Source organism: Camelus bactrianus, chromosome 2, assembly GCF_048773025.1.
Source record: "Camelus bactrianus isolate YW-2024 breed Bactrian camel chromosome 2, ASM4877302v1, whole genome shotgun sequence".
NCBI classification, from domain to species: domain Eukaryota; kingdom Metazoa; phylum Chordata; class Mammalia; order Artiodactyla; family Camelidae; genus Camelus; species Camelus bactrianus.
The window spans coordinates 81,594,068-81,724,071 of NC_133540.1; the positions used below are offsets into that span (position 1 = coordinate 81,594,068).

At 36.4% G+C, this 130,004-nt stretch overlaps 1 protein-coding gene across 5 annotated transcripts; it reads right to left on the reverse strand.

Annotated features, from left to right (window-relative positions):
• Positions 1-56,998: 56,998 nt before the first annotated feature.
• Positions 56,999-119,700, reverse strand: CENPC (centromere protein C). 5 transcript variants are annotated; one of them, XM_010967538.3, is made up of 19 exons: positions 119,438-119,698; positions 114,449-114,495; positions 113,233-113,303; positions 112,467-112,561; positions 106,684-106,789; positions 99,640-99,925; positions 98,611-98,826; positions 95,006-95,616; positions 86,254-86,445; positions 79,745-80,036; positions 74,275-74,418; positions 73,034-73,116; positions 71,848-71,907; positions 68,005-68,109; positions 67,092-67,220; positions 66,391-66,486; positions 64,601-64,755; positions 58,753-58,843; positions 56,999-57,227 (listed from the first exon to the last, which is right to left on the reverse strand). In XM_010967538.3, exons 1-19 carry the CDS (start codon positions 119,453-119,455, stop codon positions 57,157-57,159), a joined length of 2,868 nt encoding a protein of 955 aa, XP_010965840.1. In that variant the 5' UTR covers positions 119,456-119,698; the 3' UTR covers positions 56,999-57,156. The 5 variants fall into 5 exon arrangements, 3 of the variants coding, with proteins under 3 accessions (XP_010965840.1, XP_045360640.1, XP_045360639.1); XR_012499752.1 differs by having other exon boundaries at positions 57,170-57,227; positions 58,753-59,068; positions 119,438-119,699; XR_012499756.1 differs by lacking the exon at positions 56,999-57,227 and adding an exon at positions 58,939-59,068 and having other exon boundaries at positions 58,756-58,843; positions 119,438-119,699.
• Between the last annotated feature and the right edge of the window lie 10,304 nt (positions 119,701-130,004).

A 130,004-nucleotide genomic window follows, 5' to 3' on the forward strand; every position in this document is an offset into this window, starting at 1 on the left:
TTTTGTGTTCTTAAAAAAAAACCTCTTACCTTCAACTGCTTTTGCTGTATTCTCATTCTCACATTAACGAGTGACAACTGACCTATAGGACAGACAACCTCAGTGAAGTCCAGGGACAAAAGCCAGTCATAGGTGAAAACATAGGTGAAAAAGGCTAATACATGCCTCGTACTATATTTGAGGTGTACAGAGGTTTTTCTTCCCCAAATATGTTTCTTATCTAATAGCTGATTCTTTGTTAAAGCTCTGTATTGCTTAAAGCTTCTTACTTCTTATGATAAGGCAAATGTTCGTGGAATACTTTTGTTTTCCAAATTAAAAACTACAATATTCTCTATAGCAGTCTCCTTAGCAATGCAAATGCTTCCTCAAAGGTGATGGGCTTTCAGTCATGAACATACTCATTTTGAATTAGCTCAGTCAGATTGCTTTCCTCCTAACTCCTGGAAGGCACTTGAATTAAAGAGATATTTGATTCTGAAGAATATGTATTTTTCAATTTATTCATGAGCCCTTCCTCCTATGTGGGAAGACTGTAAACTGTCCCCCCAAATCCTTCTCCCCTTCTTACACAGAAATAAAAGTGTAACAAACTATATGACTGGCTTGAAAGACTACAATTCCTGACCTCCTCTGCAGGTAGATGTGGCCACATGACAACAGTGAGCAGGGTGATATGCTTTTCTTTGGCAATGTCTCCAGACAACAGGAGGACACTCTCCTCACTCTCTTTCCCCTTCCTTCTGAAAGGAAACTGGACATAGCAGAGACCCAGCACACACAAGACGATGCCCTGGGAGAGGAAGGAACACAAGAAACCTGGGTTCATGAGTGTCCTTGTGGAGCAGAGCTGCCCAGCAAACCAGCTGCTCTCGAGTGTGCTATGGGAATGAAACAAATGACTATTTGAGTTGAGCTATTGAATTTAAAGGTCTTTTGGGGAGCAGTTTATCTTTATTCTAACTAATACATCTTAGAAGCAGCCACATTGTTTATTCCTCCCTCTCCTGTAACTTCAACTTCACCTTGACTCCTTCCTCCTCTCAGCATTTATAGATACTAAAAATACTTAATATTGAAAAATAACAATCTCTCCACTCCATATCCTCCACCATCTCCCACTCTTTCTTCTTTCTGTATTTGCCAGACCTCCTCAAAATAATGTTTAAATTGTCTCTGCTTCTTGAATTTTTATTGAAGCATATTATCCTGCTCTGACTCCACCACCATCTTAAGGCTAAATCTTTATCATCTCACTTATTTGGCCATCTCGATCTCTTCAATTCACTCACCCACCTTCTGTGACCCACTATCCTCATTTCCTCTGCTTCCCTGGCTACTCCTTCCCAGGCTCCTGGTAGATTACTACCCCTCCACCTCTCCTTCATTGTTGGGGTAGCTCACTCAGGATTATGTCCTAGGCCCTCCTCTCTGGCCATTCTTCATTGCACACCCCTCTTGCTTGATTTCTTCCCCTCTGGTAGCTCTCAAATGGGTAGTTCCAGTCCAGACCAGTCTCTTGAACTTTCTGGCCATTTATGCAGTTGTCAACTGTCCTCTGAATGTCCCAATGATCCCTTCAATCTAAGTGTGTCCAAATGCAAACTCATTATCTCCCTGTCCCAGTGAATCAACAAACGCTGAATCTCCTAATTATTTGTTGAGTCTTCACTCCTCTCCATCTCCAATAAGACTATTTTTGTTCAGACAGTACATTATAGTGATTTAAATGACTGTCTGTGTTCAAATAGCAATTACCCCACTAACTAACTAACTAACTAACTAACTAACTGTGTGACACTAGGAATATTTCTTTTTTTTTTAACTTTTTTTATTGATTTATAATCATTTTACAATGTTGTGTCAAATTCCAGTGGAGGAATATTTCTTAACCTCTCTATACATCAGTTTCCTCTTCTGTAATATCAGAACAAAAACAGCATCTACCATACAATCCTAGGATTAAATGACTTACTATAAATATAAAATACTTAGAACAGTGTCTACCACATGTAAGTGCTACCTAAGTGTTGTTTATCATTATCTCTTACAGACATTATTTTAATAACCTCTTAATTTCATCTCTCCCAACAATTTTTTTTCTCCTACTCCAACACTAGCCTTAAGACTCAAATTTCTTCATAATCTTTGAATGACCTCCCACTGCCTTGGAATAAGATCCTAAGTCCTTAACATGATTTAAAAGGTCCCTCATGATCTAACCCTGCTCCCCTGTCTAGCCTCCCCTATGCCGTCCTACCCCTACTCTCTGCTTTCACCATTTTGACCACATTAAGGCTCCTATAACACCTGGTACTTTTCAAGGCATGACATTTAATGCTAAGTGTTGTTCACTTGTCTCCTTTCTGCTCCTCATTTCATTTAACCAGGAATTGAATGCATATCTGAATTGTTTCATTAAGAAATGCCTCCACAACAATGCTGTGCTTGCTCCCTATTTTATTCTGTATTTAACAGAATTGTTTCCCAACTGCTTCCTTATTGGTCCTTGTGTGTCTGTGTGCCAAGCAGAATCCTAGCCCCTTGCATTTAGGAATGTTTCTTATGCTGTGATATTCTCAAAGGATATCACTTGCATTTGGAGAGCTGGATCTTGGCTCTTAGCTCTCAAATTCTGCATTTCAAATAAAAGATCACTTCCGATTTTACACTGGAAACAATTCCAAGGATAGAGTGCCCTTGCTTTAGCAGTCTCCGGGATGACTACGCTCCTAACCTGACTGGTGTGAGGATACTGCATGTATGTGTGGCAGGTCAGAGGGATATCTGAGCTACAAACCCTAAGTGATTATCCCCCTCTCTCAATTCCAATGTGTATAGAAAATTCTGGGATCAAATTTCTAAGAGTAAATGCCCTCCTCTACTTTCCATCAGCACCGAGATGACTGGGAAAGGGTTTGGTCAGGCTGTTTAAGAGCCACATTCTCCTTCCCTCTTCCACACTGTAGGCTAGCTGTCATGCCTTTGAGGATTCACCTGCCCTTTGGTATCTCTCTATGTTCCCTGGTAACTCTCTTCTTCTGCCACTGACTACTGTGCCTAATGCTTTGAATTTCACTTCCAAAGATACAAGGTTTCCATAATGTTCATTTGCAGTAAGATCTGTACTCAGCTTTAAAGTTTTCAGGGTGCTTTCCTATGCCTTATCTCATTTCATGAGGCTGCATGGCACAGCGGCCAGAGAGCATGCACCAGAGCCAGACGCCCCAGTACGTAATCCTTGCTAAGCCATTTACTGGCTGTGTGACCTTGGCTGGACCCACACCAGGTAGAAAGCAGCAGCTAAACCCTTGATTTCAGTTCATACCCCACATATAAGACAGCTTTGGCTTGTGAAAGAGATTAGGTCCAAGAGTCCTAACACCTGAAAGCCTCAAAATCAGAAGTTAGCTCTGACGCTTCTCTCTCCCCACCTTCCCATACCCATTACTGAGTCTGAGTCGCTTTCCTATTACTATGCTTCCATTATCTCCTCTCTCTCTCATCCATACGGCCACCACATTAGTTCAGACCATGACCAATTCACAACACCACCAAGTGTCTCTCTCTCTCCCATCTCATCTTTCCAATTCAACTTCTCACTGCCAAGAGAGTCGGGGAGATGAAAAAGTATAAGACACCTAACAATCCTGTAATTCATTCAAGAAACTGACATTGTGCATTGATGAAAAAACAAACTCTGTGAGGCAATAAATACAAACAAAAAGGGCAACAGGAAATCAAAGGAGGGAGAAATCACAGCTCAGGCTGTCAGGGAATACTTAATGGAGGACAGGATTGATCGGAGCCCTGCTTCCTTTCATTCATTCATAAATGTTCATCCAACAAATGTTGACTGAGCATCCACTTTGATACTGGCAATACATCTTAACTTTTCAATGCAAATCAAATACCACATTTCATCATGTATATAGTGAGTTCTTCAAGATCCTTGAGATTGAAAATTTTATTACAAATAGAAGTCACTACCTACGCTAAGAACACCAGGAAAATAACTGTTAAACAATCACTATATTATTTACAAGACAGTCACAAATCTAAAAATAGTAAGCATGAAGTAAGAGAAAGAAAATTGCCACCGGGGCCATAGGTGGCCAGCACAGCTCACCTTGAAACTAAGGCCAGGGAGGATGCGCCCAATTATGTAGTCATTACACTTGCTTCAGTCTCGTCTGTTTATTAATGAGCCACTCCTTGTGTCCCACTCTCAATTTATTTTACACCAAGAAATCAAAGCTGAATGGAGTCTCACTGACATCAGCAGCTCCCCTCTGGTTCAGCAGGTGTCCACAGTGTGTTCTGACTGGTTGGTTTCAGGGCCATATCAGCGATTAAATATTTTGAAGATCACATTTGTCTAGAGACATGAGTTAAAATACTAAGACAGTAAACATCAAAAAAGCAGAATCAAAGAACATTCTGGCCTTCACCAAAACTGGGAGTTTGTCTCCTGTTTTCCACTCCCAAAGAGCCCCTTCACTGTTCCTTCTCCTGCTCTGTAAAATCCAAGTCTCTCTCCCTTCTGTCCCTCCTCAACCAGCACCAAACACTGCCACAGACAAAATTCCGAAGCTTAGTCAGATAAGGATAAACAACTGGTAACAATGTCTCACAATTTCCAGGGTGTCCTGCTTTTTAGAAAAGGACAAAGCCCTCCCCAAACAATAGCTATAGTAAGCTATTTATTGCATAAATGTTTATTGAATGAAGAGATCTACTGAAAGAACAATAAATCAACACCCTATACAAGACTCTTTTGGGGAAAAAGCAGGTCTTTCCAATGTCTTAAAATTATACACTTAAGAGCTGCCTATTCAATCTACATCAAAAGTCAATTTTAACAAAATCTCTTCTCACAGACTCTGTGAAGAAATGCCAAAATGAAAAAAAAAAAGTGAGGCCACTTTCCTTCACAAATTCTCTAGTTGTGAAACTGCACTTATAAAACATAAACATAAAGGAAGGCTTCACTTCCCTGGCTCTCCTGCTCAAGAATAGTTCTTCAACAGCACAGCCAGAATGGCCATGGACTTACTTCCTATATTCTTTGTTGCTCCAGCTTTTCAACCCAATTCAAATACCATTTGAGTCTCATTTGCCAGAAATGGTTTTAATAGCACTCTCTTCGGTTCCACTCATTAACAAGAGCAAAACAAGGCCAGTGCAGCTAATGTTGCATGAGGAACAAAAGCTGTAGCAGGAACCACACGAGTTCATTTCAGGTGCGACAGGAGAAAGGGGGCTGACCGTGGAGGCCAAGGGCCAGGATCTTGGCCTGAATCTTGGCTAGGACAAGCTGATTGGATGGGCCACAGTCGTGACAGAGACTCCAGTTTCCTATCTGCAAGGACAGACTCCTCTCCGGAAGAAAGTCTAAGCAATTTTGCACCTGTTTGGGCACCTTTTGAAGTTCCCAGACTGGTACCCAAGACATCCACCCATGATAAAATACCACCCCACCCCTGCCATTACTCTTAATCTCCCTGGTCCTGCTGAACATTTCCTGGTGAGCACATCTCATGTCTCATTTCTTCATTGTCTACCTCCATCCATAAGAATGTGAACTCAACAAGTACAGAGATCCTGTTTTGTCCACTACAGTATAGCCAATGCCCGAAACATAGCAGATACCTTGTTAAGTATTTTTAGTTGAAATGAACAGAAAGTGCATTACCTATGGCACTGAGACAGTGCATTGTATTCTTGGGTAAGAGCTCTCTTTCTATCAAAAATAAAGCACCCCCTTTTCCATTATCACCAAAGAACTTTGACTTGGCTGAGCCTGCCCACCACTACCTTTCATAGACTTGTCGGAAGAAGCTTTGAAGAAGGAGACTTTGTCTAGAAGCCCATCTTCACTCATCAGGCCACTACTCCCAGCTTACCTGTACCCTGGAATCAGACTTTTTAAATTTTTATATATATTTTGTTTTTTTCCCCACATTCACCTCCTTTCAAGACTAGAGAGGAAAAGAAAAAGTAGAAGAAGGAGGGTGGCCCAAATCAGAGATGGTGCTACTTCACTCTTCCCACCATGCCTGCCCTGTTCACCTCCATGGTACCGAGATAGTGTGATTTTGTGGCAGAATCAGACACCATCCATTGCATTCTCAATTATCATACTAGAATGAATCAGTTAAACTGTTGAGGGAAAAACTGCCCCCCAAAAGTTTGGATGGCCCATCGCTGACATTAGTTCAGATGTCCTCCAAGAGCCTTGATTTCTTCACCTCCAAGATGAAGGTGCTGTTCTACCAGAAGTTCTCTGAGGGGCCATCTGGCCCTAATATATGAGGGCTGCCTGTCTGGAAATGACACCAGAAAGTCAGAAACCAGCTTCAACTGAGTAGTGGGAGGCTTAACACCATGTTCCAGATTTGTAATGGGGTCCATTTGAATATAATCTATGAGATTTTCAGTTTAAACTCGCACTCTCTACCTAAGTCAAATGCCATCTGAGAGCTAATTTGTGAACACAAAGTTTGGCAGTAATATCTTCAAAACTATTATTTCAATGGAATCATTTTATATGTTAACTTTGAAAATGTCAACAGCGGGGGCTGAGCAGAGGCACTCAGGAGGTCCACACATTTGCCATTTCAAAGGCTTAGCTGTGGGGGGAGGGGGACAGGGCCTGCTGTGCTCCGTGTTCTGTATAAACGTTTCCAGGAATATTTAGCAGATAATAGAGCTCCCACTGGGGCCGTGTGTTCAAAGGCACCATGTTGAGCCACCTACCCTGAAAGATGAGGATGCCAAAGCTGAGAGTGCTCTGGATTGCAGACTGGGTCCCTACTTCCTCTACGGGACTTCTAAACACACAGAGGCCAGGGAAACCTTAAAGGGAAAGTGCTTCATGCTTGCCAGAAGCAAATAACGTCATGGTCAATGTCTGAGTAATATTCAGTAGGCTTCCATCAGGCAGCATATCTGTGAAATAGTCTGACAACTTGAGAATTGAGGGCCAGAATTCACTGCTTGCCAGACTAACACCCATCAATTTGAAAAGCTCTGAAATCCTTCTTGACTTTATGCAAGAAAATTGGTTATGGTTAAAGTGACAGTGATACTTTTTCTCCTGCATTTTACATCTAAAGACATTCATTTTTAGTTCTGAATTTGACCAGAAATTCAAAAGCAAGCAGTTACAATTAAGACATAATCATTTCAATCAATTTTATGAGGAAAGATTGTATATAGGTGTTGATCCACTTTAAATTCTCCAAAGAATGAAACACACAAATACTATTGTACTTTGTAAGTAATAATAATGAAAACATGCACTGATTCATGTATGTTCCACACACGTTTTCGATGACCCAAGTCTTTTGGTTAAGCAATGTTCAGGTACTGAGGATTTTTAAATATCTGAGGTCAAGTTCCTGTCATTTAGGGGCTTACAAACTAGTATAAGAGAAATGCATGTACCCAAAAACGTAATAAACAATGCGATAAATATCATGGAGGTAAAAAAAAAAAAAAAAAAAAAAAAGTGTATGGTTAGAGCTAGAGAAAGGAGTCGCCTTCCGACACTACAGGAAGACAGGTGTGCAGGAGCTTCATTACCACCTGTTGAAACCCACACCTAAAAGATCTGTGAAGGTAAATATTCCTGTTCCCTCTTAGATCGCAACAGCTAAAGAATGGTTTTTTGTTGTGAAACCTCCAGAAACGTTTTTCTTCACTTTATTTTTTTGAAGGTGAAATTCTTTATTTTGCTCTCCTCTCCCAGAAAGCCTCGAATACCACTTTTTCGTCATCTTTAAAAGAAAGCCTTTCGAAATACCAGCGTTACATCTGAGAAGCCCACCTGGGAGTGGGAGAAGCTTCCCGCTGGAAAAGTCTCTCATATGGTTGCCTTTTACTGACCTCTAGTGGGCGTATGTTGCTATGACAGTGAGAGCCAACAAATGTATACCTAGAATTGTAATCCTCTGAATCGTGTTCAACGAATTTCATCAACCATCATCCCTTCTTCTGCCTGGATACTTACTTCCCCCCACCCCCCCTATTTTTATGGAAAAGTCAGCATAAACTTGGATTCAACGCAAGGTCATGATGGACAAAATACCCCTCCATACATGGACAGGCAAATAAAAAACATTTTCCCAATAGTGCTGATTTCAGAATTTATATTAGACAAGACAGTGGACCTTAATGGCAATTATTAAAGCACGGAGTCCCATGGGGTTTCAACCAGAAATTGTAAAAAAAAAAATATTTCTTTTTATACATCTTCCTTCCCAAACAACTAATTTCCCTACCCATCCTTATCTTGCTCAAAAGGAAATTACATTCAGCCCAAGTTCCAGCTCAAGAGTTTATTGCTACACAAAACAAAAAACAAAAAAAAAAGAAAAAAAAATGCTCCCTGTGATTTGTGAGGCAATTGAAAGGGGAAAATTCCCTCATCTATACCCACCAGACACCAATCTCTTCGTTTCTCTGTACCATTTCTCCTGAACTGCTTTCCATAAAGAAGAAATAAACTTGATCTAGTAAGGCGTTAATAGATTTGATTAGATTTGTATGGCAAACGGCTGGGTCATTGTGTCAGCGAGGGTATTCTAAATGTTAATGCCAGGGCTGCTCACCACTCAACAGATTGGAAGCTGAGACAAGACTATGATAAAGACCTCAGCGTCACAAATGTGCACGATAAGATTCAGAACCTAAAAATAGATATGACCCTTAAAATAATGGTAATTAATACAATAATATTTTTAAACTGAAGGAAAGAAAAAAGGAACATATATAGGAATTACAGGACTCAGGTCAACCAAAGGATAGAAAAATAAATCTACAGTGATAAGACTTGGACCACTTCTTGCATGACCAATGGGTTCCAGGTAACATTAAGCCCCTAGTTCATGTCTGCCATACAGAAGAAGGCTCTAATGTTGAAATAGCACATATCAAATTCTGTAAATTTTCTCCCTCTCTGTCTCATTCATATATATATATATATATATATATATATATATATATATATATATATATATATATATATATATATATATGTATGTATCCTCTTCCTTCCCATTTGGCTGGTACTTTAAACATAGTTTGGTCTAGCTATTGGGAAATCCTGAAGCGGTCCCAGCCTAGAATGTAGTTTCCCCTCAGACAGTCTAATTACAACTCAATAAATCCGTGACACAGCAAAGAAGAGCTGTGCTGTGGGTACATCAAAATTAAATAAAAACTTTGGAGAGTTTTGCCCCAGGGATTTTGTCATTCAACAAAAATGCCGACAGCAAACTTTATCCATCTGAGGTCAAGCATAGTTTTGCTCCCACCTTGGCAGATGTAACAATAGATTGTGTAGATAGATATAAAGTATAAATAAATGTTTCCAAACAGAGAGCAGATAACTTTTATATAGGTATAACATTTAAAACACTTAAAAACCCACTGTAGTTGCAGCAATTTTGATCTCTGGAAGGAAGAACTGCATTTTAACTAAGGGTATTAGCAAATTAAACCTGAGAAAGCCTTTGTAAAGATCTTAGGTCCCAGAGATACTCACCCTTTGAAAGATCATTGAGTAATTATGGCTCATTATGTTGAAAGGAAGGCAGTTTGGTGAATGGTTTAAAAGGTAAGAGACCTCTCTGACTGATTTTTTAAAAATTTATGTGAATTCAAAGTCCTGCAAAAGAAGTCAAGAGGTTCACAAGTCACTTGCTTCTCTTTCAGCTTTGGAGGCAAAGGATGTAGCCTATTCTCTTCCACCCCAATAGATCTTCCTATTTATTATATTTATGCTCAATGCAGATAACTCAGGTCTTCTCTCGGGGCCACTGTTGGATTACCCAATAGCTCAACTAAGAATTTGTTTAAAATCCAAGAAACACAAGAGTGAGAAAGGGAGAGAGAAAGAGATTTTTATGAATTCACATAGAAGTTAATGTGTGATATTTCATAATAAGGACCAATAGAGTTATCCTGTGAAAAAAAACAGCTTTGTTAAACATCCTCACACTTGTTTTTTATATTATTATTATTATTATTATTATTATTATTATTATTAGCAGCAGCAGCAGCAGCAGCAGCAGCAGCAGCAGCACAGCATAATAGTTAAGAGCATGAACTCCACAGTCAGTCTACCTAGGAATGCATCCTAGCTCTACCATGAAACATAAAATGGGCATAACAATAGGACCTACGTCATAGGTTTACTATGAGAAGTGAATGAATTAATGTATGAAGAGCACTTAGCATTTGACATGCAATAAATGCTGCGTAAATTTGCTATTATTATTATTCTACAGTTTAAATATTATTGTATAATTTTAGTACAAAAGGGTGAGGAGGGAACACAGCCTCAAAACCTTGCTTTGCTCAGAGCTTCTCAAGTCATACCCTGCCTTGCCCAGATAATGGCAGATTCTGCCTCTATACATAGTAAGAATTTTCTTGAAACCTGTGGAAATAAAAGGAGAAATTCTTAAAATCAGAAAGATCTTTCAGATCTAAATGTGCCTATCTTGATCCAAAGGAAAAGTCATACACTTTAATAGCACAATAATTGACATTTAGAGTATGAAAACAACAGCTTCACACTGGACCTTATTTCTGGGTATCTGCTGGAATCTGTAGCAAAAACTGTGTTTCTGGCACTTAACACTGAACAAATCATAGACTCCAGCTAATGACGGTGCGTTCACACTCTCTCATGAACAGACTTCTCCAATTTTGTGCTGGAGGGGCTGTTTCCACTGCTTCTTGCTCTGGAATTATTAAGGAGAAAGAAACCTGGCCCCTGGGGAACTACTTTTTCTTGGGTAATTAACCAACACAAAGACCATCAGATGTGGAGAGACCAGATGAAATTCAAAGTGAGCCTCTCCACAGTTCCCTTGTTGGGGTTGAAAACAAATGGAATTTGGGGTATCAAGGCCAGCACTGTCTTCCAAGGCTTGGCAGCAATAATTTAAGGCTAGAAATTCACTTGTGCTTTGTAATAATGGTGAGCAGAGCAAGTGTTCTGCCCAACAATACCCCCCAAAAGCCCTTAAAGCCCCTTTTCCTGGGCCCCAGCTGCCCCATTTGAGTCTACTCCCATCTACGCCCTCTTTCCTCTTCAAACGAATGTCACCTATCCTTAGAAAGACACCCCAGGCCTTTTGGCCGTGTCTGACAAGCCTTGCTGTTGAGTCCTTCAGGCATCTCTGACTCGCTCTCTTTGGAACAAGTTCTAATGTGTTCGTGTTTTTCTAAAAGTATGATCCTGAGATCTGAAAGTGATACTCCAGGAATAAGTTGAGGAAGACGCTCTACTCTCATTGTAGGTCATGGATTTCTAAAAACCCGACTTTGCTTGAACTGACATTGTTTAACCATTTACATAGAAAGTTTAACCATTGATTAAAATTCCAAGATTCTTTTAGAAATTCTGATGCTCACGTCATTAATGCTGATGTTTTCAGTAACTATGGGGATCTTGTTTGATCCAAGTTCTGAAAGCCCACGTTCTAAAAACCAGTTACTAGTTTTGTAAAACCAGATTACTTGCATGACATTCTGATCCTCAGTTTCATCTTAAAGTGGGATTAAAGTTTCTCCCTTTCAGAGCTGTATTAATTTGTTAGGGTTGGCATAACAAAGTATCACAGACTGGGTGGCTTAAACTACAGAAAGCTATTTTCTCACAGTTTTGGAGGATGGAAGTCCAAGATCCAGGTGTTGGCAGTTCTGGTTTCTTCTGAGGCCTCTCTCGGGGCTTGCAGGTGATCATCTTCTCCCTGTGTCTTCATAAGGTCATCCCTCTGAGTATGTCTGTGTCCTAATCTCTTCTCATAGGGACACCAGTCGTACTGGATTAGAGCCTGCTCTAATGACCTTATTTAACCTTAATTACTTCTTTAAAGACCCTTTCACCAAATACAGTCACATTCTAAGAATCTGGGCATTAGAATGTCAACATATGAATTTGCGGGGATACAATTCAGCCCAAATAAAACAAAACCAAAACAAAGGTGATTGTGTAATGAAAGGAAATACTGCTGGAGTCACATGGGGTGACTCTTCCATCAATGCTTGTCAAATGCCTGATCAGATGATGCACCTCCTTCCCCAATCCTTGACTAACTCTTCCCTAAGTTTTGTTTGTTTGTTTCTGGGTGGTGGTGGTGTTGTTTGAGAGTAGGAATTAAACCCTAATTATTCTTAAATCCCCTCCCCACAAAGAAACTCCATAGACTCATACAAATAGTTGATCAAGAAGTTCCTCTTAAATAGAATTGAAATAAATGTAATGGCCTCAAATGAATGTTCTCTTTGCCAAGGGAAACTAAGAGCCATTACCTGGACCTCCATTCCTATCCATATTCCATACTTCTTTGCTTCCATTGCATTTATTTTCCATTCTCTCCCTTTTCACAGCTTCTGCTGCTGATACTCCTTGTCATGTCCTACAACAGGACAAACTTATCAAACATCTCCCCATCTTCTAATCTCTTTGTAGCCGTTGCCTCTCTCCCTCCCCCATGCATTTGCCAGGATGTTGAGTTGCTCTCTGTTGATGATCAGCGGCTAATTTCCTTTTTATCAGGAGTAAAGAAACCCTTAGTTGCCTCTTGCAATACCATTGGCATAATCCTGACACTAACACGTCACAATGAACAGGAGGTCCATTAATAAACATGCAGTGCTGTGAAGAATTTCACTGATCCCTCTCCAGGTCATTAAATCTATACATATTTGATGGGCAATAAAAGAGTAATGTGGAATGATAATGGCAGCTGTAGGAGGCTGCTGCTCTCCTTGTCTGCCTTAACCACAAGAAAAGACAGGAAATGATCCATATATTTTTTAAAATATGTATATATTCCACTCATTATTACTAATTTTGAATGCCTATGCATATTTCACGGGCAACTGGTTCATAAACAAAACTCAGGCCGAGATTTCAGCATTAAGTTCTTTCAGTTTGAAGTAGGAACACGGAATCCAGTTTGATTTAACAAGAAAGAGCGATGTGCTCCATCTAGAAAAGTTTTTGTGTTGGGGGTACTTGGAGGGCAGGTGCTAATCAAAACACATTTCTGTTTGTCACTTTTTATGGTATAAATAAAGGATGTTGCCCTACATTGATAAGATATTAAGCAAAGTCAGATCCTAATTCCAGGAACAAATCATCAAGCCCATAAAGATAAAAGAGCCTTATAAGTTTATTCTTTAAAGCTAAAAATCAAAGGAATAATTCAAGTCATACAAGACAGGTCAAAACTACTTTAGGCATTCTATTTCTATTTCTTATCTCACAGATAAAGTCAAACATAGACTATACATCATAAAATAGAAAGGTTAAAATACCTACTGTTAAAAATTAGCAAAACTATCATAATCCTACCATGGGGGCCAGCATTCAACCAACACAGAGAAAAATACTGCAGTAAACCTTTGGCCAATCGAACATTCAATGTTTGCAATTCAAACACTCCTCAGCAATCCCAGGATTCTATGATTTACAGTACTTTTTAATTCTGCTGAGCCTGAATTTGGATCACATCTCTCCTCACACCCCTGCTCACCAGTCTAATAGAACGAAGTGAATCACAGAGCTGGTGCGTTTACCTGGCCACTTGACATTTGTTCAGCCCTGAAGTTCTTTCTCTCTTCTCCCATTTATAGTAACTCTCACAAAATATTTTTTTTCAAAAAACATTGACTTGTTGGGAAATAGGTGAGTGTGGCTTATATTAGAACTGACCCTGAAGAGAAAACCAAACGATAAAAGTAACAATAGAGTGTTGCGAAAGATGTAACATTTGCCAGTGATTTGCAATTTTGATGGATTACGCTTAATCTGAGAAAAGTCTGAATTTGGTTGACAACTGACATGAACGCACTCATCCTAGACTTTATTTCAAATCCAAAAAAACAAAGCCTGAAACTATTTGAGTGAAAGCTTGAGCGGGAACGGAGGTGATTTATCCAAGTTAGAACAGTGACGGGTCCCATACACAGCCTCTGGAGCCAGATCTCCTGGGTTTGTTCCCGGCTCCGTCATTTTTTTTTATCAAGAGGGCTGTCGTAGTACCTCAAGTGTAGCCTATTTGATAAGAGACATCATTTTAAGAGCCCCTGACCCTGATTCACTGAACCCCAGATTCCAGTTTCAAGGATCTTGTGGCAGGCATTGTTGGTGCTTCCCCCGTATCCCCTCAGCCCTTCCCCAGTGCCGCCTGCAACTTCAGGGGCTAGTTTCCAAACAGCAATGACTAAGTCTCCCCACCTCATGCTCCTGTGCCTCTGCCTGTGGTTTTCTCTGGCCATTAGAGCATTCTTAGCCAGAACATGCCAGAGAGGTAACATGCCCAGGAGCAATTCTCAACTAATGAAGGACAGACTATCACAGGTAACTATGCCACCTGCTTTCCCTTCAGTGAGACAATTCTAGGTGTGTTCTAAACAGTCTCTTAGGAAGTTCCCTGCAGGACCGAAACCCAGTTGTGCCCCAAATAGTAATCTGCTCATCAACATAATCTTGAGTGGCTTTCCTCCCTTCCCTGTCTCACTTCCTTGGTCTTTCACCATATTTCCTAAGATCGCTCCCCAAATAAAATACATCCACTCAGATCTTTGTCTTGGGGTCTGCTTTTGAGGAAATCAAACTAAGATACAACTGAAGCACGTAAGTCTCCCAGCTTCGGGAACTCCCATATTTTCCTTCTCCTCCACAGCACGTTTGCTGTGAAAGGCTCATGGTCAATCCCAAGATTCTATAGTTCTCAAAGGGTGAACTTTACATTCACTCTCATCTGTGTGACTAAGACACAAAACCATACCTCTAGTTCAAAGGTATCCTCGTAAGGAGTCTGAATAGCACCTAACCAAATGTTGGCTTAAACTTTGCTTTTATTGCCTCCTCTTCAAAAATTAGGCACCCACAAATTGTTATCAAAAAGTTCTATCCTTTCTCTTTCTACGTCTCATCAATAGCATAATAATGGATGTGAATTGGGGTAAGACAGAAATTGATATTTGGCCGTTACATATGTATTTTAAAGGTAAGCATCGATCCTAATGTCTCATCTCTCTAAACCTAAAACAATGTTTGAGTAATGACAGTACCTACCTGAAAGAATTGATGTGAGGATTAAATATGATCATCCATGATTGGTATTGGGAATGTCTGGCAAATTGAAGGTTCTCAAATGATGCTATGTCGTTAATATTATTAGAATGGAGAAATGAGGTTTGAGGGGATTGCTTAAACATTTCAGTTATTGTTCTTACATTTTTCATAAGAATTGCCACACTGCTGATTCTATGTATTTCTGTAGTATCAGTTGTAATGTCTCCTCTTCCATTTCTAATTTTATTTAATTCTCCTCTCTTTTTTTTCTCAGTCTAGCTAAAGGTCTGTCAATTTTGTCTATCTTTTCAAAGAACTAGCTCTTTGTTGATCCTCTCTATTGGTTTTCTGGTCTCTATTTCATTTATTTCTGCTCTTATTTTTTATTATTTCCTTCCTTCTGCTAACTTTGGGCTTAGTTTGTTCTTTTTCTAGTTCCTTGGGATGTAAACTTGCATTGTTTATTTGAGATCTTTCTAATTTCTTAATATATGTGTTTATTCTTATAAAATTTCCTCTCAGAACTGCTTTCGCTGCATCCCACAGTATTTGATATGTTGTGTTTTCATTTTCATTTGTTTTGAAATAATGTTTTATTTCCCTTTTGATTACTTCTTTGACCCAATGGTTGTTTAGAAGCACCTTTTAAGTTTTCAGGTATCTGTAGATATTATCACTTTCCTTTTGTTGATTTCTAGTCTCATAGCATTGTGGTTAGAAAAGACAGTTGGTATGAGTTCAGTCTTCTTAAATTTGCTAAGATTTGTTTTGTGGCCTATCATATGATCTGTTCTGGAGAGTATTCCATTTGCACTTGAAAAGAATGTGTATTCTGTAGATGTTGAGTGGAATGTCCTGAATATGTCTATTAAGTCTATTGTTCTAAAGTGTGGTTCAATTCCAATGTTTCCTTGTTGATTTTCTGCCTAGACAATCTATCCATTGCTCACAGTGGAGCACTGAAGTCCCGTAATATTACTGTATCATTGTCCATTACTCCTTTAAGGTCTTTTATTAATTGCTTATTACATTTCGGAGCTTGGGTGTTAGCTTATATATTTACAATTGTTATATCTTTTTGATGTATTGACCCCTTTATCATTATATAATAACTTTTTTTGTCTCCAGTTACCCTTCTTGGCTTGAGGTCTATTTTGTCTAATATAAGTATGGCTATGCCCTCCTTCTTTTTGTTTCTGTTTGGCTGGAATATCCATACCTTCACTTTGAGCCTACGTGTGTCTTTAGAACTGAAATGAGTCTCCTATGGACAGCATATAGTTGGGTCTTGTTTTTTAACCTATTCAGCCACTCTGTGCCTTTTGATTGGTGAGATCAATTTACTAACATTTAAGGTGATTATTGATATGTAAGAATTTACTACAGCCATTCTATCTTTTGCCTTCTTTTGCCTCCCATTGTTTTGTTTCTCTTCTATTTCTGTCTTCCTTTGTAAGTTGGTGGTTTTCCATAGTGATTTGCCAGTGTTCCCTTTTTTCATGTTTTGTATCTCTGCTCTAGATTTTTTTCTTTGCGGTTTCCATGAGATTTACATAAAATCAGCTCATAGATAAAATAATCTTTTTTCTGCTAGCAATTTCTCTTATCAATTTCTGATAGAAATTTCTCTTCATTCACCTATAAAGATTCCATCCTTTTACTGTTCCCCTTTTATATTTTTGATATCACAAGTTATCTCTTTTCATGCTGTGATTTTGTTACCAAGTTGTAGTAGATATAGGTATTTTTATTGCTTTTTTCCTTTAATTTTTATGCTATAGTTGAATTTAATATACTATTCTTAAAAAGTTACAGTATTCTAGTTCTGACTGATGACTTATTACCTTAATCAGAGTTTTGTGCACTTTTATCTTTTTATTTCAGCTTGAAAAGCTCCTTTCAACATTTCTTGTAAGGCAAGTATAGCGGTGGTAAACTCCCTCAGTTTTTGTTTGTCTGAGAAAGCTTTATTTCCCCTCATATCTGAAGGATAACTTTGCTGGATATAGTATTCTTGGCTGAAAGTTTTTTATCTTTCAATATTTTTAATATGTCATTCCACTCTTTCCTGGTTTGTAGAATTTTTGCTAAGAAATAGATAATTGCCTAATGGGGGGGTACCTTTCTAGGTTACTGTCTTTTTTCCCTGACATATTTAAAGTTCTTTCTTTATTATTGGCTTTCAATAGCTTTAATATAATGTGTCTTGGTCTTTTTGCATTGAGATAATAAGGTGTTCTATTAGCTTTGTGGACTTGTATATCCAGTTCCTTCCCCAGGTTTGGAAAGCTCTCAGTTATTCTTTCTCTAAATACACTCTTTACTCCCCTCTCCCTCTCTTCTTCTGGGATACCCATTATTCTTATGTTCACTTTTCTACTGGAGTCAGATAGTTCTCATAGAGTTTCTTTATATTTTTAAAATCTTAGTTCTCTCTCCTCTCCCATCTGAATAATATCTGTATTTCTATCTGTGTTTAAGCTCACTAATTTTTTGTTTAAGCTCACTATGTTTAAGCTCACTCTTTATATGATCTGCTCTATTTCCAAAGCATTCTAATGCATGCTTCATCTCACTGAGTTCTTCAGCTCTAGAATTTTTGTTTCTTTTTTAGAATGTTAATCTCTTTGGAGGACGCCTCCTGTTTGTTAATTTTATTCCTAAGATCATCATATTGCCTTTGTGAGTTTCCTTGTAGCTCACTGAACTTTTTCAGAACAACTATTTTAAATTTTTTATCAGTTAGAGCATATTAGGAGCTCTCCTTTTGTTTTTCAGAAGGTGCTGCTATAGCTCAAGTTTTTGGTTTCTTTTAGGGACAATGACTTAATACTAAGGTTGGAAGTGTGTGCATTAAAAAAAAATAGTGTGGCCACAGAGCAGGGGGGTGGGTGTACTTAGCACTTGGGGTTTTGGTTATGCCCATGGACTGGTAGGTTGGTCCTCAAGTTGGGGGATCTCAAAGGTCTGTGGGTGGTCCTCTTACCTCCCGGGGCAGACAGCAGGAGACAATTCCCTTCAGTTCCCTTTGTCTGCCTACTTCCCTTTTTTCCTCTCCCCCAAAGTCAATGTGGTCCCTCCTCAGGGAGAGCAACTGGTGCCTACAGCTATAGCACACATGGCAAGGCAGACCTCCCCACTCACCACCTTCACCCTCCACCTCGTCTGCCAGAAAAGTCCTGCTGCCTCACTGCCACACCAGCCACTGCTTTCTCTGCCATCACTGCCTCTGCCACCACTAATTCCCCTGCCACTTCCCTTGCTCTGCCACCACCTCTGCCATCCGATCCACCCGCTTTCAGGTGCACAGATGGGTGAATTTCTAGGGTTTCCTGGTATGCTGTGCAGAGGCACTTTTTTTTTTTCCGTTATGGATGTCCAATTAGTTGTAAATCAAAGATGATAGAGAAAAAAAACACTAACATGATGCTGACATCACTCCTCAAGACAGGTTTCTTTACACTATAATGTTTCAAAAACCTAGGTATAATCATAAATACAGTGTATATATTTGATATACTTAAATGTTTTTTTGTTTTCCTAAAATGCTCGTTTTAAATTGATGATGCATCTTATAGTAGCATCTTAAAAGTGAGCATTAAAAACATTTTAATGTAAAAAATGCCCAAAATGTGACTATTACAGAACATGCTATTAGTGCTGTTGACCAGGGAGCCCAAAAGAGTTTTGCTATATATCACTGACAAATATAAAGCTTGAGGTATGATTGTGTCATCAATATCACAACTCCCTGTGTGCTGACTGATGTTTTAAACCAAAAATTTCACACTTCAAGAAATTGACTTGATGTTGGATATTAGCCTACAGATACACATCAATTTCAATACATGTATTATTGTATAACCCATTTGTGGAAAAATGTTTATGTGGCGTATAAGCAGACGTTCATGTTTAAATGAAATCTAGTGTCCACCATCTCCATGTCAATAGCAAGTAACAAGGTAGGATTCTTCTTCCTTTAATACATTTTGAAAAAAATTTATAAGCCATTACTGTTTATTTTTGACTTATTTGATAACTGGTGAGGAACCTGGGTAAATCAGTAACTTAAAAAACAAAGTACATGGGTAATCAGCTAGGCTGACAAAACTCAGGATTTATACTTACTTTGGAGTAAAACCTTAAAGAAGTATGATACTTCATCAAGTAATCACACCCACATATTTTCAAAAGTAAAAAACTTCCAAACAGTTGTTCTATTCTAAATATGTCTATAGGTCAACAAACCTTGTATTGTTTCTTAAAGGTTGTTTCTATTTATCTTGTGTGCTAAAACTATGTTTAAAAGATTGGAAGAATTGTCCCTAAAAAAATTGACTGAACAAGACAACTAAGCCTTTGCAGCTCTCAGCTCCCTTGACTTTGAATGTAAACTTCTTTATAATGCATCAGGCTTATGAACAGGTGGTAAGGAAACATGGGTGAGTTCCTCAGGGAAAGGATACTAGTTATAAATGGAAAGTGCTAGAAATAGGGTAAGCATAGTCTAACTAAATAAATGCCAGCCACAGGGAAAACAAGGGAAATATCGCTGCCTTACTATAAGGAGAGTTTCTAAGAAAACTGAGAAGGACCATTAAGAAAATTGACTGAATTCTGTTGCTGCAGTTATGGCTAATCTCTAAAGAGGAGCAGTCAAACTGATGTGACAACTTTTGGCCTCTCTCCATCTGAATACCTACCATTAGCTTTTAACACCAAAGTAAAGCCAGAACCAAACTGCCTGAGTTTGAACCCTAGCTATGCCACTCTCTAGCTGTGTGACCTTAGGAGAATTACTTACCTTCCCTCTGCCTCAGTTTATTTATTTGTAAAATCAATAGAAATATATTATCTATCTCATAGAGTGAGTTAAAATAGATTAAATAAGTTAACATATGTTAGTGATTACACTGGTGTCTGACAAATTCAAAGCTCCAAGGTTTTCTATTGTTAAATGTATAAATGTTTTGTTTCTTCACTTTTTGCTTCAATTGGTATATTCTCTCCTAGTTTACCAGTGTTTCTAAATCAGCAACCATTCATTCATATCTACTCTGTAAAGCAACGAATAAGTAATCTTTTGGAAACATAATATATATAGCATGGTCATACCTTGAAGTACTAATCTAATTGTATTCTGAGTACTTCCCTCCCCCTTTCTCTTACTTGCAGCCAAAAATTTTTGTCATGAAATACACTAAAGAGATCCAAATAAGCACTTAGTACAAGTACCAGAGGAGGATTCTATATGGATTTAAAGTATTTCCAAAAGACTAGCTGAGACTGAGTAGCAGGGGAAAGAAGAAGGAGTGTTTCAAACAGGATATAAAGGAGGGACCAGAGGGATGAGAAGTCCAAAGTAGGAGGGAGACCAAGAACGTTCATCACAGATGAACAAAAAGCAAAGAGAAATGGCTGCTGAAGACAGGCTGTTCTCCAGCATGGACTACCCCTTCATTATCCCATGAGGCCTCTGTCCTGGACCCCACACTTTAGAGGACCCCTTCCCTGACCCTCTTTCAGCTGTGCCCCACCACCACCAGCAGCAGGGAAGGAACCTGTGAACCCGACAGGCTATGCACACATGGAGCCTGGACCTCTCCCCCCTTTTATACCATATTCCTCATTGCCCCTAAGCTGCTTGCAGGACTGTACCAGCCTCTTCCCCAGGTACTGCTACTAGTGTGGTCAGCTCTAGACCCAAGGGGTGACCACAGGGAGTGTGGGCATGGATATGGCCAGAGCTTGGACTTGTGGGCTGAGGTGTTGATAGGAGGGTACGTGAATCTCCTCATGATGCAGGATGGAGCTGGGAGTGGGGCAAGAAGGCAGGGCCCACTGCAGACCAGGGCTTCGTCTATATCCTCTCTGGCTGCAGGATTCTGGAGTGGAACTCCAGGGTACAAGAATTCTAAATTAGAATCTGGCCTCATAGGTCACACTGAAGGTATATGTGTCAAAATAATATGACAGACAGATGAACGGATAAAGAAAATGTTTTCTATATAACGTTTTAGCCATACGTATATATAAGGGCTCAGTGACTTCATAACGGTTAAGGTTCAAACTTGGTTCGTCCTAAAGGGGAACAGAGAGAACCATCTCTCGGGAATGGGATCCAGGAGGCTGGGATGCCTGTTCCTTAATTTATTTCATAAAATACAACAGTTAGTCCCACCATAATCCTATTATGGTCTCCCTGTACAGAAGACCTACTGGGAGAACAAATGATGAGCATGATATTAGCTGGTTTAATAGATTCGCGGCATCAGACTGGACAGCCTGTTGTATTTGTCTCCACAGAGAGGTTATTCTGCAAGACCTAAGCCTCCTTTTCCCTGGTCAATGCTCAGGTGAAGACCTCCAGCCCCTGCTGATGGATATTCCCCTTGTCTATGCTTCCACGGCTGACCTGCCTCCCCTTACGTGTGGCATATCCTTTGTTATATATATGTGTTCACTCCATCACGCTACAATTAATTCTAGGAGGCCTGGGACTCTTTGACTTACGTTGACTTTGCCTGTTTCTACTATAATCTATTATATCTGTGTTGACTTTATAGATTAACATGAGAAGGGAAATATTATTTTCCAAGTTCCAGCTGAGGAATGAGAGAGAGAAGTAACTCCTTACACGACCCCTCTACTGTCAAATAGGTAACACATGCATACAGTATACGTGTATATCTGCAGATGACACATTCACCACATGTATACACATAGAACAAAAACCTGCTAACTTTAATTGCTCTAATATACATCGAGAAGAATATTTTGTTGCATTTGACATTGAGGCTCCCAAGTGATTAATACTGAATTTATGTAAAGTTGCAACAACTAACTTTCAAAAGGAAAAAACATTACAGCTATCATAAATGGTGTGTTAATAATTATAAAAAGCCATAGATGGCTTTATAAGTAGCAAATTGCAATTAGAACACTAAATAAAAATAAAACCACTGTAGGAGAAGCCAAGGCATTTAAGCAATTATTTAAGTGCAGTGATGAGTTAAGTGTAACTCCATTATTTAAATGTAGCCCACATGAAAAATAATTTTAAATAACTTTAGCTAAAAATTTCCTGGTGCTTTCTATGTGCCATGCATTTTATGTATATTGCCTTTTATTTAATTCTCACAGTTCTATGATAGAAATACCATTTTCTGTATTTTTCCTGGTCAGAAAACTGAGGCAGTATTGCGAAAAGATGATGTTTCAAGTGCTTGATTCGGACTATTTCAGTTTAAATTATGTCTCCACCACTTATAACTGCTATAACTGTTGTTAAGCAAATTATTATCCTCTTTGTACTCCAAGTTTCTCTTTGGTAAAATGAGATAATATCTGTAACCATCTCAGAACTTTGTCATTCAAGATACAATTAGATTAAAAGATAAAATGGTGAAATAATTAGTAGAACATCTGGCATATAATATGTACTTGAGAGATGTTTGATATTATTAGAAAAGTTAAATAGCATTCATGAGATCACAAAACCTGCAAGTTACAGGAACAGGAATAGGACCCATGTCTGTTTCATTCAAAATGCCATGCTGTTGATCTCTAAACTCTAAGGCATTTGTTTACTGAACAACTGATGAGGTTATATGAAATGATTTATAAGAATCCTGAAAGTCTATTATTCTTCTTCAAAGGACTCAAGATTATTTTCAGATTTTTTTCCCGCACCTGCTCCCCTCCCCTCCCAAAAAAATCCATGTCTGTAAGAGAAGAAGGGAAGTGACAAGGACCTGTGTTTTCTATGGGTAGAGTAGACGCTGCAAACAGTAACCCAGCTTGAGGTGCCTGGCTGCATCCTGCCCTAGAGAGTGGGTGGCCTTGCAGGAGAGGGGGCTCTAGCAGGAGGCAGTTAGCAGGGGTACCAATGTGGGTAGAGCGGGAGCTGAAGTGGGGCTGCCCAGTGACAATCAGGAGTCAAGAGAGGACACAGAGTACTAGCCAACTGAAAAAACTTTTGTTCCTTTTCTGTAATTCTTACCTCCCTCTGCCCCGTCCCCCAGCCCCCAGCCCCACGCCCCCGGCACTCTCCCAACCCCACACATCAGTGCTGGGGCAAAGTGACAGACTTGGAGTTGGGGACTGAAAACAGACCATGCTCCCCACCCCAAGGCATGTCCCACCAGAGGTCAGGCCAGGGCTGGAAAAGGGAAATGGAGTCAGACAAGAGAGCAGACTTCTAAATTAGTCTGAATTGGATACTTTTATACCCTAGAATGGCTGGAAAGTTATGGAATCCCACGAAAAAGTCATTAAGGAGAGAAAAAGAGAGAATCACCCATAGAGGGGAAGGCACTAGCTGGACAAAAGCAAAACTGTTTCATGCTGGAACTCCACCAAATTCAGGCCATTTAATTAACTGATGGGATAATGATATAATTTTCCTAAATGATCAGGGTGTTTCTTTGCTTGATATTCATATCTCCCACTAGACTACCAGCTCCGTGGAGGCTTAGGGCTACTTACCCAGGAGCAGCTCAGCACGGACACTCAGTGCACTCACATCAGTATTTGTTAAATAAATAAAAGGATCTACAGAAATGAACTCTCTTGAATTTTCATTTAAAATTCTCAATAGCTCAGAATAACCCAAAAAAAAATGTGCTTTGTTGCATTCACATATGAAAGATACCATAACTATCAGATTAACCAATTAAAAAATTAGACTTCGAGGCATGAAAAAATTTTTGAATCAAAAAGAGAAAGAGAGAGAGAAAGGAGAGAGAATCTTCTGTCTAAGGATTCCTCTCCTCTGGGAATGTTATTTTAAGTATAAGTTTGATGTTCCTTGGAAGGAGAGGACTGGAAAAACAACACAGAATCAGTCTGAGGGGAAAGAAGCCTCCAACAAGTAGCTGTTACTTGTTCCAGAGAAAAGGCAGATGGGGTGGGAGGTGGAGGGAGTAACTTTTTCCTATACTTTCCTCTTCTCGTTATAATGCCTCTCAAGGTGATATTTCATCCCAGAGTGATCGAAGTCCCTGAAATTTCAAGAACAGGCAGGCCTTCTTTTACAAGCAACAGTAAAAAATTTTGAGCAGCTAAGCATGTTACCAGGGAATTAATAATAAATCTGTACAGATTGATATTCCCCTGAGATAAAAGGAAAGAGAAAATATTAAAAAACTGATGCTTTTGGAAAATGAAAAATTAATGGGGTGTATATCTCTCCAGGGAGGGAGGGACACAGCGCTTGCTTTTACCCCTGAAATGGAAGCCTGCCATGTGGGCTAACGGGCAAGGCCCTGGTGTCCCAGCATGGATGCCCTGAGAGCAATAACACTGACCCAACCGAACAGCAGGGTGCCGGTGCCCAGGAAAGAGCCCAGCAGACTTGGGTCAGAATGCCAGTTCTATCGCTCATTAGTTGTGTGACCTCAGGCAAGTAATTTAATGTCCTTGAGTCTCAGTCTTTGCACAGAAAATGGGGATAAATACCTACTTCCTAATGTGAGGAGAATTAAACAGGAGCACATGCATACTGACTAGGATCTAGTAAGGACTCACTTGAGAAGTTCTTAATTCTTTTCCCATGATGTGCTATATTTTTCTACTTGATTTAATCTTCATCCAAAAGAGCCTCTTTACTCCACACAAACTGCCTACTAACTCACACACTACTCTATTTTAATAACAATTCAAGGTCTATGACCTTAGGACATCATTTTTAGCCCATTTTATCATATCAGATTGCATAGACATCAGTTCCTTAAAAGTACTGATCATGTATCTTTGGATTTCATCTTCTTCTACCAACCCTGCATTCACACTGTCATTTGTCACCAGTAGATTGTAAGGCTGTGAAGTCAAGGTCTATATTTTTTCACTACTGTACCTCAGTATCCAATACAGAATCTAACACTTTGTAGGTACTCAGTAGATATCTGTTACCTGCATGGATAAATGTAAGATATATTCAACAAGACAAGCTAATTGCAGTTCAAATAACCTCAATTCCCAGTGTCTTAGGCCAATAAATGCGTATTTTTCATATATTCACAGTAGAATGTGCATCAGCATGGGACTGTGCTCTGCAGAATCATTCTGACACTGAGATCTTTACATCTAGCATTTCCACTTCCTCCAGGCCCCTCCAAATCCTCCACTGAATCTTCCATATCCAACCAGCAATTTAAAAAAAGAAATCCAATAAGAAGAATTTCCAGGGAGATTACAGGGGCCAGGTCCCAAAGTGACATCCATCACTTCCCCTCACATTCCATTGGCCAGAACTCAGGCATATGGGCCCATCTACCTGTAGAGGAAATTAGAAACTGTAATACCACTGTGTCCCCATAAGGAGAAGAGGCACTCTAGCCAGAATCTCTCACTTAACAGGTCCATCCGTATCTGTTGAGGGACTAAATGACAAGCATTAGGAATTGGACAGACAGTTGTCATCAAGCAATAAGAGCCCAGGTTTGGGAACAAGAGTCTAAGAGGCAAGTAGGCTGGGGAGGAAAGGAAACAAACAAGGTAGAAGAAACCAAAATCCACCTCTGGATTCCTTATTCCCTGCAGGCCAACTGGCAGATTCTAGAAAGGCCATGCTTCTCTGGAAGAAAAAGGCCTTACTGTAAGCAGTTTGAGCTGCTATAACAAGATACCATAGACTATGTGTCTTAAACAACAGACATTTCTTTCTCACTGTTCTGGAGGCTGGAAGTGTGAGATCAGGGTACCAGCCTGGTTGGGTTCTGGTGCAAACCCTCTTCTTGGTTACAGAGGCCATTTTCTTGCTGTGTCCTCACATGGGGGAGAGCAGAGAGAGAAGCAATCTCTCTCACATCTCTTCCTATAAGGGCACTAATTCCATCATGAGGGCTCCACCCTCATAACTTGATTACCACCCACCTCCAAATACCATTACACTGGGGACTGGGCTTCAACATATGAATTTTGAGGGGGACACAGCAGGCCTTATCCTAGAGGATGGGTACCAGATGCCCTGCATTTATCCAGGAGGTTGGGGCCTTCATCTCCAGTCATCACCTGGATGAGGCCCCTTTGTCTAAACAAAAATGAGTCTAGTGCTTCCTACACAATTGCCCTGCAGCCCTGCCCTTGACAAGACCATGACAAAAATCTCTCTCCCTTCTCCCTTTCAGGTTTCCCTTCTCAGCACATTTCCTCCCTGCCAAGCACAGTCATTAGTGCTTCTTTGTGGGCTTAAATGTAAATTTGTTGTGATTAATTAGCCTCAGAGCTGACTTGGCAGTTATTGAGACATCGGAGAGGGTTCTGGATTTAGTGTTCAGATTCTTGCACTCTCTGGGATTCCTCTTTCTATCAGCAGCAAAACTTCAAGTTCAAAACTGTCTACGCTAAAAAATGCTTTATGTGTCTAATTAACTATTTGTCACTTTGAGGTAAGTACAAAGATAAAATCTCACCATCCTGTGTAAGGTGATGGATGTGTATCTTTTTATAGTGCCATAGACTTGGGAACCAAAGAATCAATTTCTAGATTCGAGAATAATGACAAAATTGTCTAATATATTAATTTGTGCTGTGACACATTACTCATGATGAAACCTTCCAAATGGTTTCTCAAAATCTTAAACCCACCCTGCCGTGAAGTTCTCCTTGGTCTCCACCTCTAGGAACTGATGTGAAAACTGAAGCTGATAATACTTAGCCTAGCAGAGTAGAGCCAAGAGTCACAAGAAGATGTGCAGGAAGAGAGTCCAACCAAAAAAATTGAAAACCTGAATTCAGATCTTCCTGCTACTAACTGGCTGATTAGGACTCTCAGATATCCAACAGAAATGAGCTTAAGTAAAATAGGGAATGTTTCAGCTCAGATAACTGAAAAGTCCAGGGAGTGGGCTTCAGACCCAGCTGAACCAAGGAAGTTGAATCATGTTGCCAAGGTTCTGTGTCTCCCCTGTGCTTAGCCTCACTTTACTTTCTGTATTGGCTTTATTCAGCAATGTGTTGGAAGTAGCTAGGGCAGACAGCCAATTGCAGCTCCAGATATACCGAGCCTTGCAACGCTCGGTCCCAATAGAATACAGTGCTTCTCTTTCTGAACATCCAAAAGCAAATCTGTACATTAGTCTCTGACTATCTTATTTGGGTCACGGACCCATCTCAGAACAAATCACTGCAGGAAAGTTATAAAATAATCTGAGTCCTGCAGACTGTGTCTTATACCCCTTCCTACAGAGGGAGGGGATCAAAACATAGTGGTAGAATTTTTATAACCACACTCAATAGGGAAACATGATCCAAGAAATGAAAGATCAGATACTATGATCTGATGCAAAGAAGGGTAGGACAGACAGACAAAAACATTGTTAATTTGCACCATCACTTATTTAAATCAATACCCTATTCTATCTGAAAAATAGGCATAAGAATGTCTCTATTCACTTTACATGGAAGTATAAAGCACAAAAAAGTTCTTTTTCTGAGAAAAGAACTTTGGGGAGAAAATATTTGTTAGATGCTTAAAAAATAAATTATATCTCTATACACTTCTATGGATAGTATTAATTGTCATAGACACTTTGGAAAACAATTTTGCACTGTCTTATAAAACTGAATATTCATAAACCTGGCAACCCAGGAATTTCACTTCTAAGTGTCAGAGACAGAGGTGATCGCAAACATTCCATCTGCTGCCCTGCAGTTCTCACCCTTCCTCTGTTGCATTCGCTTTGGCCATACTGCTAATTCAGGTAAAAGAAATGTGGATAGAGGTCATCTATCGATTCTGAGATAAGACACTGTGTCCCTCTTACCCTCCTAGGAGGCAATGGAGGCCTCACATTCTTGAAGACACAGATAATGATGGTGTAGCCTCAGTAATGCCTGGGTCCCTGAGGCTCCCTGACCAAGAAATCAATCTTTGTTGTATTAAGTCAGCTGCGTCTAGGGGTTAATTTGTTATTGCAGCATAATCTGCTTATCCTGTCTGATAAAATCCTCAAAAGAAACATTTGCACATGTACGGGTTGATCACAGCAGCACTGTTCATAATAGTAAAAATGTGTATGCAACTCAAATGCCCATTGACATAAGTGATCGATTTTAAAAGATCACAGTATATTTACACATTAAATATCACACAGCAGTACAATATATTGCTACAAGCAACATTATGCATGAATTTTACCCACATAATGTCAAGTGAAGAAAGCAAGTCCTAGGAGACTACAATTTGGTTTGGAGCCCTTTTTTTTTTTTTTTTTTTTTTTTTTAGAGTTTAAAAATACACAGAGAAAGATAGATTATCTAGGCATATAGATAATTATGTTTTTAAGCAAGAAAATGATCACAAAAATCAGGATACTGGTTACTTGGGTTGGTGAGACAGCAGATGGGAGAAGTAGGAACATATGGGCAAATATAGTTATTGGTAATTGCAGTGGACTGAATATTTGTGTTCCCCAAAAATTTTATATTGGTTTGGTTCAGTTTTAGGAGGATGAAGATGATATCTGAAGAATGAGACTCAAAGCTGCAGAATCTTACCAAGGGAACTAATTCCTCCAACTTTCAGTTTTCACACTTTATTCCTCTGTATAGAAGGGACAGCCATTGGCAACATTGGGAAGCTGCTGGAGTCAGCCTTTGGCTGACCAATCTCCTAAATTTGTGCCCTTTTCCCTTATACTGATCACCCAGCCCCTCACTTTAAAATGCCCCCTTATCTTCATCTTCTTTCCAGCCGCTCATCTGCAAAAAACATGGCTTTAACAACAAGCCTGAACTCTTTTCTCTGTAATGTATTCCTCTCTTCTCTGCTCTCTCAACACTTTCCCAGGGCAGTCGCAACAAAAATGGCTTTAACAGCCCTGGATGCTGATAAATCCCAAATTTACATGGTTCTTTCCTAAGCAAAGGAATGGTAACTCGGCTCATTTATCATCTCAATTTGGTGTCTGAAAGACGCATTTAATTCAAAACATAAAATATTCATCTCTAACTTGCCCCCCAAATCTGCTCTTCCTTCGCCTTCTTTGATTAATGCTACCACTAGTTACCTAGTTTCCTAAATCATGAATCTGTGGTTAACCTAGACAATTTCCTGTCTTTAGATGCCTGGGACAATGCTGTCACCTTTCTCATGGGATACTATCAGCAGTGGCCAGGGCAAAAATGAATGTCTAGAGAAGACGGGTAGGCTATTCTTGAAGACATGTGAACCACGGCCAGAAGTCCCCACAAATAACCAAGAGGGATTTTAAAGAGACTAGGTTCCATGTTATCAGGTAGAATTATGAACCAGAGGAATTTGTTACTTAATTTTACCAACAGACTGGTTAAGACCTAGAAATACTCAAATAACACTATTTGGATGTCTGTTTCTTCTACTATATTATAAATCTCTAGAAATTATGGATTGTGTTTTGTTGATCTCTAATATCCCAGTGCCTACCATGGTACCCAGCATATTGGATATACTTAATGCTATTTACTATTTAAAGAATAAACCAGTGTCACATGTAACTTGGCAAAACTCCTTACATTTGTGCAACTGACATTTGGTGGTATGGTGAGCCTTCCTCCAAGTCCCTGATCACGGAAGGAGCCCATACATCAGTCTCTTCCCAGTGAGAGCAGCTTACAGAGCATGGCTTCCTGATTGCTTGCCAGCAAGTCGTCTTGCCTTGCACTTAACCTGTTTTCTAGCTCCACATAAATAAGCAAACAGCGTAAGAAAGAAGGGGCGAGGAAAGAGTTCAGGAACAAATCGCTAGCTATGTTTTGGAAACATTTGCCTTAAAGCGTCTGGCAGTGTGATTCATAACAATTTTGTCTTTTCTTTTTTTTTTTTTTTGATGCATCAACAAATAATATCATAAAAAGAAGCACAATACTTTTACAGAATGTAAATGAGGTGAAATAAAGAGGATGTTATTTCTACTAGCATCAATATTTACCAGACTGGTTAAACTTTGTAGAAGTCATGATGAATGGGCTCCTGCTTACAGTCAGGGGAGCATGGTGTATTTGTAAGCTACCCACTGGAAACTGATTATTTTCCCTCTTCTGTAATTTTAGTGTTGTTTTTTAAAGCATGTTCATTTATTTACCTTGTGGGATTCCACATTTTTGTCAGGTCATTTCCTTTATGTTATAAGAACCAATGTCAGATGTTCATTGTGGTGACACTTGTAAAACCACCCAGTGGAATATAATGAGGCCTGCAGTCAATAAATAAATAATGTTGACCTGAAAAGAATAGTGAAAGCATAACTTCTCCCCACGAGTCACTACTGACTGTTGACTGCTCTACAAATGCCACGAAAAGAGCACTGTGCCCATGGCAACACAGCAGTTGAACTCAGATGGTGGGTTTGTTTTGTTTTGTTTTGTTTCCAGTCTTGAAAGGGGAGTGGATGGGTGTTCACACGCCTCCCATAGTTAATAATAACTTATAAATCTGGCATTTCCTGATAATGCAACAAACTTATAAAACAGCTTTCATCCAAGACCTCAAAAAGGCCTAAAATCAAGCAAGTATTATCAGCATTTGAAAGATAAGAAAACCCCCAAAGATTATGCAATTTGCCCAAGGTCAGACAGAAGAACTTACTAAAGCAAAAATACAGCTCAAGGTAACCAACTCCCAGTCTGTTGTTCTAATTAGACAATCCTCTCCTGTGCTGGGCTTGAAGTTCTGCCTTAGGTTCTCAAAAACCTCTGATAGATCACTAAGTCCAGGGAATGCTCCCCACAGGCAGCTGTGGTTAATTGAACATCTTGCAACTTGCAAGGTTCTGTTATTCGGCTCATTAATTAGTTTAAAACATCTCTCACAAAACAAATTCTCAAAACACAAGAAAATTAAGGATTTTCTCCCCCTCTTGTTTTATAATCTCATAAATTAAGACGCTAAAAACAAATTATAATTGAAATGAATGTATCACACCTTTACTTACAACTTCATAGAAAATAAAGCTACCAACTGTCTTGAGTTAGAGTGACTGCTACGAGGCTGGAGGTGCAAAGGCCATCCCCAAACAATCCCTTCATGATGCAGAGAATGTTCTGAATTAAGTAGCACAAATAGAATAGGAGGAAATTGCTTACAACGGACAGAGCACTCAAAAATGCTAAGTGATCATGTCTAAGATGTTATTCCTTTCATCTCTGTGCTGCTGCATTTGCTATTCCCTAAAGCCTGACCACCTTTCCTCTCTTGTCTCTCCATCATGTTAACTCCCGGAACACCCAACTTACGTATCACCTCTTTCCTGAGTGCCTGCCTGTCCTCCCCAGACTCTGCCTCAGAATCCAGACTAAAACAGACCCCTCCTCTCTGCTCCTATGACCCTCTTGGCCTCTCTCTATCAAACCCCTGTCTTCCGGTGCTTAAATGGCCTCTCTTGTGCGTTAGACTGAGCTCCAAGGAAGCGGGAAAATCGTTTCCATTTGTAAAGGTGGGAGAGGAGCCACTGATGATTTCTCACTTCCTGTGATCTAGCTTGAGAAGTTTAGGAAAATTGTCCAAAATTGGAAAAAGGGACTTTCCTCTTTCAGCTCCAGCATGTATAAAGAGCTTAGAAGCTGTCATTCTTATTATCCTAACAACAAGGAGAAAGCTGAACAAACTGAAAATCAGTGGCTTTTCTTGGACCCATCAGAGAACTGAGGTTGCAGGAAAAGCTGCAATCCCAAAATATGGAGAGATAGGTGAATGCAGAGGTACAGCTGAGATCTGCTTACCCGGAGTAGAAGCTGCCAGAGCCATAAACTGGTAGGAACACTTAAATCATGAATTGCTGGAGGCTGTGTGTGGACCAATGTGAGCATGATAAAATCCTGGGAGCTGCTGTCTTAGGGGGGCCCCACACTTTTGTGGGTTTCTTCTTGAGAAACCTACCAGGGTCTCATGGTGAAGAGCCAAGAAAGATGGTCTTGTGGCCCTGGCAGAGACAAGAGGAAAGTCACCTTAACAGTTGTAAAATACACAGGGCATTCTCCATAACAAAGACCTAATTTCTAGGGAAAAAGACTTTACCAGAGCCTATCCCACCAGGGAATGGGCTTTTTCCATACTCCAAACCCCTCCAGCCTTGCTGTATCACTGGGGAGAAAAGCAAAACTAAAAAGCACTTGTGACGATCATAGCCCAGACCCACTAAAAGACTGAATTTTAATCATGATATAAAACACTCTCCTTGCCCACACCTTACTACCACACCAACAGAGCTCCAGTAAAACAGCAATGGACTACAGCTGAAAGGACTATGGGATGAATACTCTACGCAAGGAGTTCTTAGGGAAGACCAAAGGCACAGGGGATTGTAAAACAAAGACACTCAAGGAATTTGAAGACTCTGACACCTACAGCTACAGCAAACTTTAAACACAGTCCCTCGTCTACTCATATTAAAAAACAAAAACAAAAACCACTTCACACTAAAGGCCTATTTTTCTCAGTTCCCAAAACTCTTGCAGTATGTACAAATTGCAACAAAAAATTACAAGGCATGTCAAAAGGCAGAAAAAAACACAATCTGAAGAGGCTAAGCAAACATGAAAACTGGACTCAGATAAGACACAGATTTTGGAATTATCAGACAGGGAATGTAAAGTAACAATGATGAATAAGTGAAGGGCTCTAATGTAAAAAGTAGACAATATACCTGATCAGACAGGTAACATAAGCAGAGAGATGGAAACTCTAGGAAAGTACCAAAAGAATAAGCTAAAAAATCAAAACCACTATAAAAATGAAAAATGTCTTTGATGAGCTCACAAGTAGACTGCTCACAGCCAAGAAAGAATCAATGAGCTTAAAGGTACATAAATAAAAACTCCCCAAACTTAAATGCAAAGAGAAAAATGAATTAAGAAAGAAAAGACAGAACACCTAAGAACTATGGGATAATTTCAAAAGGTATAACATATGTATAATTAGAATCCCAGAAGGAGAAGAAAAAGAGAACAGATCAAAAGAAATATCTGAAGGAACAATGGCTAAGAATTTTCCAAAATTAGTAACAGACACACTACCACACATCCAGGAGGCTCAGAGCACACCAAGCAGGATAAATACCCCAAAATTTACACTGAGGAATATCATATTCAAACTATAGAAAACAAAAGACAAAGACAAAATCTTGAAAAAAGCCAAAAGAAAAAAACAATTACCTCTAGGAGATCAAGGATAAGTGTTACAGCAGACTTCTCATCAGAAATCATGCAAGCAGGAGGAGAGTGGAGTGAAATATTTACTGTTGAAAGAAGAAAACCAAAGCTGGAAATTAAAGTTTCAAAAGGATTTATTAATTTTGTAATAACAGGGAGTGTTATTTTAACAACTTTTTTGATGTATAATTGATATATAATAAACTGCACATGTCTAAATTGTACAATTTACTGAGTTTTGACATATGTATGTGGCTGTGAAGCCATTACCACAATGAAGATAATGAATATCTCTATCTCCCTCCCAGTTTCTTGTGCCCCTCTATAATTCCTCCCTCCTAGGCTACCTTGTGCCTCCTCCCCAGGAAATCTGTGATCTGCTTTCTGTCACTATAGATTACTCTCCATTTTCTGTAATTTTGTGTAAATGGAATCACAATATACTCCTTTATGTCTGGTTTCTTTCACTTGGTGTAATTATTTTGAGAATTATCCACAATTGCAGTTTGTATCAACAGTTCATTCCTCTTTATGGTGAGCATGAGTTGCATTTATGGATATAGATAAACCGCAATTGGTTTATCTAATTGCCTGTTATTTGGCTATTTAGATTGTTTCCAGTATAGGGCTATTACAAATAAAGCAGCTGTGAACATTCATGTAAAAGTGTTTTTGAACATATGCATCTTCACTTTTCTTAGGTGAATTCCTAGTAGTGAAATACATGGATTACACTGTATGTGTATGTTTAACTATTTAAGAAACTACTAAACTGTTTTACAAATTATAAATGTCGTTTTTCATTCCCATAAGCAATGTATGAAGGTTAATTTCCTCCACATTCTCACTAGCATTTGGTTTTGTCAGTGGTTTTAAGTTTAGCCATTTTAATAGGTGTGTAGTGGTACCTCCTATGTTAAATGGTTTTATGCATCTCTCAAATGACTAATAATATTAAGCATTTTTCATTTGCTTCATTTACCACCATATATCTTCTTTACTGATGTATTTGTTCAACCCCTCCGCCTGTTTTTCATCTGATATTTTTGTTTTCTAATTGAGTTTAGAGAGCTCTTTATATATTCTTGATACAAGTCCTTTATCAGATAAATGATTTGCAAATATTTTCTTCCAGTCTGTGGCTTGCCTTTCATTATTTTAAGAGTGTCTTTCAAAGAGAAGTTTTTAACTTTGATAAAGTCAAATTGATCAATTTTGTCTTTTATACCATGCTTTTGGTGTCATATTTTTAAAAGTTTTGCCCAACTCAAGATCACCAAAGTTTTCTCCTAAGTCTTTTATACCATGATTTGGTGTCATATTTTTAAAAGTTTTGCCCAACTCAAGATCACCAAAGTTTTCTCCTAAGTTTTTTTCCTAGGATTTTTATAGTTGTAGATTTTGCATTTGGTTTTATGATCCATTTTGAGTTAATTTGTGTATATATACAAGGGATGGTTTGAAGTTCTTTTTTAATTTGTTTTTTGGGGGTTTTGGCACATGTCTATTCTGTTATGTCAGCACCATTTGTTGAAAAGGCTATCCTTTCTCCACTGAATTGTCTTTACACCTTTGTCAAAAATCAATTGTTCACATATGTGTGCCATATGTATGGGGATTATTTCTGGATTTGCTGTTCTATTCTATTTGATCTTTTTGTGTGCCTGTCACCAGTACTACACTCTCTTGATTACTTAGCTTGATAATAAGCCCCCAAATTAGGTAATGTTAGTCCTTCAATTTTGTTTTCCTTTTTAAAGTTTGATTTATAATTTTGGCTATGCTGGGTCCTTTGTATTTCCATATGAATTTTAAAATCAGATCATCAATTTCTATCCAAAAAAACCTGGCTGGACTTTTATTGGGATTTCATTAAATCTGTAGATCAATTTTGGTAAAATTTACATCTTAACAATATTGAGTCTTCTAACTCCTAAACATAGTATATTTACTTAAGTTTTCTTTAATTTCTTTAATTTGTAGGTTTCAGTGTACAGATAATGCATTCTTTAATGCATTAAAGAAATCAATTCTTAATAGATTTATTCTAAGGTAGCTTATTTTTGATGCTATTATAAACAGTATTCCTTACTTAGTTTCAGTTTCAAATGTTTGTTACCAGTATATGGGAATACAATTGATTTTTGTATATTAATCTTTACCTTTAATTTACCTTTGGACTAAATTTTTTAAAGTTGAATATAACCTTTCATTACAAAAATGTAAAGAAAGTATTCACTGAATAGCCTTGGAGAAAACTGTGACACTGTGACATTACCTGAATTCAACTGTTTTTTACCTAGAAGTAAGTTTTGTTTTTTTTTTTAATTTTTTTTTTTTTGGTGTCTATGATTGAACCAGCTGTCTCTATCTCTTGATTGTGTTTATACAAGGAGGAAAGGAAAAATATTTATCTCTGTATAGCTTATGTCTTATCTCTATGTATAGCTCAGGTGCTGCAAATTGCTAGCTGCTTTTGTAAGGAAGTGTGTTGAACAGTTTCCTATAAGTGATGCAGGATAAGAACCTCAGGACTGCAGAAAAGGCAACCCTGAATAAGATTTGATGCAAGAAACGCAGAAAACAAAACTATACTGGACTTTTGATGTCCTTTATGTAGTGTTAATTAAGATGTTTGATATTCTGTTTTAATGTAATGTTCCTACAGTAGTTTTCACACCCCTGTGGATGGGAATAGACTCTCCTCTAAAAGAAATAGATACTCCTCTTCAGTCATGCTGGGGAAAGGCTACTTAGTATGGAAAATGAGAATTAGGAAGTTGGCTCAGACTGAGACAAGCACCTGAACTCAAAGAATGGACATTCTCAGAGTTGACGCCTATCCAACGGAGCACGCAGTGGAGTAGGCGGGGAGGGCGCCTCCTGCAGGACCCTGAGGGCGCACAGGCTTCCAGAGGAGCCTTCGTTAGCAACCACTTGTGAGTCAGACCCTCTGTTGGACTAATTATTCTGTGATATTTTTACTATTCCATGATATTCAGCAAAATCTTGGTCCTGGAGGCAGCCAGGTTTTACACTGCGAGAAACAAAGGGAAAGGTCTGGGAGTGAGAAACAAAAGAAAGAGTAGCATCTGCCTCTGAGGGGCCAGAGTTGAGGAAGCAACAGCAGAAACTAACAGAAGAAAGTCGCGCCCAGAAGAAGAGCAACTGATGACAGAGGCAGTGACCTGCTGCACACAGGTGGCTGGAGGGGACGCTGAGCAGCCTGTTCCACATGTGTGTGGAAAAGCACTGAATTCCCAGAGTGCTGGCAGTCTGAAGGGAAAGAATAAAGTGTGAGATCATTCACAGGGAGAACAGAAATGAGAATTTAGTCAGGGAGCACAGTTGTGTTTAAATCCTGGCTCTGCCACATACAAGCTGAATGGCTTATGACAAGTAGTTAAGCCTCTATTCCTGAGTTTCCTCATCTGTAAAATGGGTATAATAGTAATACTACTATAAATGGATCGTTCTGAGGAGCACATGAGGTAACACATATAAAACTCTTAGAACAGTGTTGAGCAAATGAAAGATTATTGTTGACAAAGACCTATGAGGGCTCACCAGAGCATTTATTGATGGAAATATATTCATGATGTATTTAATGAAAAAGTCACAAAATAATATGTATATTTTAATCACATTTGTCAATATATATAGATATACTAAGAGAAATTATGGAAAAATATACTCTAATATCTCTCAATTGGGAGATTATGGGCCCTTTTAATTTTTTCCTTTTCACATCTCTACCTCTGAAATTAGCTATAATGAACTTTTGTAATTAAAAAAATGAAAATCTATTTTAATATATATTGAAAGAGCAGTAAGAAAACTCTGGAAAGTTGATTGATAAAAATCAGATTTTTCAATATGCCCCAAGAAATTAACTTTAAGATTAAAATGCCCTAAGAATTCCCAGAGGAGGAGTCTTGATTGGCTTGTTTACCCATGTGATGTTTAAAAGGTACAGCGCCTGCTGTTATCCAGCTATCCATTTTAAAACGATTCCATCCGTGTCAGCAAAGGACACTATGCTGGAATCACTCTCAGTGAATAGTTAGAAAATGGACAGGTCTTTAAAGGTGCTTGGTAGCACAAAACAGCCATATGTTAACCTCACCTTGAAACACAGGATAACACTGACCACTTAGTATTGAACTAAAACTTGAACAAAATTCTGTATATATTAACTGCCTAAATTTTCACAAAAATCTTATAAGGAGGGTACTGCTATTGCCAAAATCTTCAGAGGGGCTTGGAAGGTTAAATAATTTGCCCAAATCACAGCAACAGGAAGCGATCAAAGCAGGCACACGAAACAAGGCACCGCAGCTGCTCTCCGACTTTCTACTGCAGGAAGTACGTGCACATACGCTCTACACAGGACTTTGAAAGGATCCTCTGCATACATTATAACCCATTGTTCCCAAGGTTTTTCCAGCCTTGACCTGCAGGCTTCAGAATTCTATATTAATTAGCTTACACTTTTGAAGCTAAAGGGAAGAGGAGGAAATACTATCAATAAAAACATTGCAGCATAAGAACAGCAGTCACCTCCCCATGCAAAACATCTAAAACCATGTATTGTAAGTTTAGGAATGAAGTATTACTGCAGATCTATTTTTCTTGTTCTTAAAAACAAGACAACAGGCCCAAAATGGACTCCCTTATGCTATGCCCCACATCAAATTAACTGAGACTTAATTTCCATTTTCACTTTCCCAGAAATGGAATCTTACACCAGTCAGGAATCACCTAATCAGCACTAGTTAGGTGATCTGCTGGACAGACTCCTGCCACTCCCCAGAGAAAAGCAACTTTGCCTGAAACAACTTGCTTTTTTGTCTAGTAGAACCTCCCTGTTCCTGCTCACTTCTGACTGTAAAAGTCCTTTGTTTTGTACAGCTCCTGGGAACTCCTTTCACCTGCTAGATGGGACGCTGCTCTATTCATGAATCCTTGCATAAAGCCAGTAAGATCTTTAAAATGTACTTGGTTGAATTCTGTTTTTTTAACAGTGTCGTTACAGAATGTAGATGCCATCATTCATTTGCTCATTTATTCCACAAATATTTCCAGAATGCCTGTTACAGTCTAGACACTGTGTGGTAGGCACTGACAGTAGTCTCAATGGTTCACTCAGAAGTGCTTTATTTTTTATTTCAAACTCCTCAGACCATCACCCACTGAGATTCAGCATTAACAGAAAGAAAGGTACAGCGGCCTCCACGCAGGGCGCGCTCCTGCAGGTGTTCACAGAGGCACGGTTCTCTCATGGGAATATGTATTCTCCCTTATCAGCCTCCAGTTAAAATGTTGTATCTATCTCTAGGAATTATGATGAAAGCAAATGAGCATATATGGATAGGGGTCTGGAAACATTACCCCCAAACCATGGCACATTCGCATATTGAATATTTTAAGTGGAAGGAGTTTCAGAAAATAGCAGAGAAGCAAAAAGATCACTGTGACCTCCCCCTACAGTCTCCTCCCCTGAAACAGGTCATTAACCCCTCACGTGGGAGGTGCCCTCCCTAGACCAGGAGGAAAGGCACATCCTTAGCTCCAAAGACAAAGGGATGCCAAGAAGAACCAAACACACGGGGTTTGCTGAGTTTCCCCCAGTTCACTGCACTTGCCTCATACTCTGACCTCTCATGTGTCCACACAACTGCCCACTCTTCATCAGACCCTGAGGAAAATGCTCAGGTGTGTTTCATCCTCTGTGAATGGTGGCTAAATGTAAGTCTGATTTTACACACTGAGGGCACTTTGTTTTGACGGTGATGGTATCTTTCTCTGTCTTCAAATGCGGGGGAAACTCCCCAAGAGTGAGAGCAGCCTGCATCCTCTATGGTGGAAGGCCCGCTTTGTAATGGAGTCATTATCTTACTGAGGACTAAGAGAAAGTGTTCCTTCTTTCCTATATTAAAGTGCCTGCTCCTTGATTCAGTTATTAAAATGAGGGAGCAAATAGCTCCTTGTTCTAATTTTCCTTATCAGCCTCCACAGGGCCCATTTTGGGCTGTCTGTGAAGTGTTTGAATGCAATTGTGTGCTTGAATAAAAAGAAGAAACGGAATTAGAGCCTCTTAAGACCATTATATTGTCTTCTTTAGTGACACTATGTGCCTCACGATTACTAAGCAATGAGCTAAGTGTTCTTCCTGAGTAATAATAATGATACCACATTTAACTAGCAGTTTCCTCTTTGCAAAGCACTAGCCCATACGTTATCCCCTCTGATCCAGGCAACAATGCTGGAGCAGATCTGGCCGGTGTTCTAGTCATCAATTTACAAAGGCAGGGACTGAATTGGGGTCAAGTTAGAGATTTAAACCTTCAAAGCCAGGATTTGAAAGCAGGTGAGCCCGGGATTAGAGCAGAGCATGTCCCACGTTTGCTGGGCACCACAGACAGCCTTCCAGTTCATCCCCGCCACCTCTGGGCAGAAGTTCTGCCCTCCCCACCCCCGCCCCTGTCTTGTCCTAACTTAAATGATTAGTCTTTGAGAGGACAGAAACGAGGCAAATCTAAAGCACTTCACATTAGTGGGCAACATGCATATTTGTTATTAATCCATACATCATAGAGGACAGGCCATTTTTAAAGGGTTTAAGTTTTTGCACAGCTGCTTTAACTATGTGTATTTAGGTGACTATTTTCACAGTCTGTTTAGATAGTGTCAAGAAAAGTCCACATTTTATAGGACATTTCAATGTCATCATAAATGATCTTTGGTTGCAAATGACTCTAGGAGGTATATATGCTTCTTTTAGAAATGAACATTATCCTGAAAATATATGTATAAACTAATTTTATGATGAACTAAATTTCATGAGGAGTTTTTCTTATTTTATACAATTCCCCAAAGATGTTATTCTATGATGCAAATAATCTCTACTTGACTAACTTCACTGATCAATTTGCATTGTAAGAATAAGGTTTTCTTCAAGCAGAATGCACACCTATGACACCTAGATATTTCAGCTGTTTAGTTTAAGCCAGCTGTAGCGTTTGTTGAGTGCCTACTGGCTGCCAGGACTCTGCTAGAGAGGGGAAATTCAAAGACAAAAATACAAACCCTTGTGCCCAGATTGCCCACAACCCTAGGTGGAAAAGAAACTAACTAGGAAAATGTTCCCCAGTTGATGGTTTGCAAATCCCCAGTGATTTCTAAAAACATTTGTGTCATTACCAGAAGTGGGCTGCATTATTACCAAAGACAGCACCTTATCCAGGCCCGGAGGCCTCTAGAAAGTAGAGCCTTGGCGAGGATAGAGATGCTAATTCTGTGGTTGGGGGTTGAAAGGCCAAGGCAGAGAGTAAGAGGGGATGGGTAGGGAAGCCAAGGAGGATGCGTTGTGGCACAGTTGGGCATCACTGTGCAGCTGTCACTGCACAGTGAGCCAGCAAGTTGTCCAGCAGATGTTAAAAGATAAGCTGAAGCCCATGAATGATTTTAAGAATTTATCTGAGCAAAAATGGACTCAAATCGGGCAACACCAAACTGGAAGTTGTTAGGAGTGCAAACTTGACAGGAGCTAGTGGAAAGACATTTACAGAGAAGTGGAAGCAAGGCAAGGAAATTATTTCCTTGGCTAGATCTCAAGCAGTTGTTCTAACTGGGAAAGCCCAGTTGGCTGTTTGTGCTTGGCTGTCCTTAGGTGTTGATTCACTGGGTAGGCTTGGGCTTTGGGTCACTTACATGTGCTGCTAAGGTATTAGAACCTCCTCAGTCTAACGGCCTCCTTGTTCAATTAATTTAACACAAGCATGTTGACTCTATATGGCAACTTCTCTGGAAAGGCTGTAAGAAGGAGCTACTCCTCACAGAGGTCCCTGAAAGAGAGAAAGGACGGGGATTTATGTGCCAGGCTCCCATTTTTTTACTGATCAAGGTTCACCCCCATGGAAATCTAGATTATGCAATCTAGTCCCTTCTGTTCACTTAGGAAACCAGTTACCACTCCTAGGGGATGGTGTGTGTTCAAGTCGAAGCTTGGAGGGAATACCTGGTGAGGGTGAGGTACCAACTGAAGGAAAAGTGGAAAGGAAGGGAAGGAGGGGTCAGGGAGGAAGGAAGGAAGGAGAGAGGCTTTGAGATGCATATTTATCTTTGGTTCCAACATCGCATCCCTTCTTGTTTCTATGTTTTAGACTCAATATGTAAAATAATTACATGAATTTTCCCCCAGAACATGCTAATTAGAGATTACAGGTGAGACTGCTTTTTTATATGCTCTTGAAGAAGCTCCTCAGAATGCTTTCCAGTTTATGGACATTAGCGTTATCTAATTAGTATCTGCAGCTTCCACTAAATAGTAAGTTTTTGATAACAAAGATCACATCTGATGTGTGTTTCCATTATTCCTCCAGTCACTGGCACTTAGTAGGAGCTCAGCAGATCCTGGATGAATGAACACATGCATGGGTGAGATGAGTGCCCCAGATTCAGTCACTGAGTTGCTGGCACTCAGCTACACCTCGGCTAGCTTCTCTAGTGATACTGTTATATAGCTGTAAAACATTTTTATTCTTTGTGGTATTTTTTGAATAGTCTGTTCTTCAAGGCTTATAAACATCAAATGGTCTTGTTTTTTTCTCTTTGTGTGTTAAGTCCCCCTCTCCTCATCTTCTATTTCTAGCTCTTGGGATTTTTAAACATGGGAAAGGAATTTGAGAAAAACGGTGTCTTTTTATTTGTGGCTGCTGCTGTGGGCTCTCTAAGACATGGACGCCCTCTGGTGGCAGCTGCCCAAATGCTGAAGAACGGGAGAGGTGAGGCAAGGCAAGGCAAAGTGGAGAAGAGAATGTCTAAAACTGGATAAAACTATCAAAAACAACCATTATGGGGCACTAGGCATCCTCACTCCAAGCTATCGATTGTTCCTAATCTTCGTCTCCATCTGACTTTCTGGCCTTTGTCCTTTGCTTTCAAATCACTACCAGGTGATTAGATGCCTAAAGCTCATCTAATTCCTGTGGTGATGGCGATATTGATAAGTATGAATGCTGTGATGGTTTAGCCTTTGAAGAACCCAGCAACGAATTTGCAGTTACTGGATTCTTCAAAGCCTTACCTGTAAGGAAGAGAGGGAAATGATCATCTTGAGCACTACTGCAAATCAGTGAGGGAGATATTTTAGATGAGAAAGGGAATGATTCTTTCAGCTCTTAAATCTATCATTTATCTAAGCTGCTGCCTCCTCTCCTTCCTAAAAGCATTGCAATCTATATTTGCAAAGTTAAGGAGAATTATCATAATTTTATAAGATTTTTGTGACACATTTTGAGATAATTGGAGGCCTCCTGATGTGCCATAAAACCAGGGATTGAAATTCCCTGCAGTAAATGATCTGATAGTTTATGGAAAGCTTATGCATTGAGTTACCTCCAAAATGAGACCAAATACCCAAATTCTCCCTCCAGAGCCTTGGTTCTAAACCTTAAATTATTCTGATCCGCTTTCACAGGAGCTACATGTGACAACTGAGTATAATTGCTAGAGGTACTGTATTTTGGATGATGCGTTACGTCTTTCTCTTCGATAAAGTCTGACCGTTCGTCAGAAATTGAGCTGTTTAGATTACAGGTTCAGAGCGCCACCTGCTGGTATAATACGTAAACTCATGCACCTTTCCTTGATAGTTAATACAGGTGTCCCCGTTTTTTGAGAGTTCGCATTACACCACTCCGCTTTTATGAAAGACCTACATTAGTACCTGTTGCTGACGGAAAGAAATCAGAAGAGGATTTTCACTTTCACAAAGACAGTGAAAAGCAAAAGTAGCATTCACTGTTTTGCAGCAGCAGTTACAGAGGCAGCTCGCGCCCCTCACAGGGGAGAGTGGCACCACCAAGCTCCTTCCCTGGGAACCACTCCCAGCATCTCAGCATCCAGCCGCCATAGATTTGAATTGTGTCTGTGAACATCTGTGCTTTATCTGGATTTACTTCGTGCAACCTTAGCACAATGTGTCCTAAGGTAACTGCTGCTTCACTTTATGCCATTTAGGCTTAGAAGGGTTTCACAGGAACCCTTTCCAATAGCAGGGACACTTGTCCTCTGGTCAGATTTCCATTACCAAAAATCAAAACAATGAAAATTTATCTCAGAACCAAAGTAATTAACGTATACCAAAATGTGTGCATCCTCTTCCTAAGAGTATTCAAAACCTTCTGAGGAAAAAAAAAACAAACAGAGAACTCAAGAGTTAGAAAACCTGACTTGGCTCTACCATTTTCTAGACAGGGGACCATGAACGAGTTTTTAACATCACTGAGCCTCAGGTTTGTAATCCATAAAATTTGGATTACAAAAACTGTTCTGAATGGAATAAGATACCATAGCACGCTGAGGAAGGATGAAAATGTGCTGAAGGTTGGGGAGTGAATGCAGAATGAGGAATTTGCTTCCACTGATCCCAAGTCCTGCCAGATGAGATTTGCAGTTTGGGAAAAATAAGAGAAGATACTGGTCATTGATTAAAAGACATCATACAAGGGATATAACCTGGGGGGTGGGTAGGGACTGAAACCTAGACTTGGGGGAATAAAATGAAAAGCCAAGAGGCTAGAGATCATAATAAGATGAAAGGGTAAACTGTAAATAGGGAAGTGAGGGTCTCAGAGAGTAAATCCCAAAGCATTCCAGAAGATGACAGTGCCACAAGTGTGAATAAAGGTCTATGTCAGGGGGTACAGGTACCACAGGCTGGGTGTTGGCTAAATTATCCAATGGATGTTGAATGGCTGATGGCAGCAGAAAGAGAAGACCATCAGCAGGAGTCAAGGTCCTTATAAAATACAAGGGAGAGACCAATACAAGGATGGATAGAGGATGGCACAGGCGATGGCATCAGTGCCAATGCAGGTGGAATTTTAGCTTGAGGATGGGAGTTTCCATCATCAATCTCTCACTCCATATCTCCCTTCCTCCCTCTCAATCTCTCTCTCATTCTCCATAATTAGAGTGTCCAAAAGTCTTACTGTAGTTTTAAGTTTTAATAACTCCAAAATTATAAATGCTCCAAAATTCCAAAACACTTCATTGAGGGTTTAACTATTTAAATTTTATTCACTCTTATTAAGCTTTGTTGGTTTTTAAGTATAAATTTTTCATTTTAATTTGCAGTTTCAGTCAACGTTTGCCATCTTCAGTCAGAGGGACTGAATATATTTATTTAGCCAAGATTGATTAAGACCATCCAGCCTACTAAGATTCACAAGTGCCCCCAGCAGGAGATGGGGGGACTTTGATTCCTAGTTCATTGAAATAACTATTTGATACGGGAAGATTGTCTTCTCTCCTCAGTATGACCCACTTCATTCAGACACACATATTCTCACATTCACACATACACAGGTATACACAGAGACCAATTCAAAAGCCTTGAACATGAGAAAGCTTCCAAGTTTGTTCCTGGAGGTGCACAAAACAGCTGGTCAACTATTAAGACACAACACTATTTCAATTTCAAAACATAAAGTTCTACTCCTGGGAAAATTTTGCTAAATGTCTCAGGTAATACCTTAGATTCCCTGACTTTTAATTTGTCCTTTATCTCTTGTAAAAAGAAGTCAACTACATTAAAAACGTATTTTAATAAAACTGCAGTCAATTTTACTACATATATATGGTATATACTAGATTGTGTCAGTATATTGTCTATTATATATAATACTATGTATGAAATGTATTTTCTTATAAGTAAAAAAAACTGAGGCTATGCTATTTCCAGCATGTGTCCAGGGGTGGGAGAGTAGAACACTAAAAGCAAGGACTCTGCACTCAAATGATCTGCATTCAACATGTGATTCTTTCACTTATTATTAGTGAAGTAATTGTTGGCTAGTTAACCACTTTGAGCCTCAGTTTCTTCTATATAAAATGGGGATGGTAATAATACTCCTCCTCTCATAGGTTCATGGGGAGGATTTAAAGAGATAACATACAGAAAGCCATACAGATACACAAGAAGGTTGTCTTTTATTGTGCAGTTGGCTCAGTCTTCCCATCACCTCCCCACTTCCATGCTCCTTCTCCATTAAGCCTAATAATCTGACTTCCCTCAGCAATAATTTGAAGTGGGAAGTTAAACCTAACTTGCCCCTGAATCTTCTTTTTCCAAATTCACTCCAGAAAAATATGTTTCTTTTTCCCATGATCTCCTCTCTCTATATAAGAATTTGGGGCCAAAATGTAAGACAATTAGCTTCATTTGAATTTCCGGGAGATCTTAGCATACTTGAGCTCTGTGTCTACTCACTGCAATCAACTTTAAATGCTAGATTCTAATATACGAACATCAGATTCTTTTCAAACCAAAAAGAAATGTGGACTTATTTTTGGCAAGCCAAATCCTCATTCCTTGGTGTTCCTTGACACAGATGAAATGGAGATTTTCTAAAGGTTAAAATATTTCTGGAAACCATAACTATTATGCCTAGCTTTAATTAATTAACCCTTCCACTGAATTAATGACAGGGTTAATTAGCGCAAACGGATACATCACTTAGTTTGGAGAAAGTAAAAGGCATTGGAGATTTGAATCATTCTCTTGCCATCTTGTGGTTTTATTCTCACACTGCAATGTGTTAAACTGATCTCTATAAAAGCTAGATAGATACATTGTTCATCGATATCATTATTGTATCTCCTCATAGTATTTAAAGCTGCCATTTAAAACTACTAGATGATTGCATTTGGTCTTTTTTTTTTTTTATGCCAGATACTCAAATCAGCCTTGACATCCTTCTAAAGGGGAGAATGTTCTCATATACTGTGGGCAAGAAATGAGACAAGAGGCTGTGAGAAACAGTTGTTCTCAAAGGAAGGCCAAAACCTGCACAGTTCTGTGGGTGTCTTACTGAGAAGCTACATTCTCCGCATCCTAGTTTTTATCAGGACAACTAAGGATACCTTTGGAAGATGCGATCAACAATTTAGACTACTTATCTTGCAGACAAAGTATTGTGTTATTGCTGTTGTTGCTTTTGTTAACTTTCCATTCTCATGTCAGGATGCACATCTCCTTACTTCTCTTACTTCATTAGAATGACTGCTGACAAGGAGTCTGGAAGTTAACCTCCTCTACAGAGACCTCTGCATTAACTAGGAAGACACAGCCTCAGGTTATCAGTAGCTGGTCAAGAAAATGTTCTCCAACTCCTGGTTCACTTTTATTTCCACCACAGGCTGAAAACATGATCTTATTTACATAGTACATGTAAAACAAAAATTCTCCTGTTTCGATGACTCCATAAAAGGAGTACTAGAGACAAGCTTTGAAGCTAAAATAGAACCCACAGCTAAAATAAGCAAGTCTATAATTTCCAAGTAAGACTCTATGAACACTGGACTACATGCACATCCATCCTTAAATAATGCCCTGCATTATCTCAGAGATAACATTATAAATAAATTCACTAGAAAAGACTTCTTAACCTGGATTAGTTAACTATTAAAGCAAAAGGTTAGTCGAGTAATCTGTGTAAGTTAGCTGCATAATAAACCACACCAAAACTTAGTGACTCAAAATAAGAATTCGGCAGGTTAATAATCTGGGCCAGGCTCAGCCAGGTGATTCTTCCAGTCTTCACAGTGTTCACCTGTGTGTCTGTGGTCATTTACTGTGTTGGCTAGACAGTGGCTGATCCAGGATGACCTCAGCTGGGACAACTTATCTCTTATCCATGATTTCTCACCCTCCAGCAGGCTAGCCCAGGCTTATTTTTATGCGTCTGGGTAGGTTTCCAAGGCCTGTTAAGGCTGAAACTTGGGACTCATCTGAGAAGTATTTAAGGACTCTTGAGACCTAGGCTCAGATTTGGTGCAATTTCACTTCCGCTGCATTCTGATGGCCAAAGGGAGTCACAAGGCCAGTGGAGTCACAAGGCCAGCAGAGTCACAAAGCCAGCAGAGCCACATTGCAAAGGGCATATAAACAGGGAGGCAGAAGATTGTGATCTTCTTTTTTTTCCAATCAGACGATTTTATACCCAGCATATGTAACTACATCATCCTTATTTGAATATTTTCATATTTATTCCCATTCAGTTTAGACAGTGATGTAATACAGCAGACTCTCAGTGTTACCAAGACACTAATAATATTTCCATGGAAACTTATTCAAGCATTTTTATAAATTTTCCACACAATACCTATTTTAACTTGACCATATTGTACACTAACTCCATAGGTTATCACTGGGAATTGATAATTAACTTCAATGCCACAGAGAAAATACTAATGTGTATCAGTGGGAAAAGTAGTGAACTAGGAATCAAATAAAATAGTTGCATTTTGGTCCCACTTATGACTCCCTAAGATTGTGTCTTCATGAAAAAAATGTAAGGACCATGTAATTATCTGAATTCATGAATTCTACTAAATCAAAATAAAAGAACCTAATGAAGAGAGGAGAGAGAGAGGTGGTGATGGAGAGAAAGAAGGCAAATGCTTTTCCTGAAATATTCTTATTGGGAGGTAGCCTGATTGAACGGAAAGAGCACTGGCTTGAGAAACAGAAGCTGGGCTCTATTCTCAGCCCTACCACTTATTTGTTGGTGACCTTGGGGAAGAACTTAATATCTGTGTATATTAAGTGTATTAAGTACTGTGTACTGTGTATTAAGTATAGGGTATGTTTGCTCATTTCCAGAAATTAAGTCAATGGATTTCAAAACTCCCTGCCAGCTCTTTATAAAAAAAAAAAAAAAAAACTGACTGGGGAGGGTCCTGAGTTCATCATATCATAACTATGCTTAATTCCCATCTTTCCCCCACCCTTCCTCTCCCTCCACTTCCCACCCATCCTGGGAAAAAATTTCCAAAAATATGTATGTATGAGAATGGCCTCAATCCAGTTGGGCTAAGAGCAGCTGGACTATAAATGGGAGGATTCAGTGTCCTCACGTCGGTAGTGAGTATAACTTGTTTGACAGTCAGATTATGTGACAGACAAGACAGGACAAGCTGCCAACAGTAACAGTGTGATGGGGATAGGGGTGAAGAATGACAGTGACATGAAGGAAATGAAGGCGATGGAATCAGTGCCCTTATAAGAGACAGGAGAGAGCTTGTTTCTTTTCTCTCACTCCTCTTCCAAAGTGAGGGCATGGTAAGCAGACATCTACCTGCAATTCAGGAAGTGGGACCTCACCAGACACAATCTACTGGTGCACTGATCCTGGACTTCCCTGCCTTCAAAACTGTGAGGAATACATCTCTATTGCTTAGGTCACCCAGACAACGGTTATTTTATTACAGCAGCCTGAAAAGAATAAAATAACTTTAATCCAAGTGTTGCTTTCTTCCCATCTACTATTTCTTGCACAATATTTGTATTAGTCGACCAAGTGGGGTTCATCCCAGGGACACAAGGCTGGTTCAACATACGCAAATCAATCAGTGTAATACATCACATCAACAAGAGAAAGGACAAAAACCACACGATCATCTCAATCGATGCAGAAAAAGCATTTGATAAAATTCAACACCCATTTATGATAAAAACTCTCGCCAAAGTGGGTATAGAGGGAACATATCTCAACATAATAAAAGCTATATATGACAAACCTACAGCCAGCATAGTACTCAATGGTGAAAAACTCAAAAGCTTCCCACTAAAATCTGGGACAAGACAAGGATGCCCACTATCACCACTCCTATTCAACATAGTCCTGGAAGTCCTAGCCACAGCAGTCAGGCAAGAGAAAGAAATAAAAGGGATCCAAATTGGAAAAGAAGAGGTAAAAGTGTCATTATATGCCGATGACATGTTACTATATATAGAAAACCCTAAAAGGTCCACACAAAAGCTACTAGAGCTGATTGAAGAATTCAGCAAGGTAGCACGTTACAAAATTAATGTTCAAAAATCAGTTGCATTTCTCTACACTAACGATAAATCAACAGAAGAAGAAAGTAAAGAAACAATCCCCTTTAAAATAGCACCCAAAGTAATAAAATATCTGGGAATAAATCTAACCAAGGAGGTGAAAGAATTATACACAGAAAACTATAAACCATTGATGAAGGAAATTAAAGAAGACTTTAAAAAATGGAAAGATATTCCATGCTCTTGGATTGGAAGAATCAATATTGTTAAAATGGTCACACTGCCCAAGGCAATCTACAGATTTAATGCAATCCCTATCCAATTACCCAGGACATATTTCACAGAACTAGAACAAATCATAATAAAATTCATATGGAACCATCAAAGACCTAGAATTGCCAAAGCATTACTGAAGAGAAAGAAAGAGGCTGGAGGAATAACTCTCCCAGACTTCAGACAATACTATAGAGCTACAGTCATCAAGACAGCATGGTACTGGTACCAAAACAGACATATAGACCAATGAAACAGAATAGAGAGCCCAGAAATGAACTCACAAACTTTTGGTCAACTCATCTTCAACAAAGGAGGCAAGAATATACATTGGAATAAAGACAGTCTCTTCAGCAAATGGTGTTGGGAAAACTGGACAGCAGCATGTAAAACAATGAAGCTAGAACACTCCCTTACACCATATACAAAAATCAACTCAAAATGGATTAAAGACTTAAACATAAGACAAGATACAATAAACCTCCTAGAGGAAAACATAGGCAAAACATTATCTGACATACATTTCAAAAATTTTCTCCTAGAAGAAATAAAAGCAAGAATAAACAAATGGGACCTAATGAAACTTACAAGCTTCTGCACAGCAAAGGAAACCAGAAGTAAAACAAGAAGAAAACCTACGGAATGGGAGAAAATTTTTGCAAGTGAAACCGACAAAGGTTTGATCTCCAGAATATATAAGCAGCTCATACGACTCAATAAGAAAAAAATAAACAACCCAATCCAAAAATGGGCAGAAGACCTAAACAAGCAATTCTCCAAGGAAGACATACAAATGATCAAAAGGCACATGAAAAAATGCTCAATATCACTAATTATCAGAGAAATGCAAATCAAAACTACAATGAGGTATCACCTCACACCAGTCAGAATGGCCTTCATTCAAAAATCCACAAATGACAAATGCTGGAGAGGCTGTGGAGAAAGGGGAACCCTCCTACACTGCTGGTGGGAATGCAGTTTGGTGCAGCCACTATGGAAAACAGTGTGGAGATTCCTCAAAAGACTAGGAATAGACTTACCCATATGACCCAGGAATCCTACTCCTGGGCTTGTATCCAGAAGGAAATCTACTTCAGGATGACACCTGCACCCCAACGTTCATAGCAGCACTATTTACAATAGCCAAAACATGGAAACAGCCTAAATGTCCATCAACAGGTGACTGGATAAAGAAGAAGTGGTATATTTATACAATGGAATACTACTCAGCCATAAAAACCGACAACATAATGCCATTTGCAGCAACATGGATGCTCCTGGAGAATGTCATTCTAAGTGAAGTAAGCCAGAAAGAGAAAGAAAAATACCATATGAGATCGCTCATATGTGGAATCTAAAAAACAAAAACAAAAACAAACAAACAAACAAAAACAAAGCGTAAATAAAGGACAGAAATAGACTCACAGACAGAGAGTACAGACTTGTGGTTACCAGGGGGGTGGAGGGTGGGAAGGGATAGACTGGGATTTCAAAATTGTAGAATAGACTACACTGTATAGCACAGGGAAATATACACAAAATGTTATGATAACTCACAGAGAAAAAAATGTGACAATGAGAGTGTATATGTCCATGAATAACTGAAAAATTGTGCTGAACACTGGAATTTGACACAACATTGTAAAATGATTATAAATCAATAAAAAAAATGTTAAAAAAAAAAAAAAAAAAGGAGAGTTCACATCTGGCCAGGGAATGGAGAATGTTACATTAAGGGGGTGGCGTTCAAACCAGCCCCTTAAAGGTGAGAAGGGCGGGCAGGAATTAACAAGCATTGTATTGTAGTTGGAAATAAAAGATTCAGAAAATGAATGAGTCTGAAAATTTTGGTGTTTAGAGAACATGGGATGCTCTCATTTATTAAAGCATGTATATGTGTAGGGAGGTGGTGAGTAAAGACTTTTTTAAAGTACTATAGAAACCAATTATTGAAGATAATTATAGAGCTAAAGAATTCGGATATTAGCCCAAAGAACAAGTACACTCAACAATTCACTTAGGTCATTTGTTAAAAATAAAGTTTCCTGAGCCCTATTCACAAATTAATAAATCAGAATCTCTGCCAACTGAGGCTCCAGAGTGCACACTTGTAGCTAGCTCCCCATGTATTGTTTATCATACTAAAATCTGAGAACCACTGCAGGAGGTGGTTGGAAACTATTAAATGGTCCTGAAAATTTCTGAGCAAGGGAATGACCAAATTAGTCCATCCTTTTGGACGATGGCTAATAACAAAAGGTGGCAAGCATATAATAAAGGAAACATTACAGACAAAGCAGTAGATAGGTCTGGGAGGCTAATGCAACAATCAAGTCAAGAAACAATGATGGCTGGAATAAGGGTGGATATAAAGGGCTCTACTTTGTCATGTAAAACACATGCCAAAAGTAGGAATCTAGGATTTTATAACTATACTATATAAGAGGATGAAAGGAAGAAAGCATCTAGGAAGACTAAGGTTGCAAGCCTAAGTAGGTTAGGTAGTGTTAATTAAAAGTAGGGTAGTCATAAGGGAAAGCTTTCTGGGCATCTAACCAGAATACATGATGGATTCAGACTGAGACATGTTGAGTTTGAGATTCTGGTCGGACACCCCAAGCAAGACATTCAACTGGCAGCTTGGAATATACACTGGAGGGCGGTGGATATAGCTCTGTGGTAGAGTGCATGCTCAACATAGAACAAGCTTAGCATACTCGAAGTCTTGGGTTCAATCCTCAATAACTCCATTAAAAACAACAACAACAACAACAACAACAAAACCAAAATATACACTGGAGTCCAAGAGTGAAGAGCTCAAAACACAGATTCAGTATTTTTCTAGATAGACATGATGGTTGAAGCCTGTAGGTGGATACCTCTTGGCTATAGTCTAGCCAACACAGGCCCCAGAGGCTCTAAGTCACACAGAACCTATGATTTTAATGAGAATTTAAAAGTTAGAAATTGAAATAGTATTACTAATGATATAATTTCCTGTATTGTTAAGTTTATGATAGTTTACATTATGATCTGTAACTAAAATTACATCTCTGGGCCCTTTACACGGATTTATTTTAAAACTAAAAACAAACACCCCTTACAATGTAATTGTAGTGAATATCATAATTTTCAGCATAGAATCAAGTAGAGTAACAGGCAAAGAAATGTGTGACTTGAGACATACTGATCCTTACTATTTCCAGTATTTCCTGGGTTCATCTTTGCAAATTATTTCTCTGGAGTACATTCTCAGTCTTCTTCACAAGATGTCCACTGTCATAAACTTTTTGAACGTTTTCATTTTGACAACCTGTCTTACCTTCACTTGATTGTGTGGCTGGGTATAGAATCTAAGTTCAAAATTCCTTTTATTTCAGACTTGGAAAGAATTTCCTTTGTCTTACTCTGCCTAGTATTGCTGCTGAGCTGTCTGAAGCTGACTCTTGTTCCTTTGTAAGGATCTTTTTCTATTTCTCTCTGAAGCCTTTTAGGATTTCCTTTTTATCCTTAAGAGTTCAGAATGTGCTATCAAAATATTTCTAGATATATCTTTAAAAATTTTTTCTTCTGAAGACTCTTCAGCTCAAGAAAATTGTCTTTTGTTGTTTCTTCTCTCCTTTCCACTCTGTTCCTTTCTTATGAAATTTCTATTAATGCTGTACCTACTGAATCAATCTACTATATCTCTTATCTATCATCGTTCTCATTCTTTTTATTATTTCTTTCAGATTGCCAACTTCTTTCCAACCATGTCCTTTCTAGTATTTATCACATCTACTGCATGTTTAAACTTCTATTAACTGTCTAATCCCCTCATTGCTTCTTTTTTTTTTTCCACCAATAGCCATGCTTGTTTTATGGATCTAATTTCTTCTTCCATACTTCTTTAGACATTAACTAGAATTTTTCTTTTCTTTTTTTTTTTTTTTTTTTTTTTTACTTTTTTTACATTTTCTTTTCTTATCTGAATTGCTTCTGTCTCTTCCAGGGTGGTTGTGTCAGTTTATTTTCATCTGTCTTTTTTCAGGCTGTATTTTTTTCCTACTTGTATGGGTTTGCAGTTTGGTTGTACTGTTTTCCTAAAAATCCTTTCATTTGAAGAGGAGGATGGGCTTCACGGAAGGGCATGGCACTTGTCAATAGGCAGGCTTCTCCGTAGGGTTTATATCCTGGGAACCAGCCAACAGCCAGACAGGGCTGCCATTTGACAAAATAAGGACATAAAGTATTTTATAACCATGCCTATCCTTTTAACTTTCCTCTGCATCTATTTTTGAGGACCTGAGCTCTGTTTTACTTCTTTTTCAGGGTACAATACCCAAACTATGCAAATAATTATAATAGAACAAACACCTAAAATTATACTTATCAAAGTATTGTTTTTACAAACCCCACTAATTGTAGTAAACTTCTGACACTTACGAAAGTTGGTTTTACTAAAAATTAGTTCTTTATTTTACCCACATTTGAATCATGTGAAACATTGCTTTGAAGACCTACCCTGTGCTAAGATGAAAGTTTATTCTATCAAATTTCTGTGCTACGATTTTAGGAACTTGCCAGAGGAAGAAAATAAAATGCTCAATTAAAAGCCTAGTAAGGTATCTTATACTACATAAATCCTCCATACAAATAGCACCAGTGATTTGTAACCTGCATTTACTGCTTCCATGACAGAATTCCTTGAGGCAAATAAAAGTCTTACATCAGGATTTTACCTGAAAACTGATCTTCCATTTGGTAGCAATCCAATACGAATGAAAGCTCAGTTTTGTATCCTAACATTGTCCTATTATTTGCCCTGAGTCCCTAACTCTAACTCTGATGTATTTTATGCACCAATCTGGAGAGAGTTCCTGCCTCTTGAATGCTGAGGGGAAAAAAAAAAAAAACTATTGTTATGTTGTGTCCTATTTACAAGAGTCCACTGGAGGAAAACTATGGCAACAGTCATTTAAGGGAACTGGCATTATTTTCTTTTCGTGTATGTTCTACATGTTATGGCTTGATTATAGATTAATCAGGATGCCTCCAAGATAACTACCTATGAGTTCCAAAAGGAATATCAAAATAATATGAAGTCTGGAAAGACTGAAGTAGTAAGAGTGTGCATCTTCACCTATCATTAACTTGGCAAAGAAACATAAAAAGATTTGGTAGAAATGAGTTTGCTGACTTCATATGCCAACTACTAATATTGTTATATAGTGATTTTTTACTTATTAAACTTTTTAATATAAACCAAGAACTCTGACATATTATGTTGAGACCCACTGCCCTAATAAATCCTTTAAAAAGGAAAACAGAGTAGTATTTCCTTAATGCTGTATATATGAATATTTATCTTAAATCAGTATCTTCCTTAACAATGAAAAACTAGAAACATTACTTTTAAAACTTTAAAAACCTTTGTTCTGATAATTCTGGCCAAAGCATTAAAATATAAAACCTAAATAAATATATAACTCTTATAAAAGAGAAAAAATACAGACATGCACACAAATATATTCATGTGTGTGTGCATGTGTGTGTGTATAAATGTATATATTTAAGGTGTACAACATGATGTTTCGATATACTTAGTGAAATGATTGCTGCAGTCAAGTTAATTAGCATATCCATCTCCTCAGTTTCCCATGTGTGTGTGTCTGTTGTATGTGGGGAGAGCACCTGCAATCTGCTCTTAGCAAATTTCCAGTATACAACAGAGTATTAACTATAGTCATCATGTAGTGCATTAGATCTCTAGAACATATTCATCCTACATAACTACAACTTTCTACACTTTGAACACCCATCTCCCCACTTCCTCTGCCCTGATAACCGCTGCTCTATTCACTGCTACTATGAATTTGACATTTTTACATTTCACATATACATGAGATCACTTTCCAAAGAAGACATACAAAGTGCCAACAGGTTTATGAAAAGATGCTCAATATCACTAATCATCAGGGAAATGCAAATCAAAACCACAATGACAATTATCACCTCAAATCTGTCAAGAAGGCTAGTATCAAAGTGGTGAAAGGTAACAAGTGTTAGTGACGATGTGAAGAAATGGGAACACTTTTACACTGTTGGTGGAAGTGTAGAGTGTTACACCCTTTATGGAAAACAGTATGGAGATTCTCCCCCAAAATAAAAACAGAACTACCCTAAAATTCAGTAATCCCTCTTCTGGATATATACCCAAAGGAAATGAAATCGGAACCTAGGAGAGATACCTGCACTCACATGTTAATTATACCATTATTCACAATAGCCAAGATAAGGAAAAATTCTTGAAGGAAATTAAAAGTGCTACTCTAGTGAACACATAGATAAGAAAGCAAAACAGGCTTAGTGTTCTGGATAAAAGATCAAATCAGCCACAGCATTCCCTTATGACAAAGCCTAATCCAGAGCAAGGCTCTAACTCTCTTCAATTCTATGAAGGCTGAGAGAGGTAAGGAAGCTGCAGAAGAGAAGTCTGAAGCCAGCAGAGGTTGACTCGTGAGGTTTAAGAGAAGAAATCAGTTCCATAACATAAAAGTCCAAGGTGAAGCAGCAAGTGCTGATGTAGAAGCTGCAGCAAGTTACCCAGATCTGGCTAAGATAATTCATGAAGGTGTCTACACTAAACAGATTTTCAATGTAAACACAAGGAAAGGAAATCTGATTTTCAATGGAAAGGATTCAACATTCTAGATGCCATGAAGAACATTCAGGATTCATGGGAAGAGGTCAAAATATCAACATGAACACAGGAGTTTGAAAGAAGTTGATTACAACCCTCATGGATGACTTTGGGGGGTTCAAGACCTCAGCAGAAGAAGGAATTGCAGATGTGGTGGAAATAGCAAGAGAATTAGAATCAGTAGAGTCTGAAAATATTACTGAATTACTGAAATCTCCTAGTAAAATTTCAATAGATTAGGAATTGCTTCTTAAGGATGAGCAAAGAAAATGGCTTCTTGAGATGAAGATGCTGTAAAGACTGCTGAATGGCAACAAAGGATTTAGAATATTACAAAAACTTAGCTGATAAAGCAGCAGCAGGGTTTGAGAGGACTGACTCCAATTTGGAAGAGTTCTACAGTGTAGGTAAAATGCTATCACAGAGCACTGCATGCTACAGAGAAATCATTTGTAAAAGGAAGAAGCAACAGATGCAGCAATCAATCATTATTGTCTTATTTTTAAAAACTGCCACAGGCACCCCAACCTTCAGCAATCACCATCCTGATTGGTCAGCAGCCATCAATATAAAGGCAAGACCCTCCACCACCAAAAAGATTATGACTCACCGAAGGTATTGACTATGGTTAACATTTTTCAGCAATAAAGTATTTTTTAAATTAAAGTATGTGCATTAATTTTTAACATAAAGCTACTGCCCACCTAAGAGATGACAGTATAGTATAAACATAACTTTTATACACACTGGAAAACCAAAAACTTCATGTGACTTGCTTTATTGCAATTTTCTCTTTATTGTGATGGTCTGGAATCAAACCCACAGTATCTCCAAGGTGCACCTGCATATCACTGGGAGCAGTGATTTTGGTATTCCTGTCATGTTATTAAAACACTATGAATGTGGACATCACCTCAGGTTATGTGCATATTCATGAAAAAATTAGAATATACATATGGGAGTTTGAAATGTTTATTGAAACAAGTACACAAAACTGAATATTTTAAAAATTACAAATAATTACACATATAAACATCTCAACTGCACAATGTGTTTTATATACATGTATGTATGTATATATTTATATACACATGTATTTAAACTCTGCTTCATCTTTCAACTTTTTATCTGAGTGAAAAGAAGAACACTTTCCTCATTCAGGAGATTTCTGATGTTGTAATAATTACCTAGAAAAAAAGTGATAAGAAAGTTAGAACTTATTTCCATAGGAATCATTTCCTTTTGAATAAATATGTAGTCAGCACTAAGGCAGTTATAGTATATAGTGTCAAATTTTTAAAAAATCATCTAATCTAAAATAAATCTATTTAATTCTATGAACTGAAAAATACAAGAGTTAACCACCACCTGTGATCCAGATAAGGCTTGAAAGAATGTAAATTTCACATCATTCTTGAAATGAATGCAAAAACAAATTAGATAAGGGTACAGGAAGGAAGAAAATCTTCTCTGAACCCAATTGTGTTTTTTTGGTTTTTTAATTTAAATATAGTTGATTTACAATGTTTAGTATTAGTTTCAGATATACAACAGTGATTTGATATTTTTATAGATTATACCCCATTTAAAGTTATTATAAAATATTGCCTATACTTCCTGTGCTGTACATTACAAACTTGTATCTTATTTATTTTATACCTAGTAGTCTGTACCTCTTAATCCTCTATCTCTGTCTTGCCCCTTCTCCCTTCCCCTCTCTCCACTGGTAACCACTAGTTTGCTCTTCGTATCTGTGAGTCTGTTTCTGTTTTGTTATTTTCACTTGTTTATTTCATTTTTCAGATTCCACATATAAGTGAAAACATACAGTATCTGACTTTCTCTGTCTGACTTTCTGAACCTGTTATTATGTCTTTGGAATGGCTATGGATTCCCCTACACCAGACACAGATAATATATAGATAAGTATAAAAGATAAAATGTTAAGTAAAATAAAACCTGAAAGTTAAACAGAGGCAAATGCTACTCTTAAATAAATTGAGTAATAAATAACAGCAAAAGTGAAATACAGATGGACAGCCTCACTTAAAGGCAAGTTTACAGTACTGATTTTCTATATATTAGAAATTAATACATATTAGAATTAACTGAGTTAATAAATGTAAAGTGTTCACAACAGTGTTGGCACATACAAAGGACTATATAAACATAGGTATTATTATTGTCTCCTTTAAGAATGTAAGCTCCATGAGGGTAGGGAGTTTTGCCTGTTTGTTCACTTAGGTATCCCACACCCTTAAACAATGCTTGAAGACACTCAATCACATTTGTTGAATGAATGAGTGAACAATTGAACAAATTAAAATTGCTATTTCCAAAGACTTATGCTCGTCAATAGCTGATGAAGCACACTATTCCGTATGTTTAAAATTACCTACTAAAAATTGTCTGACCACTTAATGTCTTTGAGAGAACACAGGGGAAATAATTTTCCTTCTACCCTGAAAACAACGTACCTCCTAACTAAATATTTTTATACATAGCAATTAGTATACTCAGTCAATTTTCATGTATCAAAACCCTGATATACTTATCTATTGCTAAAATTAAAAGAAAACACGCACCAAACTTCTTTGGCAAAAGTCATATCATGCTTCTTTTTGACCACTGTGGCTTCCATTTTCATGATGCTCATGAGCTACTATATAAATATTTAACTATGCAAAAGAAAATGTTTTCAATTATTCTTACCTGAAGGAACATAGAATGAATCCCCAGTTGTTATTATATAAGGTGTTTCATGTAAGGTACATAAAAGGTCACCAAAATTAACATAAAAAACCTGTAAAATTAAAAATTAAGTCTCATTTCAAATTGTAACACCACAAGTACACTCCAAAGAAACTTAAAGTAAATGTGGTAGGCAGACTAACAGACCTCCAAAGATGGCCACGCTCTCATCTCTAGGATCTGTTATGTTACATGGCAAAGGAGACCTTGAGATGGTGCAATTATCCTGGATTATCTAATCACATGAGCCTTACTTGAAAGTAAGAAATTTCTCCTGCTGGAAGTAGAGGAGAGATGAAGCAGAGGAGAAGTCAGAGAAATATGAAGCATGAGAAGGACTTTCACTGTTGCTAGTGCTATAGATAAGAGAGGCATGAGCCAAGGAGTGTAGGCTATTTCTAGAAGCTGAGAAGGACACCCTGGCCAACAGCCAGTGAACAAATAGGAACCTCAGTCCTACAGCCACATGAAACTGAATTCTGCCAACAACCTGAATGAATTTGAAAGCAGATTTATTCTAAGAGCCTTCAGAGAGGAATGCAGATCTCCCAACATCTTGATTCCAGTCTTGTGACACTAAACAGAGCACTCAGCCAAGCCCACTCAATTTTTAACCTACAAAACTGTGAGATAATAAGTGAATGTTGTTTAAGTTTGTGGTAATTTGTTACAGAAGTAACAGAAAACAAATACAGGAAGAAATTTCTTTTGCTCTTCCTTTTTATTTACTAGTTTATGAAAATTCAGAACAACCACTGTAATATCACTTAGATATACTAGAAAAATAGCTAAGTTTTATGTGCACCTCTTTAAAGGTTACATGCTTGGGACACGCAACTTAATCGGACAAATCAAAGAATAAAAAGAAAAAAAAATTATACATTTAAACAAGAATCAACATTAAGAAAATAAAAAAGGATAATGTAGCACTCAGTCATACAGGCTTCCGTATTCAAACATGGCAAATTTTTACATTTTATACATAGATAGCATCTGGCAATGACCTGTTTTTTAGACAACTAAATACAAAATGTAGGGCCTTTCAAACTTTGAGATTCAAATTTTGAGATTCAGCCATGAAGAATATTTTGCCTCAGAGGATTATGCCTCCTCCTCCTTTCTCTTTTCTTACTACTATTAAAAAAATATGAACCTAAAATACCAGAAAAACAAGAGCAACAAGCACTTAGGATCTAGCACTTATTCCATGCCAGCCACTGTTCTAAGCACTTCCTTTTACTCATTCAATGTATGCATCTACCAATGAGATAGATACTATTTTAAAAGCTTTTCACAGATGAAGAGAATGACGTACAGAGGGGTGTAACTTTCCAAGGTGACAGTGTAAATGGAAGAGCTAGGATTTGAACTCAGGCATTTGATTCCAGAATCCATGTTCTTAGCCCCTACAATATACCCCGTAAATGGAAAAAGTTCATAAAGTGTTTCTAAAGGTCCTCTTATAACTTAATAAAATAAGTATTTTTTTATTATAGCCAAAAAGTTTTGCCTGAAAAAATAGAAAAAGGTAATACACACACTACCCAGAAAGTCAAGCATATATATTTCTAGGCGTTTTTTCATTATCTATTCAGTTTGGCGCTTCTAGGCATACCTGTTTCTGCAAACATTTTACTAAGAATGCTTTTGAAATACACAAAAATAGAATGATTAACTCCCATGAATAAATATCAAACCCCAATAACCTGCTTTATTCAGAGTCTGTTTTCCCCATGCCATATTAGTTGGAAGTGAATGCCTAGCATCATAAATCACCTATAAATATTTCAATGTGTGCTAAAAGAGCAAAGTCCTTTTTAAAAACATGACCACAACACTGTTATCACACCTAAAAATAAATGGATATATACTATCAAATGCCGACTCAGTATTCAAATTTCCAATTATCTTTTAAATATCATATTTTTAAGGATTTGAATCAAGATCCAAATAAGAGGCACACATGGTCACTACTTGATCTACCTTTTAAATCACTCAATCTATAATGGTTCTCACTTTGGGGGCGATTTTGCTCCTCAGGGGACAATTGGCAATGGCTGGGGACATTTTTAATTCTCATAACTAAAGGGATACTACTGGAAGTTAGTGGGTAGAGGTCAGGGATGCTTCTAAACATCTCAGAATGCACAGGACAGTCTCCCTACAACAAAGAATTGTCCAGTCCAAAATATCAGTAGTGCCATGGTTGAGAACCCTGATCTATACATTCCACCTGATTCTCTCTTTTTAATTCCTTGCAGTTTATTTATTAAAGAAATCAAGAAACAAAATTTGTTTTAAAAATCTTTACACAGCTGGATTTTGCTGATTATAACCCCAGGGTGTCATTTGAAAAGTCTGCTATTTTTTTTTAATCATTTTTCAGTTTTATTAGCTAAAATGATACAATTTGACTGCACATATACAATGTATTGCATGTAAATACATATATACAATATATTGCACATATTTTTAAATTTACATACATGTACTGTTCATTACTTCTAAGAACAGTTTAGAGCCTTAGCTTTTTAAACTTGCATAGTTATCAAAGGAATAAAGCCAATCACAAAATAAGAATCAACAGAATGCAGTAATCCAATCACAAAGGACAGTCAAATGTGCTTACACATTTTCAAGAAATCAGTCATTTAAGTTATAAATCATAAGTAGTTCATTTGTGTCCTTTTTTTTTAAGATTCCGGTATTCTTTATTTCCTATGAATTGGTAGTTCTAAGGACTATATCAAATTCAGGTGGTGGTGTGTGTGAGGTGTTTATTTTATTGTTGTTGTTTTTTAAGAGGTAGGGGAGGCAAGATTACTTCATAGACAGTGTTGTATACTTCCATTTGAAGGCACATAATATCTGGTCATACACTTTTTAGATGTTAGCAGACACTGATCATAGATCCAATAATTTATCAGGTGTTGTAAACAGAAATATTAATTGGAATAGAAATATTCTAATTAATAAATGAAGAAGGAATGTTAAAATGGAATATTACCAAGAAGGATAAAATTCCCCTCATTTATCATTTGGTTACCTAATAGTACAGTTTATTTGAGAACAGCAGAATAAGTGTTTAATTATTTCCCTTTATTTACCATATTTGTTGTTAAGGGTTGGCTTCCTAGAATTCTTCAACAGTGTTGAATTAAGTTTTTCTTTTTGTAGTAGTCTTAGAAATTCACAGATTTAGATATAATTGATGTATATCAATCCACTGAAGTTATTCTTATTGATACTCAAGTTTTCGCATCTTTGTCCAGGTAGTGTGTCTTCAAGTTCGATTCTGAGATCTTACGAGCCAATCTTAATGGTCTTTGACAGTTTGCTGTCAGGTATAATAAAATTTCAAGCTCAGCCCGGGCCTGAAATCAGACATCTCTCTAAGGAACTCTGGTTCCTTTAATGTGTTGCTGTCACTTTGTTTTTTAGTTCTGGAGCAATTATTGTCTGGAAATATTTTTTCAAGTATTTCTACCTTTTGGTCATTTGGATTTTAACTCCTTCTGTTTTGGTTTTTGGTTTTTTTTTTTCTGTTCTTCGTATCACTAAACTTTCATATTTTCCATTTCTTGATATCCTTTTGTCTTCTAGTAGAGCTCCACAACCAACTCCCATGGTTAATTTGTTAATTCTTCTGTGCTACTTTCTCTCTTACTGATTATCTAGAACTGAGTGTGAAAGAGTTAATAGCCTATGCTGGTTCTCCATCTTGCTCTTTTTGTTTCTCAAGAGCATATATTTAAAAGTGTGCTTCATTTTTTAAAATGTAAAAATACTCCATTATTTTTTTTTAAAATTTAACTTTGATTTTCATTATGAAAAGTTAAAGGCAATATTTAGAAGAAATAAAAATCAAATATAATCATCTAGTAACATGTTATTTTCTGTAGTTCCTTCACATCTCTGTCATTTTCATTTTTAAATTCTAGTCAGAAAAAAATAAAAGAATTTTCTGTCTTGCAGTTTGCTTAAATGTTTATCCTAAAGGTGTTCCAGATGGCTATTCTTCAAAATAATATGCTTACATTAATATAAAAATGTTTAGTACAGTGCCTGGAACATCTAAGTGCTATATAACTGATTATCATATAATGGTTTATTTATTACTAAGTCAAAATATAAATATAGCCATTTTCTTCCTGTAGCACATTTTCAGTCATTTCTAATGCTTGCAATTACTGTCAATGTTACAATGAATAACTATGTATGTTCAGCTTCCCTAACTTCTTTTTTTAATGGAGAAACTGGGGATTGAATCCAGAACCTCATTCATTCTAAGTATGCGCTCTACCACTCAGCTATACTTGCCACCCTCCCACCCCCAGCTTCCCTAACTTTTCATTTATTTTCCTAGGAAAAAATTATGAAATTATATTCATAAGTGAAAGTGTATAAACAATTTTCCAATAATTTCTACTGAGTAATTATAAAGGGTCCTTTATTTTTAACATGGATTTCTTTGAATATTAGACAGGTTAAACACTTTCAAACATTTACTATTCAATATTCTTTTTTTTATAACAAAGGCATTACAGTTTAATGGGTAACTATTATTAGTTCAATGATGACATTTCATAATGCTTATCTTCATTATTAATTGTTCCTTAATTTTCTTTCTTTTTTTCATTTCGGAGGGGGAGGTAATTAGATTTATTTATTTATTTATAATGGAGGTACTGGGGATAGAACCCAGGATCTCATGCATGCTAGGCATGCACTCTACCTCTAAACTATGCCCTCCTCCCCTATTAATTGTTCCTTAATAATTACACAGGGATTATCTATTACTTCAGTTAGTTAAATGTGTTATTCTTACTCTCTTAATAACACCTGGAGATCTATAACATTTTAAGATTGGATTAAAAAATATTTTAAAGTATTTTAAATCTGGATTCTATATACTATACTGATGTAGTAATAAATTACACTTTTACTCTCATATGTACATTTTCCTTTCCTTGCCTTGATTTGCCTTAATATAAACTGAAGAGTCCTGATGCTCTTTTTGTTTCTCCTTTTTGAGCTTACTGTAACTGTCAGTAAAAAAAAAAGTGTTTTGAATGTTGTCCTCCAGTAACCCATGATCCTGAAATGTTACTTATTTACTGAAAATGTTACTTACTGAAAAATGTACCTTAGATATATTTTTTAAATGCTGGTATAATATTAAATATTCTTAAAATCTGGTGATTCTTAAAATCTTTAATTTTCAATTTCAAGATGCAGAAATTGTCTGATATATATACAATGTTTCAGGGATGTGTGTCTCCAGTGAGAGACAGAGAGAGAGAGAGTGACTCACCTTGAGTCTTACTATAACTTCATCCAGTAATACTGCTATTTACAGTAATGTATTATTTAGTACTTACTGAAGCAACTCGCTCCCAGTCCTCAATCTGCTGCAAACTAGTTATATGACTTTGAAGTAGTCTTTTAACTTCTTTATTACTGAACTGCATGATTAGAGAAATGAGATTTCGACTTAATCTCAATAATCCCCTCCAGCTTTAAAATTATAATGATTTGTTTGCGAACCTAATTTCTAAGATTCTATTAAGTAAAGACCATTCCTTAAACTTCTGAATCTCAAGGTTACACTGCTATGCACAAAACAAGTACTTTTAAAAAGCCTTTGGGTGACTGACTCTAAATAGATTTAACAAATAAGAAAATTATCTGTTCACTATAGTAATAAAATATCATTTCTGAGGAAATAGCAACTTTAATGCCTCATCAATTCCAATAAATCAGAGTTGTACCAACAGCAAAACATAAATATATGGAGAAATACACTCACCAATGTATCAAGGCCAACATGTTGCTTTCCCTTTTCTTGATGAGGTCCTAGTATCAATTTTCCAGTAGAAAAAAAGGGTGTATCCAATGTTTTATATACTTTTAACTCACCATGTTCAACACAAAATTGATATGTATCTCGTGGCCTCACAAGATCTAAGGGAAAAAAATTAACAAAAGTAACAGCAATGATATTGCTCCATGATACAATATATATACACACGCATATAGTTATTTCTAGATATAAACCTGCCTTAGAAAGATAGGTATGATTAAGAACATTGATTTTGGAGCTAGAATACCAGCAGTCAGATCCTCTCTCTGTCTTACAAGCTATGTGACCTTAGTTTAGCCAAGTTGCTTATCCTCTCAGTGCCTCCATTTCCTTTTCTATAAAATGCGATAGTAATAGTTCATCTACATTAGAGTTGTGAATATGAAATGAGTTAATGTGTGTAAAGTATTTAAAACACTGGCACAAAGTAAGCATTAGGTAATTCTTAACTATTAATAATAACAATGTAGTATTATTATTATTCATATAACAGCTCAGATAGAAAACAAAATCAGCTAAGAGACAAGAAAGAATTCCTTATCTTAAAAAAGTTTAACATAGCCAAAGTACAAATGTATCATCAGGTAAAAAGCACTAAGTAACCTAAGTTCTAACTATAGCTCACAAATAACTAACTCACTTTTAAAATTTCCCTTTCATTTACAAACCTTTCCAGATCTATAATTAATAGATTTTTCTGTTATCAGCTTCTGACTATTTCCTTGGATATCTGGAAATGTTAGTAATGCCACAGACTGCAGGATATAGAAAATACATAAAATGGACTCAATCAACAAATAAAAAGTGACGAATTCTGGACAACATTCACAACTTTAAAAATATGATACAGTATAGTAATGTTTTTAGTTAAAACACTACACTAAACAAAATTCCCTGAACTTCTAACTCTGTTGCGAAATAAATAATCTGAATAAAGAAATAACTTTGATACATAAGAGATTACATGGAATCTATTCCACAGCCAAAATTTTAAGTATAAATACCATTACTGCCTTTCTGGTTTGACCAATTTGTCCTCCAACTTTGGAAAAATAGTCCTCAGTACTCATTGGTACAGTCATAATAGTCATTAAAACATGTTAATATATCCTGTGTGTAAATATCTCCTGGTTGATAAATAGCTGAGTGTTCCCTACTTAACCCCAACACCCTACTATAGTCTGTCCCTTGGAACCTCCCATGGTCTCCCAGACACAAAATGTTTAATGCCTATTAAGTATAGCAGAAGGCTTCGAGAACCTTAAGACTAAGCCTGTCATTTGTTAGGCTGACTCATGCCCTTGCTAGTCATCCTCCCAAAGGTTTTGTACCCCAGATACCATTACTAGCATCTCAAAGTTCAAAAGGCTGTCTAAATCCTTCCCACAATCCCTGGGGTCTCACAGTAAGGGTGTATCTGAGTGTCTGCCAGTTAACTTGCTATATACTTCTCCATAAACAGCCACTGTCCCCCAGGCCTGTCAAAGAAAGCCTAGAACCTACTGGGGGAGGCAGAGGACAAATGCATGGTACTATATGTCCCCTGGAGGTTGTCTGCCATCAATTCCCCTAGAGTAGTCCTCACACAGGCTGCTTACTGGAATTAGACCCTTTACAGGACTTTGGCTCTGACATCCAGGGAGAAAAAGGCAAAGTAGATAGGCCAGTCTTCAAGCAAACAGTTTGTCCTTCCTAGTTGTTAAATTAAGCATTCTCAATTTCATCCCTGATCTTACCCATAAGAATAATCTCTCTTGTTTCAGGGTCCTTTACCCTCGTTGGCTGCAAAGGATCTCCAAGAGGTATATTCAGGTTTACCACAAGTTTATTCTCTGCAAAAAGAAATACCACTAAAATACAAACTATTTACTTAAAATTCTTTTCAATTAAAAAAAAATCTAGTATGAAATACAGCTATGGACAAGTTGTAAAGGAAATTGCCAGCAGCATAATGATCTCTTCTTACTTATCAACGACCACTTTGATAAACAAAAATTCAAAAGCCACAATGATTTAATATAGAAGCAAACATCCCAAACTTATTTTCTGTAAGCCTATTGTAACAGAACTCTTGAACTCTTGCATCATCAAGAAGTTAAATGGTGTTTTGCACATTCTCTAAGAGAGCTGAAGTATGAGATTCACTTTAGAAAGAATTCATTAAAATGTCTATTTTAACCATAGTTTGAACATGGAAAAGATAAGCTTCACTGACAGGGTAATTTACTGATGTGGAAATATTTTATACTACGCTATTACCAATTTTTTTTAAAGATTAGATTAGTTTACTTTCAAAATCTGGGGGAAAAAAGTAGACATTAAAAAGTGAATTTACCCTAAAGTAGTATTACCCTGAAGCTTTTAGAAGTATATTTCAAAATTTGCAAAGAGCTACTTCTCAAAGCACTGTTATTTAAAATAAGGATTAAGTTCATACTTCTTTCATCATTATCAAGACAGATCCTTTTCCTATTATCTACTGCGTTGACTTTTCCCAAGTTTTCTTTTGCTTTCCTTTTAGATGATACTGTGTCTGGGGAAAGAATTCCACCAATTACGAATCCTCCTGAAATTTAACCAAAAAAAGGGTAAATTATCACACCTGGCAAAGTAAAAACCTTGAAACAAAACTCTTTAAATTAGTATAGCACATTTCCTTTCAAAATACCAAAGGATACATTACTACTAACTACATTCCATAGCTAAAAATTCAAATATAACAAATAGCAACCAATTTTACTTAGGTCTCTACTATCCTAAATCTTCTTAGAAGCACTGATGAAAACTGATGGAATGGTCTCTGTTGCTTGAAATCAGCAGTCATCAGTGGAGGTTTAAAATACAAAGAAAACAAAGGTCAGCAATGAACTATTTATAGTAATCTACATGTGAGTTTAGTACTTTGACTTAGAAATATCCATCAAAAAAGAAAATAACTTTAAAATGACACTCACTATACTTTCTTTCCCACCCTCTACCATTTCTGTAGAACAATATAAGAAAACGGAGTAAGAATAATAATGGAGAATACATAATCTTTGCCAGTTATAATCTTCTCACACTCTGATCTAGTGCTTCATTTTATGCAATTAGGAAACTTGTTAGATAGTATAGAAATGATAACACTCTGTAAAGCCACACACTCACCTCATATTGCTACCAAAGAGAAAAAAAAATCAGCATCTCTAGTAATCAGAGAAATCTGGACTTGAATCTATTCTTGTCACATTTTTGGAGGATGAAATTAAATAAGGTAATATATGTAAGACAGTGCTTGGCAAATAATATACCTCAATAAACTGCAGTAATTACCATTATTTTTTTTTGAGACATTAAAGCATAAAGTTTACCTGATGGCCTTCCTTGATAATCTAGACGCTCTCCTCGCCAGTATTCCAAAGGTTTTGATCGTGTTCTCACAGTCCTGCGAACATTTGGTGTGTTGGAGGGCAATACTGTAAAAAGACATCAGACAAAAAATGTACACATATAAATGTTAGATGATACTTTGCAGTGAAAAGACTGATACTACTTTCTAGAACACTAATGCTTCTAGACAAAATGCTAGAAAAATTAATTTAAGACATGTTTGTGCTATTAAAGAAATGTCAATGAAAAAATAAGCTACTAGATTGGAAAAGATTTAATAACACCAATGGCTAATGATTTTAAAGGTACACCTGAATTCTCATATACTGTAGGTAGAAATGTAAGCTGATTGAAGACAAATTGACAATACCTACAACTGTAATACTGTTTGACTCAGAAACTTCATTTTTAGAAAATGAGTTTGCAAAAATATTCAGAAAAATGAGCAAAGATACAAGTACAAGAACATTCATGGTAGTACTGTTTATAACAGAATCAGGAAACAAAAATCAAATTGAAAACCATATAAATGGTCCACAACAGAAAATTTAGAAATCAGGGTTAGTTATTATGTATGCATGTGTTTGTGTGTACACACAAGTATCTGAACAATGCAAAGAACTATAGACTAAGTTTGCTGGCTATATAATCAGCTTCCTATGATTTTACTTTTGATTAGCTAGGGTCGTCCAATTCTGAAAGTGGTTTATCAAAGTTTCCCAATCTAGGTGGGGAGGGTACAGCTCAGTGGTAGAGCACATGCTTAGCACACACAAGGTCCTAGGATCAATCCCCTGTACTTCCTTTAAAAAAAAATCTCCCAGTCTAACTGTATTATTTAAATTAAAATCTCCTTGCCTTTTCTTAGTTTTTTTTTTCTTAATACATTTTGGTTGCTAGGTTGTATGGTACTGAATAGTTTACGATTTTTCTATCTTCCTCAATAAATTGCTAATTTTATTATTATTGCAAGTCCTTTATCCTGTTCAGCACTTTTAACCTTAAATTTCATTTCATCTAATGTTAAAATTACATTACTATTTTCTTTTTGTTTACATTAGCCTACCTAACTCTTTAATAATCTTTTATTTTAAAACTTGAAGTGTTTCCTATAAACATATAGGTCAGTTTGTATTGCTTAACCAACTCTGATAGTCTCTATCCTATTAGAGGAATTCAATCCATTCATACTTAGTGTAACAAGTAATATGCTTCCTTTTATTCCTCACATCTTACTTTATATTTACTGGTTATTTTACATTAGTGATTCTTTTTTCCCCTCATTTTTATTGGTTTGATCAGAATACCATTTCTTTCCCCACCCCCCAAACCTTGGTCCTTTCAAAGTTTAGCTGTGCTTCTGGACTCTAACATTGGTTACCTTCCCACACCTGACACTCAAAAATCAAACTCTCATTTCTCCATGATTATATTAAAAACTATACCCATTACCAAGATATGTTATCTTCTCCTTTTTCTCACTTAGTAAAATAAAACTTTTACACTTTTATTACATGTCTTCCACTTCTATTCTCCTCTCCACCATATCAAGTTTTGTTAAGATGGTCTGGATTTCAAGCTATTATTGCAAAAATCATTACTTAGCACTTATAAATCCCCAATCACATTAGCATTAAGTAGCAGACACCCTAAAGTGTGAGCAATGAGACATGCCTATGTATAATCACCTTCTCTAAGATACCTATGACATATTCAACAGAATATGGTAAAAGTGATAGGAAATCACTCCTGTGACTACATCACGGCTATACATATAAGATGCTACCTAGCAGAAGCAGAGAGAAATTATTCTCTGCTGACTCTGAAGAAGCAAGGTGCCACATTGTGAAGGGGCCTAGGGAAAGAATCATGTGACAAGGAACTGCAGGTGACCTCCAGAAGTTGAGAGCAGTGGCCCATGGCTAACACACACCAAGAAAACAGGTACCTCAATCCTATAGTTTCAAGGAACTGAATTCTGCTAACAACCACATGAGCTTGGAAGAGGACCTTGAGCCTCAGGTAAGACCATGGCCCAGGCTAACACTTCTGACTGCAGCCTATGAGAACCTCGAACAGAGAACCCAGCTAATTTGTGCCTAGGCTCCTAACCCATGGAAACCATGGGATAATAAATGTGTGTTATCTAAACCACTAAATTTGTAGTAATTTGGTACACAGAAAACAAATACACTTTATTTAAATTTAACCACATATATTCAGAATTATTCCTCGCCACTGTTTCCTTTCTTTGGACTTAGTTCTGATTTATATGATACTTGGTTAGATTACCATACACAGATATTTTATATTGAGGATACTAAACTTAATATTTCATTATCTGCAAAGTAAATTCACTTATCAGAAAGAAAGATATCTTGGCTAGTTATAACATAGGATGGTATAATACATTTCTAAAAGTAGGCTATATATATTATTTTATTCTTCCAGTGTTACACAGATAAGCAGTGCTAGTCATTTTCTCTTCTTTATATGTAACTTTTCCATCTGGAAGCTTTCCTCTATCCTTGAAATTTAGAAATTTTATTAGCTTATATCTAGAGGTGTATCTTTTTCATTAACTCTGACTGGCAGTTGGTAAACTCGTTCAAATTGTAGATGAAGCCTATCTTTACTCCAGGGAAGTTTTAACAAGTACTTTCTTTAACTGTTTTCACTCCTCCATTTATTTCTTCTTTCTGGAATTCCTTTAATTTGCATGTTTTAGCTGATGTTTCCATGTTATTTCCATTGCATATTTTTTTCTTCACGGTTTCCATGTTTTTTGTATTTCTGTTATGAGAAATTTCTTTCATGTCAACACCAGTTACTAATTTAGCTCTCAAGAGTGACTATCCTTACTTTCTGTTCAACTACTGACTTTTTAAACTGAAAAATTATGCTTTAGGACTAAAAAGCCTTCTATGATATAACTAAATCTCTGGAAGTACTCATATTTCTTTCATTGTTAAAAGTGTTATCCATCTACCACAGAAGTTCTAGCTCACCAGAGACTGCCACTATTCTTAAGAATAATGCTTGATTTTCCTCTCAGGTTGCTGAAAACCTCTGCTCACAGACATTCTTATTTCTCTTTGCCTGCTCCTCACTCTAGTCATATTCTATTCCAAGATAAGCATTAAGCACTGAGAAGTATATCAGTCTATCTTCACATGGGCCCACAAAATACTAACTGACAAGATGTGAGGTTTTGGTTGGAGCAATCAGAGAAAGCTTCACTGCTACTGCTTCTCTTCAGGTATAAGCACAGAAACACTCACAGACTCAAGTATAGGGAGAAATATTAAAAAGCCACTCCAATCCCACAAACTTGGGAGGCCCTATGAACCCTGACTGGCAAATATCTCTTTGAGAACCACAGAGTTCATCCTCACATGGGCCTCTCCATGGGTTCCCTAGCTCCTAACTTTCCCTATTTACTTATCCTAGTTATTGCTTTGTTTAGAAGTGAATTGGATAAAAATGGAAGAAGTTGTCAGGGATACCAGCTATCCAGCAGTTATATTTTATAGAATTTTCCACCCTAGCTTCTTAGCCTAGGTGAGATCAGCTCCCTAGGTGAGATCAGCTCCCTAGGGCAATGAATGAGAGGACTGTAGGATTTATAAATGAACAATAAAGAAACTCATCATCACAGTGACCTGTGATGATTTACCATGAAATCCATGAAAACTAAATATAAAAGTTTAATTTATCTGACAATTAATCCAAATAATATTTTCCCGCTGCTTGAGAAAAAAATTAAACTATAGTTAGAAATAAGAGGTTTTATAATATGAAAATATTAAGAAAAAATAATTTACCTAATTTGTAATGCATTTTGTTCTCTGGTGTCGAGTTAGATCTTTTTACTCTCGAATCATCTGCAAATTTTACAAGAAATATCATGAGTGATGGCTGCTAATTAATTCCATGTTGAGTTAAAGTATGTTACTCAGTCAACATCAGTATAAATACTTTAAAATAAAATTTGACTTGACAGTACATTTTTTTACCTCCTTTGCTTTTCATTGCTGAATGAAGACTCATGAAAAACAGTACAGTATGTCTCTAGATTTTGCTACAATTAATACATCTTAAGCGGATAACAATTATAAGTCACAAAAAACAAATAGGCTTTCTATTGCTTATGGACTTGAAGCAAAATAAGTCACTCAGTGGATTAAAATGCAAGGTGTGATAATAATTGATATGTTAATAATGTAATCTATGATCCTTAAAGTTCTAAAACAGTTCAACTATACTGAATTTAGCAGTGTGACAATTAGGTCAAGGGTTCTCAACTTCAGTGTGGTAAACAGCATCTAAACATAGCGGCCATCAATTCTTTCTCCTCCTATGCACAAATGTTGTTCTTCATCAAGAGGCAAAGTTTAATTCCCTTTTCCTTGGAACTCCGCTGGCCTTAGTGAGTAGTTCAACTAACAAAATTAAGAAGAGATGACATTCTGGGATTTTGAAGGCTAAGTTCTAAGATATGCAAGTTCCACCTGGGTCTCTTGGAACTTCACTCTGGGGAAAGACAGCCACCATGTATGAAGATTGATTACCCCAAGACTACATTGCTGTGAGGAAACCCCAGATAACCACATGGAAAGGCTATGTGAAAGAAAAAAAAAGATGCTTGGCCACCCCTCTCCCACCCAACTATTTCAGCCACCCTGGCTGGGTACCAAATATATTGGTGAAGAAGTCACCTTGGACTTCCAGCCCAGCTGTTCTTTCAAATGACCTCAACCCCAGTGGCCTGCATCCATCTACAAATGCATGAGAGAGCCAAAATGAGAATCGCCTAGCTAAGCTAAGTTCCCTCCCTCTCTCACCTAGGTACAAGGTCTTACAAATCTCTAACCATAAAGTAAGGCTCTTAAAAGTAGGTACTCAACACACACTTGCCACCAGTGGTAATTTAAACAAAACATAGCATACCTTACTCCATATGCATAATGCTACAAAAATCAAGACAGTAGAAAATAAATCATAACTTACCTGAACTTTCCTGAACTTCATTATCATCCACATCCAAATTATTCTTCCCAGACGTTAAATAATTCTTGAGCCTGGAAGGTCCACTTAAGAAAAAACAAACCACAAGATTTGTGTTTTTAGAATAAATACATCTAATAAATCTACCTTAATGGTCAATTTTCTCCTAAAACTGCCAAAGATTTCTTTCTTATAAAACCAAGAATGGTGTTATAGAACATTAAGAATATACTCATGCATAAAACAAAATCTACCATTTAGTTCCACAATTGATTTGTCAAACACAATAATACTGAATTTTATAACCTTTCAAACTAACTCATGGATCAGAATTACAAATTTAAGTCAATGCAAATAACATTCTTTGATAAAAATCAAACCATAAGAAATAAAATTAGAAATGATCAGCTTATCTTAATTTTTTTAAACTACAGCCAAAAACAAGTAATTTAAAATACAGTCCAGAAACTGTTCAGAGATAATTCAGCTTATTCAAGTCCTAGATCCTCTTCCTCCTATTATGACCCCAGGACAGGTCTCATAGTTCCTAAATAGTAAAGAAATCTTAGCTATCCCTTTGAAGTCTGAGAGTCTGCTATAATTTACCATCCCTTCATTTTGAAAAAGGGTTATATGACTTCAGATATTATGAAAGTAGGTTTATTTGGTTTGCTCACTGAGTATGCTCACTTTAAACATATATCCACAAATTCTTAGATAATGTTCCTTTCAAAAGGTACATACTAATTCTAACTCCCCTCTTCCTGAGTGTGGTGTAGACTTAGTGACTTGTTTCTAATGAACAGAATAAAGTGGAAGACTTTAGAGACCAGGTCATTAAAAGGTACTATGACCTCTGTCATAGTCACACTTTCTCTTGGATCACCTGCTGGTGGAAGCCAGTTGCCATATTAAACAGCCCTATGGAGAGAGCCACAAGACAAGGAACTGTGACCTGCAGCTAACAGCTATGTGACCAAGCCACCATATAAGTGGATCCTCCAAGTTCCAGTCAAGCTTTCAAAGGAATGCAAACCAAACAGATCTTGACCACTATACCTCATGAGACTCCCTGAGCCTGAACTAGCCAGCTAAGTCTCTCCCAGATTTCTACCCACAGAAAGTGAAATAATGTCTGCAAGCCATTAACAAAATTAAAATTAAACTTTGGGGGTAATTTGTTACATGGCAATAGGTAACAAATACAATGAGTAAATCCTATTATCCTTAGAACACATGCATACCTCCCTTCCAAAACTGAGGTCCCAGGCTCTCCAGAATCCAAGTTAGACTCTGCTGGTGTCTTGCATGTATATCCATTGATCTGAGACTTTAGATGCACACTTTGTGCAGCCATACTATCTTGATCCTTTGAGCTTCCTGTATCTCTATGAAAATGAAAAGTTTATAATTGTTCATATTTCTTCAAAAAATATTTCTCCCAGAAACATTAAAGAGGTAAGTAGACAATATAATATTGGCTATAACAAGTATCAGATAACCTTGTTCAGGTCCTAAAATTTACAACTAGTCCAGGAAGGAAATTATGTTTCTAGAACCTACCAAGAGTTCTAATTTGAAAAATTCTGATAAAAGAAATGGTACAGATCCGGCCTAACAAAGATAGAAAGGATAACAGGAGGGCACTGGGAGACATTACCTATGAGTAGCTTATGATGTATACTACACAGTTAATCCAACATGGGTTTATGAAAATCCACAAACAACTGAAATTGTTTTCAGAGGGACCTAGACCCATCTCTTTGGTAGCTGACAGCCAACTGGTTTACCCTAAATATACGTAAACACATTATTCCTAGACCGCATAATTCTCTCTCCTCCCTCACATTTCTCTTACAAGTCCTGTTTTAATATGCTTCTTGATTCAGTCTACCAGCCTATTCTTATTATACATGAAAAAAATCTGCATGCAAGAGAACAAAAGAACATGCAAACTTCTGAGTATTCTTTGATAGTTTATTTCTGGAGGTTCTAGTCTCTGTCTAGGTCCTACCACTAGAGTCAAAAGAAATAAAAAAGGTCATTAGAGAATACTATGAACAATTAAACACCAACAAATCAGATAACCTAGATGGAACGGACAAATTCCTAGAAACACACAAATTACCAAGTGATTCAAGAAAAAATAAACAATCTCAAAAATTTATAACAATAGGATAAATCAGTAATCAAAAAACTAACCAGAAAAGCCCAGGCCCAGATAGGTTCACCACTGAATTCTACCATTATTTAAAGACTTAATACGAATTCTTCATAAACTTTTCCAAAAACAGAAGAGCACTTCCCAACTCATTTTGTGAAGTCAGTATCACCCTGATATCAAAACCAGACAAACACATCACAAGAAAACTACAGACAAAAAAACCCAAAAAACAAACACCACCTCCACAAATTACTAGCAACATATAAACAGAATTACACATGATGACAGAATGAGATTTACACCAGAGATGCAAGTTTGGTCTAATATCCAACAATCAATTAATGTAATACATTATCTCAATTAGAAAAAAATCACATTGTCATATCAATAGATTAAAAACAAATTTGACAAAATGCAGTATTTTTATGATAAAAACACTCAACAAACTAGGAATAAAAAAGAACTTCCTCAACTTGATAAAAGGGCATCTATGAAAACCCACAGCTAACAACATATTGAACGGTGAAAGACTAGATGTTTTCCCTCAAAGATTAAAAACAAGACAAGGAAGTCCACTGAATATAGTACTGAAGATTTTAGCCAGGGCAATAATGCAAGAAAAAGAAAGTGAAAGCATCCAGATTGGAAAGGAAGAAGTAAAACTATCACAAATGACATGATCTTGTACTTACAAAGTCCTACAAAATCTACTAAAAAGCTATCAGAACTAACTCATGAGTTCAACAAGGCTGCAGGATAAAGACTGACATACAAAAAAATCAATTGTATTTCTATACACTTGCAATGGACAATTCAAAAATGAAACTTAAAAAGAATTCATTCACAATAGCATCAAAAGGAATACTTAGGAATAAATTTAACAGAAGAAGTGTAGTGGAGAGTAACAGTTCAGGGGCAGAGCACATGCTTAATTAGGACGAGGTCCTGGGTTCAATTCCCAGTACCTCCATTTAAAAACAAACAAACAAAAAGAAGTGGTAAAATTTAAACTCTCAAAACACTGTTGGAAAAAAATTAAAGAAGATCTAAATAACAGGAAAAACATCCCATTTTCATGGCTCAATGGACATTGTTAAGATGACAATATTCCTCAAATTGATAGATTCAACATAATCCCTATCAGAATCCCAAATGACATCTTTGTAGAAATTGATATACTGAATCTAGAATTTATATGGAATTGCATGGGACCCAGAATAGCCAAAATATCCCTGAAAAAGAAAAGTCACACTTTCTGATTTCAAACTTACCTCAAAGCAATGGTAATCATGACAGTGTGGTACTAGAAAAAACAACTGGATATAGACAACAGAATAAAATTGAGAATCCAGAAATAAACCTATACATCTATGGTCAGCTGATTTTAAAAAATGGCGCTAAGCCCATTTAATGGGGGCAATAAATGTCTTTTCTATAGTTATGGGACAACTGGATAGTCACAATGCAAAAGAATGAAGTCAGACCCTTCACAGGATATACAAAAAATAACTCAAAATGGATCAAAGACTTAAATTTAAGAGCTAAAACTATAAAAAAGCTAAAACTTAGGAAAAAAGCAGGGGTAAATATTCTTAAATTTGAATTGAGAAAAGGGTTCTTAGATATGACACCAAAAGTACAAGCAACAACAGACAAAATAGATAAATGAGACTTTATGAAAATTAAAAACTTTTGTGCTTCAAAGGACACAATCAAGAAAGTGAGACAACCCAAAGAATGAGACAGAATATTTGCAAATCATTTATCTGAAAAGAGAGTTGTATCTAGAATACATAAATACCTCTTAGAATTCAATAAAAAAGACAACCCAATTTAAAATTAGGCAAAGGACCTGAAATAATCTGTAAAGATATGTAAATGGCCAATAAGCACACAAAAGATGCTTGACATCATTAGTCCTCATGGAAATGAAAATGAAAACCTCAATGAAACACCATTTCCTACCAACTAGAATGGCTAGAATCAAAGGCAGGTAATAACAAATGTTGACAAGGATGTGAAGACACTGGAAGCCTCATACACTGCTGGTAGGAATGTAAAATGGTGCAAATGTTTTGGAAAACAGTCTTGCAGTTCCTCAAAAAATTAAAGGTAGAGTTATTACATGACTTGGCAATTCCACTTGTACACAAATGTTTTTATCAGTATTACTCTGTAATAGCCAAAAGGTAGAAGCAACTCAAATGTCCACCAATGGATAAATGAATAAACAAAGTGTGGTGTAACAAAACAAAATAGTACTCAGTCATAAAAAGGAATGAAGTACTGATACATGGTACAACACATATAAAACTTGAAAATACACAAAATGAAAGAAACCAAACAAAAAAACTTGATCCTATGTGATTTCATTCACATGAAAGTTCAGAAAAGAGAAATCTATAGAGACATAAAGTAGGTTAGCAGTCGCTTAGGGTTGTTGGGGAGAGGGACAGGGAGATGATCACTGAAGGATACTGGTGATGAAAATGTTCTAAAATTAACTGTTTTGATGGTTTGCACTTCTCTATGAATACAACTGAACACATTTCATGAGTGAACTGCATGTGAATTATACCTCAATTAAGTTGTTAAAAAATCTAATGTAGTGAGCTTCTATTCCAAATGGCTTAGAGAAATAATATAAAAATTAGATGCTTATAAAAATTTTAAATGAGAGAAACTCAAAGAAATTGCTTCTTATACTTTAAATGCACTAGCTCTTTAAGATTTTTCTTTTTCTAAAGGCTTTAAGAGGGGAAGAAGGATGTTAGCTTGTAGTTCAATTAATGACCATGGTTACTAGGTTATCAGAAGCAAAAAATAGCACTTTAAAACAAGTTAAAAGTTTTAATATCTGTTACTCATATAAAGGAGAAGTTCACATAATATTCCTAATCAGGAAGATTCCTTAGACAAAGCAGACGCATACTCATATTATAATGTAATAATGTTTTCTCTTTTTTTTCCTTTCCTAAATACAGAACAATAAAACTGCTAACATGCCTTTTATATCTAAATTATCTTTGAGGTTTCCACAAGAGTCACTAAGTAAGTTTATCTTTCCACTTTATGACAGATAGAATACCAAAATAATTATATACTTGATTTTCTACACATAGTAAGTATTTAATGACTATACAGCTTAACTAAACAAATGTCTGAAAGATCCTTCTTTCTATGAATCCAGATACCAAACAGGTTTTCTTAAGCAGATACTGAATCAACTGTCAACTTCAGGTATTTCTAACTAGACTAACTCCTTCTCACTGTGCATAAAACAAGGTTCGTTTTAGGGATACAAGCTCAAACTCAAACTCAACATAAAAACTCAACTTTTTTTTTTTTTTGCCTTAATATTTTTCTTTCTTTCTTTCTTTCTTTTTTTGGTTTGGTTGGGGTTTTTGGCGGGGGGGGGGGTAATTAGGTTTATTCACTTATTTATTTTTTTAATGGAGGTACTAGGGATTGAATCCAGGACCTCATGCATGCTAGGCATGCATTCTACCACTGAGCTATACCCTTCCCCTCACCTTAGTATTTCTTTCAACTCATAGCTAAGGCTTATCTGCTTTGTTTAATAAAAGGGAGATCTATTTTGTTAATACATTCCAGTAAAAACAACTGGATTAGTAGTCAGAAGACCTAGGTATCCAATGACACACTTATTTAACCTATATGTACCTTCTTCTTCATGAAACTGGAACTAATACCTGTCCTATTCACCTTTCAAGATTTTTCATGAAAATTAAATGATATAAGGAACAGGCTGATGTAAATATGGAAACGTGATATAAGACAGAGAGGGCATTATATATCAGTGCAGGGAAATGCTCTATTCAATACTGTTTAGATAGTCTGCACCATAATGACATACACTAATATATTTTAGAACACTAACATTTATATCAATACATCCCTAGCACCTTGTAGTTTCTCACACATAATATGTATTAAGTATTTTTTGAGTGAATGAATGAGTGAACGTTTATATCAAAGAGTAAAAACACATTAAGAATAATACCTCACTAGGTTGTTAGGACTCATGAGAATTCACTGAAAACACCTAGCAAATACTTGATATATAATAACCACTAAAAGATGTTAACTATTATCATCTTATGAAGAAAAGAAATAAGATGTATTCCTGATTACTGAAGTAATATTAACTTCACCTAAAAGAAAGCAACTCAAACTATACATTTAAAAATGATTCAGAAAATAAATTTTATGTAATGTGTTTTTACCACAATTTAAAATAAGGAAGCAATTGTTAGGTGACAATGATACTTACCTTATTAATCACTCACATCCCATGTGCCATATATTATTCCCCATTTGAAGATGAGGAAATATATTCAGAGAAGTATTTTGCCTGAGGTATCATCTAGCTAGCTAATGGCAGAGTGTGGATTTACCACGAGGTCTGTCAGAATGCAGACTCCTTTATGCTAATTTTGCTGCTCTATAAATGAGTAAATAAAACATAGACAAACTATTATTAAAATGCCAAACAAAAACAACTATATTGCACACATAACAGACATTACCCAGAAGGATCAAGGTTTTTCTTCTTAGCCAAGTCTGCCTCATCACCTTCCAAAGACTCATTCTGGGGACAACTGGAAATTCCATCATGGTCAATAATTCCTCCAGAATCTTTAGCATTTAAAACTTTCTGTGCTCTTGAGCTGCCTTTAGCAGCTCTCTTCTGCATTTTCAATGGGACAGTTTTTTTCCCAATATTCTTAGATGATTGGTTTACTTCTTCAGCAGGTTTTCGTCTACTGTTGTGATACACTGACAATTCATTTCTTATTGAAGAATTGCTATAAAAAGGATCTAAAGGATCAAATGATAACCTGAAGTTAGTATAGTGTTTGGCCAGATTATCTGGCTCACTAAAATACCAACATTATTTATATTTTAACATATAAACACATACCCCAATATCATAGGCAACATTTGTTTTCAAATTTAATTCATAAACTACGCATCGCTTCCATTTATAGATACATGTACCAAACCTTTTAGATTAAACACAAGCTTCTAGAACCACCCTCTCCAGTTCTCCCCACTACTCTTCTAGCCATCCTTAAGATCCTGGTATTTCCGCCAACGTCCTAGCTTCATCTTCTCACTCCATGTACTCTCTCTGAGAGACCTATCTACCCATAACTTTAATTACTATGTACATGCTGATAACTATAATATTCACCGACTACTCTCCCCCAAATCTACCCCTCCGATTTTGTTTTTATCAGTGAAACAACTATTTACCCAGATGCCTAAACTAGAAATCTGAGTCATCCAAAAATCCTGACCCTATTCATAAGCAATTCCTAAATTCTACTTTCTTTTAATGTCTCTCAAATCCTCTTCTTTTAAGCTCTGCTATCTGTCTTTAGCAGGGTCTTTCAAATCATTTCTTATCTGGATCATTAAAACAGCCTCTTAACTAATCTCCTTTCTCCAGCCTTGCCATTTTTCAATCCATCCCTTCACAGTGTTTCAAGAATCATCCTTGGAAAACAGAAGTTGGATCATTACAACCCTGGTTAGAATCTTTTAGTGATTACCTATAGCTTAAGGATTAAGTCTAAATATTTTCGATACTAATTTATTACTACATCTGGAGTGCTTATTATGTTAACCACAACACTCAACACTCTCCTCCAAACAAACAAACCAAAAAAAGGCAGGAGTACTGAATTATCTGCATTTCTCTTAAGCACTGGTCTTAAAAGGTAGTCCAGTAGTCCCTAGAGCAGCAAATCAGCAACACCTGTGAATTTGTTTGAAATGAAACTTCTCAGGCCTTACCTCAGACTTACTAAATCAGAATTCTCAGAGTAGGGTCCTGTAATTTGTGTTTTAACAATTCCCCCAGATAATTCTGATGAAACAATTTTTAAAAGGTCAAGCCCTCAGCTACAGATCTCTGCACATGCTACTTCTGCTTGAAATATTCCATCCTTTCCCTCACCACATCCAATCACTTAGGTTACTCTTAATTCATCGTTCAGGAAGCTTTCTCTAATTCCCAAGGCTAAATTGAGTAGCTCTCTCTCAATTCCTTTATAATGTTTATTATACATCTGATTGTTTTACTCATCGCTCTCTTCCAGCAGACTGACAATTTCTTAAGACCAAGATTGGTGTTTTTACCTATCTTTATATTCCCAGTGCCTAACACCAGGGGCAGGACCGTGGTGAAGCAAGAGTAGCCTAGCTTGGAAAAATTTTTTTTTCTCAGTTTTACTGATATATAACTCACATGTAACACTGTACAAGTATAAGGGGTAAAACACAGTAATATGCTGTACAGTGCAAAATTATTATCAGAAAGTATATCCCTTTTTATTGACGCATAATTGATTTACAATGTTGTATTAGTTTCTGGCGTACAGCATAATGATTGAGTTTACAGATATACTCTTTTTCATATTCTTTTCATAATAGGTTATTACAAGCTATTGACTGTAGTTCCCTGTGCTATACACAGGACCTTGCTGTTTATCTACTTTATGTGTAGTAGTTAGTATTTACAAATCCCATACTCCTAATTTATACTTCCCCACCTCTCTTTCCCTTTTGGTAGCCATGTTTATTTTCTACATCTGTGAGAACATTTCTGTTTTGTAAATAGATTCATTTATATTATTTTTTAGATTCCACATATAAGTGATAACATATATTTGTCTTTCCCTGTCTGTCCTACTTCACTTAGTATTATAATCTCTAGGTCCACCCATATTGCTGCAAATGGTATTATTTCATTCTTTTTATTGCTGAATAGTACTCCATTATATGTACTATACTACAACCTCTTTATACCACAACTTCTTTATATGCCCAGGAGTGGGACTGCTGGATCATATGGTAACTCTATTTTTAGTTTTTTAAGGAATCTCCATACTGCTTTCCCCAGTGGCTACACCAAATTACATCCCCACTAACAACGTAGGAGAGTTTCCTTTCCTCTACATTCAGAGGGTACATATTAAAAGTTCTCATAATGAAAAAATATAAATTCTAACTAGGGTGGAAAATTTAAGGTATTTACTCTGAGTCACTCACACAACCCTAAGACCAAGTGCCTCCTTAAACTTCCCATTCTAGGTTATTCACTTGCCTCATCTAGTCCTGGCCCAGCCTAAAACCATTCCTGCCTCACAGTGAGCATTCAGTTCTCGACATAAATAAAAAAGCAGCAGGATCACATAGATCAATAATCAAGAAATCTAGGTTCTATTGTTTTCTAATTCTAGCACAAAGGTCTATGACCTTAGGGGGAACTCAGGTTTCTTTTCTGGGCTTCAGACTTCTTCCATCAGATGAAGGAGTTTGGACTAGGTGATCTATAAGCATTCCTCCACTTGTGTGACTCCCTATTTGATCAGAAACCCAACATGTTTCAGGACTGATATATTTTTCAGATCTTCTCTGGTAAGTTTTGGAGTTCTAGCATGCATATAGAAGCTCTGTAAGATTTTTATTTATCCATATATTTACACACTCATTTACCACAGTACAGTTTCCAGCAACCTGAGGCAAAAAGATAAGTAGCAGTAACAGTAGTAGTTAATATTTTAATACTAAAAATACGCCATTTAATCCTTACAACAACTTAATGAGGTATAAGTATTGGTAATCACATTTTACAGAGTAAGCACCTGAACAAAATAATCTACTCAAAGTGGAGGAATCATAATTTGAACTCAGATTTAACTCTAAAATCCAAGAGCTGTGGGGGTGGGAAGGGACAGACTGGGATTTCAAAATGTAGAATAGATAAACAAGATTGTACTGTGTAGCACAGGGAAATATATACAGGATCTTGTGGTGGCTCACAGCAAAAGAGAATGTGACAATGAAGGTATGTATGTTCATGTATAACTGAATAATCGTGCTCTACACTGGAATTTGACACAACATTGTAAAATGACATTAACTCAATAAAAAAAGTTTAAATAAGTGAATGAATAAATAAATAAATAATAAAATCCAAGAGCTGCAACAGAATAAATATTTCTTACTTGACTACGATTTGATAATTTATAGCAACAATGCCTCACAGATGCAGTGCCATATATACACTAGTCTCTCACTTGCTGATCTAAATACTATCTTACTATATACCAATCTTTCCATTATCATCTCCTTTAAAAATACTTCCTAAATAATAAATATTTCATATTATACAGAAAAGACTTGGCACAGCAGGCCTAAGAATGCTATCCACTGAAAGGCCTGCTTGTAAAGTTAGCCCTTGGCTAGCATGTAGGAACTTGAATTTTAGGAGGGTTCCTATCGTTTCCTAACTGCTAAGTGTGGTTTAGTGTGCCTAACTGCTTGTACAAAAAATACAGTTTATGACAAATACTTGCTTTTCTTCAGGGAGTCTGGAATTTCAGTACTTGCTAGGCAGAGGGTGCCTAGATGATCATCCCCAATAAAAATCTTGGGCACTAAACTTCTAATGAGCTTCCCTGATAGACAACATTTTACACATTTGTCAAAACTCACTGCTAGAGGAACTAAGTGCCTCCCGTATGAATCTGCTGGGAGAGGGCTCTTGGAAGCTTACACATGATTTTCTTCACACTTTGCCCATGCAGTCTTTCTCTGCTGATTTTGGTTTATATCTTTTTGCTATAACGTAACTTCAAACTTCTGTCATCACCTTTCTCACTTCACTTTGACCTGATGTCCCTTCTTACTATTTCACTGAGAAAACAATAATGGTCAGAAGGGAACATTTTCGTTGTGTGGCTGAGCCACACTGACTTCATTTTGTCAGCTCTATCTTGGTCCCTGCAGCCCTACCTGTCCCCTTTCTATGTGACTGAGATTTAGCCTACTCACAACGAATGAGCCCAAGCCAGATAAGTTCCCTATCAACTTTTATCCCTGCCTTCACCTTACATGAAAATTGGAAGAACAACTTCTGTTGACACAGATGGTTAATGGTTATGAGACTCGTGGAGGGGAGAAAAAAAACCCTGGTTCCTGCCAGTGCCAACATGCTTCTTCTCCCTAGTAGTCAGATGTTATTTTCAGCTTTGGTCCCTATAAATTCCCTAGTACCCCTTCTGGCTGCACACAGTGAGCTATGAGTGCCTCTGGATCATCGTCCATCTGATTCTGCCTGTATATAAGTTACCCAAAATAAACTTCATAATTGCACTTTAGGGAGTTGCCTGGTTCATTTTTCAGTCTCAAAGTTCCTTCTCAATTTGGAAGATACTATCCAATATTTCCGCCCCTCAACATTCATCGTCCCACCATCAACTCTATCTATCTACTTCCAAGTGTCACCGTGCACTCTGTCTTTCCTCTTTTACATGACATGATGTCCTTGCTCCTATCTAGGGCTAACCCGTTTACTATGCACTAGATCACATCCCTCTCCTTGCCTACACAAGGACTGATCCTGTATTTATCCTCTACCTTTCTATAAGGTCATTTTAACGAGCAGATAAACTGATGTAGCATCTTGTATATTAAAAAGGAGAGGGAGACCTTCCCTCAACCCCGTATCTGCCATGCCCCTTTATCTTACTCTCTCTCTTATCTCACTTATTACACCCTCTTGAACCCATTCCAGTCAGGCTTTTGATCTCATCATTCCACAGAAAGCATTTTTATCAAGGGGACCAACAACCTCCATGTCGCCAAAAACCATACTGTCAATTCTTAGCTCTCATCTAATTGAGGCCATGAGCAGTATTTAAAATAGTTTATCTTCCACTCCTTAAAATGCTTTTATTACTTCACTTCTGTAATGCTTAGTTCTCCTCATTTTCCTTTTGTTTCACTAACTCTCCTTTTCAGTCTCTTCTGATGGACCTCCCTTTCTCCTCCCTACTCTTAACACTGGAGTCTTCCAGGACTCAATTCTTGGCTTTCCTTCTTCTCTAGGTACAGTCTACTACTAGGTGATTTTAAGCAGTCCCAAAGTTTTAAATATCATCTACATATTGATAAATCCCTAATTATGTCCTCCCAGATATGTCACCGCAACTTTATAGACTCATTTATCAAGCTATCTCCTCAATATATCTATTTTGATATCTAATTAACATATCACAACCAGAAATCTTGATATCCTTCCCAAATCTGCTTCTCTCATACCTTTACTCATCTCAGCAAACAGTATATCCATTCTTCTAGTTTAGCAAAAAAAATCTGAATCATCCTAGACTCCAGCTCTCACTCTAATTCATCAGTACTTCCTGTGAGTTACCTTCAAAAAAATCCTGAATCCAACCATTTCCATTCTCTTCCCTCCAACCATCTCCCAACTATTCTCCATGTTCCCATTTTTGTCCAGCCCTACTTCTCTCCCTACATTGCAGTAAAAATAATCCTTCTAAAAGATGAGTCAATTAGGTCACTTTTATTGCTTAAAATCCTCTAGTAGCTTTCCAATATACTTCATCTAAACTGTTTATCACAGCCTGCTTTTCTGACTTCATCTCCCAGGCTTGCTCTCTTCTTCAGCCATATTGATCTTGACATTCCTCAAACACGCCAAGCATGGTCCATCAGTACTTTTACAAATACTGTTCCCTTGGTATGGAATGCTCCACACCAAATTATTTATATGGCTCCCTCCTTCACTTTATTCATATACGTGCTCTGAAAGATCCTAATCAACTCTCATTGCTACCTCTTATAAAAACAGTCTTCTGCTCCATTCTCCTATCTACTCCTACCCTTGCCATTTACTTCCCATTTCTAATTCTTAGCTGCTTTATTTTTTTAATGACCCATCACCAGGTGAATTATATATCTATATTGTTGGTCTTCCTCCAGTAGAATATAAGCCTATGAGAGCAGGGGTTTTTCACTTTTGGTTTTGTTTTTCTACAGCTGTATCCCTCTATCTAAAATACTGTATATGATCCAACCTCATGAATATCTTTATAATTAATTAGTTATTTCTATTGATGACCCAATTTAATTTTTTCCTCACTAGATTTTTCTTAAGAGAATAAGGGTATAAATCAAACAGCCTGTTATAAATAAACATAATTTAAATAAAAATACTTACTCTGCTCTGATTTTACCACCCACCAATTAGATGGACGCCTGGAAATTCTTCGACTTCTTGTGACAGTTGAAGTAACTTCTTCAGGTGCAATTTTGTTCTTCTTGGACCCACCTGAAAAACACTTCTTTTTGCATTCCTTATCTTTTTTCTGATTCTCTGTATGAGGAACACTGGTGTTACCTTTCTTGCTTCCTAAAACAAAGAAAATCATAAAATAATTCGAAGTCTACTGAACCAAAGAATACTCAGAAAACCACAACAGTTAAAAAACACTTGATTATAGGAACTTCTTAAGTTTATCCTGTTTTCATCTCTATCTTTTTTTAAAGTCACATCTTCTCAGTAAGATCTACAACTTTCTATCAGTTAAATGCAAACTTTTCACATTGCTTCATAGCTAGCATATACTCTTGAGTCAAAAAAAAAGCAGTATACTCTGAAAAGGTAAAATGAAATATATGGGCCCTTCCACTACTTACCAATGACCTGTGTTGAAAAAAAAAAAAGGTAACTACCGCTTTTCTGCTGTGAAATAATTCATGATTTTTGTCAATCTAATTTATAGAAGAGAAGCCTTAAGTAAGTTTTCAATGAAGAGACCTTTCCCATATGAAGGAAAGAGACTGTTTCTTTGAACAGAATTTAAAGAGGAAATGGGATTTGGAAAACAACGAATGTAGCAAGCAATAAATGGCTAATGAAAAAGTTTAGCATCAAGAATGATTTCCTCTTACTACAAAGGCAGGTAGGTAAGAAAAGATCTAAAAAGGAACAGATAAATTCTAGTTTTGTTTTTGTGACTGAAAACCAGAAGAAGGGGATATCAGGGAAATACAGACTACTTTAATTATTGCATCTAAAAAGGGTACAACCACCAAAATGAGTTTAAAAATTGAAAATTTCTTTTTTTCAGAAAGAAAATGAAAACATTAGATGTTAGCAGGCATAATGAAAATTTTTTTGACCAGAATTTTTAAGTTCCTGACCAAAGATTTCTATGATATCCAAACAAGGAATTAAAATCATATCAAGTAGGAAACTTTCATAGAGTAAATAAACTGCATGAAAGTATGTCAGACCAGGGGGAATGGCCAAGATGGCAGAGAAGGAAGACCCTGAGCTCACTTCCTCCCACAGGCACACTAAAATTATAACTCTTTACAGAGCAACTATTGATAAGAATGATGTGAAGACTAGCCGAAAAGACCTTCTACAACTAAAGATATCAAGAAGGAACCACAAGACAGGTAGGAGGGGCAGAAGTGAGGGATAGTCAAGACCCACGCTGGGCAACTCACAAATAGAAGGATAATTACAATTGTATAATTCTCCCCAGAGAACTAGGGGTCCAAGCCCAACACTGGGCTCCCCAGTCTGAGTTTTCTCCACCAGGAAGGCAAGTCCCTAGAATGTATGGCTTTGAAGGCCAGCAGGCTTACTTTCAGGAGAATCAGAGGGCTATAGGAAATAGAGACTCCACTCTTAACAAGCAAAGGCATTGTAATTAAATCGGCAAAATCTCAAATGCTCCAAGACCCAGAGCAGACGCAGTAACTTGAAAGGAGCCTGGGTCATACCCACGTGCTGATCTTGGAGAGCCTCCCACAGAGGCAGGAGGCAACTGGAGCTTACCCTGGGGACACAGACGCCAGTTGCAGCCATTCTGGGGAGTTGTTCTTCCAGAAGAACACTGGTGGTGGCAAGCACGATTTCGGAATCCTCCCTCTAGCTTATTAGTGCCAGGTCTCGGCTCCTCTCACTAGCTGGTTGGCACCAGTCCTGGGATGCCCCAGGACAAGAAGCTAGCCTAGTGGGGACACAGCCCCACTCACCAGTGGGCCAGCACTAGCCCCTGGATCTCTTGGACCCCACAGTCAGCCACTGGGACTCAGCCCTGCCCACCATCAGGCTGACACCGGCTCCAGGAATCCTGGGACCCCACAGCCAGAAACGCAAGGAAGCCAGCTCTGCCAGACAGTGAAACAACACAAGCTCCAGGATACCCTGGACCCCACAGCCACCAATAACAGAAACCAGCCCTGCCTACCAGCAAATCAACACCAGCCCCAGGGCCACCCCTGACCCCCCAGGTCACAGCCTTGCCCACCAGCAGGCCAACACTAGCTCCAAAACCCCCAGCATTACAGTCAGCCATACCAGGACCTGGCCCCGCCCATCAGCAGCCAGCAGCCTCCATACTAGGCAGGACCAGACAACCAATGAGACTTGGGGCAAGTCATGCCTACCAGTGCACCCACAGTAGTCAGTCACCACAACACAAGGGCCAACTCAACCCAAAGAGGGTATCGTTAGAGCATACAGATCTGGTGACCAGAGGGGAGTGCATTGGACACCTCCTATAGAAAGCCACTAATCCAAGATCGGAAACGTAACCAACCTACCAAAAACACAGAAATAAAAAGAGAATTAACAAAATGAGGTGACAGAGGAATATGTTCTAAACAAAGGAACAAGACAAAACCTTAGAAAAATTAACTGAAGTGGTGATAAGCAATCTACCCAAAAAGAGTTGAAGATAATGATCTTAATAAAGATGCTCAAAGAACTAAGATGAATGAATGAACACACTGAGAAATTAGAAGTTTCTAACAAAGACTTAAAAATATAAAGAAGGACCAGAACTGAAGAATACAATAACTAAAATAAAAAATATGTTAAAAGGAATCAACAGTAGATTAGATGCTACAAAGGAATGGATCAGTGAACTGTAAGGGAAAAGCAACTAGTTACATACAAGGGAACTTCCATAAGGCTATCAGCTGACTTTTCAGCAGAAATTCTGCAGGCAAAAAGGGAGTAGCAGAATACATTTAAAGCTACAACCAAGATTCTATCCAGCAAGGCTATCATTCAGATTTGAATGAGTTTTATAGACAAGCAAAAGCTAAGAGTTCAGCACCATGAAATCAACTTCACAACAAGTGTTAAAGAGACTTCTCTAAGTAGAAAAGACCACAATTAGGAATATAAAAATTATGAAGGGAAAAATCTCATTGATAAAGGCAAATATACAGTAAAGATACTAGATCAACCACTCATAATAGTAGTAGAAAGGTTAAAAGACAAAAGTAGTAAATTATCTACATCCTCAAGTAGTTAAGGTATAAATACTGTACACATGATGTCAAAAATTTTTAAATATGGTGAAGGGGGAGTGAAAATGATCTGCTGTTAAGATGCATTCAAACTTAAGAGATCAGTAACTTAAAATACTGTGTGTGTGTATGTGTGTACAGAGAGAGAGGGAGAGAGGGAGATTGCTATACATAAACCTCATGTTAACCACAAGCCAAAAATCCATAACAGGTACACACACAAAAAGGAGAAAAGAATCCAAACATAACACTAAAGATAGGCATCAAATCACAAGGGAAGACAAAAGAAGGAACATAAAATATCTACTAAAACAAGCCAAAAAAAAAAAAAAATTAACAAAATGCAGTAAGTAAATACTATCAATAATTACTCTAAATGTAAATGAATTAAATGCTCCAATCAAAAGAAACAGAGTTACTAAATAGATACAAAAACAAGACCCATGCAGATGCTACCTACAAGAGACTCACACTTCAGATCTAAAGACAGACACAGACTGAAAGTGAGGGGACAGAAAAAAGGTATTCCATGCAAATGGAAATCAAAAGAAAGCTGGGGTAGCAATACTTATTTCAGACAAAATAGACTCTAAAACAAAAACTATAACAAGAAACAAAGAACATTATATAATGATCAAGAGGTCAATCCAAGAAGACATACCAACTGTAAATATATATGCATCCAACACAGGTGCACCTAAATATGTAAAGCAAATATTAATGGATATAAAGGGAGAAACTGACAGTAACAGCAATATAGGGAACTTTGCATCCCATTTAAATCAATGGATAGATCATCCAGACAGAAAATCAACTTGGGGAATATGGAGATAGTCACCAAAATTTATAGATGAAATGAGGAAAAGTAATCAAGAAGACACAAAAGTAAATCAAACAAAGAAACATGGCAGAGAACCAGAATATTACAGCATCATGTATTAACCAGTGTTTAATTAGGCTAGAATGAAAACTGCACCTTAGTCATCTTTATTACCTACAGCATATAATATTGTGTATGGTGCACAATAAAAAGTCATCAAAATAATGAATTTAGGGTGAAGCCTGTATTTCACTAGGCAATGATAACAGCAAAATTGCTACCTAGCATAAGCTATTTTAGATGCTCATCTAAATTGTGACACCCAAAATGTGGTTCACAAACCAGTTATATCAGCATCACCTGGGATAGAATGTTTAGAAATACAGATTTTGGATCTCACTCCAGACATACTTAATCAACTTATTTATCAGTATTTTAACAAGACTCTCGAGAGAATCCAAAAGCACATGCAAGTATGAAAAGTACTGTTCTAAGTGCTTAGTCATTCTCCCAGTTAAATTTGATTGGGGAGTAAAGGGACAGAGAATGAAATGAAGCAAATTCTGTCAAGATCCCATAAAGCAGTATCACTCTCTGACTCTATTTTGAGAATAAGTTATAGGATTTGTCAATACTTAAAATTTGGGACAAAGAGAACTGATTCATGCTGATAAAAAGAGTAAAAGAAGAATATTAGCCTTAATTATACTGAGCCAGGTACAAAAATCTTGAGAAAAAGAGAATATAATCTACTTTACCAATATTGTGCTTAATAACAGTATCAACCAATATTTTGGAAGTGGTGAGAATGGGAGACACTTAAATAGTCACCACAAAGCATAAATCTGACAGTAAGTAAGATCTTTTAGGGAATGGATATAGAAAATAATAAAGAGTCAAATTTATAAAACACTAAAGCAAGGATAAGAACTTTGAACGTGTCTGCCACTGAGCAGTAGTTTAAGTAAGTACCTGTACAACAGCAAGAATCTTCACTGACAAGTAGCATTTTTCTGCCCCCTACATCTCCACCCTCATCTCTCTTCTCCAACTCCTTTTCTTCTGTTTGTTCCCTTTTTTTCTTCCCTTATGTTTGTCAAAAATATCCTCAGAAACTGCTCTAACAAATGAAAGGGACTCAGGATGACAGAGATTACTATCCATGTTCATGAATCGATTTAAAAAAAAAAAACAGAAAAAAAACAATCTGAACAATGATTTAGGGCAAAAGAATTCAAGGGAAAAATGCTATTATCAAAGATTTGGACCATGTTACAGAAAAAAAAAATCATACAAAGTGAAAAACAGAACAATTAAGAACACCATTTCAGAATCTAGTTCTAGATCAGGAAAGGTTAGAAACTGAATGACAATGAACTTAGAAAACTAATAAACAGGAACATATATAGAAGACAAAACTGATACATGAAACAGCTGGTTATGTGAAGAGAGTTAAAACTGAGGGGATATATGTCATAAGCACGGCAATAGTTAGAAAAAAAAATAAGTGATTACTGTAGAAAATTTTGTGTATTTACATGTAAAGGAGTAGGATTCTGAAGATGAGGCATGTTTTAATAAACACAAAAAAGTATTTATCAAAAATAGAGTAATACTTCTGTCACTGTTGATAATATATTTTAGTGACCCACAAAACTACTAAGGCTAAGATCTGGGGACTACTTTAGGAATAGCATAGATACAGTCCCTATTCTCATACAGATTTCAGTCTAGACTCTAGAATACAAGACATATTCAGCAAGTAATTATATGGTAAAATGAAAAGTGCTATTGAAGCATACACAGGAACATACAGGGTTGAGGGATATTAATCAAGAAAAGTGCTATTTATACTGAGTATAAAGCTTGGTAGGGAACCCAGGGAATTTAGGAAAAATTTTCTAAGCAAAAGGAAGTGCATATTAAAAGGCCCACAGTTGAGAAAGTGGTCTGTTTATGGAACTGGAAAAAATTCATTACAAAGCAACCCAGAAGATACATCTGCAGAGGGAGACAAAAGTAAGAGGGTATGTGCATAAACTGCTACAATAATCCAAGAAATAAATTACTCTATAGTTGGCTAAGGAGGAATGGAGAAAAGTAATATATTTGAAAGCTACTTAGGGAGAAGTCAAAAGACTTATTGATTTTATATGGGTTGCTAGGTAAAGGAAACAGGAGTTAAGGATGAATTAGATTTCTTTCTTGAGCTAATAGATTCATTATGGCTCCATTTATGAAGATACTGAAAACTAGAGGAGGAACAAGTTTGGAGGAATTTAGTTTCCAATATGATCAGTTTGAGAAGTCTGTGAGACAACAAAAGTGGAAAAGTCTATTTGCTCAATCTAAGTCATCAGTTTAGGCATTACAAGTATGTCAAGTGCCCTGTTAATTAAAGGAAAATTATCTTCAGAGTAAAAAAATTTCTTTGAAATTAACTTATCTCCATCTTTAGTCTTTGACAACTGATACCGTTGTCAGTAATGGCCCCCCAAAGATGTATTCACCCTAATCACAAAATATGTGAAAATACTATCTTAGATGGGAAGAGACTTCAGAGATATGATTAAGGCTATAACCCTTAAAACAGGGAGATTATCCTGGATTATCCAGGATGGCCCAATACAATTACATGTGTCCCTAAAAGCTGTGGTCAGAGGGAGAGAGATAGGATGACGGAAAAAGAGGCAGGAGAAATTTGAAAGATGAGAGAAGGCTGGCACTGCTGGTTTTGAGGGGAACCAGGATTTAAGGAACATAGGTGACTTCAAGAAGCTGGAAAAAGCAGGGAAACAGATTCTCTCCTAAAAGGAACAAAAACCTTGTCAACACCTTGATTTTAACCCAGTAAGATCCATTTAAGACTCCTGACTCACGGAAATATAAGATAATAAATGTGTGTTGTTTTAAGTCACTGAGTATGTAGTAAGTTGTTAAGACAGCAAAAGAAAATTAATACAATTGGTATGTTAACTAATTAGAATGCTATATTCACTAACCAATCTAGATGAAGAAAATTTTAATATACACAAAAATTAGTGTGCAAAATATAGCAGGTACTTAATAAATGTTTAACATTTATAATTTAAGAGACTTTATAACTTTAATACGTAATATATATAACTTCATAACTTAAGATACTTCCTTGATATAATGTTTTTCCTAAGAAATTACGGATAAACCAAAATTTTGTACCTTCAAACTTTGTGAATTCATATTCTACTTAAGGAACTAGTAAGAAAATAGCGTTCTTGTAATGTTAACTATCATTCTCCATTCAGTTAGATTATTTATGCTGTATCTTCTTAAAATAACCAACAGCTAATTAGAAACAGAATGAAGCAAAAAGAAAAAGAAAGCAAAAGAAAAAAGAACAATTCTAATAAAAAAAAATGTGGGACATATCTGACATTTACAAAAGAAGACTACAAAATAGATCATTTTTCCTTCTATTCTAAGTAGAATTTATCAAACACACAAAGACACATACAAAGTCTGAAAATGTGGAGTGCGAAAACTATTATTATTTCAGGTGATATAAAGTCTATGTTACTATATAAAATGAAAGCTAAAATAACTGAGTAAATGATAACCTATATTAAAGAGGAATTTAATTTTATAAAAGCTAGCTTAGGTATTGTGCTTTAATATACTCTCTCTCCCCTCTATATTAGCAATAGAGTATAGTCATTTAGAACCTTCAGGCAAATATATAATTCTGGCCAAGAAAGTTTTCCCATTAGCTAACATTTTTCCATTTGAGAATCAACAATATTTTCACTTATTTCAAAACTTCTTGATAGAACTGAAAAAATATGAGCTCTACGTTGGGACAGATCCTCGACCAATATTTAATTTCTTTTGAGTGTTATCTCCTACCTTATAGTATTGTTAAGAAGGATTAAATTATATTACACACATATAAGGTAATAATAAAGTAAACAAAATGAGTGTTTTATATTCCATTAACTATTCTGGAGAAGATTCTTTTTGTAAAAACTCTCTTTTCTCTCTGTTACTTAGAAAGTGATACAAACAGCACAAATTGATCTTTTCTTCATGATAGTGTCATCATTACAAACCTCAATCACTTATACAGTGATGACATAAGGAGGGAGGCCATACTTCACGTACATCTGGGACAATCCTAGTTTATGCTTACTGTCCTGACATCCTCCCCTATTCTCATGTGTCCCAGTTGGGATGATAAATGACATAATAACCCAAGATAAAAAGATTTATTAAGATATTAATTATATGATTATTCTCCATGCTTCTGTTATCATCCTGTGGATGTATATTTATATGCTGGTCCTGTTACAGACCCCACCAGATTGATCTTTTTGAATGATGAAAATGTGCATTAGTAATCTTTGTAATTTCACAGGCTACTACAGTGCCTGACATTTAATGACTATTAGATAAATGAGTAATAATGGAATAGAAGAGTATGAATTTTCATCTGCAAGAACTAGCCCCACCAACTGAGACTTTTTCCCAATTTATATTTTAATAACCCTCAAGAACATATGATGTGTTCTGGTAACTACCTGGTTTACTAAGCTTTTGCCTTTCACTTCTCCCCTTATATATGCTGCTATCTTAAAAGCTACGCAAAAAAATCAAGTGACCTGGAATTGTAAATTGGAATTACAATGTAAAATAAAGAGATTCTAGAGAAGAGTCTGTAGGGATTTGAGGCTCTTTATAGAATTAAGTTTACTCTGCCTACTTCCCAAAGCAAAATAGGAATATTACAAAAACACAAAGTGGTGGAATAATATTCATAGCTTTATCTAATATAAACACTTACCCACAGGTAGCAACTGTTTTGGGGAAATTTGAACATTTCTCTCTCCACACTCTTCTGTATTTCGGTCTGAATTTCTTTGTAACTTGTCTTGAGCAACACGTGATTTATTTATATTTTTATCTTTAGACTGTTCCATAACAACTTGTTCTTCAACTACACTGGCCTTAAATTTTCTTCCCTGTTTTTGTTTTACAGTCCTTTTGTTTCCAGATGATTTTTTTGCATTCTCAGGATACATTTCATATTTTGTAGATTTGCAATTATTTTCCATTTCATCCGTCAAAGCACAACTCTTACCCAGTATTTTTTGTTCAGAGGGCTGAGATTTCTCTACTGAGTGAGCTTTGCCAGAATGTTTGTTACTTGTGAAAGTTGCAGATGATACATTGTCATGTTTTTCTCTTGACTTCTTCCTTTGAAGGGGTGCAGTGCTCTCAGCAGGGGATACTGTGTGTTGTTTCAGAGGCCCAGCCTTTCTTGGTATAGTAATCCAAGACTCATTGGCAAAACTTTTATCTGATTCATCAATTATAAATTCATCTTCTAATAACTTCGTATTATTTGTAGGAGATAAGTGAGGTGGAGCAGTTGCTATATGCCTAACAACAGAACTAAAACAAAATGTTATAATAAATAATAGCTCAAAAAAAGTAAAGCTTTTACCTTTGCTTTAAAGAGCAGTTCATATTTCCTCATTTTTCGTTATCTTTTAAAATCACTCCATCCTTTTACATTTCTATAATATCTGAGCACACTCATTTATAACACTAATGTGATCACAGGAATTTAGAGCTAGAAGGAAGCCTAGGTATCAACTAATTTGATGTTCCTCCACTCATTACATATATTAAACAGATGAAACCCAGAGATAGCCCAGATACACTGACTGACAGTACAAAAATGTATGCCATTTGTGTTTGTATAGATATTTCTTGAGGCTTGAATTTCTTCACATCCAAAATAAGATTATTTCTGAGACATCATAAAGTCTAATATTCCAAGAAAACACTGCTAAATTATAGATTATTTTATGTAAAAATTCATTTTAAGTTTGATAAATCACAGAAATTTTCATATGTGTTTTAATACTGTAATCAGAGTATAGCAATAAATGGAGTGTATCTAGAAAGGTAAACACTGGGATTACATAGCACCTCTTCCAATTAGTTGGAAAAGCTTTCTAGAGAAGGAAGGAATTATTCAAAAGTTGGTAATCTGATGAACTCATTTTGTATTTCCTTCCTTTTTATGACAACAGCCTTGAGCAAACCACATACTGGAGTGGAATATGCAAAAATAAACACATCCCAATTACAAGCTAGAATATGTACTCCTGTTTCTGCCTTTTTCACTTGAGTAAGGATGTATAACTATTTTTAGACACAACGGAAAAAATGCTAGAAAGGAAGAATTAGATTACCATGTCTAGTTTTTTTTTCTCTTTTTTAAGATACAAAAAAAAGATTAAATAAAAATATGTTCTCTACTTCTCTAATCTCAAACCCCTGGTAAATTTTATAATGTAAGTATGTATGCATATACATATATGCTAAGAAATATAGTCTTCTAATAGGTAGAGTCTTACAAGTTTATATACTTAGAAAACTAGAAAATCTAAAAGAAAGCAATATAAAGAAATGTTATAAATATACTTGTTTTATTGTATATTATTTGTAATATCTATAAATTCCATATATTAAAGAAGTAATATTAAGTATTTAAAAATAAAGCCTTCCCAAACCAGCCAACAAGAACTGTCCAAATCCACTCCTCTATTCTACTTCAAGAGACTTCTATAATTTCAAAGTTATTCAAACCATAGATATTCTTAGGAAACAATCTTGACACTACAGATCAAATGTTTACATACCTCCAAAATTCATAAACTGAAACCTAATCCCCAAAGTGATGGTATTTGAGGGTGGGGCCTTTAGGAAGTGATTAGGTCATGAGGGTGGAATATTCATTAATGGAATTACTACCTTTCTAAAAGAGACCCCAGAGAGCCCCCTGGCTGCCTTCTGCCATCTGAGGTTACAGCAAGAAGACAGCCATCTCTGAACCAGGAAGCAGGCCTCACCAGACACTGAATCTACTTGAGCCTTGATCTTGGACTTCCCAGCCTCCAGCACTGTGAGAAATAAGTTTCTATTGTTAGTAAGACACCCAGACTATGTTGGTCTGTTATAGCAGCCCAAATGGACCAAGACAACACTATTAAAATTCAGAATACAGAAAGATGACTTCTGGCTAGATGGAAAAATCAAGAAAGACTGTGGTATTTGAGTTGGATGTTAAAGGATGGCTATGATTTGGTCATGAGGAAATGCAAGAAAGGCAGTAAAAGAGCGTAAGTAAAAGCAAAGAAGCAAAAAAGTACCAGGAATAGTGAGTAGTTACATCTGGTTATAGAAATTAAACACTTATGCACTAGCTCATTTGAAAAAAAAAAAAATTTTTTTAAATACTTACTTTTTTGGACATAGATATAATTAGCCCATAAGTGTAATCTATTTGTATCAGATGGTGGGGACAACATCCATAAAAGGAGTAAAAGATGTTTATGTATATACACACACACACACACACATATATGTGTGTGTATATATATATACACAGAATTTATACACACACACATACAGGGACAGGGAGTATAGGAGGGAGGGAAATGGGGGTTGGGAGGAGGAGTCAACTATGGGAAAAGAGATTGAACAAAAGAGGAATTTTCATTCATCATGTTTTTATAAAACCTGTCTAATATATTCACTAGCATTCTTTCAGATATCACAAAAAAGAAACCAAACTCCTGGAAAGAAGGGCTTGTATCTTAACCTACTAAGAAAGACATACATAAAAGAGGTAAACTATAATACAGGCAAGAAATTATTTTAAGAAACACTGGAGTGGGACTTGGAAAAATTCAGAAGCCTACCATGGCCCTTGGAAGAAAATGCAGATTGGCATACAAGGGAAAAAGGTGTGCCAAAGCCGGGACAACTCCAAGTACGTAACCAAGTTGGTAGAAACAGTTCAGTAGTGACAGTGAAGGCCTTAAATACCAGCTGACAAGTCTGATGTTTATACTATAGACCAGCGGTTCTCAACCTTAGCTGCCATGAATTCTAGTTAACTCTAATGTGCAGCCACAGTTAATAATCACCATATGGACACTGTGGAACCACTGAAGGTTTTTAAGTAGGGAACAGATTAAAACTTACTTTAGGACTATCCTTTTACTGACACAATCAAAAGAAATAGAAAAAAATAGTTAAAACCCTTATAGTGAAATACAGGCACCCTGACATAATTCTGTTTCCAAATACTGCCTTTATTCTTTGATACCATACATATTAGAAATTGCTGATGAGCAGAAGCAATGAAAGCTGAATAAACTTATTATCTTTCACATCTGATTTAGTATCCATTAGATGATGGCTTTAGGATTAATTTACTGGTATGAAACTACACTCTCCTTATGGGTTAGGCACAATTTCAGTTAAAAACTGTGTCAATTATGATTAACTTCTAGTTAAACAGCATTAAAAACATTAGATATTGTTCATGCAATGTGAAAGAAAAATGTGCACAGTATCTTAATAACTCACCTGGATTCACTTTTTTTTTTTACAGTTTCTAAAAACATTGTTGAAAAACTCTTTCTAGCTTGTGGTTGATTTTCATATTTTGAATCTTGTATTCTTTTTTGAGATGTTCCTGACTGTTTACTCTCTTGTGATCCTTCTGGTATTTTATCCTCTATCTCTGATACTGTATTTGCTATGTCTACTTTCTTCAAAACATCCTTATCTTCAAAGTTTAACCTAAAAGGTTAAAAAGAAGACATGCTGAATGTTCCCACCACTTGCTGAGTTAAGAGTTTTCCTGAATTCTCTTACAGTGACTACAACCATTTAAAGAATTTTCCAACAGGCCGTTATTTAAAATTTGTAAATGCTGATGTGTTTCTCTTATACAAAATACACACTGCAAATTGCTCAGAAAAAATAAATTTTGTATTTGTCAATAGAAAAAAATAAGAGAAAAAGAATGGTTAAATCATGTAACAAAGATATATATATATATATAAAACTTAGAGCACTAGTTCTCAAACATTTAATATGAATTTGAATCATTTAATATGAATTTGAATCATTTAATATGAATTTGAATCATATGGAGAATCTTATTAAAATGTAGATTCTGATTCAGTAGGTCTAGCATAGGATTTGAGATTCCACATTTCAAACAGGCATAGCTCAATGGTAAAGCTGCACAAGGTCCTGGGTTCAATTCCCAATACTTTCACTAAATAAATAGATTAAAATAAAAAAGAAGAAAAAAGAATTAAAGATGTCTAACTGGCATCTAGATAATGCCATTGCTCTTGATTCTAAGCCACGGATCACACCTTGAGTAGCAAAATCTTAAGAGGGGAGGGTACAGCTCAGTGGTAGAGTGCATATTTAGCATGCACAAGGTCCTGGGTTCAATACCCAGTACCTCCACTAAAAAGAAAAAAAAAAAAAATACACACACACACACACATATATATAAACCTAAATTACTCACTTTTTAATATAAAAGGTAAAATTTTTACAGTAAGATTGATACTTTTTAAATAAATAAAAATTCACCTTTTTTTGGTTTTATGAGAAATCTCTGTGCTTGAAGGCAGCATATTTACTGAATTTTCAGAAGTGTAGGTCTCTCTCTTTTGGGCAGCAGACAGAACAGCCTCTTGCAATAAAGGTGCTTTTGCATCCAAAAGACCAGAAGGTGAACCAATAGATAAGTAAAATTCCTCATCAGCTTCATTGTGATGATCTTTTAGTTTTTTATTTGACATTTTTCTTGAGTCAGATGTAGTTTTAGGATGAACATCAGTTGCCAAAATTTTCTGATGAACCTCATGGGCCTGAACTAGAAGAAAATTATGAAGATATTAAAAACTCTGTAAATAATAATACTAGAACCGAATGTGCTTTTTAAAATTCAGCAACAATTAGAAAGTTTCCCAAAGACCACAGGTCATTAAATTTATAATCAAAGATCTATGATTAAAATCCATAAGTACTTTAGAAGTTATAATTAATGGAATTAATTAACTGGAAGGTGTATTTGGTGCATGTTCCATAGTTTTGAAATGACTAAAATCCTCAAACATAGAAAATTCACAATTTCATTAACATAGTAAATTTATTCAAGATTTTAATATAGTCAAACTCATGGAAGGAAAGACTAGAATAGTGGCTGCCAAAGGCTGGAAGGAGGGAGAAATAAGGAGTTGCTAATTAACAGCTATAAAGTTTCAGTTATACAAGATTAAGTTTTTGTGATCTACTGTACAATGTTGTGCCTATAGATGATGAAACTCTATTGTACACTTAAAAATTTGTTGAGAGGGTAAATCTCATGTGAAATGTTCTTACCACAATAAAGTAAAAAAAAAAATTTTTAAGATTTGAATCAATCTATATACGCTAAAATAATGAAGTAATCCTAGAGAAATTATGAGATTCAATCTTTAGGTTAAGAGTCAGGTAACTAGGGCAGCTAGATGAGCACAATTTTATACTTACACATACACAGAACAGATGCATATATAGATATATCTTTATATATACATATAAAGAGAATATATAGATAGATATATCCTTATAGCTATATAAAGAGAATATATATATTTTTTAACCCTCAACCTTCAAATATGAAAGAAAAAGTAGAATGGCTGAGTAGTAACTCATTCTCATACTGATTCATACTCTTAAAAAGCAAAGATCAAAAATTTAAAATACAGCCAAAAAAGGGCTTTTGGTTCTGGAACAAAATGATATAGACTCACTTCTTCCTGCTTTTCCCTTTAAATACAACTAAAACAAACAACAGCAATAGAATTCTGAAAGCTGGAAGGAAGAAGGTACATTTGCTAACCTGAAGCCTTAAGCAACAACAGACAATATTGGTGAATTCCCTGTAGCATCAGAAAATGAAACAAACCAAAATACCACTGTTAGGACAAAAGTAGGCAAGAACCTACACATTAAACCAAAACAGGACTACTATGTGCTATAACAAAAGACTGAAATACAATAGTCCCTTAACATTATAAGCTAAATGTTGAAGCTGTAATCAAAATGACTCACATACCAAAAACCGAAAAAAAAACAGAACCTGAACAAGAATACATGATCAATGGAAGCCAAAACGGACAAGATGAATCAGTTGCTGGAATTATTTAACAAAAATTTATTTAAAGTAACCACCATAAAAATATCTTAACATTCAATTATCTTGAAACAAATAAAAACACAGACACTCTCAAAGAAATAGGAGCTACAAAAGAGAGCCAGTTTTTTGGATTTTAGCCATTCTTAAAGTTGTGTAGTGGTATCTAACTGCTTTAATTTTAAAATTCCCTAATAACAATAAGGACGAGCAAATAAAAACCACAGGAAGATACTACTTTGCACTCATTAGATTGGCTATTACAAAGGCTATTACAAAGGAAGGAAGGAGGGAAGGAAGGAAGGAAGGAGGGAACAAGGGAAGGAGGAAGGAAGGATGGAAGGAAAGAAGAAAGAAAATAACAAGTACTGGTGAAGATGCAGAAAAATTGGAATCCTTGTGCATTGCTAGTAGGAATGTAAAATGATGCAGCCAGTATGGACGACATTTGGTGGTTCCTCAAAAAATTAAAACTACAATTACTATATGATCTTTTTTTGCATATATATCCAAAAGAACTAAAAGCAAAGAAGTATTTGTACACCTGTGTTCATAGCAGCATTATTCACAAAAGACAAGAGGTGGAAACTACCTAAATGTCCATCAATGGATAAATGGATAAAACAAAATATGATATAGAGTGAAATATTATTCAGCTTTAAAAAAAGAAGGAAACTGACACAATGTAGTAAACTAACTATACCTCAATTAAAAAATTTTTGACCTAAAAATTTTAAAAGATGATAAAATAAACCATACGACATTAAAAAACAAAAGCAAAACACAAAAAAGGAAGGAAATACTGACACATGCTACAACATGGCTGAAACTTGAGGACATTATGCTAAGTGAAATAAGCCAGTTGCAAAAAGACAAAATTTACACAGTTCTACTGGCATGAGGTATTTAGAGCAGTCAAATTCAGAGACAGAAAGTAGAATGACAGTTACGAGAAGCTGGGAGAGTGGGGGTGGAAGTTTAAAGAGGTCAACTTTGCAAGATGAAAAAGTTCTGTGGATGCTTAGTGGTGACAGAAAATAATGTGAATGTCCTTAGTGCCAAAGAACTGTACACTTAAAAATGTTTAAAGTGATAAGTTTTATGTGATACTATTTTACTATAATTTTTAAAAATTAAATTCATGTTTAACTTAATACAGATACAGTTACACGGAAAAATATTTATAAATATGTATATACATACCAGTTAGGATAAACACAAATATTTCTTGCTCTCTCAGTTAAGACTGTCCTAAAGCAGTAACACCCCACGAGTGACAACACACCTAGCAACAAGATCTTGGTTCCTAATACCATTCTTCAGTAAGAAGAACCATTGGGTCCTTGGAGAAATGGCTGATTCAATGATAGGGGCAGGAAATATGTAAGATGAGCCTGGACCATCCTGTAGTTCCAGATGGGAAGGAAGTATTCAAGAACAATAGCAATAAAACAATAAAAATGGGGTCTGTCAAAGGGGCATAGGAGCCAAAGAGCTTCTAATAGCCAAAGCTGGAACAATCTGAATAACAAAATTAATAAAATACTACTGGATTATAAACCAAAGTATAAAAATAAAAAATTCTACCTCAAAAATTTTAAAAAAAGAACAAAATAAAACTAAACCAATGACAAGAATAGAAAAAATAAGAGCAGAAATCAATGAAAACAGGAACACAATACAGAAAACTACTGAAACAAGAAGCTAGCTCTTTTTAAAAAGTGAATAAAAATGATAAACCTCTAACAAAATTAGCAAAGATAAAAAGACAAGACACAAACCACCAATATCCGGAATAAAATGGTATATCACGACAGATCCTGCAGCCATTAAAAAAATAACAGGGTAATACTGCTGCAACTTTAAGTTCATAAACTCAACAACTTAGAAGAAATGGATCAATTCTTCAAAAACCATAGACTATCAAAATTGTGCCAAGATTAAATAAATAACCTAAACAGTCCTATATAACTATTAAAGAATTGAATTTGTAACTTAAAAGTTCTTGAAAAAGAAATCCCACAGACCAGATGATATCACTGAGAAACATTATACCAAAAATTTAAAGAATTAAAACCAATTTTATATAATCCCTTTCAGAAATTAGAAGGGGGAATAAAATCTAACTCATTTTATAAGGTTGATGAGCATTACCTTAATACTAAAGCCACACAAATAGAGCATAAGAAAGAAAACTACAAATCACTCTCTCTCATTAACTTAGATGAAAAAAATTCTCAACAAAAGTTTAGCAAATTACATCTAACAATGTAAAAATTAGTAATACACCATAATTGATATTTATGGTCAACTACACTCAACAACAAAATACATATTTTTAAGTGCCCATGAAATATTCATAAAGATAAAATAAACCTTCACAAATTTAAAAGAATTGAAATCACATAGCATATGCTATGCCATAAAGAAATCAAGAAATCACTAAGGGAAAAACCTTAAACACTTTGATTAACACACTCCTAAATAATCAATGGGTTATAGAGAAAGTCTCAAAGGATTTTTTAAAAAATACACAGAAATAAAAATGAACAGAACACACAACATATCAAAGTCTGTGGGATGCAGCTACAGCAGTAGGTAGGGAAATTTATGTCACTAAATGAATATATTTCTCAAGCACAATGATTCTAAGGTTCTTCCATGTTGCAGCATACATCAGAATTTCATTCTTTCATGGCTGAATAATATTCCACTCCACACATGTACCACATTGCTTGTCCATTCACTTGTAAATGGTACACTTTGGTTGTTTCCACCTTTCAAGTATTGTGAATAATACTGTTACAAACACTAGGGTACAAGTGTCTGTTTGAGTCCCTATTTTCAATTTTTTTGAATATACACCTAGAAGTAGAAATATTACTTCATATTTAGTTTCCTGAGGAACCACCAAACTGTTTCCACTGTGGCTGCACATTCAGCAATGCACAATTTATTCACATCCTTGTCAACATTTGTTATTTTCATTTTTAAAAAAAATAACAGCCATCCTAATATGTACAAAGCATTATCTCACCGGGGTTTTGATTTGCACTTCTCTTGCACTCTCTCTGTTGACTAATATGCTAAACAACTCTTCATGCAGTTGCTAACCACTTGTCAGTCACATAGCAAGTCAAAATGCTGAGACACCGAGTTTTGCAGCAAAGAGATTTACTAACAAGACAGCCAAGCTGGGAGACTAAAGTGTGGGGAGCTTGGGGAAAGGTAATTAAAAAGAAGTTGCAATAATCGTCATTCTGCGCAGGACTCTAATAAACGGTCAAATGGTCACCAAGTGGACCTTCAAGCCCATCCAGCTGAAGGGCCAGTGGTCCTATATAGTCTTAACCAGCTCAGCTCAAACTAAATGCAGCTGATCTCACCTTCCTAAAAAACAACTCAGGCAAACATCTTGTTATTCAGGCTACATGTCACTTGGAGGACTTAAATGACCTCAATTAGTCAATGCAAATAAAATGGATTTAACCCACTGTTTCACATTCATTGGCCAATTGGAGAAATGTCTATTCAAGTCCTTTGTCCCCTTTTTAACTGGGTTGTTTACTTTTGTTGTTGTTGAATTGCCGGAATTTTTTATATATTCTGGATATAAAGCTCTTATTAGGTATACTATATGCAAATATTTTCCCCCATTCTGTGGGTTATCCTTTCATGCTATTGATAGTGCCCTTCATACACTTTTGAAGGACATAAATACCTATGTATATGTTCTCATGTAGAAAACTTAAATAACACAAAAAGATCAATTTTCACAAAATTACTATACAAATTAAATGTAATTTTTTAGTTAAAAACCCAATAAAATTTTATCAGAAATTAGATAAAACTGAAAGTTTATAAGAAGAAAAAAGGTCTGAGAATGAAAGAATAGTGAATATCAATACCTTTATATCAGCACATATTATAAAACTACTAGTAAAGCAGTACTGTGTTGACATCAAGAATAAAGAAATAAAACAAAATTCAAAAGTATATTGAATGATATGTGAGATTTAATACATGATGAAAGTAGCACATTCAAAGAGAATGAATTATTTAATTAATAAATAGACCTGGCACAACTGACCACCTGGGAAAAAAATTAAATTATAATATTATGTCACATTATATACCAAAACACATTCCAGATGGATTAAAAATTTAAATTAAAAAGAAAAAAAGATGTTAAGATGAAAATCTAAGATATTACATATACACTTAGGATAAAAAAGATCTTTTAACCAAAACAGTAAACTCAAAAGCTGTAAAAGAAAAAAGCCACATATTTGACAATTAAAGTAAACTTATAAAAAGGTGTTCAAACTCAGTTATAATCACAGAAACAGACACTAAAGTAACAATGAGATCATTTAATACTGATCAAACTGGCAAAAAAGTAGAATCATAAATAGCCTAGTAGGTAAGATTCTTACACTGCTGATATAAAAGAAAATTGGGAAAGCCTCTTCTGAAAGCGTGCACATGTACATACACATTTATATTTATTTATATATATATATGTTTTCACTCAGGAGAACCAATGAAGATATGGAAGGATTCAAAAGCTATCTCAGCAGGATGAGGACAGTAACGATAAGTATCTTTTTCTTTTAAATCTTTGACTCTTACCTCAAATGAAGGACTTTTCTAATTTGAAAAAAATGCAAATAAAACTTTAAAAAGGAGCAGCACATATAACTGACTAAAAGAAACTGAACAAAATGGAGAAGAGAGAAAAAGAATACTGACCACATATATGCAACTATCAAATCATTTATGTTGTATTACTGAAACTAATATAATGTTATATCAATTATACCTCAGTTAAAAAAAAAAAAAAAACTGCTCAAGAAGCCACTGGAGAGGCCCACCTGGGAGGGAAGAAAGGCTTCCTGCCAGCAACCAGCCCCACATGAGTGAGACATCCTGGAAATATAGCCTTAGGCCCAGTCAAGCCTTCGGATGACTGCAACCCTGGCCAACATCTTGACTACCACCTCTTAAGAGATTACAAGCCAGAACCATCTAACTAAAGCTGCTTCTAAATTCCTGACCCACAGAAACTGTGTGAGACAATAAATATTTATTGTTGTTCTGGAAAAAAAAAAAAAAACAGAAAAAAGAAATCTATTTGAAAACTCTTGAAGTTATGATCTCTGTAATAATTATTAGTTAATGTCTCTCACTACATCCTAATAAGCAACATTCCTACCACTAAAACAAAGAAAGAGATAATAGATAAAACTTATTACTCATGTCAAAAAAAACAAAAAAAACAAAAAAAACACTGACCATGGATGTGAAAGGGAATCAAAAATAACTTCATCCATTCACAATTCTGCCCAGGCTGACCCTGACCTTGTCATTTAAGCGAGCATACATGTTACCTTCAGCATTTCTACCTTTCTAAATATATGTAGGCAAATATCACCCATGGAGGTGCTACAAACCTGATTTGTTGACAACTTCACTTGGTTCTATAATTAACTGTAGGGAAGCTTCATTCTTTCTTGAAGAAACTGGGTCTGACTTTGAATGTGATTTCTGGCACTGAGTCTAAAAAGAGATACAACATTAGATCTGCTCTATTAAATTACCAATTCTGATAAAACACATTTGCTTTTAAACTGAAAAAAAACAGTATTTAAAAACAACAGATCAGCTGTTAAAGATGCAAGCTTAAATAACTACTTAGAAAACAATTTCACATTGTTTAGTAACACTGAAATTTCATATAAGCTATCATAAAAACATTATTCTAATAGCTTTTAAAAACCTATTCTGACAGAAGATTGGATAAATTATGATATAGTCATATAACATAAAATTACAAATACAACAGTGAAATGAATAAACTACAGCAATATGAATGATTTAGCTAAACAACAAACAAGTTGCAGAAGTATATAATCTCATTTATGTAAAGCTCAGAACAGACACAAAAACATGAAAAACTATATATATACACACATATATAGTATTTAGAGATTCATTCTATGCAGAAGAAGTGTCAATGTAGCAGGCCTGATCACTTAAAAACCTGCTTACAGGACTAGTCTTTGGCTGGCACCTAGGGACCTGGCTTTCAAAATATTTCCTCCATTACCAACTGGTAAGGTTGTACCTGCTATGCCAGCCTGTCTGTATAAACAATGTGATTTATGGTAAACACCTGCTTTTTTTTCCCCTCAGGGAATACAGAACTTTGGTGAGCAGAGGGTTATATTTAACCAGCCCCCAATAAAATGGGCCAAGTCTCAAAAGGCTTTCCAGAGTAGAAAGACTGTACATGTTTTATGGCATTTCACTGGTGGATGCAATGAGTGTATTCTTTGTGGCCCCTCTAGAGAACATAGGAAGCCTGGTATGGATTCCTCCAGACTCTGCCTGATGCATCTTTTTCTCTAACTGAAGTGGCTTTGTATCCTGACTGTATGCCTATAATACATCTTAGTCATGAGTACACCTAACTACATGCAGAGACTCATGAGTCCTATCTAGTGAAGCACACAACATGTGGATGGATGGCAGTAGGACCTCTGTCATAAGTAGTGGAAGAAATGCTGACATAAATGTCAGCACACATCCATATGTGGTAAAACTATAAAACAAAGGATGAGAATGATGAACATGAAATTTAAGACAGTGGTTACCTCTACACAGGGAGGAGAGGCAAAAGAATAGGATCAAAAAGGGGCACATAGATGCTTCAAAGGTTTTGGTTATTTTTTACACTGAGGAATGGTCACATGGGTTTTCATTTGTTATTTTTAATACCTTATGTACATATATTTTTTCTTTTGAAAATCTGAAATACATAGTTATAAATTTTAAAAATATAGAAAAGAGAAATCTCAATACACGGCAGGCAGGAAAAAAAAACAAGTGAACAATTTTGCAGAAAAAATTGACAATATTTAACAAGTGCAGTTCAAATGTGCATATCCTAGAGAAATTCAGTTTACAACATGTATACAAGGAGGTATAAACAAAAGTGTTCACTATATCACTGTGATATAGAGGGAAAACAACTTAAAAATCTGCCAACAGGGGAATACATAAATAATGGAGCCACTACACTGCTAGCGGTGGATACACTATGGAACTCAATGACAAAAGTAACAAAAGTAAGTTTTCACAATATTCTGCTCCTTCCTGAGACATCACTAAGGATTTTTTAACATGTGTAAACCCAGAAGGATGAAGAGAAAAAAAAGTGTAGATGAGAGATGTCAATAAACTTTTTGAGGTTGGAAAGCATATCAGCAGCAACTAACCAGCCCAGAAAGAGCAGAAATATGCTAGCAATGGAGAAAGCCCAGAAGCACACAGATTTATGTTTACGGAAAAACCCGTAAGATCAAGGTACAAGGCACCTCTAAAAGAGGGGGTCCAGGTATGGCCTGCAAAGAGAAGAGTTGTTAAAAATATGTATACGAAGCAGTCAGTCACGGAGTCCCTCCTCTCCCAACTCTAACAGAAGATTAGATGTTTACTGTCTTGAGTTTCAAATCAGAGAGACTCTGAGCTCAGTGACATGAGACACAGTTGAAGATAAGAACACACTGAAAACAGAGATATTAAGTGGAAGTATTCAAATTGCACCTCTTCCCTCTTGCCCCATCTGGCTGAGAACACCTGTAGTTAGAATCAGATCCCCCAAGCAGGAGAGATTTTTTTGTCAGAGAAACTTATCAAGCCAAAAGAAGAAAAAACCTATAGATATTAGCATCTGGACATCCACAATGACATGATCCAGACAGATCACACCACAGCAAAATCTACCAATGTAAAATTCTAACTATGAAAGTAGAGTTTCCAATCACCATTTTAGTTTTACACTCTTAAAAGTGAGGAGACCACTAAGGATCACTGTACATCTGACCAAAGGCTCTAGTGTAAAAGGCAATGAGCAAAGTAAGCAAAAAAGTTACCTGCAGGAAATAGAACTGTACCAAAAAATCCTAATACAAAAAGTTAGAAGAACCTAACAACAAGAAATATCATGAAATTTCAGATCACTAAAGACAGATGAAAAGATTCTAAAAGCTTATAAATGTGAAAAAATAGTGACTCACAAAGGATCAAGGAGTCAAAACAGCATTCTCAACAACACGAGAAGCTTTATTAAAAAAAAAGAGCACGTCTTTAGGAATCTGACGGAAAATCATTTCCAACCTAGAATTTTATACCTGTAATTATCCATCATGAGGGTAAAGTTATGCTATTTTCAAACATTTAAGGTCTTAAATTCTCAGGAAGCTACTAAAGGATCAGTCCACCAAACAAAAAAAAGAAAAGATTTGGGATCCAAGAAATATGAGCTGCAGTACAGGAGAAAAGACAAGGAACTTCCCTGGATGATAAAGGGAAGTCACACAGCAACACCTATGTGACAAGCCTATGGGTGGACAGAAGCAAAAATCAGAGTAGAGAAATCTACAAAGGATATCTCCAGAAAAAAATTGAAAATGATAAATTACTTGATGGGTCTATATACACTGAGAATACATTCACCATTCTGTCAGAAAAACTGGTGACAAATTAGTCAGAGGTGCACAGAAAATCAACAAATTTTAAAACCATGATAATTAAATCGAGAAAACTAAGAGATAAGGGAGTGGCTAAGCAAACTGTGGTGTATCTATATCATGAGATACCTCTTAGCAATAAAAAGAAATGAATTATTGATATACACAAAATCCTGGATGAATCACCAAAGAATTATACTAAGTGAAAAAGACAAGTCCAAAAAGTTATATACTATATGACTCCATTTAAATAACATTCTTGAAATAACAAAATTGTAGAAATGGAGAACAGATTAGGGGTTTCAGGAGCTGAGTGGGTGAGGGTGAGAGAGAAGTAAGTACTGCTATAAAAGGATAAAAGGGATCCTGTAGTGGTGGAATTGTTCTATATCCTGTCTGCATCAGTGTCAGTACGCTACTTGTGATGTTGTACTATAGTTTTTGCAAGAAGGTACCTTTACAGGAAACTAGGTAAAGCCTACAGGGTCTTCCAGTCTACTATTTCTTATAGCTGCTTGTAAATCTACAATTATCTCAAAGCAAAAGGTTTTATTTAAAAAAAGTAGAAGTGCCCAATAATATCTTTCTATATAGTAGGTTCTCCTTTTCTACTTTTAAGCAGACTGGATTGAAATGATTAGATCCTCACTCTCAAGGATTGAGCTGGATCTGACATAAAATTTTAGTAAGACCCAGGCCACTTGTAACCTGCCCTGTGTCCTTCAGAATGAGTTCTTCTGGGTGACTGAGAACCTGGTGAGCCTGTTTAGCCCTTAAAGATTGCAATGTATTCAGTTCAGTCCTTTGGAGGTTTTTGTTTAACATGTTTTTAGCCTCTGTCCCAGACTGCTTCAAAATGTGGCAAATGTCTATTTGTAGTGGGCTCCTTTCCTGCAACAGGATTTTGCCTTGTTAGCATACCAAGACTACATGTTTCACTCTACCTTTCCGGCCCAAGGTTCCTGACTACCTCAGAACTTACAAATGTTCTTTAAGGAAAAGTGACTATCCACCTGGGGTGCCTCCAGGATTTCAATTTGTCATGCCATCCCTGTACTAGTAACAAAAGCCCTACTTTCCCACAGTAGACTCCCTCTGCCTGGGCCAATCCAAAACCCTCAGCTTTTGCCCAAAATTAGTAAATACTCTCAGGGAAGAAAATGATTAACAACATCAACTCATCTTCTAAGGATTCTTCTCTCTTTGGAATTTTAGTTCAACTAGCCCTTATTGCTTCCACAACTCCCAATGTCTCTAAAAATATTATGTTTGCATTTCATTCTCTTTTTTAACTAGCAATTGCACCAAGGGTGTTGACCTACTGCAATCTTGCAATCTATTACATCCCACCTAAAAGTGGAACCTCTAGCATAACCTTGATACCTTGATACCAAAGCCCTACAAGAACATTTTGAGAAAAAAGACAATATTGTTCATGAACATAGATGCAAGCATCTTAAATATTAGCAAACCAAATCAAATAAGGTTATTACTTTATGACCAAGTCATGATTATCCCAGGAAATTTAGCTGATTTAACTTTCAAAAATCAATTTATCACATTAAAGGTCTCTCAATTCTGACAGGATGGATCTGTCTTCATTCCTTGTAACCAAAAGGCTATATATGTTTAATTATTTGTTTACACAAGTTTTTAATGAATGTTATTTCCAGCACTAGAGGCATACCTGGGAGATACTGTGAGTTCAGTTCCAGACCACCTCAATAAAATGAGTATTGCAATAAAGCAAGTCACATGAATTTTTTAATTTCCCAGTGCATACAAAAGTTATGTTTACACTATACTGTAGTATATTAATATTAATATACCATATTATCTAAAAAAGCAATAGCATTGTCTAAAAAAAGTACATACCTTAATTTTAAAATATTTATTGCTAAAAAATGCTGATCATCTAAGCCTTCTAAATATCAATTTTTTGCAACAGTAACATCAAAGATCGCTGATCACAAATCATCATTAACAAATATGATTATAATGACAACATCTGAAATATTGTGAGAATTACCAAAATATGACAAAGAGACACGAAGTGAGCAAATACTGTCAGAAAAATGGTACTGACAGACTTGCTTGACATAGGGTTGCCACTAACCTCCAATTTGTAAATAATGCACTATCTGTGAAGGGCAATAAAGCAAATAAAACAAGGTTTGTCTATATCCAATTCTTCTCTCCAATTAGTGTTGTTCTTTTGAATAACTGGTCTTCAATTATAAGCTTCAAAAACTCTATTCCAAAGTGCTATTTTACAGAGTTACGTCAACCTATCCTCTTAAGATATATATAATCAATAAAAGATTGAGTCCCCTGTATAGCAATAAATTGCCTTCCGTTTTCAGAAAACAACCAAACTTGACAACCTGGATTAGGAACTTTAATAGTTGCCCACTTTCCTAAAAACCTAATTTAAGCATTATTTTAGGAAGAGTGAAAAGTGATTGCATTACATTTGATAATTCTAACTCCCAGACCTCCAATTTCAAACACAGGAAATGTCAGGCCAAAATTTTCAAAAAATACCTCTACATTTTATATAAACTCAATGGGAATATAGGATTTCCTTTTAAGAATAAGAATAAGAATAAGACAAACAACCAAAATGTATCTAACTATATATATTGTGTACTGCTTCATTCATTAAAATATTAAACCTATACCAGTTCTCTTTTTTCACTTACCTCTTTGCTTGGTGACTGAATACAAATGTCTTTTATTTTAGGTGTTGAATAAAGCACTGATTTTGTAGAATTTGTGCTAAAATCATTGGCAAGACCTAAAAAAAGTTAAAAATTTTTAAAAACAAAATATGTATAAAATCTTTCGGTTACAATTAAAAGAAGTCTGAAGAATTCTGTTGATTCTTTTAAATGCAATTAGTTTAACTGAAGTACAGGCATCAATTCGATAGTCAAATGTTCCTAAAAGGCATCTGGAACTAAAAAAGACAAACAAGGTTCCTGGAAAAACATGTGCCAGTTCTTCTTTCAGAGCTTATAAAAAGATGCATCTGTTTTTCTCTGGTTGGCCTATTCTTTTATTCCAATACCTTCTAATGCTGACCCACACTTGGAAAAGTTTTTGCCATAATTCATCTTTTCTTTAGGAAATCACCAAACGGTATCTCAAGCTCTCCAGTGAGCCCAAGAATTCTGCACATTTATTTCCATTACATGAAATACTTTCTCCTGTGTATGATAATTAAATTTATGACTTCTAGACTATAGGAATCTAGTACGACTGAAGGGAATAATAAATTATTCTCATTTTTGCCAGTATTGTCTTCAGTGGACCAGAAGGTACAAGAACTGTACGTGTACTCAAAATTCCTAGGAAAATATTTTACATATATTTAAATACTATAGTTGCTGAATTTGATATTAATAGGAAAAATTTATATTTTCATCCAACCCAACCCTCAAAGTCCATGTAGAAATGAAACCTTACTTTTTTCTTCAAAACAGTCTAGTAAGGTTTTCAGTATATTCTGGCCTTGCTCCGTATTAATGTCAGGTGCCCTAAAAAAAGCAGGAAAGAAAGGAAAATGTCAACGTATCATTTCCAAAAGATATTTGCTACCTATTAACATCTACTTTGACAATCCCTTATCTGCTTACTATAAAATGTTAATTTACTTAATAGGAAAAATATCACCATTACTATCTGAGGACAAAACAAGTATTTGGGAGTCCAAGAGTTCCTAGAAAAGGATGTTTAGTAATACATCATTGTCTACATTAACAATAAAATTACTTGACTGAATAGCCATGACTAAAGCTGTTTTAGACCACTGCTATACCTAAACAAGAACATAAACTCTTTTGAGCAAATTCAAACAACCCTGAAATGCTTCTTTAATTCTCTATGGTCAGAAGTCCTAACAGCTCCAAGTAACACAGTTTTCCCCACAAGATTTCAAATGCACTTTTGATTCAGTATCTTTACTCTTAACAGGAGCTTATGAATCAGTATACATTTTTACTTAGAAGTTGTATTGACACAATTGTAGATTCAAGTACAATTGTAAGAAATAACATAGAAGAGATCCCTCTTTGACTTTATCCAGTTTCCTGCAAAGGTAACATTTTGCAAAACTATAGTTTACTGTCACAATCAGGATACTGATATTGATAGAATCTACAATTTTATTTAGATTTCTCCAGTTCTACATGTACTCATTTGTGTGTTTATGTTTGTGTGTGTATTTAGTTCTGTGTAGTTTATCACATTTGAAGGTTCAGATATGGCCACCACAGTTAAGATACTGAGCAGTTCCATCACCACAAAGATCCTTCTATTGCCCTTTTAGAACCACATCCACCTTTTCTTTTAGCTCCATGGAATAAACTACATCTTTCTATTATTACCATTCAATCGACTTTAGAGTGTTTCCCCATAGCTGTCATTTAGTCAGAACTGAAACTGCTTCTTCCTGGTCCACCATTTAACAGGTGAATTTCTTTTCTCACTTCCATTAAGTCACTGCACTGCTTGCATTAATAGTCTTCTGTTAATATAAAATAACTAAGATGACTACACAATCAGTGGGCATAGAAATTATTATTTTAGTTAGAGATAATAGTTTTTCCTTTCTTCATTTAAAAATTCTACTTTCTGAAGATGGCAATAAAAATCATCTTAAAAGCTTAAGTATATAAATCACCTGGAAGATCGGCAGAATCTTCTCCTATAGTCATTTTTAAGATGATCCTGAAAGAAAAGTAAATCATCAATCTGGTGAAAATTTAAGTTCTTCATTTATTCATTCAGCAAGTATTTAGTGATTGTGTATTATAATACTATAAAGAGGAATTCTTCTGGATCAAGTGAAAAAGAACTTGCCTCATATCTACTGTTTCCAAAACTTTGTTTACACTATTTCCTTACCCTGGGATTTATTACATCCTCTTCCACTTCCTCCCCCTCCTCCCATACCTTTTCCATTAAAATCATATTATCTGGGCTTCCAATAATTCAAGTTGGTTAACTAATAATATCTACTTACCACCTTTCCCTACAGGGAGATCCCTCTGAAGTAGTAAAATAATAAACTGACATAAAATGACAATGAGAAAGAGAATGGAAGAGAGGACTATCTGTGGACACACAAATTTAACTTCTGGAAGATGGAAAACAAATGAAAACGTGGTAACTGATGAAACAGAGTAAAAGCAGAAGCGGCCTAAAGTAAGCTCACAAGATACTGTCCTGGATGAGGAGTGAAGCTGTTATGCCAGGAGAAAGCCTTAACTATGCAGAACTAGGAAACTCGAGATCTGAAGGAGCTAAAGAGACAGGAAATAAAAACAGAGCAATTCAAAGAAAATTTATATTTTCTGAGAACAGTAGATGCCCTCCCCCCACTTTCCCTATCCCCATAAATGCAGAGCTCAAAAACAGTATTCCATTGTCGCAGTTTTAAACATTACCAGCATCTATGGATAACCAGACACTAAGTTTCTAAAATAAAAGAGGAAGATCAAGATATAAATTTTAAAAAATGAAAAAGAAAAAGGCCCAAGAGGAAACTAATAGCAAGGATGAGGAAGATAATTCCAAAAAAAAAAAAAAAGAAAACACACACAAAAAAGAAAATGCTAATTAGCACCTTCAAGAGAGATTTGAGGTAATAATGGGCTCACAAATCAGAAATGGTATACTATAAGCACAAGACAGAGAGTGAGAAAAATTCTTAATAATTAAAAACATGATTACCTAAAATAATGCAGTAATTATGAAACAGCTAAGGATACTTCTAGAGAGAAAAAAAAAACAGAACAAAAGTCAAAGAGATGGAAAATGGGAGGAAAATAAAACAAAGATCTAAGAAATCAGAGAGTCCAACTTCTGACCAATAGTTATTCCAGACAGAACAAAAAGGCAAGAGATAAAAATCTAAAAGATATACAATCAAATTCCCCAAATCTGTAGGACATAAGTGGTCAGTATAATGAAAATTCAAGAAGATCCATACTTAGGAATATGAGTGAAATATTAGAAAAATTGAGTATAAAAAGATGCTAGAATGTTTCAAAAAAGAGAAAATAGGTAACCCCAGTAAAGAAGCAGTCCCCATCAATGGAAACAACAGGAAAAATAAAAAACACAGACATGCTGAAATTACAGATGGAGAGTAATACTGTGATACTCTGGGTCCTATAGTCTAATTGTAAAATCTACAAAGTTAAATTTTCTATTTGAAAATTGGACAGTAATAGATGAATAGTATGCTTTTAAAAGTAAGTATATTATTATCACAAAATGCTTAGTAAGCTTCACTTTTACTTGGCCCAATGGAATATAAATGACCCCATCTCATGTAGACATTCTCTTTACCCTACTCATGCTCTAACATCCTGAGCTGGGCCACCCTTCTGACTCAACTAAGGCTCCTACACACTCCTCTGGGTCACAGTAGCTTCCCATCCATAGGGACTGCTACCTTGCTTGGCCCCACCTAACGGTTTTTGGATTGAATTATCCTGGAAGCTGAAGACCTCTACTACATTTTAAGAAATTTCGAGAGCAGAGATTGTGTCTTAAGCTAGTTTACAGTCTTCCCAGAGCCTTGCCTAGTGCATTGTATATCACATAAACACCATTTTTTGTTATCTTTTTGACATGCCAAATACATAAGACCAAAAACTTTTGAGATAAAAATGTCTTTCTTTAAAGAAGGTGAGAGTGTTTCACATAGCCTCTATCTTCAGGAGGTATCTAAGGAGCAAAAGATTACGTCTATTTTATAGGTAGCAAACTAAGGAACAAAAACATCTAACAAGATTGCTTTTCATCACAAGTCATTTGATGGAAACTTAACTGAAGCACTAAGGTCTCTCATCAGTACTCAGCGTTCTGAAATACTTAAGTAAACCCCTGAGAATGTTGGTTAACTACCTTCCAAGGGCTAATTTAAGGTCTCCCTTCTATTTTCACACAATAAATTGAAAGAATCAAATTTGTACAATGAATGTTTCTGAATATTAAATAACCCCTGTAAAGTATTCTGTTCCTCTTTTAAATAGAAAAATTTTAAGGCTAAGATAGCTCATTCATTCAGCAAATACAAATCGAGCACCGCTAAATGTTATTTAGGCTTGCTAGAAAACAAGTGGTGAACAAGACAAACGAGGTCTCTTAATTCTAAATTAAAAGTTAGAATAGAGAAAATTTTAATTTTCAAAATACACATTCAAAAACTGCTACTTCAACTCATTTTTCATTCAATTTCAATTTTAGTTTCTTCCATTCACTGCGAGATTATGTTTCTCAAAGAAAGTAATACACAACACAGCAGAGCTTCTTAATCCCAGCACCACTGACATTTTGGGCTGGATAACTTTTGTTGTGAGGGCCTGCCCTGTGCATTTTAGAATGTTTAGCGGCATCCCTGGCCTCCACTCATTAGGTGCTCTTAGCACCCCCTCATCTATGCCCTCTCAAGACAACCAGAAATTTTTGCAGACATCTCCAAATGTCTCCTACAGGACAAAATCACACCAGGTTAGAAACCACGGAAGTCCAGGACTGAGTGAGGATAATCTCTCAACTCCTCTCTCCCCTCATCTTTTAAACGAATTATGACACAAAGTCAGATATTAGAACTAAAAGGCTCAAAGCAGTTCTAAGTTTATGATAGACATTTTAAAAGCAAACCTATGGTCAAAAGAATGAGAAGACAGCAGGATGGACCAGCAGCTGCTCTTCCAAGTTCCGTTTTGTCTATCTCTTTCTTCCTCAGTCTCAGAATCTAAGTGCAGTCCCCTAGGAAGCCCATTACACAGAGAAGGAAAGAGAACTTTGAAAGAGGGAGACAAGGGCAATGATTACAGAAGGCTGACGGGAGGCATGGAAAGCAGGAAAAGCAGTTTAGCGCGAGAACTACGACAAGCTTCAACCAGTCTAAGCTTCCCACATTCTGAAGGACATCATCCTAGAAGTAGGAGAAATTCGTTAACAGAAAGGCAGAGACCACAGTGAGAAAATAAACTGTTAATAATATCATTGATATTATGATTATTGATCACAGATTTTAAATGAATGTCAACACTGATACAAATAAAATACTGATCATGGTATTAAAGAAAGAGAGAAAGAATGAGAAGACAAGCCACAGAACACAGGCTGGGAGAAAACATTTACAAAAGGCAAATCTGATAAGGACTGTTATCCAAAATATACAGAGAACTCTTAAAACTCAATAATAAGAAAACAACCCAATTAAAAAATAAGACCTTAACAGACACCTCACCTAAGAAGATGTACAGATGGCAAATAAGCATTTGAAAAGATGTTCCACACATGTCAAAGGGAAATGCAAATTAAAATGAGATACCATTAAACACCTATAAAAATGACCAAAATCTAGAAGAACAACTCCAAATGTGGAACAATGGAAATTCTCACTCATATTGCAATGCAAAATGGCACAGCCACTTTGGAAGACACTTTCATGGCTTATCACAAAAGTAAACATACTCTTACCATATGATCCATCATTTTTTTCCTCAATCAACAGTATCAAAGGGTGGTATAGAGAATACTTTTTACCATAAGCACGTACATTGTTTACATTATATATAATGGTTAACTGAAAAAAAAATGCACAAGTTAATATCTGCAAGTTAAGTTTTACTTGGGGACCTTACTGAGAACTATAGGCCGTATCTAAGGTCTCTCAGATAACTGAGGAATGGTTCCAAAGAGGTAAGGGAGGAGTCAGGACATACAGGAGTTTTTTGGGGGACGGGGGTGGGGGGACAGATAGTCAAACATCAAAAGATTACTGCTGATTATAAAAAACGGACACCTCAAGTTCATTATTTTAGTGTTTCCCTAATATGGGAAGCTGCAAGAGTCTGGACTCATTGAAATTATTCCTCAAATAAGTATCTTATCTATCTAGGTCCATTATCCTGTTTTTCTCTGTTCTGACTTCCCCTCAGGCACATGACACCGAGGCGGGCAGCTGCAGTTGCGGGTGGTTTGAAGGTGGGCACTACGAAATGTTTACCGAAATGGCAGGCAATATTCTTAGTCCATAATACAGGCCTCTATGCATAGAAGCACACATACATATCTCTATTACAAATGCGAGTTAATCGATACTGAATTTTCTTAAAAGGAATGATAAAGTAGAAAATACAAGTTAATCAGTTGTATAAAATACAGTAACTACAAACGAAGTCTGAAATACAGAATAGTGAGTACCAAGGGAGTCCAGAAACATGCAAACAAAAAATGAGTTCCCGCCCCCTTCAGCCATTCACAGCTGGCACTTTTAAGTTGCAGCTGCCTTTCAGAAAACTTTATCTGTCAATAGCAGATGTCCGCCTCTCCAGACAAACAAGTCTGAAGCAAAGGCACATTTTCAAGGCGTTTCAATACTTCTCTGGCCAGAAACTTCTATGGAGGACTGGGAAATGGAGTTAGGCAAAAAAGTAGAAACCACAAGAGAAAGATGCCGTCACACCCGGGACTACAAGACGCCTTGAGGAAACAATACAAGTAAATTAACTCTGGCAATCCGCACACGATCACTCCCACTTCAAATAATTGGCGCGGCTGTCCCAGTGAAACCCCCCACAAGCCACAACACCTGTTAACGCTTCATTCTTCCCCGCCTCAGCGCGGGCGCCGGGCCTGCACTTACCAGACCCCAGGCAGCCATGTTCGGGCCCGGCAGTGCCCGCGGAGGTGGTTGGGGCGGAAGTCCACACGGTCCGTAGCTCCAAGCAGCCCGGTAAGGACCCAGCCACTCGGGTAGCAGCCAAAGTGGGAGCCCAGCAGCGCCCTGAGGCGAGAGCGGGCGGGAGGTACCGGGAACTCAGGAGCTACGACGCGGCGAGCGCGCCGACCCGCGCACCGCGCCCTACGCAGTTTAAAACCAGCTGCACATGCGCAAAGCGGGTCGTACGCCTCCAGACGCAGAAAGCCGTTACGGGCCCTCCCCCTCACTTGTACTCTCCCTCAGGACGGCCTTACGTAACTCCGCCCTTCATTCTTCCAGTAGCCCCGCCCATCATCTCGTAGTCCTACCCTCATCCTCCTGTCGCGCCTTCGTCACCTCCTCCTCTTCCCCCTTCCCCTTTTCCACTCGGACTCTGCCCTTCATGTGGAGGTGTAAAACTTCTCGACAATTCTATCATATAGTGAAAAGTCAAACTTGGAAGGCTAAGAGGTACAAATTGCAGAAGTCGTTTGAAGAGAAATATTTCACTGTGAAGCCTTGTCAGTCACACCCAGCCCTTTTATGTATCATCTCTGAAAGCAATAATGGTATAATAATAATAATAATAATGAAGATGGATGATGTATTCTTTTTTCAAATATGTGGATAATATTTTCTTGAGGTATTGGGAACAAAATTACTCTATGTAAGTAACCAATTAAGTATGATGTCCTGAAAGGAGTCGTAAATCGGGAGTTTTGAAACCTGCTCACTGGACTAGCTATGTCATCTAGGACAAGCTGTGGCACGCTTCTGGCTGTTTCCTTAATGACATAATGGGAAAGTTAAGTTAGAGGCTCTGAAGACTTGACCTCACCATTTTATGATTCTGTGAAACTATGTCCTATTTTTTTAATGATTTAATGAAAAATTGCAAGGGAATTTTCATCAGAAAATACATTACCATCTCAGACAAAGGAAACAAAAGCAAAAATAAACAAATGGGACTATGTCAAGCTAAAAAGCTTTTGCACAGTGAAGGAAATTATCATCTAGATGAAAAGGCCACCTGCTGAATAGAAGTGATATATGTGATAAGGGGTAAATATCCAAAATGTACAAAGAACTCACACAATGCAACTTCCAAAAGGCAAACAACCCGGTTAAAAAATGAGTAGAGGATCTGAATAGACATTTTTCCAAAGAAGATATACAGATGGCTAACAGGCACATGAAAATATGTTCAACATCATTAATCAACAGGTAAATGTAAATCAAAACCACAAGCAGATGTCACCAACAAATAACAAATGTTGGCAAAGATGTGGAGAAAAGTGAACCCTTGTGTACTGTTGGTGGGAATGTAAACTGGTGCAGCCACCATGGAAAACAGTATGGAGATTCCACAAAAAAATTAAAAATAAAACTACCATATGATCCATCAATTCCACGCCTGGGTATTTATCCAAGGAAAACAAAAACACTAATTCAAAAAGATTCACGCTCCCCAATATTCAGAGTAGTATATTTACAATGGCCAAGATATAGAAGCAACTTAAGTGCCTATTGACAGATGAATGAAGATGTGGGATATATATATATACAATAAAGTATTATTCTACCATAAAAAGAATGAAATCCTGCTGTTTGTGACAACATGGAGGAACCTAGAGAGTATTCACTACATGAAATAAGTCAGACAGAGAAAGACAAATACTACATGATTTTACTTATATGTGAAATCTAAAAAAAAAATGAACAAACTTAACAAAACAGAGATGGTTATAGATACAGAGAACAAACAGGTGGTTGCCAGAGGGTAGGGGTATGAGAGGAGGAGAGAAATAGGTGAGGGAGATTAAGAGTTACAAACTTCCAGTTGCAAAATAAATCAGTCACAGGTATGAAATACACAGTGTGGGGAATATAGTCAATAACTATGTAATAAAAAATACATTACTTATTGAATACATTCATTAATCAAGAGTTGAGCTAATAAATGTTTAAAACTTGTAATGCTTTAATAAATGTTATCACCTGCTAAGACCCTTTTTTGGTAGGGAAGAGGGGTTAAAAATTAACTCTGAAATCAGATAAGTCCGGGTTCCACTCTAATCCACTAATTCTGCCATCATGCGCAAGTTAATTAAACTATATATTTCTCAATTCTCTTGTCTGTGAAATGGGAATAATGTTAAAGCTGTTGAGATATGGATTAATTCCTTTTTAGATCTAGTTGAAATGCCTTGAACATACCAAGATTTCAATCGATCATGCTATTGAAATTATTATAGAGCTTTTTTAACTTGGTCTAGCAGAAATTTTGCCAACAAGACTACATTACATAATTCTGTCTCACATTTGGTAATTTTTTTCCCTTAACAAAGGCACCGGGGATTGAACCCAGGACCTCATGAATGCCAAGCATACACTCTACCACTGAGCTATCCCTTGACCCTCACATTTGGAATAGATAACAATGTACACTACCATTTATTGAGTGCACACTGTATGGCAAGTTCTATCCCAAATGCTTTCCATGCAGTAACTTATTTAATTCTTAGAACATTTCTATGAGAAAAGATAATTAATAAGCATATTTTATAAACAACAGAACTGAGACACACTTTAAGTAACTTTCTCAAGATCACACTACCATTAAAGGCAGAGCTGGGGATAAACATTAGTATTCTGACTCCAGAACTTGGCACTTAGTTACTATACTCTTTTTACCTTCAGTGAGAAATTTTAGCAAGCACAATGATAGATATACATTTCACATGTAAAATTATATCCTCTAGCTTCCACTGGAAACTAACTCTCAGAGGTATTTTGAGGAACCTGAAATGTAATGACATACTCGTGTAGAATGCAGGGGTTGTTGGCAAGGAACCGGTCTGTTCTAGAAAGTAAATGGAACAGTATCCTTATGAAAACAAAAAGTTATGGAGACACCACAGTTCCCAAACTTTTCGGTTCCCTCTGCATGTGTCCTAGTATTTAATCGCCTCAGCACAGTTTGAGCATCCTAAAATAGGGCTGCTAGTTGATGGAGTAATGTTTATAAAACCCAGATCTGTCATTACAAACGTCCCCCTACCAAAAAAAAAATTAAGATCAGTCCTTATGAACTTCTATGACAACTGACTAAAATCTTGAGGTTTTCCACCACAACTACTTACCTGGGTAAGTGGTATATGTGTGTGTATTTATGTATCTGTCTGTGGAACTATGTGTATTAAATACGTATATAGAGAAAAAGGTGTACAGAAATTTAACTTGAAAGAGAAGTAGAAACTTTTAGTTACTTATGATCTTATGTTGTAGATAATTTCAAATTTATAATTGTTAAAACTATTTTAGAGAATATTTTAACCTTAAAAATGACACTCCAAAAATCAATTTTTCTAGAAATTATGACATAGTTTCAATTACAACTTGAAATTCACTTTATTCATAATAGACTCAACTGGCAATCTTCCCATCAACTGGTGAATGAATAAGCAAATTGTAGTGCATCCATTCTGAGGAATCAGCAATAAAAATAAACTAATGAGACAGGCAATAACATAGATGAATCTCAAAATGCTGTACTAAGTGAAAAAAGCCAGACATCAAAGTCTATCCACTGTATGAGTCCATGTAGGTGACTACATAAAACTAGAGGAACACCATTTGCAGCAACATGGATGCTCCTGGAGAATGTCATTCTAAGTGAAGTAAGCCAGAAAGAGAAAGAAAAATACCATATGAGATCGCTCATATGTGGAATCTAAAAAACAAAAACAAAAACAAACAAACAAAAACAAAGCGTAAATAAAGGACAGAAATAGACTCACAGACAGAGAATACAGACTTGTGGTTACCAGGGGGGTGGAGGGTGGGAAGGGATAGACTGGGATTTCAAAATTGTAGAATAGACTACACTGTATAGCATAGGGAAATATACACAAAATGTTATGATAACTCACAGAGAAAAAAATGTGACAATGAGTGTGTATATGTCCATGAATGACTGAAAAATTGTGCTGAACACTGGAATTTGACACAACATTGTAAAATGATTATAAATCAATAAAAAATGTTAAAAAAAAAAAAAAACTATAGGAACAGAAATGAGATCAGTGATTGTCAGGGGATGAGGTCAGGGGGAAGGAGCCAGGAAGGAACTTTTTATGGTGGTGAAAATAATTCAAGTCTTGATTATGGTGGTAGTTACATGACTATACATATTTGTCAAAACTCCTGTAACTGTGCTTCTAGAAAAAAAAAAGATGACTTTTGCTGTAAATTATATCTCAATAAACTTTACTTGAAAAATTAAGAACATGAGAGAGAGAAAAAAAAAAGCATATCAACCAAATGCAATGTGTGAATTTCAGTTTTACTAATTTTTTTAGTGGAGGTACTGGTGATTGAACCCAGGACCTCATGCAGGCTAAGCACACACTCTATCACTGAACTATACCCTACTCACCAAATGTGTGAATTTTGATCCAAGTCTGGTTGAGAACAAAGAAGCTATACAGAGCATTAAGCAACAGTAGAAAACTAAAGTATTGATTATTGAATGACAGGGAATTGTACATTTTTTTAAGATAGTATAATGCTGTCTTGCTGCTGGAAGAGAATGTCCTTACTCTTTCATATTCTTTTCCCATCTACATACATTCACTTTAGTAGCCTTTTCTGACAAAATTATCCTCAGATACAAAGGCTCTACAGGACTGTAATTGCCGAGTTAATAAAGTGTGCTTGTAATATGCACACAATAGGTGGCAGCAGCGTTCACCAAAAGCAAAACAAAGCAAAACAAAACCCCCCAAAACAAAGAACAATATTATGCACTGGATCTTAGAGGTCTGCGTGGAGTCCGTACGTTTAAAGTGCTGTATTACAAACTGACTGAGCTTTATGTTTCCTAAATTACTTTTGTGTCAACTGTTTGAGTCTTAGTTGCAATTATATTTTATTATATATACACTGTTTCTCTTAACAAGAACACAACAAATCTCTATCCTGTAGCCAATAGTTTACTTCTCTTCAGTGTAATTCTTACCTCATACAAAGGAGCTTTTGTCGTTTAAAACACACTTCAACTTTCAACACTTTAATAATGTAGTTCTGCGTTATAATTTTAACCTTGCAAAGACAAATTACTTTGCTGGTACTAAGCAAAAATTTAAATAATGTACATTCATATTTTTGACATGGAAATGTGCTCTGGATACATTATTTGAAAAATGCAGTTTATCAAACAGCATGTACATTATTTACCTGATTACATAAATATATACAAGTAGAGAAAAAGTGCCGGAAAAGTGCCAAAAAAGTGATGATACATATCCAAACAGTGCTAATGGTATGGATAGTAGAATAAGATGTGATTTTTTTTTTAATATATGATTTTCATTCCCTTCTTTATGCTTTTCTTTTGCTTAAACTTATATAATTTTTCTACTTATAATAAAAAATAAGACATTATTTAAGTTAATTGTGTATAGGACATGATATGTAAGATGTTTGTAAATTCAAGTGCCTACAGAAATTTGTAAACAATAAAATGCCAAAACTAGAGCTTATTGGCAACCCCTACCAGTAAGAGATTTATGAGGTAAATGAAATAGGTAGGTAAACTGCAAAGACATGAGGTAGAAATGATGTGCTGTTGACATAAAGAAAATTTGTCAGATATTGAAAAACTGTTCATGTTTGCAAAATGCAACTAAATGGTGGAGTACCTCCAATGTTAGGATAACTTTGCACTTGTTCCTATAGACATTAAGGAACTGTATTGATCTGAGGTCAGTTACATAAGTTTATGATAGCTAATTTAAGCATTTATCAGCTTGCGGAATTGTTGGGAGGGATGGGGAAATAACAAATTTTGGGCTTTCAGAAATAATTTCCAAAGATACACAGCAGAACTGAACCACCAAGAGCCAGCCGCTACATGTACAGTCAAGAAGCAATCTGGAAACTGGGAAGCTGATGCCAATGCTGGAGTCTCCAGAGCCATGCTGATACTGCGTAAGCAGAAAATGACCATAATTACAAAACTGCCATTTCAAGGAAGCCACCACAAATAAGAAGCCTCTACGAGCAGGAAGCATCCTTACCACTCCTGGCTTCAGAAACACACCATACCATACCATATCTAATTGTTATCAGAAAACCAATGTTCCATGCCTTGACTATCAACACTCATGAAACTAGTGATCAGACACTGAGACTTCTGATAACATTGCTATCAAAAAGTCAGATGCCTAACCATGCTGGCCCCTAGAAAAACCAAAGGCAGTGAAAGAATGAATTCTGTCTGTTCTGCCTTCCCAGCATTAAATGCATGACCACTCTAGCTGCAAAGAGGTCTAGGAAATGTAATTTTCAGCTTTTCAGCCTCTGCAGTAAAGAATGGCACACTAGAAAGGGTTGGAACAGATGGAAGGCACCAACCTGCGATTAATATGGTTAACAAATTAAATCACTCTGACAGAGCTACCTTGTCTTTTTTTCTCCCAAAAGACCTAGAAGAAACATTTTCTGAGTAATAATGACTGTGGCACAAAGTTTTCATATAATCATTAAAATTAAAGCTGTGTTTTTCAGTTACAGATTGTAAATGTAAATGTATTCAGCTCACCTATCTTCAAAATTTACTACAATTAATTGTGATGCCAATGGTACTAAATCATCAATAAACATTAAGTAAAACAAAAATCAAAAATTAGAAGTACCGGAGGGAGATTGGGTCCAGATTTATTGATTGAATCAATTCCCATCACTGGATAGTATTTTAGAGAGGCCTTAGATATTGTAAAGATGTGCATTCATTCACTTGAATAGTATTATAACATAGATGACTCAGAGCATTAAAATTTTGGTTTTATTTGAGTTACTCCATTATACTCCACTCAAAGTTGTTGAGTTGTATTTGCCATATATCTTGATTTATAGCAAATTCCTGTGACACAGATACTGATGATGACTATAATAGTTGGACTTTGGTGTATTTTCAAAAGTTTCATAGTAGCATAATTGTTCTACATGGCAACAGAAGAATCATATGTTAAACAATGTTCACACTTGTCAGAAAAAATCTCCTGTCTCGGTGGAGGCTAACTCTTCAAAATAGAATCATATTTTTCAGCTGGAAGCTATTCATTTAATAAATAGTTACTGCAATCTACTTCTTATCAACTGTGATTTCAACATAATCCCTGTATTTGAAAAACTCAATTTTCTGTTGATATAGAAGCTATACCTGTAACTAAAATATAATGGTACAAATATTGCAATAAAAATGTGCAAAATACTACTGGAATGCAGGGTGAGAGAGATAAACGTTCCCCTTGGGGATGGGGAAGGCTTCAGGAAATCTTCACGGATAAGAATATATTCAATCTAGGTCTTCAAGGATAAGTAGGGAGTTATCATATTAACAAGAGGAAAGCAGGGCATCCAAGCAAGGTGCACAGTGATTGGAAAGAAAGAGAAGATAGGAAAGACCATAAATTATTGAGACAACTGAGAGTAACCAAAGTTACTAGGTGAGAGAGTATTTTTTAAGGAGTTTTGATTTAAAAGGGCCCTTTAATGAAGGATCTGTGTGCCATGTTTGAGCACATAATTGGTGGTCAGTAAATATTTACTGCCAAATTTAAAAAAAAAAAAGAATGAATCTGAAAGCACTTAGAATCCATTAAAATGTTTGAAGCAGGGGAATGGCTTGATTACATTGCATTTTAAATGAATCAGAGAGAAAAAGGGTGGAAAGTAGGAGGGTCCTTAAAAGCCAGTTGCAGCTCTTCAGACAGGAAGTGAAGAAACAGTTATCTCAGAGAAGTTCACTGGCTTGTTCAAGGTCTCAGCTGGTTAGTAGCAAAACTGGCTTCTTGCCCTCTGCCCAAACACTTTTTCTATGGTATTTTCTTACCTACAAATGTATTATTCACCACCTAAAACTTGGGAGGAGGAGAGACATAATTTGAACATTGGTATATTAAGGATTAATTTGCCTTGCAAATTGTCAAACCAAAGCAATTTTGAGAGGCTTTTGAACTGGTTTTTCTTTAATTTGGTTTAGTTTTTTAAAAGATAAGAAAGACATAATCAACAAGATACATTATTTCTCAGAAAGATTCCTATCTTTACATTTTTCTAGAGACATTCTTTTTTTCCCATGAAACTCTCTGGCTATAAAGCCAGTGACTACTTTTCTCCTATTCCAACCACTGATGTTTCCCAGCGTCCTGTCTCCCATGTCCCTTCTTTTCATTTCTCAGCTCTCATCCCTCCTTTCACTTCCCGCTGTGTGACACCAGCTACCAGCTGCCAAGGAGGTTGATTAGGTCATTTATCAAATCAGGAGGTTTTCCTCTGTCATTCAAGTCACTTTCTTAAAATACTGAAACTAAAAATTAGTTATAGTTTTTGTCTCCAAAAAATTAACTTGGACTTATAGTCTATCATTTGAAGTCTGGGATCACAGGAAGTAGGTCTCAATGTAATATAAAGACAAGGCAGTAATTTTGAATCTTCAACTCTAATTTCAGTTTCAAACTATTTTCATTTAGTTAATGTACCTCAACACGCTTCTCTAGTTTACTGATATTCAGTCTGTATTGTTCTACCTGAGCAGAATTTACTTAATGATTGTAATGGGGTTCCCTGTAGGATCACTACATGTCACAAGGATTAATTAAGCCTCAGACACTTCCACTAGGTTCTCAGTCACCTTAGAACACCTTGTAGCCAGAAGGAGCAAATGTCCCCTGTTCTTTGGAGCCAAATAATTCAGTCTCTCATTTCGCCAGCAAAAGTTTTGTTCAGATCATATATCAACTTTTTTTTTTCAATTTAAGCTAAATTTAACAAAAACCAAGCCACCCATGTTTCCCTGGGCATCCTGCACAGATCCCCCAAAGTCCCTGCTGTGGAAATGTACTGGTGCCCCTTCAGACTCCAAGCCTTAAATAAAAACAGCTCAAATGAAATTTTTAGGATCATCACTTGAAAGCAATGAGATCTGGATATCCAGAGAATTCATTGGAACACCTGAAGGGCACCAAGAAACCAGTGGGGTTCAATAGGTTGATGCTTGTACTGAGCAACAGTTCAGGGTAGACTCCAGGTGTCCTCTGCTGGGTATCTCTGATGTCCTGCCAACTACATCATGAATGTGCACAAAAAATTAATCAATAATCCATCTAAGAGAAAAATAGAAAAAGTTATTTGAGCCAACCTGAGGATTATAATCTGGGAGACAGTCTTTCAGAAAGCTCTGAGGCCTGTTCTGCATGTTACAAGTCAAAGCACAGTTATATAAGTTTTTGAGACAAAGAGTTATACATCTTTGTATGCATTGACAGTTTACACAATTCAGATCTGCACATACAAAGTGAGTAGTGAGCCATCATGCCCCTTCCAAGATTAAGAAGGAAGGGGATCTCCTAGGGAGGTCTGGTTAAGCAGAGGTACAATATATACTAAAGGCAAGGGAAGAGGCCCAAATGGACAGAGAAGAATTTTATGTTTACATTTTTCTTGTCTTGACATAAAATATAAATTTTATTTCATCATACCTCACTCTGTACACAGTTTGACTCCTCACATCTACAGTTGCAGCTCCAATGGAACCCCTATTGTTGGGGGAAACCATGTGGTCTCTCCATTAAGAAAGGAGTTTCATAGGAGAGGGTATAGCTCAGTAGCAGAGTACGTGCCTAGCATGCACAAGGTCCTGGGTTCAATCCCCAGTACCTCCATTAAGAAACAATTAAATAAATAAACCTGATTACCTCCCCCTAAACCCCCCCAACCCCCCAAAAAAAGTGTCAGACTGGAAATCCCTGGCTTGCTTTAATTTGTGAGAATAGGCTAGCCTAACGGGGGGGGGGGGGGGATGCTCAGGCTTCAGGCCTGGCTTATAAACCTAGAGTAATTCTGAAATATTGAAGATGAAATAGCAAATGGTGGAACCTCTCAGGTCCCCTGCAAAACAAACCAGAATTCCTGCAATTTTCCCTTCCCTCATCGTTCTTTATACAATACTGGGCCAAATCCAGTCTCTCAAGGACCACATGCCCCAGTGTAGCTCTATAAATCTCACTAGATAGCTGTAGGGACCCAATCTATGCAACACAGCATCAGTGATTCACTGCTTAGAAAGCATACAAGAACAAAATGAAAGTTTGAAAATTTACAGCTTTCTCTGCCAGACATATTTTGCCAAATATCCACTGGTAGTTCACCAACTGAAAATCCTGACAAAAGAGTAAAAAAACCTTATGTTCTCATAACTGTGGCTTAGATTTAGTGGGCCACCAAAATGTGCATGATAAATAGCTCCATTTTTCTCAACTCTGAAATATAGTCATTCCTCAGTATCAGCAGGGGATCAATTCCAGGACCCTTGCAGATATCAAATCCTTGAACGCTCAAGTCCCTTATATAAAATGGCATAGTATTTGCATATAGCCTGTGTCACATTGTCCCATGTACTCTAAATCACCTCTAGATTACTTATTATACCTAATACAATGTAAAT

Excerpts from the sequence above, each read along its gene's own strand:
- CENPC (XM_010967538.3), bottom strand. Across the intron at positions 99,926-106,683 it reads TGAAGTTGTCAACAAATCAG|TTCAGGCCCATGAGGTTCAT; the intron begins GTTTGTAGCACC and ends ATTTTCTTCTAG. Across the intron at positions 95,617-98,610 it reads AAAAAAAAAAGTGAATCCAG|TTCTGTTGTTAGGCATATAG; the intron begins GTGAGTTATTAA and ends ATTTTGTTTTAG.